The 103,681-nt window shown below is 35.6% G+C and overlaps 3 protein-coding genes across 7 annotated transcripts; all 3 read left to right on the top strand.

The window, feature by feature from the left end:
* The first annotated feature begins 9,130 nt into the window (after nt 1-9,130).
* cmtr1 (cap methyltransferase 1) lies at nt 9,131-21,190 on the top strand. Of its 2 annotated transcripts, none has more exons than XM_026200151.1 (24): nt 9,131-9,151; nt 10,820-10,958; nt 11,066-11,205; nt 11,291-11,449; nt 11,537-11,629; nt 12,552-12,623; nt 12,723-12,817; nt 12,896-12,968; nt 13,040-13,238; nt 14,172-14,290; nt 14,378-14,474; nt 15,277-15,409; nt 16,071-16,250; nt 16,340-16,396; nt 16,497-16,554; nt 16,725-16,793; nt 17,651-17,782; nt 17,908-18,033; nt 18,161-18,252; nt 19,261-19,329; nt 19,565-19,612; nt 19,737-19,849; nt 19,938-20,046; nt 20,473-21,190. In XM_026200151.1, the coding sequence occupies exons 2-24, from the start codon at nt 10,844-10,846 to the stop codon at nt 20,606-20,608; spliced, it is 2,484 nt and encodes an 827-aa protein (XP_026055936.1). In that variant the 5' UTR covers nt 9,131-9,151; nt 10,820-10,843; the 3' UTR covers nt 20,609-21,190. The 2 variants fall into 2 exon arrangements, with proteins under 2 accessions (XP_026055936.1, XP_026055935.1); XM_026200150.1 differs by having other exon boundaries at nt 9,132-9,302.
* Nucleotides 21,191-24,050: 2,860 nt separating this feature from the next.
* LOC113041548 (copine-9-like) lies at nt 24,051-66,641 on the top strand. 2 transcript variants are annotated; one of them, XM_026200149.1, is made up of 21 exons: nt 24,051-24,641; nt 29,565-29,605; nt 32,352-32,398; nt 38,572-38,675; nt 38,791-38,830; nt 38,949-38,951; nt 39,422-39,498; nt 50,273-50,336; nt 52,651-52,754; nt 54,089-54,193; nt 55,656-55,697; nt 55,895-55,970; nt 56,561-56,614; nt 56,717-56,778; nt 58,439-58,485; nt 58,632-58,813; nt 59,922-60,049; nt 61,882-61,984; nt 62,086-62,143; nt 62,228-62,301; nt 63,588-66,641. In XM_026200149.1, the coding sequence occupies exons 1-21, from the start codon at nt 24,565-24,567 to the stop codon at nt 63,768-63,770; spliced, it is 1,671 nt and encodes a 556-aa protein (XP_026055934.1). In that variant the 5' UTR covers nt 24,051-24,564; the 3' UTR covers nt 63,771-66,641. The 2 variants fall into 2 exon arrangements, with proteins under 2 accessions (XP_026055934.1, XP_026055933.1); XM_026200148.1 differs by lacking the exons at nt 24,051-24,641; nt 29,565-29,605; nt 32,352-32,398; nt 38,949-38,951 and adding an exon at nt 39,247-39,302 and having other exon boundaries at nt 38,580-38,675.
* A 15,885-nt stretch (nt 66,642-82,526) lies between these two features.
* On the top strand, nt 82,527-90,604 carry LOC113041547 (Krueppel-like factor 15). Of its 3 annotated transcripts, XM_026200146.1 has the most exons (4): nt 82,527-82,770; nt 83,878-84,006; nt 84,890-86,152; nt 89,752-89,920. In XM_026200146.1, exons 3-4 carry the CDS (start codon nt 84,975-84,977, stop codon nt 89,918-89,920), a joined length of 1,347 nt encoding a protein of 448 aa, XP_026055931.1. In that variant the 5' UTR covers nt 82,527-82,770; nt 83,878-84,006; nt 84,890-84,974. The 3 variants fall into 3 exon arrangements, with proteins under 3 accessions (XP_026055931.1, XP_026055930.1, XP_026055932.1); XM_026200145.1 differs by lacking the exon at nt 83,878-84,006 and having other exon boundaries at nt 82,528-82,770; XM_026200147.1 differs by lacking the exons at nt 82,527-82,770; nt 83,878-84,006 and having other exon boundaries at nt 84,975-86,152; nt 89,752-90,604.
* The last annotated feature ends 13,077 nt before the right edge of the window (nt 90,605-103,681 follow it).

Genomic DNA, 103,681 nt, shown 5'->3' with positions numbered 1-103,681 from the left:
TGCACTGAAAGCATTCATTTAAAGTCTGGCAAATACTTTTATGGGGCACTTTGTATAGATGTTTCTTATGGGCCACACACACACACACACACACACACACACACACACACACACACACATGTATATATATATATATATATATATATATATATATATATATATATATATACCTTCAACATTTATCACATTATCACAGTTTATTCACTAGTTTAAATAATGGTAATAAAATGTCAAGAACTCAGAGTTACACTGTGTCAGAACAAATCATCATCTTGATAATGTCAGATAACTTTGATAGAAAGGTATGTAATGAATAAGTAAATATAAGGTAATGCAGTTTATGATTTGTCTGTGGTGAAAAAATGTTGCATTAGCAATAATAATAAAAAAAATAATAATAATAATATATCAAAATGCACTTTATTTTTCTATACTCACTTACATGAACTATAGTGTCATGCGCCCACTAGTAAAAAATATAACAAATTATATCTGGTGTCTGAATAATTTTTGGTTTGACTGTATGTCAAACTTACAACTTGATTACAACTAGAAATTACACAATAAAAATACTGTATTCAAGTGACGTTAACATTGATTTTTTTTTTTTTGTTGTGTCTCATATTTCATCTCAAGCACTTCAATGACATTGTAAATAAAGTACAAAAATATTTTCATTAAATATCATTAGGGGTAAAATTGTTAATCGTGTTGGAAACATGAGGGATGGTTGTGATTTGGGATTTAATTGACTATTAAACAAGACATATTAAAACGAATATTGCACTTTTAATATAACCTCTATTTAACAAAAATAAACTTTTCAATAAAAAATGATTCTTTGGATAATAAAAATGCCAGAAGTGGAAGAAACATCCATAAATGTTTTGCGTATAGATACTTTAGATGTCTTCACTCTAAATGTGAAGAATACAATACTCCATGTATATCCATGTGACTCCAATGTAAAGTTTTTCATTTAATAAGCCTGTTTAATCAATAGTCTTGCTTATAAGACATAACTTGGATGTATATATATAAATGTGCTCATGTGATGTGAATGTTCCCATGCTTTAAATGAATATACTCTTTGTTAACTGCTTAAAGAATTCAAACACATGCAGAGCACTTCTAACGTCTCATCGGGGTCTTCATTAAGGAGATTATGAACTCGAGGGTTATGAAGCTGTTTAAGAAGTTGACCGTGTTTCCCTCTGTGAGTTCTGGCAGATATGAAGAATAGCTTGGAAAACAGCAGCTTACGCTATAATATTACAATTTACACACAACAAACAAGTCAGAAAAGCTGACCTTATCTGAGAAAACACCAAAAAATAACTACAGATCAGAAGGGTCATCAGACATCATCTTTATACAGGCATGTTTACAGTAAATACATAAACAGAACCTGTGTTGAGCGCTGGTGTGATAAGAGTCCTGTCTGATTAAAGATGTGAACAGAACTGATCTGCGAGGTGTAAAGGTGTTAAACCAAACAAACAGGTATGCATCTGTATACACTATCCCTCAAAAGTTTGTGTTCAGTAAGATTTGTATTATTTTTTTATTCAGCAAGAATTTTTTGCAAGAACATTTATAAAATGGAATTAAAATACATTTATGTTACAAAAAACATAATAATAATAATAATAATAATAATAATAATAATAATAATAATAATAATAATAATAATAATAATAATGGGACTAAAAGGAGAAGTCATGGCTTAGTGGTTAGAGAATTTGACTCCTAACACTAAGGTTGTGGGTTTGAGTCTTGAGCTGGCAATACCACGACTTAGGTGCCCTTGAGGAAGGCACGAACCCCGAACTGCTTCCCGGTTGCTGCAGCACAAATGGCTCCCCACTGCTCTGGGTGTGTGTTCACTGCTGTGTGTGTGTGTTCTCTGCTCTGTGTGTGTGTGTGTACTTTGGAGGGGTAAAATGCAGAACATCAATTCTGAGTATGCGTCACCATACTTGACTGTATGTCTTGTCACATCATATATATATATTTCAAATACAATGATATTTTCCTAAAAAAATTCGCACAACAATTAAGAGACTTAATCATTTTCAACATTAATAATAATAAAAATCAGCTGATATTTGAAGGTTCATGTGACATTGAAGACTGCTGAAAATTCAGCCTTGTCATCATGACATTTTACAATATATTATAACAAAACAGTTAAATAGAAAAATAGTTTACAATTTTATGGTTTTGTATTTTTAATAAACAATTTAATTTTATAAATACAACCATGCGGCGATCATAAGAAACTCTTTGATTTTTTTTTCTCTTGAATTTTTTTTTTCAGAAATTGAAACAAGATATTCAACAAGACAGCAAGTAGGTTTGGATCGTATTTTATTCACTGGCAAATAACCGAATCATTAATATAACAACGATTAGCGCTAGCAGCATATTAGACAGTAAAAGAAAGCTAGCAGCTGTATGTTGGTTTTAATGTATTTTTGCCACTTTGAAGCAGTCTGTGTGAAGTTCGCTGTCGTAAATAGAGTGGATAGCTCATAGACATATAAATATTATTATTATTTATATGTCTATGGGATAGCTGTTCATGTGCAGTGCACGTTGTTGCCGTAAACCAATCCGCTCTATTCGTGGAATTTCATACCCGCAAATTACGCAGAAACATATTTTTGGGAAAGAAACGGAAGTCTTTCGCTTTATTAGAATGCAGTGCACCTTCATAATCATTTAAAAACTGATATTTCAAGGTAAAAAAAACCCCACACATACAGTTGCTTTAACATTCATTTTGACTTCTAAACCAGGCCTATGAATCTGCATTTTATTTTGAGGGAGAGAGTCGTAAGAGAAAGCTCTCTATTCATTTATAAATCTTCTTTCCGGCCAACACCCATATCAAGGATTCAAGTCTGATCACATGCTGACTCATCCTGAGGATATCACCCCTATTCTCTCTTTCTGCATACACAGCTGCTTATTTACACACATAAAGTGCAAAGGCAAAAGACCAGTTATCTTTAATGACCGGCAAACAAACACAATCAGATTGCCTTCGAGAAAGTTGCACTGTTAACCTAACACACATCTGTGTGTGCAAACACGAGAGAGACTGTTTAGGCACACATTTATGTAGGTCCGTGTATCCCTTCATTTGCTGTATGTGGTTGCATGTATAAAGGAGAAGTAATTCGGACAAGCTGATCCTGGTTTGGATTTGAAGAGCTTAGTAGCTAAAGTGGGTCAGTGCATTTGCAACATAGCTACTAAAGACCACAGGTGATTGTCTTGAAGATCAGACATTCATAAACAACTCTTATTCAGCGTTTTCTTTGTTTTACATAAACACAAGCATAAACAGTTTTAATCAGATTTTAATGGATAGGTGTTTTCTGCCTACTTTTGAAGTTGAAGTCATTGCTATTTTTAGAGGTTTTGGTGCAGTGCTGCCCCCTACTGCATGAATATGGAGTTTTGATATTTGGACTATCAGTTACATTTGTGTGCATATTTTGTTCATACAGTATGAATGCGTTCACTTAAACAAACTAACCAATAAATAAACAAGGTTCGAAATCATAGCTCTGTTTTTAATTAGCTTTACATCAAATGAACAGAAATCTATACTGTGTTCATTTATATACAGTAGGTAGGATACGTAACCATGCAAAGTCTCTTTAAGTGCTTGAATATTTTATTTTGTAAATAAATACAGATATATTACAACATAACATATTCTCTCTTCTTTTAAAAAGAGCATTGAAAATACAATCAATCCTGCCGTCAAAGTGCAAAAATAGTCACAATCTTAACAGTCATTGTAGAGAATCTCAACAATAAAACAAATCACTGCAAATCAGTCAGAGCGTTCACAACGAATCTAAACCACACAATGTCACTGTTTGAGTGGCCAACTGTTTGTTTGCTAAATAAAAGCCTTTGACCTTACATTAACAGCCAACTGTAATTGGATGAGCCGATTAGACCCTTTTAAGAACATAAGCTCTTCTTCTTCTTGAGTGTCTGTCTGAGACGTCATGACATCATTACACTCAGCACTCAAGTTCACATCAATCCTGTCCCATTCACAAAACCAATGACATTTCGCTGTCGGTGAGACATTCATTACATACATCAATGCCAAAAAACACATTGTTTTCCTCCATAAATAAACACTTTCATGAGATTGTTTTGATCAGATGTCTAGTTAGGAGAGAGTTTCTGATAGGTCAGTGTCCTTCGTGGGCTATTTTGGTGGTGCAAATTCACTCCTGCTGTCTGGGTGACACTGAGGTTGGCAAACCAGAATGCCAGACCCATATTGGAAGAGAAAAGCCAGGTGAGGATTTCTGTACACGCTTGTGAATGGAAAGCCTGGAGGCCCATCAAAAAACACTGTCCTACTCTCAAAGCTAAAGAACTCCTAAACATGTGACCCTGGACCACAAAACCAGTCAGAAGGGTCCATTTATTTATTTTTAATTGAGATGTATACATCATCTGAATAAATAAGCTTTCCATTGATGTATGGTTTGCTAGAATAGGACAATGTTTGGATGAGATACAACTATTTGAAAATTTGCACACAAAAAAAAAAAAACAAGAGAGAAAATTGCCTTTAAAGTTGTCCAAATGAAGTTCTTAGCAATGCATATTGCTAATCAAAAATTACATTTTGATATTTTTATGGGATGTATATTTACAAAATATATTCATGGAACATGATCCTTATTTAACATCAGAATTATTTTTGGCATAAAAGAAAAATAGCTATTTCTGGCCCATGCAATGTATTTTGACTATTGCAACTCTTATACCTGTGCTGCTTATAACTGATTTTGTGCTCCAGGGGTCACATATATACTTAGCAATTTATATAGCATGAAATACATTTCAAATATAAATAAATGAATTTAAACAACTTATTTACATTTACATTATATGTACTGTACATTTGAACTAAAAAACAAGTATGACAATATATAATAAATTATGTGTGTGTGTGTGTGTGTGTGTGTGTGTGTGTGTGTGTATATATATATATATATATATATATATATATATATATATATATATATATATATATATATATATATATATATATATATATATATATATATATATATATATATATATATATATATATATATATATATATATATATATATATATATATATATATATATATATATATATATATATATATATATATATATATATATATATATATATATATATATATATATAATCTTTTATTTCCTGCATGTTTGCTTTAGACAAATGGGGTATTAAATGCTCAGTGTATTTTAAGGATGACGCCCTGTCTTGTAAATAGTGACTCACAGCTTATGAAGGTGACCTGCAGATATCGCTCTCTTCATTAGAGTAATATGTTTTTTAAGATTACTTTAAGAAAATCAATAAACTGAAGTCATACTTCTGCATAATGTTTGTGCTGTGACAGCTGTGCTAGTTTTGTTGGCTGCTGGATTTTTTGACTGTGGAGCTTGTGGTGGTCTATGAACTTTAGGTGCATAAATGGGATTATATCAAAAATATAACCCAGTGCTAAGTGGACCCCTGTCCCAAATGGTGAACTGAAGAAGCCTTTGAGACATCCTTGAGGTCCACCAAAGGCCATATATTATCCCCTCTGTCATTTTATGATTCAGAAGGATGCTCACTAAATAATTCAAAGTAAAAGCATTTTATTCACTCCATTGTTGCCAGAGAACAAGTTTGGGAGAGCTTGGCTGAGGATCGGCCATCCTCGCACCCAAAGCAAGACTATGAGCTTCAGCATGATTTGGTAAAACTATAATGATGATATTTGGGTTGTTCAGTCCGTTTAAGAAAGAACGCACCTCTAAACAAAAGCGATGTGTTTTCTCTGCATTGTGTTTCACCGCAGGAGATGTGGCGATGGCTTGTGGTACAAGGTCAGCTGGCGAGAGCTATATCCTGACATCCCAATACCCACAAGGCCCAGCAACATGGCAAAGCGGGGTACAGCGGGGCCCTCCCTCTGCAGGCCGGTCCGCGCTGCTTGAGTCTAAAAGCAAAAGGTCAGAGGTCAGTGTTCATGGCCCTTCTATGAGCATGAGATGAGAGAAGATCCATCCAGGAAGTAGTTCTCAGAAACACTTGGTACATCAGACAAGTTTGAAAAGTATTAGTGAATTTCCTAGATCAAGATTAAGACCTGTAAGAAGCTTATCATGATAAACAAAAAAAACGTGTATGTGTGTGTGTGTGTGTGTGTGTGTGTATATATATATATATATATATATATATATATAGACACAATTATAGTGCTTCTACTTTGAATCTTCCCTGAAAAAGGAAAGAATAATTTTATATAATGTAAAAACATATTAGATGGAAACAAACACCAAAATGCCAAAGGGGATTAATTGCAGCTGAATCTGTTTCCAAAAATAGTAATAAAACGAGATTTGGAGCAGGCGTCTAATGTCATTGGGCTTGGTATTCAATTTTCTGTGGATACCACGATTCTGATCCAAAATCCCACAGTTAAACGACTGGAAGAATATTATCAGAATATTGCAAATATTGTATTTCAGTTTTTTTTTAAATATTATTATGGATTTTAAATCAAGTGATAAACATTTGCTTTATAAATTAATAACAAATAATGTTTGTATTTGTAAAAACTTAATACATTTTACTTGGTCTAATTGGCTCTGTTCTTTGCCAACTTTACTGTTATTCATTCCCTATATCTTTTACATGCTCAGTCACTTAGATTTTTGAAATGTTTACTTGCGTATAAAACTACAACCATTACAAAAAATACAAGGCATACATGCTGGATGTTTGTTTGGGGTCTAAGAGGTGCAAGGCCTTTAAAAAAAAAAAGAACATTCATTGAAGAACAATGAAATTCCCTTTTAGGAGATTTTACAAAAGCATTTTTAGAATTTCAGACTCCATAGAAAATTTTGCTTGGAGTAGAATCCACTTAAAACATGAATCAATACAATAAATTGTTTTATTGTGTTATTCTACAAAATATTTTTTGCTAGAGTATGCTTTCTATAGACAAGGGTAATGTCACTAACGATCTTTCTGATATGGATAAAAAATATATAAACATGTATACATACACACAGTCAAACTATAAGTGATTTGTATTTGGTTTTGGACTAGCATTATTATATTTGCATAAACAGTAATCACCATTTTGGAGAACTGTGAACTCATTTATTTTGCTCAGTTAGAAACTGGACACTCACCTGCAGGTATCGAATGTATCCAGGCGTCAGGAGAGGAATGCGGAAGAACATCTCAGCTGCCAGAGAAGCTCCCGTCCACACACACTCACACACACACACACACACCAGACGGATCTGCCACTGCTCTTCAGACACTTGCAGACTTATAAAGCTTTGGGTGCTTATATAACTGGTCACATGTCTCCATGAAATCCTGTCTATCTTTTTGTGAAGGGCCAGTGTGTGTGCGCCCAATTCTTGGAAAAAAAATGGAGGGCAGATATTTCAGTTAAATTTACTGGTTTGGCCTACATAATTTGCAATTCATAAATTGCATAAAATGCCTCTGTTACTGTACTTGAGCCAACTTGAACTAACAAAAATATGTCATAAGAATATGTTGCTAATGTTCCCATTAAGTTATGTAAACATTATTTCTCAATGTTCTCTAAGAGTTCAAAATGTTGATTATTAAACATTTTACACATTTATTTTCTTGGTTATGCAAACGTTAGAGAAACATTGGAAAAGTTCAATTTGATAATTTTTCAAACGTACATTTAAAGAAAAAAACATTACATGACCGATGAATAATAATATTTTTGTTATAATAGAACATTATTAAACACCTGACAACTTTGAACAAATGTTCTATTAATGTTACTGGAAGAACATTTGTTCATAACTTTGAGAGAACCTCAGCAGAACATTCTGAGCAAAAGTTCTGAAAACATTAGCTGGAAGAAGCTTACTTTATCAGTTTATTTTTATTTTGGAGAACATTCTCACTTAGGTGTCCATTTGTAAATGTGACGATTCTTTTGAAAGAATATTGACTGAGGTCTCAAATCATGCTTTACGTTTTATTTTCAGAATTGTACTGATCAGACTGCAGGTGTTTTCGAGTCAGCAGATTAAATGATCGGTTCAGTGATATTTTCATGGCTACTTATATGTAAAGATGAGAACAAATGAACTCTCCTGAATGACATTTAGGATGCAGAACATTGGATTAGGTCACAATCTATTTGTTTCCTCATTTGTTGTGACAGATGACGCGAACCAGTAATCAAAGTGGGGTTTAGAGCTTCTTAACGCTGACTTATGAACAGGGCTGTTTACGCAGCCTGTTTGAAGCCTCTGTTGCACTATTGATGCAACCAGAGACATTAGAAGAAGGTGGTGACGATTTTGGACCCCTGACTGTTTGTGGATTCCACAGCAATTTTAACCGAGGCCCACAGCTTCAACTTGGTGCCCCACATAACTCAGCTGACCCTGGATACAACTAATGAGTTTGGGGCAGATCTTCTCTTATTGACAGGTATAATATCCCACCCTAAAAGGGTTAAGCAGAGCCTAAACAATCTAAAGGCTACATGATACTGTAAACAGTTCACAGAAGGGCAGGTTAGTAATGACAGCTAGTCATGTTTGTGCCTCGTGGAAAATAACTCTCAGGACATCATAAACCCTGACCTGCTGGACCACTAGAGCAAATGAGAGGAACAAGACGAAGAAATATAGGCTGTAAGAGAGGAAAAAAGGCTTAAAATCATAGTATAGCAAGTTAAAACATATACACACAGTATCACACTATCAATACAAACTTGGCCAATTGATAAACAGGTACACACACACACACACGGGCACATATTCTGAAATATATTTAAATAATATAAGGAAAATAGTTGAGTAAATTATTTTCACGATAAACAAATAAACAAAAAGCCAAGCCTGACTAAGCGACGATTGCAAATTTATTATTAATGAAGTAAACTTTAGCCATAAGATTTTTTTTTCGGCACAACCCAAAGACTGTATAAAAAACAGCCACAACCTTATTAATATTAATAATTAACCTTTCACGCATTTGTTGTCCAACCCCATTGGTGACGTAAATATCATGCGCCAGAAACACGGTAAGACCCACTGAAAGTGGAACGCGGGCCAGATTTTACATTTGAAGTACAACCTAAAGCAGAATTTGTCACGAAATCGTACAGATTGGAGACAAATATGAGTTTACATTTCGGAGGTGACTCGGGATTATAACTGCGTGTTTCCTTCTCGGTATGTTTACGAGTGTCGCAGCATCATTTCTTGTGAAATCGAAACCTAAAAAGCCGAGTGTTGATTTCACTTTGTGTTTATGTGCCACACAGTTAGGTTTCTAAGACCATAAACTGTAAAATTCCCCAATAAATCTGAACATTTAAGTTACAGAAATGCGATAGCAAGGACGGTAGATCTAGCTTAATCATTTTATGGCACATTTGAAGCCTAAATAGACAATACCTTCGTATTGCTAGAGCAGCTGAATAAAGCTTAATATTTAGTTATGGCTTAATTTTTATATAAAGGAAGAAATAAATGATAAATACCCTGCTTGCTACCTGCTTACTATTAATTCTACTTATAGTTTTGACATCGAAATGTCGAGATAGATACTGAAGATTGCAGCAGTACTATTTATTAATATCCCTTTTTAAGGTTTTGCAGTTTTTGAATGTGTTTTAAAACCGTTAAATTTTAGATCCAACGAATGATTTGATGAAGAGAACCAGTTAAGCTTTATTCACTTATATGTATAACTTAGTTGACGTAGGTGAGAAACTGTACTCAATGTAAAACTATATTAGATCGCATTTATTTTATCATTATTATGATTATGATGATCTTTTGAACTATTTTGTGATATTTTGTTTTCATAACGTTGACTTTCAGACTATTATAGAAAATATACAACATATCTAAGTGTTTATTTAATTCGAGTTTATCTGCTACTGTTAATCATAAGACGTTTTTACATTTACATTTACAATTATTCATTTAGCAGACGCTTTTATCCAAAGCGACTTACAGATGAAGACAGTGGAAGCAATCAAAAACAACAAAAAGAGCAATGATATATAAGTGCTATAACAAGTCTCAGTTAGGTTAACATACTACACGTATCATGGGATTTTAAAAAATATAATAAATAAAAAGAAAACAGATAGACTAAAAAAAGAATAGAGCAAGCTAGTGTTAGAGGTCTTTACATCTACACACACACACACACACACACACACACACACACACACACACACACATAGAATTGCATAATTAATGAAAAGAAAATAGAATATAAAAAGATTAGAAAGGTAGTTAGAGTTTTTTAAAGAATATAATTAGAATAGTGAGTGTTAAAGTTAGAGGGTCAAATAAAGATGGAAGAGATGTGTTTTAAGCCGATTGTTGAAGATGTAGAATCTTTTATTTCGAATTAGATTTTTTTTTGTAGTCTTATTCTGATGCACTCACACCATACTTCCTATTTTATTCCTATCTCTATTCTGAAGGTTTCTATCGAGGGATCTGTTCATTTAACTTTTCTGCTTGTTGACATTTATAGAGTGTGATGTATAGAGATAGCCAAAACCCTCTCTGCTATAAGTGTTGTTATTTATTTATATATATATATATATATATATATATATATATATATATATATATATATATATATATATATATATATAATTTAAGAAATGTTTATGTTATGCATCTTTGTTTTAATCCAGTGATGTTGTGTTTTTGAATGAGTGCAGGTTCTTGGAGCTCTTGAATTTAAGATGAAGAGAGGGGCACAACAAGCATTGGGCGAGCCTCTGAAGAAGAGGAAGGCTCTCCGTGAGGACTCCTCTGATGAAGATGAGGAGGAGTCTTCTCAAAGAACCACCAGTCAGGGTTAGAGAGGAGTTTCATTACGACACTTTACACTGTTCACACGGCCATATTCTTTTGCTGGTATAGGTTTTTGTAAGCATATTTTTATTTTCCTTTTTGTCTCCCAGACTCAAGTCCGAGCGAATCTCTCAGCGATGTTGAAGATCACAAACCCAGTTTTTCCAGACCTTCTGATTCCCAGAATGCCGAGGGCAATGATGCCTCTGACAAATTTCCCATGTATAACAGAGTCTCTCAGAAACTCATGGTAAAATAAACACCTCCTCTCATTCTTTTACTCATGCCTATGAGTAAACTCATAATAAAATGGTCTCCTCCTCTGTTTCCTTAAGGCCAAAATGGGTTTCAGAGAAGGCGAGGGTTTGGGAAAGTTTGGTCAAGGACGGAGAGAGATCATAGAAGCATCCACCCAGCGTGGGAGGCGAGGTTTGGGTCTGACCCTGAAGGGCTTCCAGGGTGACCTGAACGTAGACTGGCAAGATGAGCCAGAGGTACAGCAACACTTCCAGAATGTTTCTTTAATGTTAAAACCAAAATAATAGTAGTCCAGGACCTTTATTTCTCATTTTTACTCTCAGCCGAGTGCTATAGAATCAGTGACGTGGTTTCCAGAAAGTTCTCCAGAGATCCCAGATGCAGATGAGCTGCAGGATTGGATGACTTTGGGCCAGGTATTGCAGCACATATTACCTGATGAACTGAAAGGATTAGTTTAGTTCTTTTACTTTCTATGGTAAAAGTTGTTTTTGCTCAGCTGTTTGTTGTCTCTTGTTCACAAACATTGTTTTATAATTATAAGCTTTACTAATAAACCTTTGGATCTCATAATTGGCTTATATAATGATCAAATGTTTTGCCAACTTCAAATATTGTGTAAATCTTGTGAAGTTATTATTTGCTGGGTTTCCTTCCAGATTGCTGCTTTTATGACCTTGTATGAATTAGGAGATTAAATTAAATATTTGTTCTTTTATAAATGCACCTCTCATACTGTAGTACTTTTTAACACAATTAAAAGGCAAAATAACCTTATACATTAATATAAATTCCCTTACGCTTTGTCAAAAGTTGTGGTTTAGTAATAAAAAATAAAAAAAGTTTTTTTAAAAGTAGTTTCTTATGCTCACCTGCATTTAAAAATACACTAAAAACAGTAATATTGTGAAATCATTACAATTTAAAATACGGTTTACAAAGCTAAAGACTCTAGTTTTCAACGATCCTTCAGAAGTCATTCTAATACGGTGATTTGTTGCTAAAGACATTTTTTTTATTATTATTTATGCAGAAAACAATTAAGTTTTTTTTTTTGTATAGACTGATGTATTTATCATTCCTTAATGAATAAAAAGTACCGCATTTGTTTGAATTTTTTTTTTTTTTGTGTGTGTAAAATTACATCTCTTTACAGTCACTTCTGATTATTTGGAAGTGTCTTTGCGTATTAAAAGTATACATTTCTTTCAAATAAAAAGTATTAATATCTTTTACAAAAACGTACCCTTTGAATGGTTGTGTACATTCATATAAAACATTTTATTTATCAGCTTCCAATGTTTATATGTATGACTGTACCTTTGCTTATATTTTTAGAAAAAATTAAAAATTGATGATGAAACTGAATTTTGCTCAGAGAATCTACTGCATCTCCTTCTTCGCTGCAAAGTGAGTGTCAAACATCTCTTATGTTTATCTCGTTCTTACATTAGACCGGACACATTGTGCTCTGTGTCCTGTAATAATGTAACATGCATTTCTCTTCAGAGTGTGTTTGATGACTTAGAGGGCGAGGAGATGAGGCGAGCACGTACTCGATCAAACCCTTATGAAACGATCCGAGGGGCTTTCTTTCTCAACAGGTGGGTGGCGTCTCCACATGCGTGTAATAACAGAAGCATATCTTTTCTGAATTTTTTTCTCTCTTGTTTTGTCCTCAGAGCTGCCATGAAGATGGCGAACATGGATCATGTTTTTGACTATATGTTCACTAACCCAAAGGATTCTCAAGGGGTGAGACCACAGTCACACAAGCTAGAAATATGTGCTGCGATTATGTTTTTGAACCGGATGTCTGTGTGCAGAAGCCCCAGACGCGTGATAAGGATGGTGAGTTGCTGTATTTTGGAGACGTGTGCGCAGGACCGGGAGGATTCTCAGAGTATGTGTTGTGGCGGCGGCGCTGGCATGCGAAAGGTTTTGGGATGACGCTCAAAGGAGCCAACGATTTCAAACTGGAAGATTTTTATGCTGCTCCCAGCGAGCTCTTTGAGGCCTACTATGGTATGAGTTTCAACCATTTAAACATGAAAAAACCCAACAATGGGACTGTATTGATTCATAGAGGAATATTAATGTAATACCTACACTACTGTTCAGAAAATTTGGAATAATTACGATTTTTAAGATTTTTATTTTTTAAATAAGTCTCTTATGCTTAGAAATGCTGCTTTTATTTAATCAAAAATACATTAAAAATGAATATTGTGACATATTATGACAATTTAAAATAGCTGTTTTCTTTTTAATGTATTTTAAAATGTTTATGTGCGGTCTTCAGTGTCACGTGATCCTTCAAATCATTCATGATCGTTATGGTATGCTGATTTATTGGTGTTCAATTATTATTGTTACTTAATGGTTCTTCTTATTATTAATAATTTTGAAAACCGCTTTTGCTGCCTAATATTTAATATCAAATTTGTAAATCATGATAGAATAGAAAAAGACCAGCATTTGAATTTGAACTATAAATACTATGTTAATGAACTAAAAATATTTTGTAGCGTAATTAATGTCATATTTGAACAATTTCAGTATTTCATAAAAGTAACTTGAATGGTAGGCTTTACACAATAATATTAGGCAGAACAACTGTTTCTTGAGCATAAAATCAGCATATTAAAATGATTTCTGATGGATCATGTGAAGAACTGAAGACTGGCGTAATAATGCTGAAAATGACAAGCTTTACCATCATAGGAATAAATATATATTAAAATAGAAATCAGTTATATTATATTGTAATAATATTTTACAGTTTTTATAATCATGTAAATGCAGCCTTGTTGACTCTTTTAACCACTTTAAAATTAGTTATTATTCCACTTACTTATACTTCCACTTGGTGGTAACATTTAATCTAGTAATAGAAAGAAAAAAAAAAGTAAATGAAAATATGAATTTCTTTTGATTGTCTCATTACCGGTGTTTCAGGTGAGGGTGGGATTGATGGCGATGGTGACATCACGCGTCCGGAAAACATCACTGCATTTCGTAACTTTGTCTTAGACAGCACTGAAGGGCGGGGCCTGCACTTCTTAATGGCAGATGGGGTAAGACATGCTCTTCTGATTGGTTAAAATATGAATATTGCTGGTGTGTGATTGGTCGATATATTCTGATGGTGTGTTGCTCGTCAGGGTTTTTCTGTGGAGGGCCAAGAGAACATTCAGGAGATCCTGAGTAAACAGCTCCTTCTGTGTCAGTTCCTCACTGCCATGTCTGTCGTCAGACCAGGTATCTTCTGTGATTTTGTTTGTATGCATGTAAAAAAAAAAAAAGGGTTGGAAGATGCAGAGTCTTCCTGGTTAAATCACTCAAAATCCTTGTTTTCCTTGAGGATGTTTTTCATTTCACTCAGTCTGTTTTTTTCTTCCTCTTTGCGTGTTTTCATTCCCTTAATGTTGAAGAAGTATCATTAAAGCTTGATCATGCTCTGCTCTAGGGACGATCAACATCAATAGAGCGTACTCCATCCCTGTCATGACACAGTATCCTCTTTTGGGTTACCATAGCTCTCAAGGCATTTCACAGTCCCAGACATTCAGTTTTGGAGGACAGCCAGTTCTTTAACAGCGGTTCCAAATGATTTCATCTCTTTAATGATGTCTCTCTCAAGGCTTTGAAGATTATTTAATGCTCTTTCTTGCCTTGATATTATTGTACAGCCTTGTCTCAGATCTGTTTGGATTTTATCTGGGGGTGCGCCCAGACATGAGTCTATTTATTCTGAAATCCTGTAATTAGGAACGTTATTATGAAAGAAGACTTGGCTACTTGAGAGCTAATTTTAGGTGTATCAAATCAATGGTAACATGTTTTACGGTTCTAGCATTGAAGAGCCATATTTTAAAACTTTCTTTCTTTTTCTGAAGTCCACCTTTTCAGTCAAAAAGATTCTCTTACCTTTTTATTTTAATAGGCTTTTTTTTTGTTACTGTGCTTTTAAGATTATGTAAATGACTTATGTTGTGATTGGTTGTTTTCTATTTTATGGTCACGTTTGCTTCCATTTCTTACAAAATCTTGTGTTTTACAGGTGGCCATTTTGTGTGTAAGACGTTTGACCTGTTCACACCGTTCAGTGTGGGCTTGATTTATTTGGTGTACCTCTGCTTTGAGAGAGTCTCGCTCTTCAAACCCGTCACCAGCCGGCCTGCCAATTCAGAGAGGTGTGTGTTCATTATCCATTACTCATTTTGAAAGAGTGAGAGACCTTTGGGGATATGAGAGAGCTGCTGGCAGTGGACACTCAAACTATACCTTTATACTTTATTTTCACAGGATGAATTTTGAGTGTATCACGGCTTCCGAAAATATGAACTGTTTTTTTTTAACATTGGTAACAAATTAATATTTCTTGAGCATCAAATCAGTATATAAGAATGATTTCTGAAGGATACTGTGACACTGAGGCAATGATGCTGAAAATGCAGCTTTGCATGACAGGAATGAATTGTAAAATATATTATAACATATATAGAAAATAGTTATTTTAAATTCTAATACTGTTTCACAGTGTTACTGGTTTATACTATTACTATATTTTTAATTAAATGCAGCGTTAGTGAGCTTGAGAAACCTTTTTCAACATAAAAAACATAATTATTCGAAGAGTTTCACTAGTAGTGTGTGAATATTATTATTCTTTTTTTTATTTATAATCAGTTATTTTTGTACTGGGTCTTTTTTTAATAATAAAACTGTAAAATAATCATTTAAACCTACTTATTAATGCACATCCCTGATTATATTACGCATGTTGTGGTTATTGTTAAAAATGATTGGTTAATGAGCATGTGGTACTGATCTTCAATGTCGGTCTGCATGCAGATATGTGGTGTGCAAGAGTTTAAAGCCAGGCACTGATGCTGTCAGAGAATATATGTTCACCATCAACCTGAAACTGAATCAGTTTCGACACGCAGACAGAGACGTTACTGAAGTCGTCCCTCTGGACATCATTAAAGGAGACACTGACTTCTTCCAATTCATGATCAACTCCAACGAAAGGTATCATCATCGCCTCTTTTGTCTCGCTCTCTCGATGCATTCATTCATGCTTAGGTTTATTTATTGAACTCTGATCCCTTGTCTTGCAGCCATTGTGCAGTACAGATCAAAGCGCTGGCTAAGATCCACGCATACGTCAGAGATACGTGAGTTTCAGGGCATTCATCTCATACTCTCTTTTATTTGTTTGTGCGCATGTGCCTGTGTCTGTATGAGCGTCACTGACAAGGCTGTGTGTCTTTCTAGGACACTGTTTGAGGCCAAGCAAGCAGACATCCGCAAAGAATGTCTCAAGCTGTGGGGGGTGAGTCCAAAAACTATAGCCACAAGCTTCATAGTGGACTGAGATTTAGTTTAGTGCTTTGTGGTCCTGTCTGAAAGATGTAAATAACATTGTTTTGCATAGTTGTCTGTAAGGAGAAAATGATGCTCATTTGAATGATTGAGACCTTGAACGTCTTTATCTTTGTGCAGATTCCTGATAAAGCCAGAGTCACTCCTTCATCATCAGATCCAAAAACAAAGTTCTATGAGCTTGTGAAGGTAAGAGCGTGTGTGGGCTTTGAAAAGTTAGCTTGGAATGTGGTAATGCTCTTGTGGACGTGATGTTCTACATTAGAAGAGCTAAGTGGGTGAATCACATGGAACCTATAATGTCAGGGTCATAATTCACCTAAAAAAAAAGAAGAAAGAAAGAAACAGTTTAAACATTTCAAATAAACAAAAACATTTTTAAACTTTTTTTTTTGTGTTTTCCAGTGAGATTGATTATATTATTTAAATTGTAAAATTTGTTTACTGTAAAGAAAATGTACTGTACTAAGTTTGTTTCGTTTTATTTAAAATACATGTCTTACAAAAAAAAAAAGGAATCTAAAGTTGCTGTAAAATCAAATGATACTGCATATGATAAATTACATAAAGTAGGTTATGTTCCAAATTTGAAGTTGATTGTCCATGAACAATGACAAAAATCTCTTCCTGAGTTTTTTTTTTTTTTTTGATTTTCCTGTCACAATATTTCTTCTATCGCTAAATAGTCACTAAATGTAACACTAAGTGTACTTTAAAAATTAGAAAAATGTTTGGTTATTAAATTATTTTTTACAAAATAGTACATTTTGTAATATGTAATATTGGAGGAGCCTGGTAAATCGATTTTAAGTGCCATTTCTATGGTAAAGCAATGTTCAACTTTAAATTGGGTTTCACTGGATGAATTTTGAGTCTTTAGGCTTTTTAAATGATATATAAATTGGAATAATTACATAAATGTGTGATAAAAATAAAATGTTATAAAAAAGAGTGCCAAGCTGACAATTAACAGTTTAAAATAAAGTTTATATTTTATATAATTAAACTATAACTATATTTCTCTGCTTACTGTCTTTTTATGCCAGGGCTCAGATATGGACAGTTTTAATTCCAGACCAACTGCACTGAACTCAGAAAATCTGGAAAAGCTACAGCACGTACTGGACTACAGGTGCATTGTGGGAGGAGGAGAGCAGCTCTTTCTCCTGGGACTTGGGGTAAGGAATATGTCTGTGTCTATCAATGTTATATTTATATAGCCTATATTTATATTGTGTTGTGTTGATGTATATCCTTATATACTACTTAAAGAGTGAAAAACCTAAACTGTGGGTGTATGCAGAGATCTCAGATCTACACCTGGGACGGCAGAGCCCCGTTTCGCTGGAAGAAACTGGAGAACTTCAAACTGGAGCTGCCCAGAGACACACTACTGAGCGCAGAGATCGTCCAGGAGCTGAAGGGAGAGGTGAACAGAGAGAATTAGTGTTGAGAGAGAATTATTGAATGACAGCTTTACATTAATACTGTAAGGGGAAAGAGCTTGTGTTATTTCGGTATGCTTTTTTGTAAGAAGTTTTATTCTGTGCTGGTAGGGAAAAGCCCAGAGAAGAATCAACGCTGTGCACGTTCTTGATGCTCTTGTTCTCAACGGCACTGACGTCAGAGATCAGCACTTCAACCAGAGGTCTTTTTTATTACATTATTACATGTAGAATTAATTTTTTTAATATTTAAAAAAAATCACTAACTACAAAAACAAAAAAAAAGGAGTTTTTCATTAAGAAATGATTTTATTAAACCGGTTTATAAAGTGCAATCTTTCCACCAAGATACAGTTTGTGTGATGTAAACAATAACAGAATATTGCTGTGCATTGCTGTTTTGATTTAAAAACTTGGCTATAATTCATTATTATTTAAAATACTTCAAAAGTTCTTAAACTTGAGTATAAAGTCCTAAATTCATAAAGTCATGGAATTAATATCGGCATGCACTGCAAACTTTTGTTTTCCAGTATAAATATCTGAGCATCTTTAAATCAACAGTTACTTGATGCAAATTGAAGATCTGATGCAGTGTTTTCTGAGAAACGTAACAAAATTGAGCTTATGCTTAAAACGAGAACAAATATCTGTCAATGGGTAATGCGACTGTACAATTAATCAAAACACCTCCAGCGATTATGAAAATACAATAATCTAGTTATTTTAAATGATTATTGTGCTCCAGGCATTTCCAGCAGTGTGCTTTTGCACCTCCATGTAAGCCCAATTTTATGTGCAAATCAGTAAAATCGTGTAACGTCACTGCTCTTGACTGAAGGACGTTTTGTAGATTTAATAAGAAGCGAAGGAAGTTGAATTCTTACAGCGAAGACTATGCTGTTTATTGGAAATTATATTTATCGATCACTATCTTTAAATAAATCATTCATTTAAAGTTTGGGTTATGTAGCCTACTCATCATGTTAAATAATTGTGATTACAGTATTGACCAAAATAAATGTTTATGATTTTTGTCATGATCGAGCAGCCCTTGTCTTTTGCCAGATATTTGTTTTTGTTTTATTCATAAACTCGCTTCGTCTTGATCAGTTTCTCCACAAATACGTTTTTAGTTTTTTTAATAGATATGATTGGTATTTTGACCTCACAAATCAGAAAAAAATAAAAGAATCTTGTTCTTGGTGCAGAATCCAGATGGCCGAGAAGTTTGTGAAAGCTGTGTCCAAACCCAGCAGGCCAGACATGAACCCCATCCGGTAATATTCCTTTCTCTTTGCGGTTGTGCTAATTGCATGTCAGTGACAGCCCTGGGGGCCAGGAAGTCCTGTGAACACCGGAGGGGGCAGTATGTCAAATGAATGAAGATACTGTGTTTTACTAGAGCCTAGACAGGATCTGTCATGTTTATGATGATACTGCAAATCAGTCCGCTTGCTGTTTCAGCCACATTCATTCATTCATTCATTCATTCATTCTCTCTCTGTTTTTTAGAGTAAAGGAAGTTTATAGGTTAGAAGAGATGGAGAAGATCTTTGTGAGGTGCGTTTAAACACAGCATGTAGATTATAAAAAAAAAAAAAAAATATATATATATATATATATATATATATATATATATATATATATATATATATATATTAGATATTTTTATTGTTTCCCTCAGGTTGGAAATGAAGGTAACCAAGAGTTCAGGAGGGATGCCAAGACTGTCGTACACAGGCAGAGATGACCGTCACTTCCTCCCTAGCGGCCTTTATATCGTCAAAACAGTGAATGGTGAGAGAGAAAAGAGAAGTAACTGGATAAAATCTAGTGACGTGCCTTGTTAAAAATGATTTTGTCATTTTTTTTTCTCTTTTGACAGACCCATGGACTATGGCGTTCAGCAAAAGCTCTAAAAGAAAGTTTTTCTACAATAAGCAGACCAAAGAATCAACTTATGAACTGCCACCTGGTTCTGTGGCACCTTTTCAGTAAGTATTAATGTGCCAGTATGAATCAGTCCTGCATGACTGGCTCTATACTGGCAACCGATTTTGGATTGAAGCCCCTGAGCAAGAAAAATTGCATTATATAGCTAATATTTTCAAGAAGATTTGCATAATCTACTCTGCTCGTAATCTGCTCTGCTCTGATTTGGTGCTCAAGAAATATTTATTTTTATCATCAACATTGAAAACATTTGATATACTGTTAACAGTTAATATTTTTGTGTAAACTGTGATGCAGGATTCTTTAATTAAGTTCAAAAGTATTCATTGCTTAAAAAAAAAGATTGTACTGACCCCAACTTGTATGTAATGTAATGCACTGCACTCTCATTCATAGATCACCTGCATGCTTTCTTACTTCAGAACTTTTTTAAAAAATGTGTTTCTCTCTTTTCTCCTGTTTCTCAGTGCATGTCATTTAGACAGGCTGTTTTGGGCTTGGGAGGAGGGTGTCCGAGTTCATGACTCCCAGACACGGGTCAACCCCGACAAACTGTCTAAAGAAGACGTGCTTTCCTTTATCCATCAGCACTGTCAGCATTAACAACACATGTACACATCACAATCATGCAGCACTATCTACAGAACGAAGCATATACTGTACGTTCTCCTCACCACCAGGGGGCACTGAAGCTTTCACCAGAATCTGCTGAGAAACATTCAAACCCGGTTTCTTCACACTTCAAGGCTCTCTCCAAAATAGCCCCTGTGAGTTATACGACAGGCCGTCTTGGTGCTCGGTGGTGTGTATCTGCGTGTGTCCATTATCCTCTGAGGAGAAAGAAACTCAGATGACATTACTTTTCCCTTGTCCACATGTTTTTCTCCTGAACTTCAAAACTTACTTCCTCACATGAATTATTCCTCCACTCATCGATCAGATGTATAGCTGCAGATGCTATTAATCAGTGCAAACCGTTAGATAACCATGTAAAACAGCATGACAGTGTGTATTCGCTCTGTGTGCATGTGTTGCCTTGTTTTCCTCTATTCGTTTTTTTTGTTCAAAAACATTAGACTGGGTATTACTTGGCATTTCTGGTGGTTCTGGAAAAGGATTTGAATTTTAAACCTGTCCGTGATGTTGATTACATTAAACCACTGAGGAAGTTTATTCCTTGAGTAATCGTGGTCCGCTTCATCATTTGTCTCTATTGGGTTTAAAGTCACAATGAAACGGAAGTAGTGACAGATGTTTTTGTGCGTGTGAAAAAGAAAAAAAGGAGAGTGGTGGAACTACATTCTTTTCATCGGTTGTTGATTGGATTTTGAGATGTGGGTGTGACACTCAAATGTGTTTTTTTTTTGTTGTCGACAAAAGCTGAGAGACCACAAAGAGCATACCACTTGATTTTATGCTCCATTGTAGGAAAAGAAAACTCTGACTGAAGATTTGGAGCTGGGACCTCCGCTGATTTGTTTCTGCTTGATTGAGAATCCACACAATCTGGAAGAACAACAGAATGTCTGAATGAAGTGTTTGAACACTTAAAAACTTACAAATGCAAGAAGAGAATTAGATATTTTTTATTTATTTATTTATTTTTACTCTGTTTCTTAGTCAGAACAGATTGTGTGAAATTTAGCTTTACATCACTTGCTCATCAGTGAATCCTCTGCAGTGAATGGGTGCCGTCAGAATAAGAGTCCAAACAGCTGATAAACACATCACAATAATTAGCAAGTAATCCACACAACTACAGTCCATCAATTAATGTCCAGTAAAGCAAAAAGCTGTGTTTGTAAGAAATACATTTATGAAGATGTGAAAAAAATGATCTCGTTTTGAATCGGGAGAGAAATATGCACAGATCAAACACAGCTCACAAAAAATGTTCAAAAATAAAATATACATTTTTCTTTAAACCTGTTCAGAAGAAGAAACATCATCATCTACATCTTGGATGGCCCGAGGGTGAGTGAATTCTGAACCAATTTCAATTTTGGGGAGATCTATTCCATTAATGTTTATTTAATAAAAAAAATTTGATGCTTTACAGTTGCACATAGTTTTGTGACGATACATGCAATCATACATTAGCGATTGATGATCTAGTAGAAGTCACTTTTGTTGCAGTACAATAATATAATTACATTTTTTTGTATTTTGTGGTTGTTATGGTATTTGGGTGATTTCTTGCAGATATTTTGCTCCCTGGATGTCCCTTCTTTAATAATAAGTCCATGGGACCCCCCCCATTTCATCCACCACCGGTCTGGTTGTGTTTTTCATGTCAAACGTAATACTTTAAGCTTAGGAGTTTCTTCACATCTGAACCCCAGGTTTTATGATTCAGGACAGCGATGCCGCCTTCGCAGGAGGAGAGAAAGATGGAGCATCCTTAAGGCAGGTTAAATTTATTTTGTCATGTCTTTTATTCAGTAGACTTTTATATCTGTATTTTGCTTCTCTAGAACAACAATGCATGAACTGTCACCATGACTGACACATCACTAATGAGCATATTGTGTATCTTCCTGCGTATTTTCATTTCTTCTCTGAAGCTGGAGGTTTCTGGCATCTCAAGGACAGCGGGACACAGGCGGTCTTTTGTATGCAGGTGTAATGAGAGTCTCCCACACCCTGTTTCCCTATCCATCTCTTGCTTTGAGTTTGTGACTGGAAAGCTAAGCAGAGATTCACCTCAAAGGACAATTAAATTTCCCTTTAGATGGCATCCGTTAGAAAGGTTCCTCTCAGCCGAGGGCTCACTTGCTCGGTAACCAAATGGGAACGTATACAAACTGTTTTTCCTCCCTCCCCGTCTCCATTCACACTCTCTCTTTCTTTTCTGGACAAGAGGTTCAATGTGCCATCTCCCGAAGGCAATTGAGCAGCGCCGCAGCAGTACTGCCCATCACTAACCGGTGGGGAAAGCATCCAGAGGATATAACAGTATTCTATCTGCCCTCTGGGCACCAGAGTTTTATTAAAATTAAAGTTAAAAGTCTGGTCATTTCGAAGATGGCTGGAAACTCAAATTAAATTGACAGAAGGGGATTTAATAAAAAAAATAAAAATAAAATAATAAAAAAAATAAAAATACCATGACACTAGCAAGTTTTATATATATATATATATATATATACACACACACACACACACACACATACATATTTAGAGATGTTATATTATATTACCATAGAAGTTGCAACATGGTAATGATATGTTTTTATAAATATGTTATTATTATTTTATTATAATGCATAGTCTACAGTTGGTTATTTGTTAGTTTACCATGTTTGGGCAATGTAAGTGCATTTAGACACTTGAATCGGTCATTTTGAAAGTTTAAATGTTGGTAAATTTCTCTTTACGAAAAGCATTGTAGTGGTATATCATGCTATGGTAATGATAATATTTTGTAATGTGACTGATATATATAATATATCAAGCTACTAAGATTTCCTAATTTTTATTCATGCCATTCTATTTTAAGTAATTTAGACTGTATTTTTGAGCAACTTAAGCACACATTTTAATCATATGATGCCAAAAATAGCGGTCTAGGTAGGCAGATAACTAGAGGTAGTTCATGATTTATTGTCACAAATACATTTATTAGCATTATAATATGGCCATAACATACTTAAAATAGTGCTTTTATAAACTGAATTATTACCATATATATATATATATATATATATATATATATATATATATATATATATATATATATATATATATATATATATTAGTTCATACATTTAAATCGAACATTTGATGGTCAAAAATATGCTATTTGCGTTGGCAACCCACTAGATTTTGACACACAACATACTGATGTATCAGCAAAACAATAGCCTACTAATTGATTAATATAGAATACATTTGTGTTTTTGGTAAACTTAGCATTTATAAACATCTTAGATGTGCTTAGATGTTTAAATCGAGCATTTAATGGGCAAAAATGCTGTTTACGGAGACAGATCACTAGATTTTGAGACAGCCACAATGCTTTCCGATTTATCAGCAGATTCAGAACTCGTGTCTTGACTTGTGGTGCTGAAGAGTAGGCTACTTGAGTATTTTTGCTATTTATATTGCGCAACACCGACGTTTAACCACAGCTCAGCCGGATTTTAAAAGCCGTGGGCGTTTGGAGGACTGAATATTTGAAAATCGTTTCCCCAATAGATTAAACGTCCTCAAAGGTTTCAGATCCATATCTGACACCACACCTCATAAATATTGGATGGCTTCTGTAACATTAAACATTGATGTTCTCAGTTTAAGTTTTCAAAGCGGAGTCGGAGTGTCCTCGCTGAGGGAGGGCAAGAGGAGGTCCAGTCAGACTCTACCTGCCGATCAAACGCGCGCTGTTTCCTCAGGTGCGCGAGGGGGTCAGACTCCAACGGACCGACGATGCTCGCTCTGCCCAAACTGTAAGGAAAGCCAGATTTCTGCGCCGGTTTGCTGGGTTATATTACACGTGTGACGCCTGAGACCCAGATTTTGGAGTCATTTGAAGACTTATCTCAAACTCCAGAGGAGCTGCAATGGCATCGATCGGGGAGTTTGATCCGTTAAACAGCAGCGTACCTGCCACCAAAATAGAGATTACCGTCTCGTGCAGGTAAGAGCGAATATAGCTTATTATAATGTTCATAATTCGGTACGTCTTAAAAGCGGTGTGTCTTTTCTCTCTTTGCTTTCGCTGTGAAGGTTTTTTTTGTTCGTTGGAAAAATGTTGGAAAAACTATTCAAATGCGTTTGAATTTGGCCATTTAGAAGATGTCAATATACCAAGCGTCTTAAAAAAAATATACACAAAGCAGCGAGTTGAGCAAAAAGATTAACTATTGGAAATGAGGAGTATAGGCTATGCATTTGCGAGACACGTATCATTCTTGCTTGAGGGGAATCTGAGTTTCGTATAAATACCATGGTACATGAATATGGTAATCTTTCAGCACCGTTTTAGGCTATATAGGGCAGCAACAACCATACTCTTACAAAACAGTACTGTGGCAGTACTATGGTACAGTCAGGTAAAACCATGATACATGTCAGAAAAACGTGTCAATACCTTGTTACTTCTTCCTACTTTTACATAACCAATAAAAGGGACATGTCTATTCAGAGTAGTGGTCACTCCTTTTTTCCCCTCTATTTTCCATGTCATTAACTTTGACATATGGTCAATTTAGAATTTTTGATAAGGTCTGTATATAGATGCTATATATTGACAGCCATGGGATTACCACATTTTATTTTTTTGTAAGGGTTTTAGGTTAATCTCTTTGTCCGAGTCGTCTGTTTGCATTCATGACTTGCATGCTGTGTCTCAAAATCTAACGAGTTCCCTACGTAGACAGCATTTTTTGGCATTGTGCGTAGGTGCATTCGACCCCTTTCTTGGTCATATGCGATTTGTGGAGTTAGATGTCATAATTATGTTGATCTTTGAGTCATATTTCATTTTTGTTGTCTATTTTTGCTTATCTTTCATGCTGAAAATAGCTCGTCATTTTCCTCTGCAGCACGTCAAGTCTTTGCTGCCAGAAGAAATTATTGTTTAGAGTATTTTGCATTTTATGATTTGTTGCCTTTCATAGAATGTAAATTAAACAAATTAACTGTTTAATCTGTGTTTATAAAGGGCGGCCTTTTTTAATGCCTGGCTGACCTCTTCCCTTGCTGTGTCCCTCTGGACCGTTCTCTCCTTGTTGGACAGACACCACTGGCAACAAACAACAGCACAGACTCTTTCCTGAATAATGAATGTGTTGACTGCTGATGCTGTCTGTGTGTTTGCATAAAGCCTTCACTTCAGACACTGCTTGCCCAAATATCCAAGGGAGGTCTCTTTATACATGAGACACATCTGCGGCTGCCAGGCTCTGCCCGCTGAGCCTTCAGCGGTAATTTGGCTGAGGTGGAAGATGGGGGCAAGAAAATAGAGCAAGTGGTACCTCATGGTACATATTTCATAGTAGCCTACTGGGATATGAATGCAACAGATCAGGATTTATGAAAAATGAAATACAGCAACGAAATACACTCCGCTTCTAGACGCCCAGTGGGTTTCTGCTTCAGTTTGAGGCAGTGTCTGGTGGCATGAATTCTCAGTGGTAAAAGAAAGTGTATCTGGACACAGGGTACAAATGGCTTGAGTTTGTGGACTTAATACAGTAGATGGCTGAAAGTATATGGACGTCCTGTTCAAATTCTACTCAAGGGAAATATTAAACGAAGCAAAAAAACTAAAATGTAAATTTACTGGAAATTTAGGGGCCGTTCACGATATGTAGGAGTTCATTTTTCATTGCAACAGGTTTGGAGAAATTTAGCATTACATCACATGCTCATCCAATGGCAGTGAATGGGTGCCGTCAGAATGCCGTCCAAACACCTGACGAAAAACATCACAGTAATCTACCAGTTATCCAAACAACTCTAGTCCATCAATTTCTTATGAAGCAATAAACTGCGTTTTTCTAAGAAACAAGTTCAAATAATTGCTTCCGGTTAAAATAAAAAAGTTTTGTATCCATAATATTGCTTTGTTCAGTGAAGAATTTGTCTCATCTGTATTTGAAAAGAGATTTGCACAGCTCAAGCACTGTTTACAAGCGAAAATAGTCCAAAACAGTTCTAAACATGCAGAGGATAACAGGAGATTGACTTTTTTTCACTGTAGAAAGTGTTGTTATGGATTATGGTTTATTATTGATATTTTGGCCAGAAGTGATGGTTTAAGCAACAAACTATTTTTTTCTAAATATCCTCTAGTGTTCTGCAGAAAAACATATAGCCATAGAGTTTTTTAATTAAATAAGGGTGAATAACTGATGACCATATTTTCCTTTTGGGTGAATTAATAATTTATTTTACATTTTTAGGTTAAAAACGTTATTTTACCTACATTTTTGCAGAACTCCAAAAATTAAGTGATGTATAATTCACTGCACGAAATGCCTGCTAGTAGCAGTAAAACACCAACAATGTTTATTCCTTATCATACAAATGATGTTTACAGGGACAGATTATTATTTAATAGACTTTCACATTCTATTGTGCAATAATGTGTTATTAGTTTAAAATACTTTTACTATATATTGCACGATTTGTAAGCTAATACATTTTGACGTGTGCATAATCGGCTCCATATGTATGGCTCTTCTGATTTAGTAAACTTGCTGGGTAGCTCACCTGGTACAGCATTGCACTTGCAATGTGGAGCGTCCCACAGAAAATGAGTAATAATCTGGGTTCTGAACTGACATTCTAACTTTGTTGTAATAGTTTGTTGCCCACCAAGGTCCTCAATGGTGTAGCCTACTCATAGAACCTTCTTAGAGAAGCAGACAACTCATTAAAATGATATCTCGAGCCCTTGTGAATTTTAGCGTCAGCTCTTTATACTTGGCGTCCACATACCTTTGGGCATTTTTAATTAGTATTTTGCATGCTAACTGTGCTTTTCTTTAGGAATTAGCGATGAAAGCAACCAGCAGTTACAGTTTTGATGGCTTTGAGTTAGTTACCCATATTCAAAACTCCACAGGAACCTATTATGAAGTCAGATATGAGCATTCCAAACTGATAACACTTTGCAAGGCAACAAGTTAGAGAAAGAGTGTCGTTCTGTCACCGCATTATGCCGACAAATTGCGGAAGCTGTTCACAGGGGAAGCCAATTCATCAAGGTTGTTTGTCACTGTCAACACAGATTGCAGCAGATGCCGTTGTGTCACTCGATAAGGGAGCGTCTGGAGGCAAACCAGAACAAGGGAATGTGTTGAAGACTCCCAGACCCGGAGATCTTAAAGGATCTGTTGCGTTTGTCAAGAAAAGCTTGTAAATTCCTGTCTTCCCTATCATATTTCGTGAAGGAAAACATTTTCTCGGTATATTTTTTTGAACGTGTGACTCAAGCCTGGCAGCATCAGAAAGGAAATTCTATACTGTACTGTCAGGCTGGTTTCCTTTGAGTGAAGATTTCACGGTGTCTTGTTTAAAACGAAGACAGATATGTAGGTCTACCGGGCTGTTTTTGAGTGCGTCAACGTTTGAATTATATATCAACTGATCTTCATAACTTGATTTGGAGGTTGCTGGCTGACTAGGTGATTTGATTACATCCCGTAATAAAATTCTAATATTTGACTAACGTGATGAATGTGCCCAACCATAATGGATGTGAATGCGTAAGTAGGAAGTTTTGCGGTGTGTTATTCCGATGATCAAGGTCATCACCTAAAACCCAATGACCGAAGCTACACGGTATATGTTAAGGGATCCCCCTCAGTAAGGTGCACGTGAGAACGCTCCCTGTTGAGATGCCAGAGCTTCAGGACCTGTTTATTCGGGGTTAAAACGTCACAGCTGGCGTCACACCAGATGTCAGGCAATACCTCCTGTTGCTCCGAGCCGCATCCTGCAGACTAGAGATGGAATCGATTCTCTGCTCAGTCGGATGGATTAATGTGCTCTCTGTTGTACTTCCCTAGCCTTTTTCTATTCCTCTATCTATTTATTCCACAAACACAATTCTCCTGTGCGAGCGTATCTATGGGTTCCTGTTAGTGGCCATCCATCATGTCCTTTTTAACGTGGTCTGGTCTTTAAATTTAAATGCACCGTCAGAGACCAATAACAGACTGATGGATGGAAACTCCAAAGTGAAATAGATGTTGTTGCCGTCGGAGGGAGTTATGAAACATTACTTTTGATCAACAGTCTTTGTTAAAAGATATTTCTTTTGACAGAGTTGAGGTCTATTTAAAAAAGCCAATTAACTTCTGTAGCGCGATGCATTTTGAATCGAAACAAGATATGGAATGAGAAAAATGTGGGACGAGACTTGATTTTATCTGGCTGTTATATGCCAGAGTCGAGCGATTGAAAAGGAAGAATTAATCTGCAAAGGAAAGTCATTTTGCAGAATCTCCAAATTATTACATTTTGATAGAAGATTATAAAGACAGATTATATTTTTCTTTATAATGGCATACCTAATGAGTGATCAAGACCACGAGCATGCATTAAAAAGTAAAAAAAAAATCCAAATTAAGTTCCTTATATATGCTGATAATTATTAAAAAATATATATATTTGTTTAATTTCTCATAATTATTTCCATTTGAATAAATTAATAATAATAAAAAAATCTTATTTATTATCAAAGGAACTACTGTTTTCAAGTCTGTATATCTGTTTTCCACTAAAAGGCCACAAGGCAGCTGTATTATTAATTAGAATAAAAACGTAAATGGGGCAGTTTGGATCTCACGTGTTCTTGTAATGTTCCTGACCTTCATTATTGATGTTTGGCAGGAGAAACCTCAAGCCTGCTCTGACCTGAGCATCAATGAGTCTCTTTGTTCACACAGGACAAACATAGAAGCTTCTTTTGTTTCTGTGTAACCATCTGTTCTAACTAAGCACAATAAAACAATCTCCTCAAGCTAGGTTTTGTTGGTTTATTATTGGCAGCAATTATTTTATTCCATCTGCGTTGTGCTTGAGCATCTCTGTGTTTCTGTTTCTCCAGGAATTTGCTGGATGTGGATACGTTCTCAAGATCAGCTCCAGGTAAGTCCTGGTCTTAGTGATTGCTCCTTGATGATGTGAGGCTTGACACAAGTAGTCTGTAGATATGTGTGACTAATACATTATCATAATAATCATACTGTTTATGCATTAGATATGCAGAGTATGCAGATTTTCTCTATTATGCATAAAATACCTGCTTTTTTGCCAAAAATATTGACATGTACAACAAAGGTGCTGTATACTGTATCCCACATTGCAGTATGCTTAAGAGTGTGATGGACTGAAACTCTATATCTTATTGCCTCTTTGATCTGTTATTAAATAGGAGCTTACAAGAAATTGGATTTAATATTTAAAAATAATAATAATAAGTAGTATTATATGTATTCAAAAAAAAACATTTTGCTATGATCAGGTCATATGACAACATTGTCATGTACTATGAATTTCTTATTGTTTTATAATTTGTTCTAACTATTTTTAAATAACATTGTGTACTGCACAGTAGGAAACAATTTTATTAAAACTTGTCTGGTGTCTCAAAAATTTGCATGCATAAGCTTTAATATAACTCTGATTTTGCATTTACATATTCATTTAGAGCTTTTTGATTTTCTTGATGGAATAATGAGCATATAATAATTCTGACTGAGTTCTATTTACTATTCTTAAGGGTAATAAAATAGTCAACTTGCATGATAATATAAACATGGCCAAATTTTATTACTGCATTATTCAAATGTTTTTTTTTCCTCTCCGTCTCTCAGAGGGTCAACCACTGAGCAGAAACACAAAGCATTTTCCCTTCCCAAATGATGTCAGTAGCCATGAATGCTATTCACATGAATTATTTTGCTGTTGCCTTGAAAACAAGTGGGAAGGTTTTGGATGAGTTATTCATGGCTATTTGGTATGTGAAGCTATTGCTGAAAGTGTTGTACCCTTAGGGCACATCTTTTTTTTCCTACTGCTTTTTCAAGTAGTATCAAAGGGACTACTTTCCTTCCAAAGTAATCTCTGAGTTGAAAAAAAGCTTGCCATTTTAAACCTGCCTTAGTCAGAGAAGCCAAAATTATAACATTTATTAATCCTTCACCCTAATGCTCACAGCAATCAAACGCTTGACTGACATCTGAGTTGCCATAATTTGCACTGAGAGTTATTCTAAATCAGTTCCTCGGTTGATCTGGCAAAGGTCATACCTGAATAGGTGTCTCTACTCTTCCTGAAATGCTTTTTGTGCTGTCCATGTAATTTATGTGAAATCGTTAAACATTAGCCGGCCCAGTGTAGTTAGTGCAGATTTTTCAAGGAGTTGAAAATAATGAATGTGGTCAGTCTCATCTCGTTTATTCGTAATGCCCTGCTTCGAGTAACATTTGCATCTTGAAAAGCAAGAAATGCTATTTTGGAGTGATTTTGTTTGGCTAGTTATGTCTAAATTCCTGGGCCATGAATTCTCAGGGGAAAAAGACAATTGTGTCTATTGAGTCTCTTGACTGATATAATTAACAGGATACTTATTTGCATACAATATATTTATTTTGAACTTGTTTACAATACATGGCCTAATTTACTGTATAATACTAAATACCAATACCATTTTGTTTTCAGCCAATTCACATTCACCATTACATTTCATGAAAGATTATATATAATTTAAATATATAATATTTATGATTTAATTATTATTCTTATAATATAATGTGTATATATTTATATCTATATCTATCTATATATATATATATATATATATATATATATATATATATATATATACATACACACACACACACACACACTGAACAAAATTATAAACGCAACATCTTAGTTTTTGCCCCCATTTTTCATGAGCTGAACTCAAAGATCTAAGACTTTTTCCATGTCCACAAAAGGCCAATTTCTCAAAAATATTGTTCACAAATCTGTGTTAGTGAGCACTTCTCCTTTGCCGAGATAATCCATCCGCATCACAGGTGTGGCATACCAAGATACTGATTAGACAGCATGATTATTGCACAGTTGTGCCTTTTTAATTTTAAAAATATTAAATAATTCAGAACTTAAATTTAAATCAAAATTAAAATATGCTTTCACTTTCAGCCTTATGAAGTGGTTTTCATTTTAATGCAGATTTTATTAATATCCTGATCCTCACATTTTAGTCTGAAACAATAATGGTTTAATTTGAGAAGGATCATTTTCGAATGAATTAATGAAAAGATGTTAATTCAGACACACATAACAGTTTTTCTGAGAATGAATCTCATGTTGCAATTTTTCTCAGTGAGATTCACCACTGATTGCTCTTTCACAAATCTTTTGGCGATAGCAGGAGGTCTGTGAGCAGATTTCAGAGCAAATGTTCAAGTCCAAATTCGTAGGCTCGAATTTTCATATTTTCGCCAAAAGCCAGGAGACATTTCGGACATTTCCTCAAACTACCTCCAACAGAGCTGCAGTCCATTTGTTGGTCAGAGCACTTCCTGTTTAGACTCCCCTTAAATGATTTAGTGGAGTAATTGATGAGTTAGATTCTCACATCTGCTGCTCCACACTTAGACTTAACAGGCCTGGAATTTGGACTAATACTCCATACTGGTCACAAGTAGGCACTTCTCCAAGCCATTTTCTAATTTAGATGGTAAGATGAAGCTCTCAGTAAAGCACCTCCATTATCTTCATTTAAGGGAACTCACCGTGCACATGCTGCAAGTGCTTTTTATCAATTTATTGATTGTTTCCCTCAGTGTTTGACCATTATTTTCCCTTTTTCTCTTTACAGTGGTTGTGTTGTATGTTCAAGGAATTGGTACCAAGGAGTGGAGAGAGGTTAGTAAGCTTTTTATAGTTTATACAGTATGAGCAGAACATATAGTGCTCAGCATGTTCGTTTTTAACCTTTTGAAAAACTGTATTATCAATTAATATGGTCCATTGGCCACAGCTATAGAAGCTGCAATCAGGAAACAATTTGCAGTTCTGTGTATTATCAGATTGTAGTGTCTATTTTCCTCCATCTACCTCCTCTATCTGTTCTTGTGTGGATGTTCTGTTTTTCTTTTTCTTTCCTTATGTGCATTCTTTTAAATTCCTTCCAGATAAATCTCACGAGACTGTTTCTTTTAGAAACAATATCCATAAACTTGCAAAAGCTTTTAATTACAAAACATAAATAAAACATGAAATATTACTATTGTTATTTTCTAAGTTGGATTTTTTTTCTACATACACACTACCCTTCAAAACTAAGGATTTTTTTTTTTATTAATACTTTTAATAATACAGGAAAGGAGACAATTAACTGATCAAATGTGACAGTAAAGGCATTTATAATGTTACAAAGGGTTACTATTTCAAATAAATGGTGTTCTTTTGACTTTCTATTATTTGAAGAATCCTGAAATGAATTCCACAAAAATATTATGCTGCACAAATGTTGTCAAGATTGATAATTAGAAATGTTTCTTGAGCAGAAGGATCATGTGACACTGAAGATGGTAAAATACAGTAAACATATTAAAATACAAATGAATTATTTTAAATTGCAATAATATTCCATAATATTAACCTTTTGCTTTAATTTTGATAAAAGCATAAGAAACTGAATAGTAGAGGTGGTGTTGGCACAGTGGATAAGACACATGCCTTTGGTGTGAGAGACCCGGGTTCGAATCCACTGTGAGACACCAATGATGTGTCCCTGAGCAAGACACTTAACCCCTAGTTGCTCCAGAGGTGCGTGACCTCTGACATATATAGCAATTGTAAGTTGCTTTGGATAAAAGCGTCAGCTAAGTGAGTAAATGTAGAAATTTAAGAAACAAATTATTTACACACAGCACCCCATATCGACAGAAAAACACAGCATTGTTGACATTTTTGCACATTTGTTAAAAAAGAAAAACTGAAATATCACATGGTGCTAAGTATTCAGACCCTTTGCTCAGTATTTAGTAAAAGCACCCTTTTGATCTAATACAGCCATGAGTCTTTTTGGGAAAAAAAAGAACTAGTTTTTCACACCTGGATTTGGGGATCCTCTGCCATTCCTCCTTGCAGATCCTCTCCAGTTCTCTCAGGTTGGATGGTAAACATTAGTGGACAGCCATTTTCAGGTCTCTCCAGAGACGCTCAACTGGGTTTAAGTCAGGGCTCTTACTGGGCCATTCAAGAACAGTCACAGAGTTGTTGTAAAGCCACTCCTTCGTTATTTTAGCTGTGTGCTTGGGGTCATTGTCTTGTTGGAAGGTGAACCTTCTGCCCAGTCTGAGGTTCTGAGCACTCTGGATAAGGTTTTCGTCCAGGATATCCCTGTACTTGTCTGCATTCATCTTTCTTTAACAAACTCCATTGGGGCTTTCATGTGTCTTGCACTAAGGAGAGGCTTCCGTTGGGCCACTCCGACTGGTGGAGGGCTGCAGTGATGGTTCACTTTCTACAACTTTCTCCCACCTCCCGACTGCATCTCTGGAGCTCAGCCACAGTGATCTTTTGGGTTCTTCTTTACCTCTCTCACCAAGGCTCTTTTCCCCCGATAGCTCAGTTTGGGCGGACGGCCAGCTCTAGGAAGGGTTCTGGTCATCCCAAACATCTTCCATTTAAGGATTATGGAGGCCACTGTGCTCTCAGTAGATTTTTTTTTTTGTAACCTTGACCAGATCTGTGCCTTGCCACAATTCTATCTCTGAGCTCTTCAGGCAGTTACTTTGACCTCATGATTCTCATTTGCTCTGACATGCACTGTGAGCTGTAAGGTCTTATATAGACAGGTGTGTGGCTTTCCTAATCAAGTCCAATCAGTATAATCAAACACAGATGGACTCAAATGAAGGTGTAGAACCATCTCAAGGATGATCAGAAGAAATGGACAGCACCATGGACCATATATTTAATGGAGTTAAATATATGAGTGTCACCGCAAAGGGTCTGAATACTAAGGAACATGTGATATTTCAGTTTTTCTTTTTTAATAAACGTGCAAAAATGTCAACAATTCTGTGTTTTTCTGTCAATATGGGGTGCTGTGTATACATTAATGAGGAAAAAAAAGAACTTAAATGATTTTAGCAAATGGCTGCAATATAACAATGAAACAACAATGAGTGAAAAATATAAGGGGGTCTGAATACTTTCTGTACACAATGTAAGTACATTAGTCTGGTTTGATGAAAAATGCATTAAAAGTATTTTTCAGGTGTTCTACTGAAATGCTGAATTTATTAATTGAAAATTGTAAAATAAAAACTAAACTAAACTAAAATGCATGTGGTGCTTTATTTTATTTTTTAATAGTACTGTACAAAGTTACAAGTTCGTTCCATTTTATTGACCACTTTGAATTTACTGAAGAAATAAAATCAAATTGAAAAGTTCACAGTCAAAAAGAAAGAAAAAAAAATCTGTATTGTGGATCTGATTGCAGAAGCTTTATTAAACAAAAGGAATATGGGCAAAAACACAGGGAAAAACATGCAAACTGAAACAGATATCACACAATAAGCACAGATGAGCTGACATTACCAAACTGAAAACACAAGGAAAGTAAGACACTAAACAAGGTACAGGTGAACATAATCAACCACTGAGTAATTATTACAAACTGGCAAATGAAACAAAGGAAACCGGATTGAAATACAGGAAGAGAAAATTAACACAGAATGACACATAAAATTTGTAGAAATTACAGAAATGGTTATGCTATGTTAAATGGATAAAAACAAAGAATTTGTTTCCAGTGCTGAACTGTCCCATTGGCTGTGCTTTTGGGTGTTTTAGGGTGTACTCACACTAGCCAGTTTGAACCGTGCCCGAGTGCGTTTGACCACCAAAGCGTGGTTCGTTTGACTAGTGTGAGTGCTCCGAATCGTGCCCGGGCGCGGCTCGATTGGCCGGCCCTGCCCGCTTGGAAGAGGTGGGCCAGGGCACGGTTCAGTTGGACTCGGGCGCAGTTCGCATGCAGTGTGAGCGCTAACCGTGCTGGAGCACGGAAAAGGACATGTTGCGTCACGGTTTTGCGATGCTCCAAAACCAACATGGCAGGGAAAGGGTCGCTTTGGTCTACGGCAGAGGTGCAAAACGCATAAAAACTAAAAACTGCAAAGTCCTTGCTGCACTTCAGCTGGTACCTTGCAAACATCCTCATACGAGCAGCACGATTACGTGAAAATTTTCACGCCACTAAGGCGACACATCTGTTAAACAACAGGCTGTGAGAGGGCTGTGGACCAAACGACACAAAATTATCCACAAAGAAAACAGAGCGGTGCACTCCATTGTGTTCAGAGAGCGCCGCTCTTCCCGTTTATCCCGAAACCGTCGCACCATAATGACGTAAGCGTGCTCCGGCACGAATGCTGAAACCCTATATGTGATTGCAGGCCAGAGGGGGAGTGGGGAGGGGGGACAATCGTACTCGGGTCCGGTTCATGGCAACCGTGCCTAGTATGAGTACACCCTTATTGCCTACCAGTGTTCTTAAATCATCATGACACTTTTGGCAGAATTGTAAATTCAGCTATTAATTGTATCCCACCGCATGGACAGGGTTTGAGTTAACAGTGTGTGTATATATATATATATATAAAACCCAAGTAGTTTGCCATTGGAAGTTTGAGGAATGCAGCGAGCACTCTGGACTTCTCTAGAGATATCTCACTTTCCAGATGGCATCATGAAATATTCACTGTACTTTTATATAGCTGCCATGTATCTGGACCAGTGGCTTTCTCTGCATGCATATCAACACTCAAGTGCCCACTCACATTACAAGTACCTCCAAAAGCAAGCATAGCAACTGCATTATAAACAGCCAGCTTCCCTAAAAAGATAATGCAGCAATCAACGGTCAAGGACCGATCGGCTCCAGGAACTTCTCCAGGAGCAGATAATAGAAAGCGTGGTTACTAAGTTGATAGGTGGGATTATGTGTCTGGGGTGTTGAGAACATGATCTTGGGTCTGAATCTGAGTCAGGAATCAATAGTTCATTACTCAGTGCCGTCTGTGAGCTCCAGCGAGGACTCCTGCCCAATGGGAATTACTGTCCGATTGCTTCAGGGATGTGTACGTTGGCAGGAAGCTGTAGGAGCTCACACTGAGCTGCTATTCCTGCAACACATTCATGCAGAGCTCAGGCTGCTGTTGAGTCTGCCGAGAGAAGGGTAGTCTGAGGGCTGATTTTACCTCTGATAATGAAAATATGATCATAGCAAGTGTTATTAGGCTTTGGCACATCAGTAATTCCTTTTTTACAGAGTGTGCAGAGTGATTAACATAAATTTCTCTTATGCTTTTCTGTTCTATTAATCTCAAATGTCAAGTGGCATTTATTATATTATTCTTTACTGTATACAAGTTTTGTCAAGAAAAATATGTTTTATTACATTAACTGTAATTACATTATAATGCTGTGTGTGTCAGATCAGCGGGAACCAGATTCCACCAAGAAAAAAATAAATAGAGGATATTTTGACTTTTTTTTCTCACAATTCCGAGTTCATATCACAGAATTCTAACTTTGATTCTTGTATTTTTGAGAGGAGAAAATACTAACAAACAGTTGCGAAAAGTATAGTCAGAATTCAGAAAAAAAATAGGACCAGAATGCTCAATTATTTGGAAAAAAAAGGTCATTTGTAACTTTTACTTCACAATTTTGACTTTGATTTTTGCATTTTTAAGAAATAGAAAAGGGGGCAAAAAATCTGTAGGGGAAACAAAAACAATTAGAAAACAATTACATAAAAAAGGCCAAGCATATTTTTTCACTAAAGGGGGGGTGAAATGCTATTTCATGCATACTGAGTTTTTTACACTGTTAAAGAGTTGGATTCCCATGCTAAACATGCACAAAGTTTCAAAAATTAAGTTGTACGTTTGAAGGAGTATTTCTGTTCCAAAAATACTCCTTCCGGTTTGTCACAAGTTTCGGAAAGTTTTTTTCGAGTATGGCTCTGTGTGACGTTAGATGGAGCGGAATTTCCTTGTATGGGTCCTGAGGGCACGTTTGCCGGAAGAGCGCGCGCTCCCGTAGAGCACAGCACTGAGAGCACAACAGACTTCACTGATCAGAGCGAGAGCGTCGCGAAATGTCACAAAAGAAGTGTGTTTTTGGTTGCCAGGGCAAGACAACCCTGCACAGATTACCAAAGAAAAAACAGCATTAAGGGACCAGTGGATGGAGTTTATTTTTACAGAGCATCAACGGAGTTGTGCAAGTGTTTTTGTTTGTTCCCTGCATTTCAGAGATGCTTGTTTTACAAACAAGGCCCAGTTTGACGACGGATTTGCATATCGTTTATTTCTTAAGGATGATGCAATCCCAACGAAAAAGGGTCACGATCGTGTGTTGGAACCGCAGGCGGTGAGTAAAACTGCTTCAAATATCTCTGCCTCCTTGTTAGTGCGTCCGCCTCCCATCGGAGACCCGGGTTCGAGCCCCGCTCGGAGCGAGTCCTTGCTGCTGCTGCTCTCGTTCAGTTTCAGCCTCGGGATCTGATTCTGGATCATAAATAAACGGCTGAATCTGACTGTTAGCCATGGTTTATTTTGGATGATGGTTTTTTCCTCAAGGCAATGTCAGAGCCGTTAAATATGTTTTTCAACGGCTCTGGGTAATGTCACAGCTTCCAAATGCTCTCAACGCAAAAGCCTACTGGCGCTCGTGATTCTTTAGCTCCGCCCACACGTCACGCCTCTAGGCGCTCGTGTTTTTCCGGGAAAAATCGGTACAGACTATCTTTCTCTTATGAATATAATAAAACTAAAGACTTTTTGGAGTTATGAAGGATGCAGTACTACTCTATAGGTACTCAAGATTAACAGGATATTGAGTGAAAACGAGCATTTCACCCCCCCTTTAATATATTGGGCTGAGAAAAAATGACTTCACCTTCAAAGCCTGTTTTGCACCCAATTTGTGGAGAATAAATTGTATATATTATGTTTTTATTATCTAGCCAAGGAAACATTTAATCTAATGATGCATCTTTCATTCTTATTTAGTTTGGTCGAACAGAAGTGATTGACAACACTCTCAACCCCGACTTTGTGAGGAAGTTTGTCCTGGATTACTTCTTTGAAGAAAAGCAGAACCTTCGGTTTGATGTGTAAGTGGATGACAACACTTTTCCGCCTTTAGTTTCAGAAAATAAATAAATAAATTAGACAGTGATAAAATGCTTTTTAGACATTCACTTTCAATCTTTTGCTTATTTGACGTAGTTACAATGTGGACTCCAGAAGCTCAAACATCTCAAAGCATGTAAGTAAACTCTGAAGTTCCACATGCTGTGCTAATGGATAGACAAGTCACGATGCAGTGCCTGCAAGTTTTACACTGTTGATTTAATCTTCTCTGCTACAATGGACGTGGATGACAGAAGGTACAAGCTATAAATGAGTGTAATTTATCCATTGTTTGTTTTCTGTCATGCCAAAAATAGTTACAAAGAGAATGCAATTTGTTTTTTGAGTTCTCATTCTTTGAAAAAAAAAAAAAAAAAAAAGCCGAAAAGCCCAGACCCTCTGCATCCTTTAAATCTGCATGAAAGAGTCTGTCGTAGTCCTCAAAGTCTCGTCTTGTTTTTCTGTTGTTTTTCTCTCTCTCTCTCTCTTTTTTTTGTGCTCGCTTTTTTGTATGCATTTCCATGTCATTGATTCACCCCTTCCATTGCTTAGAGTTTCATCAGCCAGGCCTCACCTGTCTTTATACTCAGTGACATACAGTATCCAAGGTGAGTCCTCATACCATCTTTCTGAGATTTTCCAGACGGGACTGCCACTGCTGATTTGTGTCTTCTGGAGCAGGAACCCCACAGTACTGTGATTACCTTCATTGTTTTGTCTCCCACAGTCCTTCCTCGGCCAGACCTTCTGCACTCTAGGAGAGATTATTGGGTCCTCTGGGTCAAGACTGGAGCGGGTGCTTTCGTAAGTCTTTGATTATTTTCCACCCTTGATACGACGTTGAAGAAGAAACAGTACCATGGAAACCGTTCTTTAAAAGTTCTCCAAATCCTATGGGGGCTCTATTCAGGCCACAGATTTAACCACATGGAAGACATAAGTTCATCTGGCATTGCATGGTCCAGCTGAGCTCATTTATATAGCAAGTGCTCTCATGACGATTTTAAGACAGAAGGGTTGATAAATTGGTCTTTTTCGGGCAGCTCGCAGTTTGAAATCCTTTTACGCTCTTCAGCTCTTTGACGGCGCTTCTAAAATCAATGCTTTTAAGTTCCGCAGTCGAGGTGCTTGTTTGGGGTTTCTCGGTATAGCAGACCTTCTGTGTCCTTATCATTATTAGAGTAGGTCTGTGCATGAATAGATCCCAAAGCTTTTGGTGAGGGGTTAAAAAGGGAAACTAATTAAGCTTCGGCTTGAGTAAGGACGGCACTCTGGTGACTGGGGCATTTTAACATTAAGATACAGGCTTCCACTGTCCAGCATATCTGGGTCACATCAATGATCTATTTCAGTAGCACAAAATAGGGTGTCTGGATGATGCTTGCATTTGGTCTTGCAGAAGAAGCACATTTTTCTTGTCATTTTATAGAATCATATGTGATTTTGCCAAATGACATGCCATTTTCACAGAAAGCCTCAAATGTTGTTTTATATGATGACGTGTGTTTTTGAACTATTATTTATATACAATTATAGTATTTATTAGTATCTTGAATTCCTTTTTTAATTTTTTGAAAGTTCAGATTAGTAATTTTTTATGAGCTTTTATTTTTTTTATACAAAAAAATTAATGTTTCAAGTTTTAACTTTATTTAAATGTATATGTTTTTATGTTTTTCATCTAATATTTGTTTTATTCATTTATTTATATTTTATTTTATTTCAAGTTTATTTTAGTTACTGTTTTTTTTATACTTTTAGTTAAAAACAACAACCTTTCATATGAAATAAAAATGTATGATTGATGCTTTCACACATAAAGTCTGAACATAAGCAGTTTTTAATTGCTTTATTTCAGTTGTAAATTTAATTTAGGGTTTTTAAGTCTTTCAATGTAATATTTATATTTTACTTAACAGCTTTACTTTAGTTACTGAAAATGTTTTTAATAGTTAACAGTAACAATGCTGGATATGAAAACACGATTAATGCTGCTGGTACAAGTGAAATCTGAATATATAAAAAAGTTTCAAGTCACTTTATTTCAGTTGTAATTTTTGCTTACATTTTTTTTACTTTCTTTACAGCTTTACAGAAATTCAGTAGTTTTAGTTAACAATAACAATACTAGATATGAAGTAAAATTAAATCTGAAATCTGAATATATGAAAGGTTTTAAGTCACTTTATTTCAGTTGCTATTTCCAATAAGTTTTTTTTTTACTTATGTTACTTATGCATAATTTGTTTATATATATATATATATATATATATATATATATATATATATATATATAAACTTACTTTACAGCTTTACATAAATTACTGAAAACAATTTTTAATAGTAAACAATAAAGGTAATGGATTACATGCTGTATAAAGCAAAAACATGCAATTAAAGTGTTGAAATTCAAAACTTATATGCTTTTCCATAATGGGGCTCAGTGATCGGAATATAAGCTGTTTTAAGTCACTTTTAATAAGAAAGCAAACTGAAAAACATTGAAGATATGGCTAGACAGTGTGACTAAACCCCTTAAGAACATGAAAAATAGTTTGTAAGTCCCTTCCATCAGCTGTTTTTACCCCCGAAGAACATGACAGGCGCTGTGCACGCGCTCTGTATCGCAGCATGGTCGACGGGGAGCTTTTTGCGAATGCGTCTGATGGTGACACGGCATGGGGCAAAAAGCACTAAATGGGCCGTCTCCTTTTGGCCTTTGTGTCACGCTTTCTGCTGTGCTGTGCAAGCGGCGAGCAGCGGATTAGGAAAAAGGTTGGCGGCAATAGGCATATTTTAGTAGGTCAGCCCGTCTCTCTAAAGAGCTAGTGGGCAGATACTGTAACACACTGGGGTGGAAGTGTGGAGGAAGAGGTACTACTCTATTACCTGCTGGTTTCTATGGCAACCCACCAAGACTAGTGGCTTTTCAATTACATAGCACTGCATTTGGGCAAATACATCTAATTCCCTCTGTTTTCACAAGATAAGGCCAGGGAGTCCTCAGGACAAGAGATACCACGGGAGATTCGGAGATGGGGATTTGAGGTTCCGTGCCACATTCGGGGAGCCTTCGGGCTTGATTTTTCTCCAGCCTCATTTCCACATGTGAGCGTGGTGGATTTGTGGAGAAAATGTGCGTGGATAGAAGAGAGCCATATACTGTCAGGCTGAGCAAAATATTTTTAGACAACCTGGTTTCGGTCCAGGAATGTTTGAGATGAGAGAATGTAAAATGCTTTACAATAACAAGACCGAGTGTCAATATTTCAGCTCTGGCTTCTATTTGCCACATGTGAGTATTGAACACATGTCAGATAAGCTCAAAAAAACATCATGCCATGCAGGTAGGAAGGTGGGTAATTTGTCATTGGTCACTGTTGAAAAACAAATTACCTAATGTTACGCCCATGCGTTTTTCTACACACTCTATCAATCTATTTCATACGTAATTCGCTATTTAACTCTCTAGCCGCCACCACACATGCATACACACACACACATGCATACACACACACACACACACACACACACACACACACACACACACACACACACACACTCACACAAACTGAGCTTCTAATTAGTTCAAAAGAAAGCATGACATTTTCTGTGAAAATACCCTCAGTGTTGGAGACGTTCATCATAGTTGCGGCGCTGTCACAGGTTTACATTGAGATGTATGAGGGTGAAGTGTGTCCAGATAAACTGCCAAACACACTACTGTCAGTGTACTGATGGCTATCACCAGGGGCGGAGCCAGAAGATGTAAACATTCGGGGCTTAGCCCAAACCTAGGGGGCTGCAGGGGTGTACTCCGCAGGGGAGATTTTTTTTCCCCCATTTATGTCAGCTAAATGCAGTGTTGAGTACTCGAGACTCGGACTCGGTCTTGGACTCGGTCTCGAGACCGTATTTTAATGGTCTCGGTCTTGTCATGGACTCGTGTGCATTTTGACTCGGTATTGACTCGGACTCGAACATATTAGGAATCGGACTTATGCCCGAGTCCACTCGAGTCCCAATCAAAATATTTCATGATTATTACTGTATGTTAATGTTTCTTTAAATTGATGTATGATTGATACATCCAATGACTGGTGATTTTCTTGTGACATGAGACGTTAGGCCAGCGACACACTGGATGCATGGCGCAAGCGTCTCAACTGCGTGGCGTGTCTGTTTTTAATTCGGCTCCCATGTTAACAGGTTAGAGCTTGCAGACTGCCTGCGTGAGACGCGCATCCCAGGCGCAGCTCGAGCCGCGCGAAAAATGCGTGCATGCTAGAAATAGAACCGACGCCTATTTTTCACACGAACACGCGCGTGTTGGAAGCGTTTCCAGGCAAAATAAACTAGGAAAATATGTTTATATGTCACTTGTGTCATTATGTACACAAATACATATTAATTCATGACATTTTGATATTTGAAAGTCTATAGGTTGGCATAAATTCAGATATAAATGTAATTTAAAAAAATAAATAAATAATTATCGATTTTCAAATATTGCACCTGTCAAACATAGCCTACTCTATTTTGCAAGAGCCTGGTTTTTCGGCGGCCTCTCTCTATGTCACCTATAGCAGAAGCAGCGCGCCAGCGCCGCATCAGACACGCTTCTGGTGTGTAAAGACACAGAAAACGCGAAGCAGCCACCAAGCTTCTAGCACCCGCAGCAGAGACGCCACGCAGCCAGTGTGTCACCGGCCTTAAGTTACCCTCCTGCCATCCGCCTGTAGTGATCCCGCTTTCCAGAAAGCCACATTGCTACATTATTTCTCTCAACTGTGTTATTTTTACAAAGTAGGACAAAATGGTGACAGAAAAAAACAAATATTGTTTAATTAAATTATATAATGAATACAGACACAGACTGACTGTCTCAACACTAAACATCTCCCCCCCCAAAAAATGTCTGACAGAAGGCATTGAACTTATATGGCATTTCAACCAGCTTTCTTCCCCTGGCACATACACACTTTTGGATGAAATTTTCCTGGACAGTCAGTCGGCTCTTGTGTGTATGCCCTCCGTAACTAAAAAAACTTTGACTAGTGTGTATTTTACCCTGCATTAAAACCCACCATCCAGTGAAATTAGCATTAAATTATCCGTTGCTGTTACAGAAAGTAATAAAATGGTAACTTTTGTCAGTCCCCGCTTCCTCTGCACCAGTAGAGAGTGTTTTTAGTCGGGGTGGATTGATCATGAGACCACATCGTGCTTGGTTGGGTAGCAGGATGGTCTCCTCACTTAATTTTTTGAAAAGTAATTATGCCCATCTTTAATCTTCACAACATCTAAAGTGCACATAATCCAAAACATTTTCAGGATATTAGTCATTAGTTAAGCTTCAGGGTTAAAAGTTATGTGAAAGCTGTTACAGTTGAACATTTACAGGTATAGTGGTACAGTAATGTTACTTGTACTAGAAGTGTTATGTAGAATTACAATATAGAGTCGTACAGTAATGTTATGTGTACTAGAAAGGTTATATGGATGTGTATAGTGGTACAACGATGTTTTGTGAAAATGGGCACTTAATATTGACAAGTAACAATTCATAATTCTAGTAAAATTACCTTTACACCACATACTATGTGGCCCTTTTACCCTTTATTGTTTCCATCATACATTTTACATACTCTTGAAGATTTCTTTAGGTCTTGTCTCAGACCCAATCTCTCTGGTCTCGGTCTTGACTCGGACTCGACCCTTTCTGGTCTCGGTCTTGACTCGGACTCGACCCTTTCTGAACTCGGTCTTGACTCGGACTCGACCATCTCTGGACTCGATCTGGACTCGGACTCGAATGAGCCGGTCTCGACTACAACACTGGCTAAATGCACTATTTTTCAGGCTGTTTGAGATAACAGAATGCCTAAAAATCTATACACTATCTGGGAAAATGATGGTTACTCAGAAAAAAAAATATTCACCCAGTAGAGCCTACAAACTATTTTGTATTTAATTGTTCTCCAGCTATATTTCTCAATTAATTATCTTCTTATCCCACTAATGTGCCGAGAACAGTTGTAAAACATGCCCTGAAATAACTTAGCATTTGATACATTGGGATATATTGCTTTTGAATCTCTCTCTGGCCGGTGAGGTTTGCTGTTACGAGTTCCTTTTAAAAAAAATTATGTCATGTCCATAATGTTAATTTCAGGCGGTTAGTCAGTGAGCTCGCTACGACGGCGGTGAAATAAAAAGCCCACCAGCCCCTAATGACAACGACGAAGAAGATGATTTATATTCTTCTTCGTTAGTTTTTATCGGCAGTTGGCAAACAAGCGAAGTGATGCGTGATGCTTTACCGTCCGCCACAACGCACAGTAATAGAGCTTTTGTTTCTTTTCTTTTTTGCCGCTCCAGTCTGAGAGACTGAGAGGAAATGAAACAAAGTTGAAGTTATTTTAAAAAAGCTAAAAGATTCGGGGCTTTTGACAAAACATTCGGGGCTTAAGCCCCATTAGCCACCCCCCCGCTCCGCCCCTGGCTATCACACTTACACATCACCAGCTCAAATGGATTTTCACACTCCATTGCATGGAAAACAATTACATGTTCAGTACACTATGGACTTTTGACACAATAGACATCTGTTGTGCATTAAAAATATATTATATAAATTAACATTACTTAAATATATACAATTTATATGTTATGAATGTATTGTCTACTCTAGTCAACGATCAGTACATTGGATATATAGGCCAACTTTTGGCTCATATTTAGCTATTTTTTAGGTGACATTCATGTGGCTCAGTATGATGTACATAGTCATTAGTGGTATATACTCTATGAACAAACCAATAACTAAGTATTATAAGTTGTGCTGTACTGTTTATGCTATAAATGAGATGTTAGATTGAAGAATGGATCTGAGCCATCTTTAGAGACCAGAATATCATAGAGTCTTGCTCTTTTGACTTAAACAATATAGTAAAACCCTAGCAGGTCTGTACATTAACTTATTTTTGCACATGGCACTGGTGTTACAAAGGTTGAAAGTTTTGTGGCACAGGCCAAACAGTTGAAGCACAAGAAAATGTCTATAATTGTGTCTGAAAACAAACACAAGTGATAGAGTTCATCATTTAAACAGGCATCGATGTTCCATTCAAAGCACAAAACTTTTTATTTTTGAATAAGTTTTTTCATAATTTGCTATAAATGTAAGAGTGCAGAAACACAACACCTCTTCCACCTCAACAAAATATAAAATAAAAAAGAATAGCAGATATTTAGGCCAAAGTTGGAGGAGATAAAAAATCCCAAATCACAGGAATATCTCATTGTTTACTTTGTATTCTGATGATGCTATTTTAGTGGATGAGGTTAAGCGTGTCTCAAGATCTTTTGATCTGTGGACACAGCTGTTGTGTTTGACCTTCAGATGAGTCTCTGGCTTATTAAGAGGGAACCACGGGCTTAGAACTTAAGCACAGCTCCTGATTCCTGCGACAGATGTGTGTACGCCGAATCCGTATGCCAGCAGACCTGTAAACACAGTGTGGCCTTTAAAATTCATTATGCATAAACGAGTTAACCATCACATCATCTCTGTCCTTATCTGGACCAGGCACTTCAGATACAGTATGTATTTGCATTTCTCTACAATACTTCTTCCCTGACAGACATTTACCGGCTGCTTAATTGCTCAGATATGCACCTCTACAATCTGTGTTTTGAGTGCTGTTGGGAGTAGGGCATTTTTGACAGCTATTAACCTGCCCTGACCGAACAGTGAGATCAGTTAATGCATGCTCACTAAAATCCCCACCATCATCGCCTAATTGGCCGGCTTACTCATTCTCTGCAGTCTGTTCCCACGGCTGAACCTGCAGTGTACTTCAGCAACACGATGTGCTGGTTTCTCCAACTGTATTTTTAGAAGCTCGAGTAATTTAAAATTCATGCAATTCACCTTTATGAGGCACCATTATACTGATGATGCCATTTTATCTACATGAACAACAATGCTTGGCTGCATGATCTTGCCACATTTACATGCCAGTTGAAGAGCTGTGTGACAAATTAAAGCAATAAGCCACAAGAGGCTGTGCATTGAACTGGTTTATCACCATTTAGAGTTGATGTTATGCATGATACAAAGCTACAACAGCGATATGTTAAAAACACAGATGTGCAGTAAATAATTAGTGGTATAGTCAATAACCTGAAGTATTATAAGCTGTGCTGCACTGTTTGTCTCATAAACGAGACCTTAGATAGTGAAGCTTTTTGAGGAGAGTTGTGCTATAATTTTTCTAAAGGACTTAAATAAAATTAAAGGCACAGTTCACCAAAAATGAAAATTCATTATTTACTTACCCTTAAGTTGTTCCAAACCTCTATGCATTTCTCTCTTCTGTTGAAGCTCTCCGATAAAATCTCGAGACGCTTTTGTCCTGTCTGTCAGATATGCTGTGTTAGAGAGGTGACAGCCCAGCTGGAAAAGAGTGTATTCTTCGCCTGTGACCATGAATATTTTCATATCACAATGTGGTTTAACTGAAGGCGAGGTATTTGAGTGCAATAACTCTTAATCCAAAGATGTATCTTCTCGAAATGTTAAATGTCATTCATTAAATGTTATTAATTTTTTTTCTTATTCATTTCCCACCTGTCAGTCAGTGAAATTTTTTTTTTCAATATATATATATAGCTCTCTTTGTGTAGACTGCAGTATTACTTACACTAATGGCACTTCCTGTTCTTTTGTGCACGGTAGCAGTGATGGAGCCCTCATTCGCAGGAAAAGTTGGGATTGAAAACCTTCTCGGCTCACCTTTATAAGTTGTTTCCATAGCAGCGGGAAAGTGTATGCCAAGAGTTAGTGACTCTGACAGCTGTCTTGAGTTATACATTGGCTGGTACTGAGTAATGAGAGAGTCTACGGTTATGATGAGCCACGTGTGACCTTGACCATGATGAGTTGATGCCTGGGGCAAGACGTGAACTCTTCAGGCAAGCTGAACTCTCTCCTACTTGGTCTTTGTGTTTGTACAGCAAAAAATCCTCTAGCGGTGTCCTTGGACTCCCAAAGTCCCTAAGTAGCTTGCTTTTTAGTCCGGTATTGTTTATTCTTTATTTTAGATGTTGCATTTGTGATCTCAGGTCATTCTGTGAAGATTTTCCATTTCAAAACTACTTTTGAAATTATTTTTATATTTGTTTGTGATTCTGTAATACTTTTCCAAAAGTAAAATGGTTGTATTCATTTAATACATATTTTCCACAAAATTTAGATTTATTCAATGCTGCATCATTTGAAAGGCAGTTAATTAAATGGCATGCAATATATAAAACAATATATGTGACCTTGGACGACAAAACCAGTGTTATTTGTCAGTTTTTCGAAATTGAGATTTATGCATCATCTGAAAGCTGAATAAATATTAGGATCTGACAATATTTGGCTGAGATACAACTATTTGAAAATCTGGAATCTGAGGGTGTAAAAAAAAAATGCTGAGAAAATCACCTTTGAAGTTGTCCAAATTAATTCTTGGCAATGCATATTACTAATCAAAAATTAAGTTTTGATATATTGAAAGTATGAAATTTACAAAATATCTTCATAGAACATGATCTTTACTTAATATCCTAATGATTTTTTGGCATAAAAGACAAGACAATACAAGTTTTTTTTTTTTTTTTGGCTATTGCTACTAGTTTTGTCATCCAGGGTTATAGTTTTTATTTTGATATAAGTATCAAGATTTTTTTTTTTAAAAAGTGAAAGAAGCATGAAAGAAAAAATATAATAAAATAACTAAATTTATTGGTTGTTTGTTAATGAAAATGTGTAATAACACAAAACCAAAGTTATGTTATTAACTATTATTAAAGTTAATAATAACAATTATTAATCATTATTTACACATTAATTATTGACCCAAAAGGCATTGGTTTTGTAGAATGATCCTCTTGGTGTTTTTATTTATTTATTTTCTCCAGATTGCAGTGTGAAATTAGCAAGAAAGTAACATGCAACAATGTATTTTTAAAATCTATTGTGTAATTACATTCATTACAGCTCAGCCGACTGGAGATAACTTGATAAAACACTTCCCACTGCAAAGAGTCATTTTCAGCCTCCATGCCACCTCTAGCTTCTCCATGGCAGATCTGCCTCACTGAATCTTACCTGCTTGTCTGGATCTGACATGTGTCTCAGGAGGGGGCAGATGAGAAGCGTGGTGGGATGTTTGTCTGTCTTAGATGTCCTTCAGTCGAAATTCCTATCTGGCATCATTGAGCTTTAACTGGATTTCTAGCCTGCGTGTGGTCAGGTGTGCATGGTATTGTGAGTTTATGCACGTATGTGTGTGTGAATAGATGGAGGGTCAAAGGCTGTACTAAAGTATCAAGCTAACCTGTCACTCAGCTGTTGTGGTGATATTTGTTCCCATGGGAATCTGATTTAAGCCAATCAAATGCAAAGATGGCGTGAGACCACTTAGAATGGGGTTTAAAAATGATGAAAGAGTGTCTGTGGCCATGGAGACAGATCTTTGGCGCTGGAATCAATCATCTCATTTTGTAATTTTATGACACATATATATTCAAGACTACCCAGACTCCATTATGTATTGGATATGTTTTGTGCATAAGCCTCATTTCCACTTAGAGTCAGCATGAAATCAAAATTCACTCTATTTGCCTTGTTAATGGATGTTCCTAATGTTATTTTAAACGATTCATCGCTGCATGTTATAAAAAGAAGTTTTTCCTTTTCAGCTAACGTCACCCAGCTCTATTTTTCAGGACTTGGTTTTCATAAACCTATCAATTCCTTATAGATATACAAGTAAAAATTTGGAATAATTCATATTTTGTAATGTTTTGCACTTATTCTAACCAAGGCTATATTTATTTGATCAAAAATACAATAAAAGCAATTGCGCTCTAAAATAGTATTACAATGTAAAAGATGTTTTCTATTGTAATATATATATGTATATATATATAAGTTAAAGTAAATATGTCACATTATTAGTGTTTCTAATATATTGTAGATCAAATAAATGCAGCCTTGGTGAGCATATGAGACTTCTTTCATGCAATGCACAATGCAAAATGGTTTGTGAACTTCACTTATTAACTTCCAAAATCAAACTGTGTTTATGTTCCATCACTTGGCTGCTTCCGAATCTCTCTCTTTTCCCTCACGCAGTCTTTCAGTCCTCAGCCTTTAATCTTTTTTCTAGCTAACCCTCGTCACCTTTTCCCCCTCATTCCCCACACTTTCCCTCTTTTCAGGTGAATCATGTTCTTTTCAGAGGTTCGATGTGGGCTATTCAGTGACTGAAGTGGCCCACCATTACCGGCAGTGCAATCGAATTGTTCCGCAGAAAGCTCTTAGCAGCAAAAAGCGCTCGAGCAACTATCTCATTTTGAGTCCAAAAATGGAGTCGTCTTATTTGTCCTGATTTTGAGTGGGCGCGCAGTGCGCTTAGAACTGTGCCAGTCTTTATGAGGGGTTGACTTGAACTCTTGTCTTTAAAAACGTTACCCCACATTTTATTGAAAGTTTAAAAGCATTCATCTATCTTTTCTCAAGGGGTATTCCTGGGAAGAAATGCGGGAGCATTATCTTCACAGCTGAGGAACTCAGCAATTGTCGGGTCAGTACAAAACCATCCTCATGCACACACACTTAGTCTGACTCTACAGTCTTTCATCAAGCTGAATGCCTAAGGCATTGTATTTAAATATCAGTGGTGAAGGTTTTTGTGTGCTTTTTTTGCATTTTTGCTAAGATTAGGCACAGAAAGACAGAAAAAGGAATACATATCTAGATTTACCAGGTTAATCCACCATGGATCTCTCTCTGGAGTCGCTCGAGTGAACGAATGGATCTCATGAAAACTGTCAAGCACATGTGATATTTTATCACGGGGCAAATTTCCATAGCAAAATCAGAATCCAAATGTATAAAATAAATTTTGCTTAAAGTAAAGGAAGCTTGTAGGACTTCAATTCACATCAATGCTAAAATTATATATTTTATTTAAAAGATTAAATATATATTTATGGATTTAAGCATTTGTTGCACTTTAATTTACTCTGTTGATAAAAAAAAAGAAAAACAAACGTTAAATTTTGTTTAAATAAAAGAAGGTTTGTAGGAGCGTTACATTTACTTTGCATTACATTATTTTTTAAGAAAATTAGCACTTTTCCTGCCCAGTTCATTTTACTGTTAAGCAAACAACAAATAAATAAATGATAGATATATTTTATTTTATTGATTAAAGTATTTTTGCACATTAATTTGCTGCTTGTTGATTAAAAAAACAATCTTACATTTTGTTAAATGGAAAGGAAGCTTGTAGTGCATAATTGTTATGATATAATGACATATATTGTTCGATCTTTATTAAAGTATTCATACATCGTGGAAGTACAAATGTTGTAGCACTTTTCTGTATGTTTGTTTAAAATAATGAGAATTATCATTTATGTACAGTTTAAACACTGTACAGATGTTTGGGTTGGGAGGACTTTTCTTGTTTTGAAAACTTTTATTCTGCAAGAATGCATTAAATTTATCAAAAGTGACATTAAAAACATCTACTGTGTAATGTTACAAAATATTTATAGTTAATATAAATGCTGTTTTTTGAACTTTCTGTTAATCAAAGAATCCTGAATATACCTTTTTATGATTTTTCAAAAATATTAAGCAATCAGAACTGGTTTCAGATTTGATAATAGTAAGAAATGTTTCTTGAGGTGCAGATCAGCATATTAAATGTTTCTGAAGAATCACGTGACACTGAAGACTGGAGGAATGAAGCTGACAATAACGCTTTGCATCACATTAATTTATTACATTTTAAAATAAATGTAAGTACAAAACAATTAATCTAAATTGAAATAAATTTTTGATCGAATAAATACAGCCTTGGAGAAACAATACATTTGACTAACCTCAAAACATTTGAACAGTAGTATATCTTTATATATGAAGGTCAATTCAGTTCAATTCAGTTCAAGTTTATTTGTATAAAGCTTTTTATGATGCAATTCGTTACAAAGCAGCTTTACAGAAAATGAAAGTTTCTACATTATATTTAGCTTATGTGGTGACTATCTCAAGTTGATGTCCATATGGCAGAAATGTAAAGTAAATATAAAATTAAATAAAAAATGTGTGTTTCCCTCACACATTTCATCCTTGTAGACTTGAAAATGCAAATGTAGCATTTGGCTGACTATTTTGACCTGTCCGTGTTAATAACTGTTAAACCGTCCATCTCTTTTCAGTCATTCCACTCACAACTTGACAGTTTCAGTGCCCTGGGCCAGTTCATAAAATCACATAAATATCATTTCAGATGACAGAAATTATGTATATATATTCAATTTTGTCCCTCATGTAGCTACAGGAAGTGTTTGGCAGAAAGCCGTGACAGTTCACCTCAAACACAGCTTCAGTTTTCCCAAGAGAGATGGATGCTTTAAAAGGCAGATGAGCTATCTGTCCAGTGTGACACCCAGACCGTAGTTCCTTGAGTGCTCCCTAGACATTCTCTCTCGATCAAGATCCAATTAAATCTGTTGCATGTGTGACTTCCTTCCTGGTCTTGAGGGTCTCCCTAGAGATCTGGTATTCTGAAGAGAACCGCACCAATAAATAGCTAAACACTGGAGACCTCCGCTCAACATTAATATGTATGAACCAATTCTCTTCTTACACAAGTGCATCCTCTCTGTGGAATTGATTTCTTGTCCTAGTATCTTGCCTTGAACTCCTGCTCTGGAGAGATGTTAACTGAGGCCAGCGATTAAAATGCATTGTTGGATGTAATAGTGCCGGTATTGGAGATTCTGTGTCAGGGGTGCATGTGTTTTCTTTGCTTGTTTGTGAACTTTGTTTGTTTTTGGTATGTTCTATTCCCTTCTATCCCGAAATAATCGAATGTTTTATACCAGGACATTGCAACCATGCAGCTCTGTGCTAACAAGTTGGATAAGAAGGATTTCTTCGGGAAGTCTGATCCCTTCCTGGTGTTTTACCGCAGCAATGAAGACGGCACGTGAGTATGAGCGGCTAAAGGAATACATTTACTCAGGCCATTTAAGATATAGATGTGTTTGTTTCTTCTTCGGAAACAGATTTGGAGATATTTTGAAGAGAAAAGCTGCATGTTATAAATGAAATAAATCCATCGTTATGGAATTTTAACTTTAAACTGACACTTCTCGCCAAAATCTGAATCCGTAATTCAAAATAATGCTTCCTCTAGCAAGAAAGGCACATCAAAACCCACCAACATATTTGTTTGGAACTGTTTTGGACTGTTTTACTTGTAAACAGTGCTTGATCTGTGCATGTTTCTCTCATGATTCATACGAGACAACTTTTTTCACATTAGAAATCAGTATTATAAGAGGACGACTCATATTTAGCTGGAAGCAATGGTTTAAAGTTAAAAATGTGTTGATGGATCTGTTTATTTCAAACATGCAGTTTTTCATTTCACAATAATTGATGGACTTGAGTCATGTGAATTACTTTTGGAATGTGATGTTTTTATCACCTGTTTTGACTTTCATTCTCACGGCACCCATTCACTGCAAAGGCTGAGCAAGTGATGTAGTCATACATTTCTCCAAATGTGTTTTGATGAAGAAACAAGCTCATCTACATCATGAAAGGCCTTTCATTTTTAAAAATAAACTATTCCTTTAACAACATGCCCTAACCAGGCATGATGCAACATTCGCTTGTGTCAGGTAACCTAAAGTAATTAATTTTTTATTAAAGTAAAAAAAAAAAAGATCAGCCTAACTACTGCATTAAATCACACCAACAAAAGTCATTTTTAAGGGTGAGATCAGGTACAAAAAGCTTCTTAAATGCACAATTCAAACAAAAAGTATAACTCTATTGTCATTTTTTCACCATCATCGTTACAAAGCTGTATAACTTACTTTCTTATCCAGCTCAAAACATGAAAAGAAATTAAACAACCAGTACAACACTGCTGGTTAAATCTTTTTTTGGCAACTGTCCTGAAAGAAGAAACATGGTATAGTGAGGATTTATTGCTTTATTTTATCATTTTGTGCCTGGTGGGGACATGATATTAGCTAAATGTTTCTAGACCGAACATAAAACCCCATAAAAGTCAAAATGATCCATAAGTGTTGGCTCACTTGACTGATAACAGAGGGTTATGGTAGTGTTGTGAAACCCAAGAGGCTCTTCATGCCCACCATGAGCTGCTCTTGATGATAACCACTTTTATTGATGTTTCGCTGTATTTAATTGGTATTCGTTTTCAAACATATTTCCTCAAAGAAAAGTGTACAGGTGTCATAACAAGCCTTTAAGTAAGATTTCCTTTTTGATTTGGCTCTTTTGTAGGTTCACTATCTGTCACAAAACAGAGGTGATAAAGAATACTTTGAACCCCGTGTGGCAGCCCTTCACCATCCCGGTGCGAGCTCTGTGTAACGGAGACTATGACAGGTGAGTATAACCCTGCTGCATGCCTACTTAATGTTGACATCTTTTTCTTTTTTTTCACTATATTAAATTTCTTAATCAATACTCAGGTCTTGCTGTGAATAATTAATTGACTCATATTTTCCAGGGAAAATACCAGTTGTTAAATATTCACTTGTTTCACTTAATATATATATATACATATTAGTTAGCTTTTCTTGTTCACTTAAAATATGTAAGGGTTAATGCTTAACAAAAATATTAGGGCTGTCAATCAATTAATTAATTATTTTTTTTAAAATAATGTAATTCCTAGTTAATGCATTCAGGTAACCTTTCAGGAAAGAAAACTAAATAATGTGTAATTATTGTTCTCTATACCTAAATACAACTTGATCATAACACATCGGAGTTGCAAATCTGAAAGAATTAGATTTTAAAACTTGATACTTTCTCTACTTTATAGACTTAATCTTTCATAACAGATGTTTCTGCTGCTACCCTGTGCATTAGTCTTCTTGAGGTTTGATTATAATTAAAATTCACAACATGAAGAATGCAAATGACTTCCGTTCTGGGTTTGGTTTATAAACATGTTTTCCATAACAGGGTTATTTTAGTATATCATTATTATATTATTATAGTTTTTATAAGTAGTTTGAATCAGTTTTTTTTTCTGTTTTCATTTTAAATGTAAACATCATTTTAAAAAATTGTATGTATGTGTTTTTGTAATATTTAGTAGTTTTGTTTATATACATATATATATCTATGTAGTTTATATACATTTTTATTTATACGTTTTTAGATTTAGTCATTTAACACATCAAGTTAAACTAAATTAAAATGAAAAATGATGCCTTGGCAACTAGCTGGAATAAAATGTTTTTTTTTTTATACTTTTATACTTTTTGGTTGTTTATTTTATTTCAAGTAATGACATAACCCTGATAAATAAGAAATTACTTTATTTAATAAGAAATGCCATTTGTTGACAAAATTTTTGTTTTTTTACTGAAACATTTTAAATATGCATTGGTGCATAATTTTGACAGTCCTAATACGATGAATATATTATATGCTATATTTATATATAATATATGATATGCTTTAGATTCTTGAGTGCATTCTTAGGGCCAGTACATTTTTATTTATGTCCGTAACATGTACAGTAAATAATCTTTTTGTTAGGAGTCTATGCTTTTTGAGAGCAGGTGATTTTTAGTTGCACCTTTAAAGCATCTCTCAGACCTGTGTAGCGAGCTCTGAGCTGTGGAAACAGGCAGCTGTGTCTCGGCGGCGGTCGGAATGATCCCAGCAGTCAGCTGGAGTGAGACAGCGGCCGGTGCTGGTCTTATTTTGGACTGGCTCTGTGGACTCACCAGGCTGCTGTCACACTCTGACCTTTAGAGAAAATTCAGGCTGTCTGCACTTCATTTTAGATATTGACTTGCTGTGCGGTTTGATTTGTTTGTGATCTCTCCAGAACAGTGAAGGTTGATGTTTATGACTGGGACAGAGATGGCAGGTACGCTGTTCTTCATGGCTTGCTTGTGTTCCCCCTCGTGGGTAGTAAATATTGTGTTTATGAATACATAAATTATCCTGCATAACAAGAATGACTCGAGTCAAATTTTCATTAGCCAAAATGATTTCTTCTCAGCACGCTTGTGCAATGCTCAGTGAATATTCCTCGCTCAAGTAAACGCTTTGATTTTTCTACAGTCATGACTTCATCGGAGAGTTTACGACCAGCTATAGAGAGCTGTCTCGTGGGCAGAGCCAATTCAATGTTTATGAGGTAATTTTGTGCAATTTTGTTTTTATTTTGTGCAAATCAATTTTGAGTTCTGGCAAAAAAATTCTGCTCTTTTAGAGTTATTTTTTCCTGTAATTTAAAAAGAAAGAAAATTAGACTTGCAAATCTTAAAAAGTGAAAAGAGTTGGTTTATTTTTTGCATGTGTTGTTTGTATGTGCATAAATGGTGGGACACAGCTAAATACTGTGTTTTAGAACTTTGTTAAAGTAGTTTTTTACGAATATAAATTTGAATATAAATTAATTCAATGTTGTTTGATTTTCAATTTCATACAACAGATACAGTAAATTGTTGAATTTACAATTTGTTGAAAACCAGTTACTTTTCATGTAATGATAGTTTTTATGTTCAATAACTGTTGATCTAACATAGTTAAATTAATAGATAAATAAATAAAACGTGCTTCTGATGCCTCCAAAAAAGTAAAGGGACAACAACGTGGGCTGTATTCGTGAAGTGTCAAAAATGTTTCATGAATCATAAGAGAAAAAAAAAACAGATTGAGGACACTTCAGTTAAATGTCATATTTCTTTCAGCCTTGCTTGATGGGTGTCTTTTTGTTTCTTTCAGGTTCTGAATCCCAAGAAGAAAGGGAGGAAAAAGAAATATGTCAACTCTGGCACGGTACGTGTGAATGGATTACCTGTCAAGCGCTCTCCTCCTCTGATGCATTTTCATAATGACTTCCATTATCTCTCCTCTCTTTCTCTCTTTCACTCTCTCTAGGTAACGCTTTTGTCCTTCAAAGTCGAATCGGAGCACACATTTGTGGACTTCATTCGAGGCGGGTGAGTGCCCCTTAAAAGTCCCTGGATAAATTAGGCTGGAGAAAGATGCACATTTACTGGTTAGAGAGCAGCTGGAATAGCCGTGCATGGAAACCTTTCATGGAATTGTGATTAGTCAATCTGAATAACTTCAAGACAATACCAATAAACCAGAGTGGATCTTAATGTCATTGAGCCTTTAGGGCAGCTCACTTACCATTTATTTTTCTGGGTATGTGCTTCAAGGCTAAACCCAGTAATGGTCAAATAGTTTAATGGATCATTGTAAAATATTAGGGCTGTTATTATGATGCATTAATTTAAGGTGATAGTTTTTTTTAAATGCAAAGACTGACACAATGCCACTTACATACATTCCATAATTGGAGCAAGGCAAGCATTCAAGCCTTCATGTTTTTGAAAGTATCCAGCAAGAAACTTTGTTCCCCAAGCCATGCTTACTGAGAGCAGACAGTAAATAATGAGTAAGAAACACATACAGTATCTAATCAACTGACAGCCATAATAATAATAATAATAATAATAATAATAATTCAGACTCTGAAATCAAGGCAGTGATTCAGTATATCATACCATATGCTTGCCTTTTAATTGCAGCTGGACCTTGATAAAAAAAAAAAAACATATATTTGTTTAATTTTAATAAAAACAAGTGTTTCTTTTTTAATTGATTGAATGATTTAACATGTCTAGATTAGAAGCATTTTGATAATTTGCTCAGATTATTTAAAATTAAATTTTTTAATTTTGACTATAAAAAATTTGCATATACAGTGTCATCCAAAAGCTCCAAGCTGAAAATCAATTAAATTGAAACCTTGAAATAAACAAAGTGTTAGTACTTTGAACATTTAGCAAAGTAATTACGATGCAAACGAATTCAAAAGAATAGGAGATATATGGACTCTGGACTATTTCTAGGTTACTAATCAAATGTGTGACACTGAGTTTGCAAACTCCTTTGTGCTAAAGGTCAGGTGTCTTGCTACTTTTGAAGTATGAATAATATGTGTTAGGTTTGTTCTTATCGGCTTGGGTGCTACTGTTATTAAAACTAAATGGAGACCAAATAAATGCTAAGATCTTCTGTCAATCAATCAATCAATAATTGTGCAATAAATAAATAATTAAATAAATAAATAAATACATAAACAATTTAACTAGTAGACTTTGTATACACCACTATATAAATTTGATACATTTTTATTTGATACATTTTTATATTTTCTATGTTTATATATTTGAACGTAATTTACTGGCAAAGTTGAATTTTCAGCAGCCATTACTTTAAGCGTTACGTCTTCAGTCATCAGTATCACGTGATCCTTTCAGGATCTTTTGTTCTTTAAAATTCTTTGATGAATAGAATTAGCATTTTTTTTTACAATACTTTTTTTTTTGTAAGATAATAAATGTCTTTACTTTCAATTTTGATACATTTAAAGAAGCTTGGTGAATAAAAAGAAAAAAAAAAGAAAAAAAAAAGAATCTTACTGATGCAAAACATTTGCATCAGTAATATGCATCAGCAAAACATTTGAACCGTTGTATATATATTTACACACCCTCCACATGTAATATAGCATTTCATATTAAGTATCCATATGAACTGCATTAGTTACAAACTTCTGACTGTGATTCTTTTCAATGTTGAAAACAGAACACAGCTCAACTTCACTGTAGCCATAGACTTCACCGCCTCTAATGGTAAGACCATCTTCATTACATAAGCATTTGTGTTTGTGAGGCATGCGATTGTCTCATGTCCGTTTCAGATTTACAGCTCAGCACTGATGTAAGTGACCACGATGTCTTTGCTCTTGTGTCTTGTATTGATTGATTCCTGAACGCAGGAAACCCATCTCAGCCGACCTCGCTCCACTACATGAACCCGTATCAGCTGAACGCATACGCCATGGCCCTTAAAGCCGTGGGGGAGATCGTCCAGGATTATGACAGTGACAAACTCTTCCCTGCCTACGGCTTTGGAGCTAAACTCCCTCCTGATGGCAAGATCTCTCATGCTTTTCCCCTGGTGAGTAACAGCTTGAAAAGAGCCATCATTAACCCTGGAAAACCTGACATATGAAATCATAGTTAGAAAAAAAAAAAAAATATATATATATATATATATAAATAACAATTGAACCGTTTTTGAACCTTTAGACTAAATATAACATATTTAATATAAGATTGTGTAATATTTAATACATCAGGCTTTTATTACTGATGTATATATAGTATGAAATGGGAGACTATAGAGCTCAGAAAGAAGCACCTCAGTCTTATTAAGAGGCCAAAACTGCAAAAATATACAATTTGTTGCGGTTGCTATTATAACAGTATATAAAATAACAGTATAAAAGACTATTTGCATGAAATGCATTTTTGTCAGTCTGTATTTTCCAATAATATGTCTTAGTAAGATGATATTTAAAACCTTTGTCTTATGAACAAAAGCTGCAGTTTTTATTGTGGAGGTGAAATTAATGCATAATGTAATTATGACTGAAAGGTGTGCAAATAATCATTCCTCAAAGACCTGAATTATCATAGTTGATGCTCACATTTCAACATGATAAAAAAAAAAGAAAAAAAATTATGTATGAATAATCAAGCAAACCTAAGTTGCTTTAGCCAAGTAAGTATTCATCTTGAAATATCACTAACAGTATGAAAATTATTCTAACATTCACTTTATAAAAATTACTAAAGATTTCACAGACAAAACACACAACCTGAAGGTGGACGGTTTAAGACTGAGACTAAAAGTACTTGCTAAAAATGTTTAGTAGATTGTGTACAACAGGTTTTTAGCGACGTTTTGATCATGTATACAATAGTCATTAATGGGTTAAAAACACATACAATGACAATGTTAATTTATGAAAAATGTATTGACTTTTTCTTTGCAATCTTTTCTTCTAAAATAGGCAACATTGGACCCTGTTGACTTTAACTATGTAAACAAGAACAGTTAAAATATCTTACTTTGAATTAAGGAAGGTTTGGAAAAAAACATTGTGACAGCATTTTACTTATTATTATCCATTATCAAAGCTAAACTATGCTGTTATGTGTTATATGTGTTATATATGAACTTGTGGAGCTCTTTTGAACACGTGTGTATTGTGACCTCGTAGAACTCCGACTGTGAGAATGCAAACTGCGTCGGCATCGAAGGCGTGCTGGAGGCGTACTATGACTGTCTCCGGAAAGTGCAGCTCTACGGCCCCACCAACTTTGCTCCTGTCATCAACCAGGTGGCACAGTAAGCTAAACAGTTCTCCTGCAATTGACACCAGGTTGAGCTCTCTATCTGTCTCTCACCCCTGCGAGCTGAACTCCTTCCTGTCACTATCCACTTGTTATTCACTCGAAAGCCTGTCCTCTCTCCACACAAATGCACTTTCGCGCACACACGCTCCAAAGACTCCTCCAGAAACCTGCGCTTGACTAACACTTCACTCAGTGAACCTGCTGCTCAGATGCAGTCCAGGTCTGATGTTTACCACGCTGGAAAAAAGAACTTCTTTTAAAGGGACACATCATGGAAAACAGGATTTTTCAGGGTTTTTGTGTGATACTATGAAGGCAGCACTCGCAACACAATCCTCTCGCTCAGCGATTATTATTTACTGAAGCTGAGCTGCAAAAATGGGTCATTTATAAATTAGTATGGTTGTGATGTGAAGCCACGAGCACAATAACATTAAAAATTAAAATATCACAGCATGAATGAGAGTTTGAACTATTTCAAATATGAAGAGTGTCACGAGTACAGAAGCAAAAATAACCAGGTTAATTTTAAGGCTCAGATACTGGTACGAAATGGTTGTGTGAAAATTAAAGATATAGAACAGAAAGACATTTAGGACAAATGTCTGTGATATAGAATATTTAAAATAATTCTGATTAAAATTGGAATTGTATTGATTTATTTATTTTTAAAATATCTACTTAAGTAGGGATGAAAAATTGACAATGGAAAAAAAATATTGTAGTTAAACACACTTTTGGAACTATGTTTTTTTTTTATAATTTTGGAAACAATTTAATTTTAAGCATTATTTTTACAGTATAGATGAAATATTATATAAAATATTGGTTGATCCAACAACCACAATTCATTATTGTTAATACTAATAATAATTCATTGCATTAAAAATACAGAATATTATTTATTAACTAATTTATTTAAATTGTCAATGTTTCCTTAATTTTTTCTGTTACTCTATTATAATTTTTTTAATTGAACAGAATTAATTTAAATGTTATCAACAATGTAATTTCAAAGTAATTATTTCTGTGTTACACAGAAATGTGATTATATAACCAGGCCCAGTATTTTAATTAATCATGAAAATAAACCAGAAAACATGGATAGTTAGTATGCTTTACATTTGATACAGAACAAGAATGTTCTAAAAAAAAAGATCTCTGATCTGCTTCAAATATCACATATATCATGAGCCGCTCATCACACAACATGACACAATATCTAAACCTCGTACACACATGTGAAGAGGCTTTTAATTGGCCTTGTCAGTTTCAGGCCTTTTTTCAAATCCAGCTAAATCTCTCAATCTGAAGCAAATCAAACTCCCAGAAGTGCAGAGGTGCTTTAAGAGGCAGATATTGATCGGCTGCTGCTGCCGTGGTCAGCTTTTCAGAGTTGGTGTGAGTCTCCACTTCTTACGTGCCGGGACTGAGACAATATCTGGAGGTGGTTATTAGGGTCGATGAACTGGATGGAGCAGACAGATTTAATAAGGAAAGTTCAAGAAAAGGCTTAGATAAAATAATGAGGATTATTTCTAGCCACATGCTGTAACACAAATCCAGAATCTCCAAATTATTAGCAGTGCTTTTTAAATCATATAGTTACCAGAGCCTTATTAATTTTTTTTTCTTGTGACCCCCAAGTCATTTCTATGGCATACGAATATTTGTTTTAACCCGTTAGAAATCACCCATAATTCCATAGCAACTGCTTTGAAATGGACTAATTTTAGTGCAACTATGTAGCATTATTTTCAGTTTCTGAAAAGCATGTTCTTGTTTTGCTTGGATATAGAGGCGTTTAACTCTGTAAACCCTCAGGTGTGCGTCCGAGGTGACAGATGGCTCTCAATACTTCGTGCTGCTGATCATCACAGACGGTGTCATTTCCGACATGGTACAGACTAGAGAAGCCGTGGTCACCGTGAGTCATTTTTGCTTGTAGACTTTCCCAATGATCTGTAAATACAAGAATCTTTTTAGCAGGGCATTGGTCACATACTGCTGCCCCTTCCCTGTTTCCAGGCGGCGTCTCTGCCCATGTCCATCATTATTGTAGGAGTCGGCCCTGCTGAATTTGATGGTGAGATTGTGGCACTGCAAACACAGATGCTCTCAAAATAAAAATCTAATATGTGATGTAACTGTTCTCGTGTTAATGTAACAGCAATGGAAGAGCTGGATGGAGATGAGGTCAGGGTGTCCTCCAGGGGACGTGTTGCTGAGAGAGACATTGTCCAGGTACATAATGTTATCCATCTTTATGTGGTACTTCTGGTCTTTTTATTTCTGAAAAAAAGAAGGATTTTCCCCTTTTATTTAATGTTATATAATATTTAGAATTTTACCACTTGCTTGATTTTTTTTTACTTTTTAAAACTTAAACTCTAATATTTTCAAGCTTTAAAACTTGCAAAGTACAACATTCAGGGCAAAAAGTCAAACAATAACAATTTTATAGTTTTGAAAACTATTAGTTATGTAAGTTATTGTTTAAAAAAAAACAATAGGATTTGTAAATATTTATAATTGATAATATAATTTTAAATCATTATTTAAATTATATAACTTGTCATTTTTAATATGATTTTCCACTTACATTAAAATTTTTAAATAAAACCAAAATGTTTTTTTTTTTTTTTTTCAGTACTGAACATTCTGAACCAAGAAATTTAGGAGTTATGCCTGTGAAATAGAATATTTAACAAAAATAATTTAGATTAAATTTAGAATTGTATTCATTTATTTGTTTATTTATACAAAAGCTACTAAAGTAGGAAAGAAAAATGTACAATGGTTTTTTGTTTTTGGAAGAAACTGTTAGTAGATGTAAAAATTAATTGCAAAGAAAAGAGAAGTAACATACTGAATAAATGAGAATCTTTTTGCCCAGACTAAATCGTACATAATTTATGTATTAAAATTAGTTTTTTTTTTAAATAAATAATTAGTAAGTAGTTTTGATATATTATATCATTTTTATGTTATTTTTTAATTTTATTATGTGTATATATATATATATATATATATATATATATATATATATATATATATATATATATATATATATTATATATATATATATATATATATATATATATAATTTTGCATATTTTTGGTGAAATTTTGGTAAGTTTGAATACTGTAGTAGTAGTAGTAGAAGTAGTAGTAGTAAAAATAGTAATAATTTTTCCTTTTTTATACCCTGAATAAATTTAATAATCAATTGAGCTCTTTTGATTTTACATTGTTTTTATAATATTTAACTACGTAATTAAAGTAAGAGGTTTTACTGTAAGTTAAAAACTTTGGTATCCCATGACTTTTTTAAAGCTTTACAGGCACAAATGTATTTTTTATGTGAATACTATTAGTCATTTTACATTACTGTTTTCCCACATATTTTTATTCTATTCTATTCTATTCTATTCTATTCTATTCTATCTTCTTTTTTTATCACTTATCTTTAATTGTTTAGTGCTATTAAAAAGCAATTTTTAATAAGATTCATCTTTGTATTTCTCTAGTTTGTGCCGTTCCGAGACTACATCGACCGATCCGGGAACCAGGTGCTCAGCATGGCCCGTCTGGCCAAGGATGTCCTGGCCGAGATACCCGACCAGCTGCTGTCGTTCATGAAGAGCAGAGGCATTGAACCCAGACCAGCCCTCTCCCCATCTCCTACACCACAGATAAACGTCCACCTCTGATCCTAGAGCGGTGTTTTATCCACAGCTATATGTTCACGTCTGAAACCCCCGGGTCCATCACCGGGGACGCACATTTTTACTTTCTACATCGGTTAGCAGTAGCACATAATGTAGTTACAATAATAATCAACTGAAATCAGGAATATGTTAATGTAAGTGTCTGGTGTAATACTTTATAATCAGCCAGCAATCAATCAAAAATACAACAGTTTTTGCTTGCCTTGGAATGAAAGATGTGGAAGTAAAGAGAGGGTGAAATTACTGACAAGAAATGTCTGGGTCATATTTTCTAAAACAATCTGCAGACTAGAAAAAACAATGAAATATGCATATAATTTTACATGAAATGCAATACATAAAATAAAATAAATGAATTCCATTTCAGTTAATGGAAATGTATTGCTTTAAGACATTATTTTCTCATTCGCAAATTCTAAAATCTCTCATTACTTAAAATTAGAACATTTATTAATGCATTGTAAGTAGCCTAGGAGAAATGAAAGAAAAGTAAATTATCAGACTTATCAGTACTCTGGTATTTTATAACTGTTAAACGTTACAAAACTAACTATTGTATCACATAGAATTATTTAATTTTATAATAATTGAATATTTAAAATAAATTATAATTTATATGACACAATTTTTATATACTTATATATGTTTAAATGCTGAAGAAAATCCCCATTTATGCCCTGATTAAGTTTAATGATAATTATTTTTATTTTGTTATATTGGTTTAATTCAATATTTACAGTAGTTGGAACACAAATATGGTACAGTTTAGTATTCTGTGACCTTTTAAAGCTTTAGAGACACTTTAGACTGCCTTTATTATATCATATTTAGTTCTTTCTCCTTTATTTTGTGTTGGAATAACGTCTGGACATTTCTGATTCTGAAATGTCCCCAGGAACATGAGACCGTGTGTTCTTACACCCGGCAGAGACAGACGCAGGCTGTGCTGTACGCTGTTAGACCCAACCACGCATGCACAGGTCACCTTTAACATCATCATCTTTAGATTTCACGTAGTTTCTTAGGCCAAGATATTTTTTCATTTTCTCACTGGCTGAATTAGTTGCGCTGGCACCCTCTTGAGTATGTAAATATTTTCTAATCTGTGCCCGATTTTGAAAGGAGCTAATAAATAGCTGCTTGTGGCAGAAAAACAGATGCCTGAGCGGGAACACCGACGCACCCGGAGTCTTCCGCACACCTCGAGTGGATGCAGTTAATTACTTGCAGAAACAGAGGTGCCAATCAGTGCAATTCAACCAGAGAGAGGAAGACTGAGGGAAGAAATATCCAGGGTGTAATCAGCAGAGGTTAATGGATACAGGAAGTAGGCAGGTGCATGGCGTGAAAGATAAATCAGGTGATCAGCAGAACGACAGGAAAAGAGGGGGATTTTACAGGTGAATCTTACACAGAAACGTCTGGGTCATATTTTACCCCCAAAATAAAAAAATATTACCATTAAGATGTCATGCAGTGTGACATTTTTATAACAAAATTTCTCCCTATCACATTCTCATAACTGTAAACTCTCAATACTGTAAAATGTCTAGACTCAATTATTATTATTTTTTTAAAGTCAGCATAAATGCAATACATTGAATGCAAACATTATATACACATAAAATTGCACTTTAAAAATATACTTTATAATTTAAATTAGCACTATACTGTATATTGATAACTTATTGGTTAATGTTGCATATATATAGTTTTTTTGTTTTGCATTTCGATTGTCTTTGGTTTTTGCTAATGCTCATCTAAATTTTATATTTAAAAACACTAATGTAAACAATAATCTGTCTGTTATGTCCTCAGCAAATATCAAAATAAATATACTTTTTTTATACTGTACATTATAGTTGTTTACAATGTTGCGATGCCTAAATTCACTTGTAGCATTTAAAATATTTTTCTTTTTTTAAGTGCTTTATTTTTTGTTTTTAGACAAAATAAAGAATTTTAATATCGGTATCGGTTTGATTTATCGGTTATCGGCCATACACTCTTAAAAATAAAAGTTATTTATTGGCATCAGTGGTTCCACCAAGAACCTTTACCAGCCATGGAAGCTTTTCATTCCACAAAAGGTTATTAAGAGTGAAAAAAAGGTTCTTTAGGTTATAAAAATGTTCTGTTCTGTTCACTGAAAGGTTCTCTGGGGAACCAAAACTGGTTCATCTATGGCATCGCTGTGAAAACCCCCTTTTGGAACCTTTATTTTTAAGAGTGTAACAATAAAATGATTACATTTTATTAGTAAAAATACAGTAGTAGTCAGCATTTGTGCATAAAATGCACAAATTTTATGCACAAATGCCTCCCCCCTTTTTTGAATTTGGGATGACACATGACCTGGACATTTCTTGACATTCACCCTTTCGTGCACTGCCATGTTGCAAATTTTGTTCCAAAAATGACTGTAGTCTCAATGAATGTTTGCCGAGATTGGAGCATTCATTATTTTTTCCATTCTTTAATTTCGCTGTACATAATGAATAGTGCAATAACATTTGACGTGCATTATTGCATCTCACTACAATTTATGGGTGTATTTCCGTCACAACCCTTGTTGCTGAGATCAAATATTGCTCAGATACTTTCATGTTGAATACCGTTTTCTCCATATTTACCTATACAGTAATCTATCGGAAATGTTCTAACTGTTGCAGAACCGTAGATTTGAATGCTATTTGTTTCATAGTAAAGACAGCTATAGTAAACAGCTGCTTGTGCCAAAGTGCTACAATGTAAAACATTCCTGCCAATGCTGTGTATCAAATTGTGAGGCAAAGATGTTCCTTTTATATCTCCTTGTCGTGTTTTTAATAAAGCATGAACGTCTAGTGCTGACTTCTGAAGAGTTTGTCATGCTTATTCACAGGATGAATGTGAGGTGTTTATTCACAGGATGAATGTGAGGTGTGCGTTTGTGAATCTTGTCAATCCCCGTTCATTGCAATTGCATGGAAAAGAAGAACAAGGACATTCTTCAGAACTTCTTTTGTTTTCCCCACAAGAAATAACACAATGCACGTTTGGAAAGACTTGAGGGTGAGTAAATCATGATCATGAATTGTAATCAATTCTGTATCTGAACCACATATTTTTTTATGGGCTGATTGTTTAACACACAGGGAACACACATCCTGATAAAAAATGTATAGCCTGAATGCACTGTAAATCGCTTTGGATAAAAACGTGTGCTAAATGCATAAATGTAAATGTAGAATAGTCACCAAACATAGTATTATAGAAGAGCAACTGAATAGCTATTTAAGTCAAAATGTTAGATTCTATTTACCATGTATTCATGTTTTGTAATTCTAATGTAGGCTCCTGACTGGCATCTGGTGGTGAATATATAACTGTTTATTCCCTCCAGTTGCGTGTGTGTAGGAAGGGGTGGATGTGTCACAGTTTGCAGAGGTAAAAGTTGAGAAGAGGTTGTACAAGTTGTACTTTGTGAATATGACAAAGCATTTTACTAAAGCTTAAACAGCCTTAAAAAAAAACACCAAAGCACATTATAGTTTACATTTGTTTATTTAGCATTGCACTGCATTCCCAAACTACATTATATGGTAGGTTGAGAGTGAACTGTATTGCAAACCATGCATTAGTCAGCTCATCTTGCTATGGGGACGAGTCTCAGTGGTGATCAGTGTGAAGTGTTGATTGTGTGTGACGCTCAAGGGTCTCTTGACATCCGCTGGAGATCTCTTCAGAACTTACCGTCTGTCCTCATGTTGGCTTGCAGTTACGAACATTTGAGATGAGGGAACTTTTGCCATCATTTACTCACCTTCATGTGGCTACAAAGCAATGGAACACAGAAGGGGATTTTTATAAGAATCTCCACAATGTCAAGCTCCAAAATGATTGTTTTCCTCATTTTCAAAAATGTGGTGGCATATAGGTTTCTCCACTCTTAAAAATAAAGGTTCGAAGTTCGACAAAAAAAAAAAAAATTCTCCAAAGAAACAGTGAACACATATTTAAATAATTTTTTTCTTAATGTTAAGAATTCAAAGAACCTTTTTCCACTATAAAGAACCTTCTGTGCAATGAAGAAGGAACCACTGATACCAATAAAGAACCTTTATTTTTAAAAGTGCACTTCATCGATGGTTTGATGAAGAACTTTTAACATCCATTGAATCTTTTCATTTCACAAAAAGTTCTTTATAGTGGAAAATGTTTGTTGGATTATTAAAATGTTCACTGAAAGGGGTCTTCTATGGCATCTCCATGAAAACCCCCATTTAAAACCTTTATTGTTATTATGGTTCCATGAAGAAACTTTCCATTGCACAAAAGATTCTTAATAATGGAGATTTAGATTATTAAAATGCTTTCACACTATAAAAAAATAATGATTCATTTAAGAATGGTTTACGGAAAGGTTCTTTGGGAAACAATAAATGGTTCTTCTGCTCCTTTTTAAGAGTGTATCTTATGATTCCTCCCTGTTTTAAAGCCACAGCTATTGAACTTTTGTTTTCAACATCTCGGGAACGATCTGCCTGGCAACACGTTGGCCGTTCTCAGTTCATTTCATCAAAGCTTTCCCCTGCAGACAGATACCGCGTGTGTGTTTTATGTAGGTACTATTCTGGCTCTCCTCTCTTTCCCATGGGTCTTCTCAGATGATTCAAGTCCTCCAGCGCTTCTCCCACATGGATCTCGATGAGTGAACATCTCTGGAAGGCTAAGTTTACCCTCACACCTCTCCACACACGCTTCTCCAGCACCTATACAATATTCTCACCAATCCTCCTCAGAGAGACAGAGGTGTGTAGATGCAGTACTGTAAGAGAACATTTTGTTCGATCACTGTCCTCTAGTGGTAACAGAAGACATCTTCAAAGTGCAAGTTCTTATTAGCAGTGTGCATGCTAAGGCATGTTTGTACTGGAGGTTAAGGCTTCTTCAACCCCATATTTAGTTATACTTAGGGGACAGATTTCCTCAGAAGTGACCTTATTTTAACACAACCTCTTTTGGGGAATGTTTGGAGATATTATTCCATTTGAAAAAACGCCTGTAAATCACGTTTTAGGGGGGTTTTAGTTCTATAAATGCATTTTCTTTGGGCGAATATGTGTGGTTTGTGGTAACTATGATTAAATAAGCATTTAGTTCAAGTTAAGCTCACTTTCTCTTTCTAAAGGAAAGGCAAGCCCATTCAAAGAGGCCGCTGTATCTGTACAACTGACTGTTACTATCTCAACGCTCTTACTTCCATTTCCTTCAGATTAGATAAGTGTAAGTGGAGCTGTTAGGTAACGATAATAACTGAAAAACTTGCAGCGGATTGATCGACCACAGCAGAGGATGTTTAGGAGACCGTGAAGAGGCAGATCCTCAGCGATGAAAGTGTTTACAAGGGAAAGACTCTTTACTGCTTCTCATTAGAGCTGAGATCTTTGTGGTGCTGTCGAGGAACATCTTGCGCAACCCGGTGCAAAACCACAAAAAAAGTTCCACAGGGGTCTGAATCAGCATCCAGTGCTGCAATAAAAAGGCAATTAAAATCCATGTGTTAGGAGAGTTTAGTCTGCAAATCAATTACACTGAATAACTCGATCTGGATCTTTCTGTTGTTTTCCTCTGAGGCGCAGTAAAAGTTCCCCCGTTTTAATTAAAACCATTTCAAGTTTTCTCATTATCTGACACAGATTTTTACTGGAGGATTCCTCCACCCAAACATGTCGATTCTGTCATCATTTACTCACCCTCATGTGTTTGCAAACCTGTATGCATTTCTGTCTTCTGCAGAACACAAAAGAAGTTGTTTTGAAGAACATTGCGATCTGATGGACAGAAAACATATCCTCTGTTATGATCCACAGAAAAGTAAGTCGTAAATCATCCAGTTTTGGATTGACACGAGGGTGTTCAGTGATGACAGATTTTTCAGTTTTGTGTGAAAGATCTCTTTGCACTTCAACCACACCCAGCAAATCTTATGCCAGCAATACTGAACACACCAAATGATTGACAGGCAGAGAATCTCTAAGGATCTGTCCGGCAATTATTAGTATTATTACTAAAAAAAAAACTAAAAAACTTGTGTTTAGTGTTGTAAAGATGTTAAAAGTACATCTACAGTAGGCTACATATAAAGTATACAGCCTTAAATGTATGCATTATATTCAAAAAGAACATTGTTATGAATTCACAAATCATCTGGATTGTGAAAAGTTGCCTCTATTTGTTAATGGAGTAAATCTTTATTAATGTTTATTTATTTATTATTATTTAAAAAATGTTCTTAGTTGTTTATATATTACATATATATCATATGGACACATGATAGGCAGGGTTCTTTTTAGTAGCATTGAGATCATTTCTAGTCATTCATATTTTGAAATAGTTAATTTTCATTTTAATTAAAATTTTAATAATTTCATTTTAGTACATCAAAATAAATGAAAAATGAAAAATGTTGCCTAGCTGAAATAAAAGTAAGAGTGTGTGTGTGTATATATATATATATATATATATATATATATATATATATATATATATATATATATATATATATATTTTTTTTTTTATATATAATTTTTTTTATTTTAATTACAGTTTATTTTATTTCAAGTAACAAAAATAGTTTTAGGATTTTAGTTCTGCTATAACAACCCTGATTATACGAAAGTAAATTAAGTAAGTCCACATTTCATTTCATGCTAAATGTTAAGTTCAAATCTAGGTGCTCAATTAACCTTATGTGACAATCTACAACTCCCAAACTATGTAAAATATATCTATATTATTTTCAACTCTATTTTCACTTTGCCTTAGTGGTGCATTACAGTGTTGAATTACAAAACTTCCATTATATCCTTTCCTTTTAAATCAAAAAGCTTTCCTTCTGGTTTTGTACTGTATGTCATTATGTGCCTAAAATACCATCAAAATGTAAACTGGCAGTCAAATCTTGTTTCACTGGATGAGGCCTCTCATGTATGTCACAACCACCATTTGGATTTACATTTTAAGGTTTATATTTTCAAAGCAGCAGGTAAAAGCTCAGCAATTTCTAACCCTTTTCTGTTATTGTTGTGTTTTCTTTCCTCCTTATACTGCAGCTTTGGGCTTTTTGACCTTCAGAACTCCATTCAAATCTTTCTTTTTTCTTCCTGCTCAAAGATAAGGATGGATGATGGGAGGAAAAATGAATGAAAGCACAATATTATAGAGCTCTCGCCGGGAGAGCAGCACGTGAGCGCAACAGAAGTGACGTCCCAGGACAGGAGGGTACCAGAGTTTACTCGTAAATGCAAATTCTTGTTAAACAACCCCTCGTTACACTGGAGGCGCCTGTGCTTCTGAGAAATATTCTCTCCTGGGCCTGAAGGAGGTGGAGGGGTGGCTGTAGAAGATATATGGTGTCGTTTACCAATCCTGATCAAACTAGTTGTTTTCCATCTTAACCTGTTTCCCATTACCAGCAACAACTGGCTGGCTTTGTGAAAAACAGCTTGTCTTAGAGGGTGTAGACAATGTAAGCAGTGAAGAACTGGGATATTCATAACATTTGCAGTGAGCTCACACTAAACACAAACACTTGGCTTGTCATGTGTCTTGTGCATTCATGGAAAATAAGCGGTTTGTGGATTTTAGGTTTCATTAGCATACGTAACATCTCCAGTCAGATTGATTACGCATGCCGTGGACTGATGGCTTTCAGGTGTTTATGTATTCTTCACTTTATTTATTTGCGCTGGAAAAGTAACAGCGGGACAGCATCATTCAGGCCCGTGACGCTTCGCCTGCTTTAACGAGGGAGCGGAAAGAAATAAGGCAAACATGTGTTTAAAATGGAACGTTTTAAAGAGCCTCAAACAAAAACTGTTTTGTCAGAATGCGGTAGTAGGTCAGACGTGAGCTTAGCTCAGGGAAACTGGGCAAATATCAACAGTGGCTCTGAGGGAGACGGACGTGTGTACTTAGAGCTTCTGGTGAAGTGCGCTCTCTGTTAGTGGAAAACAATGATAGATTTGGCTGCGTGTTTCCACTTACCTCATCTCCGCTGGTTTCATGTAACAATGCGTATAAAGTAATTTTTTTTAAAAGTTGCAAACAAAGAAGCCTCAGAATTGTCTCCAAACTTTGTAGTGTTAGTGTCGTTGCTATAAATTGCTTATGTTTTCTGGGACAGTGGGATCAGTCCTCAGCACACCTTTCTATCTCTCACAACAAACTATTTTTATCTTATTACCTCCTTTAAATTCAAAGGATTTGTGATTCATGCATTACTGCATTGGTTTTGTGGCTGGTATCAAAGGGATAGTCAACCTTAAAAATGATGTTTTTGTTATTATATAATCACCAGTTATTTGCTGTGTATATATTCTCATTACGTGACTTGCATTCAAAGTACCCCATTAAATAAGATTGCAACACACATTACAATGCAGTATTAAAATTTTTACAAATAAAATGTAATTTTAAAGGCTACTACAGTATATAGATATATACTGAAAACAACAATTTGTTTGTTTGTTTATTAGTCTATCTATCTATATTTGCCATTCAAAAACTTGGGTAAGTGTTCCAAAAACAAAACCTTAATGACTTACCCAAGTTTTTACCCAAACTAAAGCAAAGTAACTTTGGAACTACGGGTCAACTAGCAGTCATTAGAATATTATTAGACTGTCTGCTTATTATCTTCTAACAATTTATTTTGATGGGTCCACAACATACAACATACTGACTACGAGAATCTTTGCAAGTGTATGTCAACTTATTCTATTAACCCTTAACACTTACCTAACAGCTTACTCTGAGAGATGGTGAACACGTAGTTGCAAATGAATGAAAATAAGTTGAGAATAGTTGCAAAGTTAAATGACCGAAGTGGACTATCCAAATAAAGTGTAACCAAAAACATTTATAAACCAGACATAGAGATACTAGAGTAATGGCTGCTGAAAATTCAGATTTTTTAATATTTTACAATAGCAAACAGTTATAATAATATTTCACCATATTACTGTTTTTACTGTATTTCTGCTTCAATCCATGTAGTCTTGGTGAGCATAAGAAACAGTATAGATCTTACTGACCTCTATACTTTTAAAGTGTGTTTATTTATTTATATATTTATTTGTTTAGCAATTTAGCTTATTTTCATAAAGCAAAGGTTTCTTGAAATGATTTCTGAATGTTAATGCTGTCTGGTGTTATGACTGATATATGAATTAGAGATACTTATAATATTTCAATTCCTTAACATTAATGAAGTATATAACATAACCTGATAATGAACAAGACATTTACAGCAATTTTAATGTAGGTTAATTATGAACAAACGTGGATTAACAAATGCATTCATAAATGAACAATAGCATTTATACAAATAACATTAACCTAGATTAATACATGTTGTACAAATTGCTGTTCGTTGTTAGTTCGTGATACCTCATGCATTATGCAGTGTCTATTTAGAGATATTTTTTTTCTAGACTTTTTTATTATCAAGATCATATTTATGCAGATGTTTTTACTTAAAGCAATTCTAAACCATACTGTCATTATTAGGCAGTACTTATATCAGTACTGATATTTGATTGAGTCAACAATGTATGAGTCAACAAGGTGGACAAACATGAACAGATATATTGTAAATGCAGTTTACTATAGGGGGGGAAAAGGCAATTTAGTGCTACAGTAAGTAATAAGTGTACAGCCTACAGCCCAAGAGAATTGCACTGAAATTGAGAGTTGCACTAGTTCCATATAATTTACATAATTGCACTTGATGTGCTTTGTAAGTGTTCAGCCGAGGCTGCAGAGAAGGCAGATGGATGCTTTCATTTCTACTCTCTCAGCCTTCTGACACTGTGAGTGAATATACATTGATCGGCTAGTGCATACAGTCCTGGAATTATGCATCTAATTTTACAAAATTGTCTTTTTTATCAGAATTCACAGCTATGTTTACATGCAGAAATTTTTAGCAGCCGGGGTGAACAGGTAAAGGCTTGCTATCTCTGCTAAAAATTGAAAGATATCCTAACATGAAAAAAATTACCCCATCACCTTTAATCAGCTTCATAGGGTTTGAGCTTTGCACCCAGCATGAGCAACAACAAGGTGATATTATTAAGTGTTGAACAACAGGATGTCTGGAAGTGAATATTAAAACAATTCTAGCTTCCCCCCGTGTCATTAGCATGCTGCTTTAACAGCAGGTCGTTTCTCTGGTTCAGCCTCGCTGTGGGCCTTGGCTTTCATTGAGGGTGTTCCCATCAGCCCGCTGTCTTCTCAAGCCCTGCTGAAGCTCAGCGTCTTACAGGCCCTTATTATGTTTCACAGGATCTGAAGTGATAAAGATGTTAGGACGTGTGCTATTCCTAATAAAATGTTTGTGTTTGCAGACTTAAAAGTGAGCTACGTTGAAAAGGTGAATATTTTTTTTACATTGAATTTTGATTAATCTTCCACTGGCGTTGATTCAGAAGACATCGAGAATAATTCTTTAGTTCTTTTATGACACGTTTTTGCATGTTTTGGAGTTTGACAGTTTGGCACCATCTATTTTATTGTTATCTGGAAAAGAGCCGCCTGGACAATCTGCAAAATATCAGAAAAGTCAGACAATGTTTGAGTGACATGAGCAAGTTTTTTGTGTATTAAAATGCCTTATTAAAAAGCTTTACATGGAAAAAAAATATATACTTTTCTTTCTCAGTACAGTTTTTTTAAAGTTATCCAAATATCTAAACGTCCTTAAATGAAGATACATTTACTTGAGATGGAAAATAAAGAGAGAGAAACTTAACGAAGGTTTATGCTTGAAACAAGAACAGGTATCTGGCAGTGAGGTATGACTTGCTAAACTTGTTTTCTTCCTTTGATTTACTATATGTTGATTTTCCAGATCCAATTGTTCTTGTTTTATTTATAGACTCGATTTTCATACAGGTGCATCTCAATAAATTAGAATATCATGGAAATGTTCTTTTAAGTAATTCAACTCAAACTGTGTAACTCATTTATTAAATAAATTGAATGCACACAGACTGAAGTAGTTTAAGTCTTTGGTTCTTTTAATTGTGATGATTTTGGCTCACATTAAACAAAAACCCACCAATTCCCTCAATACATTAGAATATGGTGACATGCCAATCAACTCAAAACACCTGCAAAGGTGAACCTTCAAAATTTGAGTGAACTTCACAAGGAATGTACTGAGGCTGGGCTCAAGGCATCAAGATCCACCACACACAGACGTGTCAAGGAATTTGGCTACAGTTGTCATTATTCCTCTTGTTAAGCCACTCCTGAACCACAGACAACATCAGAGGAGTCTTACCTGGGCTAAGAAGAAGAAGAACTGGCCTGTTGCCCATTGATCCAAAGTCCTCTTTTCAGATGAGAGCAAGTTTTGTAGTTTGTAAGTTGTAAGTTTCCACAGTCTGTGATGATGTCATCTGCTGGTGTTGGTCTATTGTGTTTTTTGAAAACTAAAGTCACTGCACCAATTTACCAAGAAATTTTGGAGCACTTTATGCTTCCTTTTGGTGACCAGCTTTTTGAAGATGCTGATTTCATTTTCCAGCAGGATTTGGCACCTGCCCACACTGCCTAACTCTCCAAAAGTTGGTAAAATGACCATGGTGTTAGTGTGCTTGACTGGCCAGCAAACTCACCAGACCTGAACCCCAGAGAGAATCTATGGGGTATATTGTCAAGAGGAAAATGAGAAACAAGAGACCAAAAAATGCAAATGAGCTGAAGGCCACTGTCAAAGAAACCTGGGCTTCCATACCACCTCAGCAGTTCCACAAACTGATCACCTCCATGCCACGCTGAACTGAGGCAGTAATTAAAGCAAAAGGAAACCCTACCAAGTATTTAGTACATGTACAGTAAATTAATATACTTTCCAGAAGGTTTTTTTTATTATTTTTTTTATTGGTCTTATGAAGTATTCTAATTTGTTGAGATAATTTAAATGTGAGCCAAAATCATCACAATTAAAAGAACCAAAGACTTAAACTACTTCAGTCTGTGTGCACTGAACTTATTTAATAGACGAGTTTCAAAATTTGAGTTGAAATACTGAAATGAACTTTTCCTTGAAATTCTAATTTATTGAGATGCACCTGTACAGTATTAGAAAACAAGACTTGTTATCAAGTAAATGCATCTTGATTTAAGACATTTTAGACATTTGCACAAAAAAATCTTTTTTAATTATTTCCAAAAAAGTAATTGTATTTTCAAGTGTTGCTGATACAGTTTGTGCTTCATGGTTATTTAGAGAACATTATTAACCAATTGTGTTCCTTCAATTTATTCCTTGCGTATAATCTTTACTTGGTCTTAAAAAGATCTTTAAAAAAATCTTAAATTTACCTGCAGAAACCTAAAAGACTAAACGATGACCAAATTATGAAACATGATAACTATTGTTTTAAAGGGACCAAAAGCATTCTTTGAATTCTCTTTTTTATTATTATTATTTAAAATTCTGGTCTAAAATTCTACAATCTGCTCTGTTGGCTGATTTTAGAGGAGTTTTGGACACTTTGTAGCTGGTAACATTGGTATATTAGCAGGTTAACAGCTGGCTAGGAGACCATATAAAACCAGTTAAGACTTTTCTCTTTCATTTGAATGATTTTCACAGTTTAATATTTCATTACAAAGGATCGTTTTTGTTTTTTTCTTTTTAAACTCTATCTTTTGAATTGCTGAGTCTTTTGTGTGTTTTCTCATTCAGTATTCTGAGCTGGTTCTGTCCGGTTATCCTCTGGTGGTCTGACCTGCATGAAGTTCAGTAAGAGTTTAGTGTCTCGAGACGCCAGGCCTCCGTCCCACCCGTCACTGGGGGAGGAAATTAACATGTCCAGGTTACTGGTATTTATAGGTATGTGAAAGACTTAAATACTTTATTTTGACCCAGAATTCAACCACACGAAAGTTTTATCCTTTCTTAATGATACCCTGCTAGTGACATTTACATAATAAGTACCTTTTGGACTCAAATTGTGCTTCCACCCAGCAAATTGTGCCTTTTTTAAAATACACTCTATTATTTATGGACTATTAACAAAAGTGATAAAAATATGAACAATTTGACAAAATTAGAGATGTGTTTGTCAGTTGATAATGGTTCAGTTGCTGGCTTGTTTTTGTTGCTGATATGACTCTGACGTAAAAGAGCTTTAACCCATGACAGGTGTTTGACGGTTCAAGGGTTACTGACTGAAGGATTCAACGATTCACCATGTCATTGTAACCATTACAGAGAACAAGAATGTTTTGTTGACTGTTTCTGAACAGATAGTTCAAATTAAGTTATCACATTATTGGATACATCAACAACAATATTATTCTTGTTATTGTTGTATTTAAAGATCTGTTATCATAATTAACAACTACAACAACATAATAAAATACAATTATTGTTATTATTATTTTTATTAATACAACAACAACAACAATACTGTTGTTTTCTGGTATTAACACCACCAATAATATATATATCATAATGTTACTATTATTTATTAATATAGTTGTTGTGGTTAATAATGTATGTCCACTTTGTAATTATCAAATCTATTACTACTTACCTAAAATAGCAATAATCATGATGATAATCTTAACAGTAACAATGCAATAATATTAGTAATAATTAATAAAGTAATAATAATAATAATAATAATAATTATTATTATTATTATTATTGTTGTATTTAAATATTTATCATAATTAACAACAGCAATAATAGCATAAAACAACAGTAGTAGTAGTAGTAGTAGAGGTAATAATAATTATTATTATTTATTTTCATTTATTATTTTGATGTTGATAATAATAATAATAATAATAATTATTATTATTATTATATTATGTTATTTACTATGTTTAAAGTCGTTGTTATGTATTTTGGGACAAAAACAGCACTGCCCTCTGTGAATATATTTTTTGAACCTTGACCGCAGAAGGAAAACAGTGATTTTCATTCAGTGTAGGTTTACTTGTTGACCACACTGTGGCTAAAACGACCTTGAGGACAATCAGAGTGCAGGTGCCCCTTGAACTCTGGGTGTGTTATTTTTCTGCTGAAAAGTGAGGGACAAAGATTTAAGTATCCTGACCTGGGGGATAGTGCTGTGTTCTGCAGTCAACTGTGGTAAAAACTCTCGCCTCTGTTCCCCTTTAAGTGTTAAGATACAAACGCACAGTCATCAACACTTGTCACAAAGGTGTTCATTTACCCTTTTTTCCCTTATTTGAAAATCTGAGGCCTGATAGACATCAGATTTTATAGACACTTTTTGAATTTTAAAGATGTATTATAGTCACTTTGTGGAGCAAAACGGCAGTATATTCTGTTTTAATAGAAAATACATCACATTATATAAATAAAAGGAGTGATCTTGCCTTCTTTGAGTTTTAAATAACTCCTTTTTTTGATTAAAGTGCTTGTTTCATCGAAAAAAATGACAAAGGATAGTATATGTGTTTAATCTCACATCACCGGGTCACACAGACTGGCCTGCTATCATAGGAAGTGGGTGAAAGGCTGTACAGTAATCCTCTAAAGCAGATACAGAAACACTCTTAGCTGCTTAACACACGTAGTAAATGAGAGGAAGTTAAAAAAAGGATGAGCCATGTGGTGAGTTCAGGCAGCATTAGTGCTCAGAAAACATCTTATGTAACATTTTGGTCTTTTCTTGTCTGGCGACTGGCTTTTCTCCAGTCTCTGTCTCTGTAAATGTTCTAAAATTGTTCTTTGCAGCACCTTAGAACCCTTTTTCACTGTATATATAATGTTCTTTGTTGATTATACTTGTCCTTCTTGCTCTGCTATAGGCTTCTTTGGGTCAGTTTATTGGTTCCAGGCATTATCTGTTACCAGAAGAGGCCCATCTGGGTTTCTTCTCCATCTGTTCTGTAACCACTGAACTTCATAAGGTTCTCTTATATATATAGCATCCGATAATAAAAAAAGAAGCATTATTTTAAAGAGTATGTTAATTCAGTTCAATTCAGTTCTAGTTTATTTGTATAGCGCTCTTCACGATGCAAAACCTTGCTAAGCAGCTTTACAATTTTTTTTTGTTTCTACATTATATTTAGTAATAGCTTATCAATGGTGACTATCTCAAGATGTCCATTATAGCAAAATGTGGTAGTTTTGTATGTTGTGTGAGTGTTGGCATCATCTGAGGTCCTCTGGGGTGATGGCATCATCTCTTCTCAGGTGTTCGGTCATCTCAGTAAGGGCTGCATCCAGACAGAAACTTGTGTAATTCCTAGTTACCTGAAACAGAGAAGGTAATAGAGAAAAATTAGCATAGCTGTTGTTTCAGGAGAAAAAGGAGAAGGAGAAAAACGTGTGTTCAACCTAATCAAAAGAATAATAATGTGCATTTGATCAGATGTAACTGAAGTACAAGATTATGAGATACATTATGTGAATGCTTGACTAAAGAGATGTGTTTTTAACCTAGATTTAAACAGAGAGAGTGTGTCTGAACCCCGAACATTATCAGGAAAGCTATTCCAGAGTTTGGGAGCCAAATGTGAAAAAGCTCTACCTCCTTTAGTGGACTCTGCTTTCCTAGGAACTACCAAAAGTCCAGCGTTTTGTGACCTTAGGGAGCGTGATGGATTGTAGCATGATAGAAGGCTAGTTAGGTACGCAGGAGCTAAACCATTTAGGGCCTTATAGGTAAGTAGTAATATTTTGTAACTGCTACAGAGCTTAATAGGTAGCCAGTGCAGAGACTGTGAAATTGGGGTAATATGATCATGTTTTCTTGACCTGGTAAGGACTTGACCTGTTTATTGAAGATGCAGGACAAACACCTAACAGTGTATTACAATAGTCCAGTCTTGAGGTTATGAATGCATGAGAAATACTGGCTGTATGTTGCGTAACTTGGCAATGTTTCCAAGATGAAAGAATGTTTGTTATAGTGTATAGTACTGTATGTCCATGATGAGTTTCACTGACAGATTGTACTCTTAGTAGTTGCTTCAAAATTAAGTTAATAATAAATAAATCAGCTAATCCAATGGCATTTTTATGTTTGTTAGCATGTTGTCTCCTTTTGTCAGGAACTCTAACAGTCTGTTATCAGACTCAGACTAAGGAAGACTTTCATGTCTTTCTTGATGACAGTTGTCTCCTGATGCCTCTTCAGCTGACGGATTCAGTCTCCTTCGTCCTTCCTGGTTCTTCAAACAGTCGGTGCAGGTATTGTGGTTTATGCATCTCTATAGAGGTCATAAGAGTTTGAGGAAAAGATCTGTGCACCTTGGATTTTCAGGTTTCTTGATTAAACCCTCAAAAATAGAGATAATGATAAAGCTATGTATTTTCAGAATTATTTATATTGTGGGGAAAAAGTAGTAAGTGTTATTACAAAAAGAAAATATTTGGTATTATTTTACTACAATAAAATGTAAAATAGTTAAAATATGATCCGGAAAATACTATAAATGTTCAAATAATATTATATAATTTCATAATAAATATCGGTCCAAAGCTGTTTTTTTTTTTTTTCATGGTTAGTTGGCTAATCATTTATTTATTTACTTATTATTGTAATTTGACAATTTCTATGGAGCCAATTTAGAAAATCCTGCCAGAAATCAAACTTGAATAAGGGGCTGTGAGCCAAAAGTAAATTTGACATAATATCCAACTATAGTTATACAGTTGGATATAATATATATATATATATATATATATATATATATATATATATATATATATATATATATATGTATATATATAAAGCTTTTTTAAATTTAAGCTAATTTACATATTGTTTTTATTATTTTTCCTTTGAAATAAAAAACAACAACAACAACAAAACAATATATGAATTTGATTAAATAAAAAAAATTGTAAAAAGATTTTTGTCCGCACCATTGCGTTTTTGTGAAATGAAGAAATGTTTCAGTGCCATTCCCCCCTCTCTATTCCCCCCCAATCTTTTTGTATAGTGTGGCAGGCCAAATTAAAGGTCATCAAAAGGCAACTTTGGCCCACGAAGCCCTGGGAATTTCTGCTCTATGAAGTGCCACTACTCAAAATTGGAATTGCTGTACTGTTAGTTTGTTTATGATAAATAGTTTTGTGTTTTGTCTTCATTTGTGGGTGGCTTTGGATAGAAACATATGCTAAATTAACAGGTGTGCAGTATTACCATTTACTACTACTACTACTACTACTACTACTACTAATACTTACAATACAACACATGTGCAATTAGATACTTTTTTTCGGGCAGTATCAGAAACAAAACTACTGTTCATAATATCTTAGAAATAGCTCTGACTAAAAAATTTCTTTCAAGATCAGAAATATTTTGCGGTCACAGTGTCAGCCATGCACACACAGATGAACTCTCTTCAGCTGACAGGTCTGTGTTTGCCCTCTGTCATTACTTAATCACCCACTGGCATCGTAACTGTGCCCTCTTCACCCCAGTACAAGTATCAAACTGCTCACTGTAGAGCTTCGAGACACATTATCAGTAAGCAATGAAGAAGTGAGAGAGCTGAGAACGACTAAAAATACACAGTGTGACTTCATACAAGCACCAGTGGAAAACAACAACACCTCGTGTGTAAACTGCTTTCAAGACGGTCCTTAACGATATGTCGATATATCTGTTACTATAATGTGGCTGTTTGGTTCTTCATCAGAACACATTTGTAGAAATATAGCATTACTTCACTTGCTCACCAATGAATCCTCTGCAGTGAATGGGTGCCGTCAAAATGAGAGTCCAAACACTGATTAAAAACTACACAATATTTCCCAAGTAATCCTCAATGTACTATCAATTAACATGTCATAAAATCAAAAACCTGCATGTTTGTGAGAAACAAATCCATTATTTTAACTTGAAAAAATTATTAAAACTGTTGCTTCCAGATAAGATATGAGGCACACTTAAAATCTCTTGATATATCTGTTTCTTACAAACAGGCAGTTTTTCTCTTCGCAGGGTGTTAATTGATGGACTGGATTACTTGTAGATATTATGTATTTTAATCAGATGTTTGGAGTCTCATTCTGATGGCACCCATTCACTGCAGACGCTCCATTCCTGAGCAAGTGATGTAATGCTAAATTTCCCAAAATCTGTTCAGATGACATATTGTACTGAATGGACTTGTTTGACATAAATGTGAAAGTCTTGTTTTGTTCTGCCATGATCTTTGGGACACACCCTGGAAAGGTTGCAAAAAAGAAAAAAGAAAAAAAGAAAAGAAAAACAAAGGCTTGCTCAAAGTCTTCCCTCCCATAGGCTTCAGCTAAGCAAAGGTGCATACATATTTTTTGGGAACTAGTCTATTCATCAATAGAAAAGCATGCATAGAGCAGTCATTAACATGTTATCACATTTAAATGTGTGGTAAGCCATTGGTCTTTATGAGGTCAGTACTTTAATCCCATATTAAATTGCCAGCAGTAATCTTTTCAGTTTAATCTCGCAACACCATTTGAGATGAGTTTATTGTATTATAGTGCTGTTATTAAAATGTGAAATAAAATACCCACTTCCTTAATGATCTTCACTTTAATGACAGCTTTTGCACTTTGAGCTCAGTTTCTGCAGTTTATCAACTTTCTTTTGCCAGACTCGCTGCTATTAAAGCACCGCTGCAAGAGTTAAAGATCCCTCAGTTGACAGAAGCAACTGTGTACTTCAGTAAAAGCTGTTCATTGACGACAAAAGGCAAGAGTCCTGCCTCCATCGACGGCTCCACCAATCCCAGCGTGTGGAGCAGACGAGCCTTCAGCAGTCTTCCCCAAATCTACTCTTAAAGCAGCTTAATACTACAGAGACGAGAGCATGATCTGCCACGAGACGCTTCATGTCTCAAGGGCACATTTAACGGCTAATGAATCATTCTTCAGCAAAGAGAAACGGATCGTACTCGTACTTTAAACACCAAGGAATAATGCGAGTGATTTAGAAAGGTAAGTTTGCTTGTTTTTATGTATTCATTTGCGCGTCGAGTAGTCGCGTGGCATGCGCGGAAACTGCGTGCAACTCTGTGCTGCGTCGAAACGTGAGGCGCGTAATGTAGAATAACAATAATAATAACTAAAATGCAGAATAGCCAGGATTAACTCTCCATTTCTACAGTTGAACTATATAAGGAACAGGGAGATCAAGAGCTTTAGTGGGTAAACAGGGCTGGGTAAACAAAATATATTACATTTTTCAAAATAATAATTTATTGCAATGATAATAGAACACATTTTTAGTAATTAATATTTTGTAAGATTCTTAAAAATAAACAAATGATAATTTAGGTAAAAACTGCCTCGAGTTTTGGTCATTGCATTCATCGACCACTTTTAAAAACGACTGAAGAAAATGTATTTTGAAAACTTTATTACAGATGGCAGAAAGTTATTAGGACAAGCTATATGGGGCCACAGAGAGGAAGTGTAATAATAAGTAATTAAAGGGAGATTTAAAATGATTTTAAGGTGTCTAAGGGTGAAAACAATGTCTCCTGAGTTTGCAGTGAACACATGTGGGTGTTGACACTGCCTGTAGATGTCAGGGTTATTCTCGGTCATTCTGCAGCAGACAGGGGGCGCTAGAATCACCGCCGCGATTAAACACCAATCAAAGTTTCCAGTATTGATTAAATAAATACTTAAACCGACCGTGAGGAAACCTAAAGACAGTTCTATAGACTTAGAACTCTACTGTAGGTTTTAAGGTTGTAATATACTTTTATTTTTTTTACTAAGAGAAAAAAGAGATTGGGTCTAGTTGTCACTTAGTAACAAAGTTGTTCACTACCATTTACATTCACATTTGTCTTCTCCATTTAGTGTGACAGCATGACACATTACTGGCTCAACATGTCACGTGTTTAATGAGCTGTATCTGTAGCCAATGCTAAGGTTTGTGTCTGTACAAAAGTATTCAGTGGCGTCAGAAGTGTGACAACTAACCCCAGTCCCCCTGTATACTTATTCTACTTCTTATATGATTATGTGTGTAAAATATCTGTTGGAGTGGTTATTACAATGCTGTAGCTGCAGAATCCTTTTTTTTCTCTTCAGTGCATGGTCCAAGGAATGCTATAATGAAATTACTAGCTGCAGTATTGAAGTTAGGCTTTGGTGGTCAAATTCCCAGAAATGAACAATGTTGCCTTCTTGAATGTCTGATATGCAGATAGCAGCACTACAGTAAGTCCTTCATGTTATCAAGAAAAACACCTAAGAGAGAAAACCAAACATATTTTTTATGTATCAAGTACAACACATACCAAAAAAGGAGAAAACACTATTGAACATAATTTATTGATTAAATGGTGAGCTGTCTCACACATAACAATGCCATTTTATGCGCTCCTTTGGCTAGAGTTTTGGTTTCGAATTATCATCTGTTTCTAATCGAACACAATAAACTGAGACCCGCTGTGTGCAGACAATGCTATCTTGTCTAAATGGTTTAGCTTATAGCAAGACTTGTAGTGAGGGAGTAAAATGTTCACATCTTATTTTAGAGTTGACGTATACAGCTATTACAGTAAATTGTTTCCAGTGTTTCACACATCCACAAGGCAGGAGTTGATGATAGCTTAGCCTCTAGGTTCTTCTTGGGTTTTAAATGTTCTTGTGGAGTGGAAAAGAGTCATTGAATCATAATTCAGCCTAGCATCAAGTTTGTTTACAAGCATAGCAATACTCTGCTGGTTTTTGCAAAGTCATTGAATATTTAAACGATTAAATGCAAATTGCACTTGCCTCTGTCTTTCGTTGTGTGTGTGTGTTTAAACTGCCAAGGCTAATTGTAGTCTGATTACCATGTATATAAGACATGCTGAATGAAGTCAAGCTATCTACTGTAGGTATGTTAGTCCCTTTTCAAAAGCTTGACTGCTATGAATTCAGTAGGACCAAAGCCTTTTACAAATTGTTTTACTGACTGAGATCTTCATCAAAAGTCTGTTCTCAAGATTGCTTTAGTTGGAAGGCCATTAAAACTGTTGTACTGTAAATCACTTTGAATGTTATGCAATGCATCTATGAATTGTAACAATTTTGCTAATCCTGAATTTGTTTGTAGTTTTTTTATAGACTGAAAACCTGAATCATTCATAGCAGCGAACTGTACAAGTGGTCACTGCACTTTGGACAGGCAGTAGCCAGGAATGGTGGATCACTTGCTGCTTGATGAAGAGACTTTCTTTACTTACACTTGTTTGCTGCCAGCCCACAACCCATCGGATATGGTGACAGACGAGGGGGTGTACCATATGCTTCCATCACCATTCTCGGAGGATAACCTGAGTGACTCATCTAGCCCATGTTCCTGTTCCAGCCCTGAGTCTCAGGTCTTGGGTTCTAGTTGTGGGAGTAACTCAAGTGGAGACAGTCAAGATGGCCTCCTTGACTTCCTTCACTCTCAGTCCCTAACTGTGAGCCAAAACTCGCCATCCTGCACCTCCATGTCTCCCATGGTCCCTCCTGTTCTTCCCATGGGTCTGGCCTGGGAGTCACGACGGGACCGCACCACCAAAGAAGAGTGCTTTGAGTTCCCTGTTTTCCCTGGAGATTTGGAGGAGCATGAAGGGCAACTGTTTCAGCCCACTCTGGAAGAGATTGAGGAGTTCCTGGAGGAGAACATGGAAGTGGTAGCCTTAAAAGAGGAAGCTGGAGAGGGTCTAGTGACCTGTGAGAGCATCCAAGGACCTACATCAGAACCTTGGGCTCAAAGCTTAGACCAAACAGTGCCTGTCTCAAGTGACATAGCTGACAGCAACTCTGATCCCAAAAGTGCACAATCTGCAGAAGAGGCCTTTACAAATCCTCAGAACACATTGAAAAAGGAGGACTCTTCTGAGAAGGTAGTGATGGTGGAGAGTCCAAGCATGCCTGTGATATTACAGCTCCAGCCCATTCAAGTGAAACAGGAACTGAGCCCTAAAACTGCCCCCTCGACACCAACAGCACAACCTGCCTCAGACATCAAAATAACCCAGCTCCTCGTCAACATCCAGGGTCAAACCTTCGCCCTGGTTCCTCAGGTGATCCCCCCGGCAAGCCTTAACAGCTCTTCCAACAAATTTGTCCGAATTGCCCCAGTTCCCATTGCCGCTAAGCCCTTAGGTCTAGGGGAGAACGGAACAGTTGATGGCCAGGGAACAGGGCTTGTAGTTGGGGGTCACAAATTCCAGAAGAGCTCGGTGGCTGATCTTATTAAAATGCACAAGTGTACTTTCCCTGGCTGTGCCAAGATGTACACCAAAAGTAGCCATCTAAAGGCGCACCTGAGGAGACACACTGGTGAGAAACCATTTGCCTGCACTTGGCCTGGCTGTGGCTGGAGGTGAGTGTTTTTTTCTGTACAGTTGTTTTTTCCACTCAAGCAGAGGTTAGATGTCAAGGTCTAGATGTGTACGAAGGGCTTTAACTCCAGTAATTTGTAGTTATTGCGAAAACAGTGTGGAACATCATTATCTTTGTTGACCATCCATGAATGGACTTCAAACAGAGTCTAGGTAAAGCTCTAGTATGTGGACTATCCAAATCTAAAGATCTGTTAGCTTATCACTACTTTTCCTTGTTTTTGAGGCATTTCATACCATGTCAGTTGCCAAGAACAAGATTTGAGGTAAACTCTGCATGATGGTGGCCATTCAGGAGCAGGATTGGACACCTTTGAATTACATGAACCGGTTCACAAGAACTAATCAGACTGTCCAATGTAAAAAAAAAAAAAGTTCTAAAACATTTGATTAGAGAAGTTAATTAGAACACGCTTGATTATTACCTCAACTCGCTTATGTTGTAAGGTTGCAAAAGGTGAAATACAATGCAAATAACATGCAAATGGTCATTCTGTACAACTTATTGGAAACTTTGATTGTTACTGTAAAAAAACGGTGCTGTTTTGAATAGCTGGTCACACTATTGATAAATGTAATCTAGTTAGTAGCCTTGCCACTATTAGGTAGTTACTCCCCAACACTTGCTTGATAACGACTTTGTCTTGCAGTTGTAAAATTTCATTCATAACTTGTCCTTAGATTTTGGTTCTTGTTTTGTGGTATCTCTGCTGTTTGGAGATTAGACAAACTCTTTGAAGAGGCAGACTTTGCCCTATTCACTGCTTCATTTGTTTACTCTTAGTCTATGTCCAGCTTCAGTCTCTCTAAACAAGGCCTGGATACTGTTTAAAGTGCACCAGTAGTTGTAGTGAGGTCAGGATTTACAGTACAGAAAAAGCTCAAAGTGAAGAGCTAGGTTCTTGGTAAGATTGCTTGAGTTACCAAGTTTGAGAAACTACATTCTTCAAGCACTTGATCACAGTAGTATCCCTTATTCCCAGCTTCCTCTCTCAGAGCCTCGCTCTTTTTTGTCAATGATCCACTAACTTGTCTCCAAGATTACATAATTATTGTATAAATAAATAAATAAATAAAATTGGATTGGCAAGTTAGATGCATTAAGAGAGCTTCTAGTCAAGTTTTATAAGACTTATTGTTTTAGAGAAACTGTTGTTATCAGTGACCTTGGTTAGCCTTGCTTCTGGATAGCAGTTGGCAGTGACTGGCCTTAAGCAGTCCGTGAGTCTGACTGAGGTCTCCAGGACACTGTCAGGAAGTGGATGTAGAGAAGAAAGAAACAGAAGAATGCCCCATTGGCTGCCTCAAGCCTGGCTGCAGCAATGCTTTGCCAGCATTTTTAGCATTCCTATGGTACTCCGCAAATAAAATTGTCCTAGTGAAACAAAGACACAAAACCATACTCACACTTAGAATGAAAATTTCTTAGACCTAAAAGAACACACAATAGCTTTAAATGTGGTACTTGACTAGACGGCTAGATGATAACATCTTTGCACACACGTCCTGTGCTTTGCTATTCCCCTGTGCAGCTGGAAACAAACCAGGAAGTACATACTTTGTTTTATGCAGCTTGCACACAAAGGTTAATAGAGGACAACACCTGCATGAAAAGCTTTTTTTGAACTAATACAGTTTGCAGTATCAACATGTGAGTGTGCTAGAGCGAGCCAAAGTGCTTTAGCGTAACTTTGTTTTGGAATGGAAAATACAGATTTGCAAGGTGGAATCAAGTTGAGAGCGTACTTATAGTTGGTTTCAAAGGAATAGCTCTTCTACCACAATACAAAAATTTGGTCATTTGAATAGAAGTTAATACCATGTGCTGTAGAGCGTGCTGGAACAGCTCTGTTTGCAAGCTCTGTTGCCGAACAAGGAGGGGCACCCCATCCCATCCTATGCCACAGGGCAACAATTAGTCCACCACCATCCCGTCCCAACATACTTCAAAGACTTGTTCGCATACCATACATGTGGTATTTCAAAATGTGAGATACTCTGTCAGTCAAAAAAGCATTATGATTTAATCAGCATTAGAGTTAGCATATGCAACCTGTCTTATTTGTCTTCTCTTTTGATTATAAAATGAGAATCTACTTGTTAGTTTTGTTAGTCACGCTGTTGCTGCAGGGAGTTTATTTTTGGATTCAGCACAAAGTTAGCACATTACTGTTAGCATAGCTACAACTGTATAGTTCCTGTCTAAGCTTGTTGTAAAAGTGGAATAAAAGCCAAGCACGAGAGAGAGACTGGTTTTTATAGCCTTGCAAATACTCTACACATGTTCCCGAGACATTAGAAACAGATACTACCTTGCCTATGGCTTCATATGAAACCGTGGCATGGGGTTGAGCAAGAGTTGGTTTTCCTGGTTTTCTCATTTCACACAGAAGTGAATAATATCTTCAGACCTTATTATTGAGTAAAATGTCAGTTGGTAGTATAAAGGTGTAAAGTTGACAGCTGTTGTAATACAACAGAGATGTACACCAGAGATGTAATACAACTAATTTCCCTGGAGTCTCTACGTATTACTTTCTGCGCAGGGTGTATGGCATGACTTGAGTAAGAGAGAACTGAATATTGAGTTAAGGAAAATGCTTCCATATTTTCTAAAAAGAAGCTGTTTTCCCTCTTCTGAGTCTTGCTTTCAGAAAACATTAACAGTCATGAATCTGGTGCAAATCTTCGTTTGGAATTTGAGCACTGGGTTAAGCGGCGGGTTAAATATAGTTGCTCATTAGATCTGCTCCAAGCTCAAACCATTTGCTGCGCAGTAGTGAAGACACCGAGCAATTGTCTGACAGTTTTATTTGACGTTGCATGCACTCTGTGTCAGAGTTTTTTGCCTCAAAGCTTGTGAAAGAGATTTCACTGTCACCGATTCAGTGCTTTTCATTTTGTTACTCAGTAACTCCAGCACCGTTTTCACCTTTTGTCCGATTTCACATTGACAAATATAAGGGAACAATAAATTGTGCAGTAGGGATTATTAATATGAGTAATGAGCTGTCTTGTCCAAATAGGCTTTGATTTATGATCTGTTTTTCTTACTATTATATATTTCCATTATCTTGATCCAGTAATTGACTAATTTAGGCTCTGTGTGGATTAAGTCAATGGTAAATGTTGTTTTTGGCCTTTTTCTTTTATAATCTGACGCATTTCTTCATGAAAGAAGATATTCGAATAGAGAAAACGTGAAGGGATGTTTGTAGGATCAAGAAACGCTGGGCTAAGAAAAGTAAAAGTGAAAAGAAAAAAGAAAAAAGTGTTGAAAAGTAAAGGATAGTTGTTTCAAAGGCGGTTCAGACTTAGATGAATGATTACAAAGAGCAACACAAGAACGTAAAGAGTAAATAAGGACCATGTTGACTTCAAAACAATTGTAACTGAAGCATTTAGGCCCTTTGCCTTTTTTAGACATGGTCATAAAAAAAATACCAATGAAAACAAAACGTCAAGTAGTGCACTTTCTTCAATGAGTATTGTTTCAAAGCAGATTTACAGTAAAAAAAAAAAGAACTGGATCAGTGCACAACCATTAATATTTGGCTTTATCTCTGGATTTTCCTTGCAGATTTTCCCGGTCGGACGAGCTGTCACGGCATCGCCGGTCTCATTCTGGAGTTAAGCCCTACCAGTGCCTCGTCTGTGAAAAGAAATTTGCCCGGAGCGATCACCTGTCCAAACACATCAAAGTCCATCGCTTTCCACGAAGCAGCAGGACAGCACGCACTGCACACTGACCCCACACAACCCCCCACCATGGAGAGAGATAGAGATAGATAGACCGAAGGAATGAAAGAGAGAAAGACAGATTCATTTGTGGTACTGTGATAATTTATTACATGAGGCTTGGATGAACTGAAAAAGAGTTTGTTCTGAAACTGTTACTTGACTCGTCGGCCTCACGGATGTCGTAAACTTCGTAGATTGTATTTTTGTAGCGTTCATGATTGTTTTCTATGTTTTGAGAACAGATTTGTTTGCAAAATTTACCATTCAAAGCATTGTTTGTTGTACCTTGAGGTATGAATTGTTGATGTATCTGCCAGTCATCAACATTCCTTGTTCAAAATCATGATAAAGTCACTTCACGTGTTTAGCTCCTCTAAACCAAAAAAACCTTTGGGTTCATTTGAACTACTGATCATTGGTAGGACTATGCCATTATAAGCTATTGGCAAACACAGAGGCTTTTTCTCTTGACTTTCGGTTGTATGCTAGCAAACTGTGAAACGCCTCCAGACAGACTATAGAGCAAATTGACGGAAATCAAAACACGCACATTTGACGGATGTGAATGGGCCTTCTGATCAGTATTGAATTTTTTCCTGATGTTTTAGTTGATAATACAAACATTTTTCATTTCAGTCTTCGTTTTTGTCATTGGTTGCTTTCATCTGAAAAAAATTAAAACAAGATACCTTCTGGGCCTTTCTCTAATCTACATGTTTGCAGCTGGGGCCAAGGAATTTGTGGTTAGAAACATTTCATATCTGAGAAATCCGATGATCCGAGTCAGTAAGTTGATAGCTAAGCCAGGTCAATACAGACTATCAAACCTTTCTAACTTGCCTCAAACAGTCCTTTTGAGCTGGGACTATCTGCCAAAATGTCTCTGCGAGACGAGCTTGAATGACAAAATGAAACTGGAATTGCAAGGTGCCAACCGGTCTCAACTGCGAGCTCCCGCATAAGGGGGCGCTTGCAGGTCAAATCCTCCAGCTTGGGAAGTGTAGTCTGGGACGCATCTGGAGTTGAAAGAGGACATTCTTCATGGGAACTGTAGTCATGGACACAGCTTGACTACTGATAGGGCACGCTGACCATGTGTTCACTAAAGAATGCGTGTAATACCCAGTGGGGTGCTGATAGTTAACGCTAATATTTAACAAATGTCGATTGGATTGTGATGAGAGCTTCATAACAACATTGACAATGCAATCTGTTCTATGCAGTCCGTTTTTACCAAAACAAAAGCCCACATGAAAACAGCTACAAAGTTACCCTGAGTGCCTCAGGTGATGAATCAACCCGTTGCTCTTTGTACTGCACCAACAGGCACCTATAGATGCGTCCACGAATATACACACATACAGTGTGATGACGGGAACTTATCTCTTCTGGCTCTCTTACTTGCTTTACGTGTTGACACGTGCTTCAGAGGAATGCATGAAAATGATTGTGGTATCGATTTGCTGCTCTGCTTATAATATTTAGCAACTGTTGTGGTCAGGAAATCTCGGATCAGATATTGCAGAGCTGGAAGAAACCAAAATCACTCAGACCTCTTGCAGACCAGAAGAGTCCTGTAGGAATGAAGGAAACACATTCGTCTGCATATAGTATTGGGATGTTTTGCTGTTGTTTGTGGCTTTTTAACATACGAACCTGTGCCATGGAGGATCAGTATCTCTTCGATTACGTTATCGTTGCTCGCTGAAAGAGGTAACCATGCACAATTGGTTCTTTTAAAGCCCTACTCATCTCAAACTTATTAAAAAGTATGTCACGAGTAACATAGACACCCAGGCGGAGTTTGCGTAGTGTTAGCGTTGCATTCCTTGCCGTCTATACATGAATTTTTTGGTGAAATTGGTGCTTATGGCCAACATTGAATGTATGTATACTGTATGTACAGACTTTGTACAAAATGTTGTTGGATCAGAGAGTACCGGATATTCTTCTACTGACGTATCTCACGTCTTTGATTGTATAAATATCCCCTGTAAAATGTAAACCAATGTACATAATAACAATTCAATATATATATATATATATATATATATATATATATATATATATATATATATATAAATATTATATATTTTTCTTGATATACATCAAATGCATTTACAAATAAATTGGAAATAAGAACTTTTTTTGTGTTTGTATGTATGTTTATTTAATAGCTTAGGATGCGAATGCAGATGCTTCTAGATACATTGATTTCATGTGAATGCAAAAACATATTTATGCACGGCATTAGCGCAAAGTTTTTATTTCTAGTTTGAACTCCACAGAATAATTGAATTCAATAGTTGTGCTTACAATGCGTCATTCATGCATTCAGTTTATACACCATTGCCTTAGAATTAGATTGATGGTCTCATGCCAGTGATGTCTAGTTATAGTCGTACCAATTTAAAATACTATGCAAGAGGTCGAAAGAGAAATTGTGCCTTATAATTCCAAATCCTACATTAAAACCACTCACTTCCTAAAGAAAGAATGTAATGAAGCACATGTTCCTCTCTATAACAGAGTAAAAGTAAGCCTTTACTAGCTTAAGATGTCATAAAGTAGCTCTAGTATATATTTTAATTATTTTACAGATAAACCTTGCATATAGTGATACTGATAAAAGTATTTGCTATTTACACGGGGGAATTTGGCAATCACAAAGACAGAACGCGTCTCCGAGATGAAACTGCTTTTGTGCGAGCAAATAGATAGCCTAATTTTTATACATGAGATGACTATCATATTATGACATGTAGGCATATATATATATATATATTTATTTATTTAGCCTACAAAAAAATCTTATGCATTGCAATCCTTTAATTTTTTATATTTGGCATGTTTTTGTGCTGCTGTGCATCCCTGTTTTTAATAAGCAGAGTGTACGCTCTTAAAATAACTAAGAAAAAACATTGTGCTAGACTTTAGACCAGGTTTGAGCTGGTCTATGGCGCAGCCTATTTTCAGCTCCTTAAAATAGCAATGCGCCAGAACGCACCTCTTTTTGTAGACCAGCACGCTCATGGGCGCAACAATGAGCGCAAATGCATTTGCTTATAAACTAGCAAACACACTTGCGCTGCTAGTTGTGTCGCATTGCGCCGGGTGTATTATAGGGCCCATTATGTTAACAAACTTTCATTTTGAATACAATTAATCATGAATACTTGTTTGACAGCACACACACACACACACATTTGTTTTTGTGAGAAGTGGGGTCTTCCCATAGGCGTAATGGTTTTTATACTGTACAAACTGTATATTCTATCGGCCTTCACCAACCCTACCCCTAACCCTAAACCTCACAGGAAACTTTGTGCATTTTTACTTTCTTAAAAAAAACCTCATTCTGTATGATTTATCAGCGTTTTGAAAAATGGGGACATTGGTTATGTCCTCATAAGTCACCCTCTCCTTGTAATACCCGTGTCATTCCCATGTCATTACACAGAGTTGTGTCCTAGTATGTCACAAAAACAAGAGCACACACACACAGACACACACACACACACACACGTTTATATATATTTTATCATTTATATATAATTTAATAGTGTTTATTGACTTGATGTACATAAACAGATCAGTACATGCTAACCCCTAAACAGCTCCAACAGGAACAGCAACCAATAGTGCGAGAGTCCAGCTCAAAATACTAGTACATGTTGTTTATGCTGAGTCACTCTGGATAAGGACGTATTGAGCATGATGCTTGCGAAGGGCCCTGATGTTTATGGCTGACAACTCCAATTTATGTTGCTCCCTTCACAAGCCCCCGAGCACATGTGGCACTCCTAAAGAAGTCAGGAAGAGAAGAATGCAGTGAAGGGATGTTCTTTTTATGGCCATCTGTTAGACAGGCTCACCGATGTGAAGGAGATCTTCAGTCTACTGCCAAGATCTCCAGACGTTAGCTAACATGATCTTACACCTGCTTGTCCAGAAACGGCAGTCCTGTCTGGACGACTCCAGATTTGATTCCTGAAAACTCAACGTTTTATCTTTGTTTTCCACTCGCTGCATATCATACAGCTCAGATGGCTTTGAGGAAACATTCGGGGTCTTTGAGGAGTGTCTGTTGTTTACTGCCATATTCAGATTCATAGTAAGGGATTGACTTTCAGTGTATCATTTGCGGTAATGAATAACGCAGTTCTGTTTCATTCATGGAAGACTATCCTATTTTTAATGTCAGCGGCTGGGTTCTTTAGGCATTTTGATTTATTATACTATTCTGGCAACTTATTAAATGAACGTGTTTTAAGATTTCTTTTCAGTTTAAAGCTATCAATCAGTGTTCCCGTGTGGCTTCGTCAATCGCTGCTGTTTAGGGAACTATATTTCTCAGCTCTCCGGCTCTTAGCTGTGTTCAGGGAAAAGCAATGGTCTTCAAGCCATTTGACAGATTTATTTTTGGAGCATTTGCGGTTGTTGGAAAGAGCAGATCCATCTGTCATGACACCAAGGTAACTTTAGGTCAAGCGAATGACAGGTCACAGGAAATGATGCGGTGACTTATTCTATTAACCATTAAATGCAGCTGTTTACAAATGGGCCATTCGGTAAAACCTGGATAAGGCTGCATTTTCCATTTGGTCAATTTTTGCAAGAATTGAAATGTTCTGTACGATAGTAAATGTCTTAAAAGTTTTAATAAGTTGCATTGTGCAAAATGAATATGTTTGGACAAGGTGGAGCATTTCAAATCAAATCACCTGTTCATCCTGATATCAAAGTTATGGCATCCAGTCATTTTCATTAGATGAAAACAAAAAGCTAACAAACTTTTAAATACTGAACCATCAACTCAAATGTTGTCACTTCATTTTTATTAAATCTTTTCAAGAAAAAAAAAAAAAGGTTTAATGGGGATACCGAAATTCATGAACAAAGGTCAGTTTAACATTTTAATTTTTTGTATAATTTAATATAAAATGTTATATACTCCTTTAAAATATTTATAAACAAATTACTCCACCACACTAATATTATAAATACTATTTTTGAATAAAACGTGTAATAACTTTTTATTAATATCTTAAATATTAATAAATATATTATATTTAAAATATATACAAATCTATAATGTAATATTTCTATAACATATTTCCTCTAATATTTAGCAACAAGACTTGCTGTTCTTTGTTTTAAAATAAATGATTTATTTATTCATGATCAATATTAACTATTTTTTTCAACTAAAGTTTCTAATCATTTGTAAATTAGTATATCAAATAGTAATATTTCTATAATAATAATAATAATACAAATAATAATAACATTTCTATAATATGAAAATATCTGTAAGACAATTACTATAATATATTTCTATAAGTGTCTATAGACATTAAATAATATTTAAATAATATATAAAATAAGCCTTTTTCTATAATATATATACAAATCTGTAATGTAATATTTATATGATATAATATTCAGCAGCAGCATTTGACTAGCTGTACATGTAAAATATTTTTTAATTATTTTATTATTAATTAACAGCTTTTTAAACAGAAGTTTATAATAATGTTTTAATTAGTATATCAAATAGTAATATTTATATAATAATAATAAGTCTATAATATAAACAAATCAAATTTCTAAAATATATTTCTGTGTAAACACTCTTTTACATATTTCTTAAAAAGTACTCAATCTTATGAATTTGTTTCTAAATATATCTTGTAAATGATCAGAAATGATTTGTTAGTTATTTAAATTTCATTTTTAATATTTCATTAAAGTTTTTTTTTTTTTTTTTTTTTTTACAATTCTCTTAGAAAGAAATGACTCCGCTGACAATGAGAAAGCATTGCATGTTTTTTTCTCATTAGAAGCTGACAGCTTCAGCTTGAAAAACAACTTACTGACATACATGTGTGAGATGATTTATGAATATTCCTGCACATATTGCCTCGCTTTTGTTCCCTCTGTACAGGATTTCATTATAGCTCACAGCTTTGCGGTGAACATTTGTAGGATTCTCAGTCGAACCTCTGACCGCAGCATTACCATCGGATTCATCTCAGATAATAAAACCCAGATTTGAACATTGTTGTTGCGGTCAGTTTTCTGAAGGCTCTCAGTTATTCCATTTTCATGTTTTCATATACAAACTTCATGCGAGCGGGATTCATTGTGTATTACAGGAGGACCTAGGAGTTTAGATCCTAGTCCAAAGGATATAAATGTGTTCAAACTTGATCTCTTCATCAAGGTCTCCATCTAGAAAAATCGTGGAGGAATGGAGTAGATGTTGGCAGCTCGTCTCGCCTCCATTTCCAACCTGAGACGCATTCTTTTCTTCCGGAAATAAAACTGTCCATGCCTCTAATTTACTGTTAAAGCCTGGGTTTGGTGGTTGCACTCATTTTCTTCATTTTCTTGTTTTGTGTCTTCACAAACCATACAGGCCGTATTTTGCAGAAAAGAACTGGTGCACACTGGTGCACATTAAACACAACAAAGCATAAAAACAACCAACATCCAAATGTATTTCATTTTATAACTTGGGACATTTCCCAGTCATTTTTTCTCCCAGTCATAGGGTATAACAAGCTCGGAAACACATACACTGGCAGTTTAACACCCGCAGATTTCATACACAGGATAAAACACACTAAGTTTAAGGAACAAAACTGTTGAGCTTCAAAAAATGTAGTCAGGCCTCAATCCTTGGCAGCCATTCCTTTCCCTGGCGAGTAGAAGTCTGATAACAAAAGTGCGTTTGTTGACTCTGAAGCCTTTTTTCTCCACAGTTCAAAGGAAAGGCAGTTGATTGCTGAAGGGAAAGGACAGCAACACAATAGAAGATGTCAAACAGCATGGGAAACCCTGTCTAATGTCTTACATCAGTGTTACACACGACTCTTCAGGAGGTTTTTACTCAACAAGGGTGCATTAAATTGATCAGAAGTGACAGTAAGTGTAAATGATATACTGTAGTAAAGACTTTTAGTGTACATGCACAAAAGATTTCTAATTTAAATAAACACTGAACATTCTATTTATCAAAATATATTTGATAAAAAATATCACATATTAAACCGCACGACTGTTTTCAACACTGATAATGCTAAGAAATGTTTCTTGAGCAGTGAAATAGCACATCTGAATAATTTCTGGAGTATCGAGTGACACTAAAGAGTAATGACGCTAAAAATCCAGCTTTGCCATCATCACAGAGATAAATTATATATGAAAAAATATTTATATATATATATTCAAATAGAAAATGATTCAAATAAATGCAGCCTTGGTGAGCATAAGACACTTCTTAAAAACAATCTAACCTAAAACTTCATTTAATACTGTGATATATTTACTGCACAGAATAAATATTTCTTTTTCACACTGAGAATGAATAACTAACTCATAAACCCAGTGCACTTCTGTTCCACTCCGATACAGATTGAGAAATATATTACCAGCTGACTGAGGCTGGCATGGGCAGGGGTTATCATTAGACAATATGGTGTTACAAGAACAGAGAGAAGAGGCACACACACACACATTTCACTCTGCTGAAGGTTATTGGCTCACAGCCCCAGTGTGTGTGTGTGTGTGTGTGTGTGAGAGAGACAGAGAGAGAAATTGGAGGGATTCTGAAGGTTGTTTAATATTGCATGGCCTCATTTCACACAGCTGTGCAACGTTAGCATCGCTGAGACATGCACTTTAGGCTGTCTCGGCTGATCCATAGATGCATGCCGTGTTTCAAATGTGTTTTTTGATTTATAGAGATGGGTGATGTTTAAAATCCAAATACATAAATGAGCAAAAAACAAAAACAGTAAGAGTAGCGACTGTTTTCGAACAGGTTTCCCAGTTTCCCAAATGAGATTGGCTTTCAATACATAGCATTGCATGATCTTTTGCACACTAAGACACAGCAAAGAATGTATTTCCTAAAGAAACTGGTTGTTTTTAATGTCAATAACAAAATGCTTCAGATGTTTTATACTGCTTTTATTGAAAGTGTTTTAACGTGCTGTATCATTCGTTGGTTCGGAAAATGCGACACAAGCACAGAAAAACATAATTAGAAAAACAGTCACTACTGCTAGCAAGCTACTTGGGATAACATTACCAAGCATCGAACACATTTACAAGGACAGAATGTTGAAAAAAGCCAATAACATTGTATGCGATCGCACACAACCATTAGCATCCCATTTTAATTTATTACCATCTAGGAGTCGTTTCTGCCCACCTCTTATAACCAAGAACAGATCAAAATTTTCTTTTGTACCACAAGCCATTAAGGCGTTAAATCAATTAAAATACGCTATCTGTCCAGCTGGCAGGGTTAGACCCAATGGTATTTTTATTTGTATGTATGTATTTTAGTGTTTTGTAATGCATCGTATTGTTTTTTTTATATGTTGTCTTGAGACTGCGCCGCAAACCCAATTGCCCCACGGGGACAATAAAGTTCTTCTACTACTACTTAAATCTTTTGTGTTTCAGAGAAGAAAGCTAGTCATACCAGTTTTGAATGACATGAGGGTGAGTAGATGTTTTTCATTTTTAAGTTTTCATCTTTCCCTTTACTATCCCTTGAAGATTTTTCATCTCAGAAAGTTGATTTTCACGAGTCGCCAGAACAGACGATTTCCAAACCCGTTGACCTCCTCTGGAACTTCAGAAATATTCTGATGAAAAATGTTTGCTCATCACATGCGTATGAGACTGTTGCGTGTATGAAAGTATATTCAGTCTGCCCTTGGGAAACAGTGTGGTTTCAACACTTGAACTGAGTAATCGATATCAAATAAAGCAATAACTCCAGATGCTCAATTTGACCACATTTTGTCTTCAAGTATTCATATCTGGATGTCTGGAAGCAGATGATATTTCTCTTTTATTATATTTCTCAGCACTCTGATGATGCATGCCAAGTATCCTCCTGATGTGTGGAAGAAATGCAAGTGTATCTCATGTTCTCCTGAACTTTTATGGACCTGCTCAATGAAACTCTGAAATTGTGGCTGTGATCTTTCTTACATATTAAAACGCTGTATTTCAGACAGATGAGTCTCTGTGAGCATTTCCCCATATAGAGTTCAGGCAGTTTACAACAACTTACATGGTGGCCATAATGTGATGGTTGAGGAATCAAAGTCTAAACTAGAATAACAAACCCACAGCTCTAGAAAACACTGTTATCTGTGGTTCGGTTTACAAGCAGGAGACCTACATAACATCATATAGATGTAGTTAGCTAGAGTTTGTACACATAAAAAGACTTAGATCCAGTACAGAGGAGCTTGATCCAAATATATTTTTTATATTATATGAAATTGTATGTTTTTTCCTTCATATTTACTATTATTATTGGTATATTTTCTTGCATAAAATAATGTGTTCATTTAATACACAGTGCACAGATTTGTTAGGTAGCCTATTTGAATAAAAGAGATGAAAAGTCAGGTAACCTAAAATTATTATTCATAATTAATCATTACATTAATCATATAATATTAATCAGCTATGATTGATGTATTCACATATAAAGAGTAAACCAACTTTTTATCCCCTGAAAGAACAGGAATATTAATTTATTTATGAGTAAAACTTTTTTAATAGGGAAACACTGAATGTATGTACTGAGATTGATTGGTAAGGCACATCAGTTATGAAAATAAAGACATGTGTTTCAGATACTTTCTGACGCAGCTTTGTTCAGATTGACCAGACACAACTTTCTCTCAGTCCTGTGCGTCGATCGATCGATCATGTGTTTACAGTGACGGTAAGAGCTCAGATTCAATCAATATTTGTCTCTGTGAACCTTTGGTGTTCAGGTAGTGGTGACGTAAATGATTTCCAAACAGTCTGCTCCGTGGCAGATAAATGGTTCATAGGGACATTTTAACCTCACTGGATGCTAATGACACAATTCAGTTTGATAAAGTTTTTGTCATAAAATGCTACATGTGGAAAAAGTCCTGTATGGTGTTTTATTTGCTCTTTGATTAGAAGCTGCAAATATTTTAAAAGATTTTTATTTGTTGTTTTAAGAATTGCTAAAGCTGAACAATGACAATGTTTTCAAGCAGGTTTCCTAAACACTAATCCTACCAGCCATTTACTTCCATACAACTTTCTGCTATACTTTGCAAAGTCAATGGCTTAATGACCATCAAGTGTTTGGTTACCAAAATTCTTCAAAAGATCTCACGGCAATTCGTACGTATTTTACAAGGTGGCTAATTCGTACAATTTCATACGACCTCACTTGTACAAATTCAGATGATTTTTGCTAAATCGTACGTATTTTATGAGTTGCACAAATCATATGAATTTGTACAAATAACCTACACCTAACCCTCCCTCTAAAATGACCTGTCACTGGGGTCTAGACAAATCGTACGAAATAGTACGAGTGAGGTCGTACGAATTTGCACTAATTTGCCACCTCATAAAAAACATGAACTGGTCTTGAGATAGCGCTGTTGAAATATCATCTTTTGTTATTAACAGAACAAAGAAATTCATACATGTTTGGAACAAGTTTAGGGTGATCAAACAATGACAGAAATTACATTTTTTTTTTGTCTCTGTAAAATTGCCATACAGTGCCCTCCACTATTATTGGCACCCTTGGTAAATATGAACAAAGGGTGGGTGTGAAAATAAATCTGCAATGTTTATCCTTTTGATCTTTCATTCTAAAAATTGACAAAATTCTAAAATTTGATTTAAGTAATACAATTGAAAGTGGGGTGGGGGGGGGGGGGGATCTCATTCTGAAATACATGTTTTCTCTAGATCATGTTGACCACAATTATTGGCACTCAATAATTGCAACATCCTTTTCTCAAGATAACAGTTCTGAGTTTTCTCTTATAATGTCTGATGAGTTTGGAGAACACCTGATAAGATATCAGAGACCATTCCTTCAGCCAGAATCTCTCCAGATCCTTCAGATTCACAGCTCCATGTTGGTGCTTTTTGTTTTTAGTTCACTTCACTCATTTTCTACAGTGTTCAGGTCAGGGAACTGAGACAGCCATGGCAAAAGCTATATTTTGTGCTCAGTGACCCATTTTTGTGTTGATTTTAATATTTGTTTTGGATTATTGTCCTGATGGGTAATCCAACCACAGCCCATTATAAGATTTCTAACGGATGCAGTCAAGTTTAGATTTTTTTATCTTTTGGTATCTGATTGAATACATTATGCCATGTACAGTATCTGAACATAACTTCAAGGACCTTAGTAAAACAGGTCCACAACATTATAGATCCACCAGTATATTTAACCCTGGACATGGGGTACTTTTTATCCCTGTTTGTACTAAACCCATCTGGTGGGTCTGCTGTCAAAAAGCTCTTTTTTTTGTTTTGTTTCATCTGACCATAGAAGCCTGTGCCATTTGACTTTACATTCGTATATGAGAACTGAATATGCTGGAGTTTGTTTTTGAATGAGCAAGGAGAATTATTCTTGAAACCCTCCCGAACAGCATGTGGTGATGTAGGGGCTCTTTGATTTTTGCTTTAGGCTTTCTGACCCCAAGTCTCAACTTATCTCTGCAATTCTCCAGCTGTGGTCCTTGTGGAGTCTTTGACCACTTAAACTCTCCTCACTGTGCATTAGGATGATATAGACACACGTCCTCTCCCAGATTTGTAACATATTCAGTTAACTGAACATCTTAATTATTGTCCTGATGGTGGAAATGGTGATTTTCAATGTTTTAGCTCTTTTTTTACAGCCACTTTCTATTTTGTGAAGTTCAAGAATCTTGTTCAGTAAATCAGAACTATATTCTTTGGTTTTATTCCTTGTGATTTACAATTAAGGGATGTTTGGCCTTTGTGTTTCTCATATTTGTAATCCTGTGGAACAGGAAGTCATGGCTGGACAATTTCAAGCTCCTAGTCATCATGGTCTGCTAAAAAAAATGTAAATATCAATGATAATATACCTCAGAGATGTTTTACTCAAAATAATATCTAGGGGTGCCAATAGTTGTGGCCAATATGCATTGGAGAAAAAATATTATTTCATCGCGAGATTTTCTCCCCACTTTCAGTTGTTTTACTTTAACAATAAGTTAGGATTTAGTGAATTTTTTAAATGAAAGATCAAAAGGATAAACATTGCAGATTTATTTTCACAGCCACCTTTACTCATATTTACTAAGGGTGCCAATAATAGTAGAGGGCACTTTATATACTATATGGCAGTGTATAGTGTTCCATGACCATGTCCATGTTTCTTGACCCCACTTCCCTGCTGCTGTTATTTATGTCGTCAGTATTTTTGGGTCATTAAATGCATCTCTAGCTGATGTATGGTGACCGTGGCCTGTCGAGAAAAGCCATGTGGATTGCATTGAGGTGAAACGGCAATCCATTTCAGCTCAGAAATGGACTGAGAACTTGCAGGCTAAATAGGAGACTGCCTTTTGAAAGTGTATCTGTTTCTATTGGAGATTTTAAAACTCTTTAATCATCAGCCTGAATACAACACTGTACCCCGAGACTGCACAAAAGTTTTTAAAAAGGCATTTTAGTGCTCTTTGAAGAATGCAAAATATTTCTTTATGACACTGCTTTTTGGAAAATGTGTTTTTTAAGAGTGAGAAAGACCTAAATGATGCATCAAACTTCACACTTAGGAAAAAAAAGTGAGCTTTTTCTTTTATAAAAGATTATCAGAATTGCAATTTTCACGTAGTGAAGGATGAAATGCATGGAACCAAATTACTGGGAATGTTCTCAGAATGTTGGCTAATGTTCTGGCAAGGTTCTCTCAAAGTTATGACCAAATATTTCCTAAATAGAATGTTTATTCAAAGTTATCTGGTTTTCAATAATGTTCTCAAAACATTAGCACAAAACATTATTTATACATTGTTCATGGAACGTTTTTCTTGAAACATTTTAGTTGGACGTTTGTGTTACATTTTATAAATGTTAAGACTTGCTTTAAAATCAAAAGGAACAAAATGTTTGCAAAATGATCAAATGGAACATACCCATTACATATGCATAAAAAAAAAAACTGGACATTTTAACCGCTTCAGAAAACACCTAGAAATGATGTTTTATAACTTAATAGGAATGTTAGCTAAATGTATTTTTGTGAAATGGGAAAATGGATCAACTACAGCTTAAAACATTTCTGTAATGTTTTCTTACAAAAATCTAGAAAAAAAACTTGATGTGCGCATGCACCTCAAACAGTACGGTAATGAAAAGTTATTTTCACCCAGCTTATGATCTGCCAACACTCACTTGACAAAAAAACAAAAAAACAAACATAAATCTATCTCATTAATCTTCATTCAAAGATGGAATACACTAATCTAAGCATGTATACAATAGCTCTGCTTGCCCATGGGTAGAAACAAGCCAAAATCAACACAGCACTTAGTAGTAAAGCGTATCCACTTAAGACAAACTACTGATCATATAATAAGCCCTTGAACCACCAACACAGAGACACAATTTAGAAAGAAACGGCGCAATTTTGCCAAAAAAACCCGTGGAGAATTACTTTATACAATGGGCTCTCTTCAACTATATATATATATAATTTTTTAAAGCTCTTTCTAAGTGCATTGGAACAACGCTCTTACTTCCAATAAGAGCTTTTCTCGTTTGCTTTACTTCAGAGTTTGTGGTTGCCAATTTTTTAGCTGATCTCATAAAAGCCACAGCTGTATGTCACCATCACAGATCTCTAAAGCCGTGTGTGACGCATTCATACTCCATGAATAGCATGAATGCTGAGTCATATCTGC

This window comes from Carassius auratus, chromosome 23 (genome assembly GCF_003368295.1).
Source record: "Carassius auratus strain Wakin chromosome 23, ASM336829v1, whole genome shotgun sequence".
In the NCBI taxonomy this organism is placed as follows: domain Eukaryota; kingdom Metazoa; phylum Chordata; class Actinopteri; order Cypriniformes; family Cyprinidae; genus Carassius; species Carassius auratus.
Note: the sequence above shows the minus strand (reverse complement) of the source record. Positions and strands in the feature narration are given on the sequence as shown.

Excerpts from the sequence above, each read along its gene's own strand:
- cmtr1 (XM_026200151.1), top strand. The coding sequence starts at position 10,844 with ATGAAGAGAGGGGCACAACAAGCATTGGGCGAGCCTCTGAAGAAGAGG. Across the intron at positions 16,397-16,496 it reads CACGCATACGTCAGAGATAC|GACACTGTTTGAGGCCAAGC; the intron begins GTGAGTTTCAGG and ends GTGTCTTTCTAG. Across the intron at positions 16,555-16,724 it reads AATGTCTCAAGCTGTGGGGG|ATTCCTGATAAAGCCAGAGT; the intron begins GTGAGTCCAAAA and ends ATCTTTGTGCAG.
- LOC113041548 (XM_026200149.1), top strand. The coding sequence starts at position 24,565 with ATGGCATCGATCGGGGAGTTTGATCCGTTAAACAGCAGCGTACCTGCC. Across the intron at positions 32,399-38,571 it reads GTACCAAGGAGTGGAGAGAG|TTTGGTCGAACAGAAGTGAT; the intron begins GTTAGTAAGCTT and ends ATTCTTATTTAG. Across the intron at positions 58,486-58,631 it reads AGACTTCACCGCCTCTAATG|GAAACCCATCTCAGCCGACC; the intron begins GTAAGACCATCT and ends TCCTGAACGCAG.
- LOC113041547 (XM_026200147.1), top strand. The coding sequence starts at position 84,975 with ATGGTGGATCACTTGCTGCTTGATGAAGAGACTTTCTTTACTTACACT. Across the intron at positions 86,153-89,751 it reads TGGCCTGGCTGTGGCTGGAG|ATTTTCCCGGTCGGACGAGC; the intron begins GTGAGTGTTTTT and ends TTTTCCTTGCAG.